This window comes from Rissa tridactyla, chromosome 11 (assembly GCF_028500815.1).
Source record: "Rissa tridactyla isolate bRisTri1 chromosome 11, bRisTri1.patW.cur.20221130, whole genome shotgun sequence".
Lineage (NCBI taxonomy): Eukaryota > Metazoa > Chordata > Aves > Charadriiformes > Laridae > Rissa > Rissa tridactyla.
The window spans coordinates 3,961,352-4,073,938 of NC_071476.1; the positions used below are offsets into that span (position 1 = coordinate 3,961,352).

The 112,587-nt window shown below is 52.1% G+C and overlaps 2 protein-coding genes across 2 annotated transcripts; both read left to right on the plus strand.

Moving 5' to 3' along the window:
* The first annotated feature begins 10,199 nt into the window (after positions 1-10,199).
* Positions 10,200-20,933, plus strand: SPARC (secreted protein acidic and cysteine rich). The gene is made up of 10 exons (XM_054217762.1): positions 10,200-10,288; positions 16,349-16,418; positions 16,622-16,672; positions 16,851-16,935; positions 17,383-17,504; positions 17,755-17,875; positions 18,061-18,194; positions 18,364-18,512; positions 19,215-19,363; positions 19,565-20,933. Exons 2-10 carry the CDS (start codon positions 16,362-16,364, stop codon positions 19,591-19,593), a joined length of 897 nt encoding a protein of 298 aa, XP_054073737.1. The 5' UTR covers positions 10,200-10,288; positions 16,349-16,361; the 3' UTR covers positions 19,594-20,933.
* Positions 20,934-52,891: 31,958 nt separating this feature from the next.
* On the plus strand, positions 52,892-111,699 carry FAT2 (FAT atypical cadherin 2). The gene is made up of 24 exons (XM_054217597.1): positions 52,892-53,028; positions 65,491-68,776; positions 69,230-69,544; positions 76,626-76,687; positions 77,525-77,836; positions 78,487-78,697; positions 81,173-81,330; positions 83,088-83,363; positions 83,812-84,022; positions 84,973-89,025; positions 91,344-91,540; positions 92,169-92,322; positions 93,089-93,322; positions 94,125-94,514; positions 95,807-96,021; positions 96,648-96,785; positions 97,441-97,584; positions 98,274-98,471; positions 99,562-100,369; positions 101,161-101,306; positions 104,631-105,072; positions 107,600-107,753; positions 109,636-110,228; positions 111,089-111,699. Exons 2-24 carry the CDS (start codon positions 65,512-65,514, stop codon positions 111,619-111,621), a joined length of 13,209 nt encoding a protein of 4,402 aa, XP_054073572.1. The 5' UTR covers positions 52,892-53,028; positions 65,491-65,511; the 3' UTR covers positions 111,622-111,699.
* The last annotated feature ends 888 nt before the right edge of the window (positions 111,700-112,587 follow it).

Here is a 112,587-nt window from a genome sequence, read left to right on the forward strand (position 1 = left end):
AAACACGGCTATTGTCAGGGTGATCCCACCAGTTGCATCAGAAGTCTGCATGGGACACGGGGCTGTCCCGAGGGCAGGCAGCACTCCGCGTGGGGGGGTGCCTGGGGTGCTGCCTGCTCAGGACGGCGTTGTAGGGTGTCCCTGGGGCTGGCTCTCTGGGGCTTGGCAGATGAGCCACAGCTCGGGCTTGTGCTGTGCCCCTGACCTACAAAGAGGGCCTGGCTTTTGCCCTGCCTTTGTGTCTCAGCTGAGCTGGTGGAGGGGTTCATTCTTCATGTCATCCCTGCAAAGGCAAAGAGCTTAGGGTCTCCCTTTTGGTGGGGAAAACCCCCATACCATCTCTATTTTTCCCTTCCCCACTTCCCCTGCCTCTGACCAGTGCTAAATGCTTGGGCCCTCCCAGGAGCAGCCAGCAAAGCAGGCGGCTCGGTGGGAACGATCCAATTTCCAGGGCAACGGGGACGGGATTGAGTCCAGAGCGTCCTTGACTCACAGTGCTGCTCTTATTTCTCCACAGTTTCCTCTCCATTTGCTTTCTTAATTCAGCCTGTCCTTTGCCAGGGGAGAAGCCAAAAAAGTAGAGATGTGGCACATCCAGAGTCCTCCCCGCTGGCTTTACAACTGCTGGGGGATTTTTAGCTTTCCAATTTCGGGAAAGCTTGCCCTGCCTGCCCTGAGGTCAAAATAGGTCAAAATACATTCAAAGCAAGAGCATAGGAAACCAGGAGGCCAGCTCTGACTCTTTAAAGGCTCTACACTGAACTCTTGGCTCCTCAGCAAGGGTCCATGTGCTGAAGACAGGGATGTGTATCCCCAGGTACGGATCACCATCCTTTGCCACTAGCACTGGCCACCTCCACCATGAACCTGGTGGGGACAGCTGGAACAACAATTCCTGGCGTGGCCAGAGGAAAACCAGAAAGGTGGGGCCCCTGCGGCCCACCAACTATCTCAGCTAAGTGTCTCCAAACCCCTCCTGCCACCCACTTGCTTCCCTTTTCCCTTTAGAGTCCACGGCTCCTCTGAACAGGGTCTCAGCGTGCCAGCGGAGCGGTGGGTGCTCAGCTGCATGCCAGGCAGCTCAGCAGAGAGGCTGTGATAGCAAGAAGCCAGCAAACCTTCTCCGTGAGCCTCCCAGAGCTCCAACAAGCAGCAGGAGCCGCACTTGGGATAGATGCTGGAAGGGCCACTTTGAGGCAAAGGGAGCTGGGCACGAAGCAGCACCGCTCTCTGCCATGGAAAACAATAGACCCAACCCAATGCAACGCGGGAGGGGTTTAAAATTCATCCCTAGGGCGAGATAACACAGAAAAGCTCCAGCTGTTTTTTCCAGATTTACAAACCCAACAGAGGAGCTGCCAATTCCTGCCAGAGAAGCAAACTTGCTTGTCCGCATAAAGCTGTGAGCCAGGCGTTGCTCCCCACGCCTGGCATTGTCTCTCTGTCCCCCAGGCTGAGCAGCAGCTCAGCCCTACAGCGTGTGGGGGAGTGGGGACAGAAAGCATCCCTGTCCCCGCACTGAAACGGGCCCTCCCAGGTTTGCAGAGCAGAGCTTGCTCCCGGGCTGGGGGCGAGTGGCTGGATCCCGCTCCCTGACACGTCCGCCCGGGACCACGCTCCAGGTGCGGCCATCGGTAGGTGCAAAAAGAGGGGCCGTGAGAGGAAATCTCACTCCCTGTTAGTCCCTCCCTTCCTCTCTTCCACACAGAGCTCCAGCCAAGTCAGGGGGAGGGATGCACTTTCTGATTCCACTGGAAAAGGTTGAACACAGAGGGATTTGGGGAGGAGACAGAGAAGGAGGTGTCCTTTCCCATCCAACCTTTCCACCCCACCTTTCCACCCAGAAGCAGCACAGATTCCCCCAGTACCCCTCACTATTTCTAATTCCTTGCAGGAAGAACGGCATGGGAGACAAAACCTTGAGCGAAATGACATCAGCGTCAGTCCAGGCACACCTCGGGCAGCGCGGACCTTCGCTCTTCAGGGTTTATCAGGGGAGAGGAGCAGAAAAGTAGCCCTTGGGCACAGCAGGAGCCAAGTCCCCTCGCCCGCTGCACATTCACCCTTGCTGCCCACAGCTGTGTCGGCTTCTGCGTGCATTAGAGAAGGAATTAGCTGAACACGTCCCCGGCAGGTGTGGTGTGAGCTGCCCGCATCCAGCCGGGTGACCAGCCATAATCCCACAGCACGGTGTGCTCTCCCTCCTGTTTTGCAGCTGCGTATCTCCAGCGATACCCAAATTCCCCGCACCATCCCACTCACCGAGAAAGCTAGTGTTTTCCTAATTTCTCCGTTCCCACCTTTTCCCCACAAAGTGAACAGCAGAATTTTTTTTTTTTTTTTTTTTTTGAACGTTCACGCCATTAAAAATCCACCCCGTTAATCCTGGTAACAGATCCTGGGCGAGCTCTCCCCGGGCCAGCGTGGGCAGGCAGGTTAGTGCAGGAGGGAGGATGCAGCAGGCAACTTTGGGCAAGTCTGAAATTAAGGGGCTGGGAGGAGGGGGGTGACATCGCCAATGCTCACGTCTCACCACTGTAATTTTCTAGTTACTCTTTGCAGACACCCGATACGATTAATGTTCATTAGCAGCCTCAGCATCACACAGGGGATGCCAGAGGCCTCTCCAGAGCTCCCATCTCAAGGAAGATTTTTTTCCATGAGTTTTTCCCATAAAAGAGAATATTAAAAGGGAGTTCTGCAAATCTAATTTTTTTTTTTTTTTTTTAAACTGTGGTTCTGGTCCCTCCATCTCCTTAAACAGCTGCTGATAACAGACGCAGGGCGGACGGCATGGGGAAACGCTGCTAATTTTAGTGGAAGGTCCCAAGGGAGGGACCCAGGTCCGGGCCAGGAGCAGGATGGAAAGTCACAGCGTTCGCTCGGGGCCCCGCACGACCTCGCTATTTTGGGGCTGGCCACATCCCACCTCGCCCCGAGCCCACAGACACGGTGCAGCATCAGCCCCGAGCCTTCCCACAGCCCAGCCATTCCTGCCCACAGCGCCGGCTCCTGCCAAACCCCGGCCAAACTAGACGGTGGTTTTTGAAGGGAAGTAAACAAGTTTCAGGGCTAAATCGAGATTCCCCAGAACTCATCACACCAAAGCAATGATGGACGAGGTATTTTCTGCATATGCCCTCATATGGCAGCTGTGTTTTCATCCAGCTAAGGGGTTTGTGCCCTCTTGGGTTTCTTTTACCCTCTGAAATCCCATCAAGCTCCAGGCAGACGAAGCCAGTGATTCCTCCACTGACTGGCCCTTGCAAGGAGCAGAATATGCGTGGCCATAAAGATCTGAATTGCTCAAGGTAGGAAGATTTTAAGGGACCTGAACTCCCCAGGGTAAAATCCAGCCTGGGCAGGGGAGTTTACAGGGGCTCAGAAGTGCACCGGGAGATGATCTGGAGGAAGCCAGCAAGCAGACATGGCAGGGAGGTCAGCGTTCTCGCTGTCAACGTTGGCCTGCAGCGGCTGTGTTTGTAAATCACAGAGTCATCAGATGCTAAAATCCTTGAGCGGTTGTCAGCACTGTCCCTGCCCACCCGACCTGCCCTGTCCCAACAGCCCTTCACGCGGCTCCTTCGCGGCGGGGATGGCTCAGTCTCCCAAGACATCCCACCCCAAAGCCTTGCCGCCAAAAAGCATTTCCTACTGTCTCCCCTGTATCTTCTTCGCTTGCTTCTGAGTCTATCTGTGACTGGCTTGTTCCTCTCTACAGGATCCTTCCAAAAGCACACTGCCAAAATCAATCCCATTTTGTCTTCTTTAAGGGACACCCTGTTTACGGAGCCTCCTGCAGCCGACAGCCCGGCTCGTTCGTCTGGTACATCTCAAGCCGGGGCTTGTTCTGAAGCGAGTTCAGCTCCAGCAGAAAGTGTCAGAGCAAGAGATTGAAAAATGCAGATTCTCAGAGTAGATACACGCAGGCTCAGCTGGGGGTGGCCCCGGGGACCCCCATGCTGTGCCCCTGCCTGCTGCGCTGGGAGGTAGCCACAGATCCAGCACGGTCTGATTCCCATCCAGGGATGCTGTGAGCTGTGCTAGAGGGGACGTGGCCTCTTGGGATCCCTGTGCACAGCGTGAAGCTGCGTTGCCTGGCTTGTGCAAGAGCAGGGCAGCCGGGCTGTACAGCTGGCAGGGGACCGGGACAGTGCTGGGAGCACCGAGCTACACACAGACTGAATTACTGTGGGGCAGGGCTGGCCTGGAGGGGGGAAATATTTTGATAGGGTTTTGCCAGCAACGAGGGTTAATAAGAGGACAATAAAGTCCTGTTCTTCAGCCTCCACAGGGAGCTGCTAAGCTTTCCAGGCTTTAATTTAACGAGCAGCCCAGCCTCCCTGTCACCAGCGTGCCTTGTCCTCCCCAAGACCATCTTTCCCTGCTCCTCTTTGCCGCCCGCAATGCACAAGCCTAGAGCAAAGGCAGCCATTCCTTCAAGCCCATGTTCTCAGCTACCATGCTCCCGCAGCCAGCGTGTTATGCTGGTGACAACACCAAGCCCTGCCACCTGCTTTGCCCCAGCCGTGATCCCCATCCAGGGCAGCTCTGCCCCTTCCCCGCTCAGCCCCACCGGAGACTCACCAGTCTGCCCACTGCATCGCGTGGCATCCCCGGCAGGGGAGACACCTAAATGGGCTCCCAGCAAAGACATGACCCAGGAAAGCCACTCCTTTCACTCCCAAGATATAAGGTTGTGGGGGCTAATTAATCTTAATTAAAGGGGTCTGATTACCAATGATTGTGAAGTATGTAGCCAACTCATCCGAGAGCCAAGATCTTCTAAGAGGACCTCACACTCATAGCCTAAAAAAGTGGATGCAGCTGGCCCCAGAGAGCCTTGTGAACCCTGGCATTTGCTTTTCTGTTTTTTTCCTCACCCGTGGTTATTACCGCTGCTTTCCAGGTGGTGTTTGGATGTCCCAGAGCTTGCAGAGCTTCATCTGGGTACTCCCATCAAGGCTGCCTTTTAGGAGAGATTTTCAGGCTGTGTTTATCCATGTAGAAGAGCTGCCACTGCAGCCCAGGAGCTTCCCTCTCCCCGCATGTCCCAGGGGCTTGAAGGTGAATTCCTGTTTATTTCCTTAAGCAGCTCTATTCATAGCCTTCAAAAGCTGCCAAGCCGCATCTGTCAGGCCCAAGAGGACTCGAAAGTGCATCTTAGGTAAACACCAGGAGCAAGGTGGGACTGCCTGGAGTTAGCAGCGTTTGCTGCGCTTCTCCCTTGGAAGCTTTATTGCCTCTTCTGTAAGTCACAGGCACGTCTCCAACGCGAGGTCTCGAGCAAAAGTGAAGTTGGGCTGAGACACCAGACTGTAATTCAGGCACACAACATCTCCACGTTCAGGATTAATAGAGAACAGTCTCCTGCAGCAAGGGAAAAGTCCTTTTAGGAAAGGCAACAAGGTCCTTTGGATGTCAGAGGTATTGGACTAGGACCAAGCTCAGCCAGGCTGGATGTGCCCAGACCACACATGGGAGCTTCAAAAGTGTCTGAAGACCTGTCCTGTGTGATGGTGCCTGGTGTGACGGCTCCAGGCAGTGCTGTGAGGACCCTGCCACAGGGATGCGGTGGGGGGCTATAGCCAGAGGGGTTATATTGACCACCTGCTCTGGGTGTAGCTGGGGGCAGGCACAGCTGTGATGTGCAGACCTGACACCCACCGGGGCATCCAGGGCAGTGTAGGGACAGCTGGGGCACACAGAGATCCCTGCTTGTGCCACAGCTGGGGAAGGTGGTGGCTTTTTTCCCCTCTGCTTCTTTGGGATCAGAGTGGTTTCGGGGGGACAGATAAGCTTCTCCCAAGCCTGCAGCCCCACGTGTTTCCAAGTGAATGAGATGAGTATTGCAGGTGTAGTTTGAAAGAGGTGGGGGAGAGATACCTCCCGTGGGGCGTGGGAAGTGCTTTCCACCAGAAGCCCCAGGACACAGCTGTGAGAGCCCGTGCACACCACGGAAAGAGCGAGCAATCCCACAGCAAGCCTGTCCTGCCTCCTGGCTCCGTAGCCTGCTCCCGGGTCGTGACTCACTGCAGAGCCACGCACAGCTGCCTTTCCACCCCCTGCCCCGCAACCCTCTGGCTTACAGCTGAAAACCTGCGATGACATCCACTGCTCCTTCTCCATCTGCTTCTGGCAGAGCCAGCACCCCGTTTGCCTGCATCGCCCCATTGAGCCGGCTCACCCCCAGTCCATCTGCAGAGCACTGGGGCTCAGGCTCCCCCAGTCCAGGCACTTGGCTGGGTGTCAATTGCTCCATCTGGAGCAGGCATCAGTCCTACTGCTGAGCCTGGGGGGAGAGTCCCGTCCTACTGTGGGGAAGTCCCTGCCCCATGCAGGACAAAGACAGCCACCCTCGGGCAAGTTCCCAGGACAGTTTGGGCTCATCCTGCCCCGTGCAGATGGTGCATCCCAGTGGCCATGAGTCTGCTTGGCATGAGTCTAGAGAGCCCAGGCTTTCTGCCTCTGAGCTGCTTCTGAAATGGAAAAAACCAGAAACCCTCCTACAGGACCTGCTGACACACTCGCAGAGAGCAGGAGAGCTGTGACATTCCTGGGATAAGCAGATTCCTGCCTGCTCTGTAGCTACTCGTCTCACTCGTCTTTTCCTGAGCTGGGTGCTGGGTTCCCACCCCGGCGGCCGTTGCCTTTCCCCGCGCTGCCCTGTGCCTGCGAGGAGCTCAGCCGCCAGCCACACGCCCGGCGATGAAGACTGAGTAAATGACATTTCCACAGGGGTTGCGGGGCATCCTGTTTATTTATATGCACTTTGGGCTCATTGTTTTGCAGCGGCCTCCACCAGCAATTAATGCAGAAACATCCTCTCTAGAAAAATTCATTAGAGAATCCCTCCCAGAGCAGAGAGAAGGAAGGGCTCCTTTGACAGGTTTGTGACGAGACAGCAGGGCTGTTAATCCCCGCTTGTATTGTGTCCACCAAGCTTCTCACTTGCGTTTCTCTCCTTCTCTTGCGGCAGAATTGTTCCCCTCTTGGAGAGCATCAGGGTTTTCTCAACTGCGCCAGCCCAGATCTGCCCAACCGGGCTTAAAATGGCACGAAGAAATTTGGATTTTGGACTGGGGTTAGCTGGAGTTCAAACCTCAGCCCTGCAAAACCTCTTGGCTTGGCTGTAAGCTGAGATCAGGCCTCGAGGGGTCTTGTCCTGTTTGCTGTTTCCATCGGAGTTTGTGTTGTCACTCGAGCCCGGAGCCCTGGCGTGCATCAGCTGTGCCCGGACCACCCTGCTGGCATGTGGTCGGAGACCCCAAGCTGGACCTGTGCTGCGAGGGCTCCTGGCGCTGATGAGGCCCCTTGGGCGATCTCCTACACAGCCAGTGCCCCAGACAGCATAAAATGACCTTCCAGCATGTGCGAGGTCCAGTTTTCCTCCTGGCAGCCTGACATCTCTTTGCCGGCCCCGCTAAGCCTTATAAGCGTGGAGAGGGCTTTTGAGGACTTCCCTTTGCAAGCGCTGGGTCATTTCTGGAGCTTCTCAAAGCTCCTGAGATTAAAGAGTCAGCCAGTCCTTTCAGGCTCTTGTTTCCCTCTCCGTGCGATCCCCCTCCGTCCCACTGCTGAGGAGGCACCCCCGGGCCTGGCAGCGTGTCCCTCACAAGACGCGGGACCCGGCCGTCCCCACCCTGTGCACGGAGGACCGTGAGGACCCCTCACTCCCACCCACCCGGGGGCTCACTGCCGCGAGCTTGGGGGCCGTTTCCAGATGTGACTGCATCACTGCAGCAGGCTGCTCTTTGCTTTCGCTCAAAACCAGGGTTTAAGCCGCCACGTATATAAAGAAATCCCTGTTATAATTATCTTCCTGGCACTGTCAGTTGTCTAAGCCCTTAGAAGAGGGCTTAGCTTCAGGCTACAGCGAAGAGCACTAAGCAATTGCCACGTTGTCAGTTAGAAAAGACGTGGTTTCTTTTCTCTTCTGTTTTTTTTTTTTCCCCTCCCTAAAATTTTTTCCAGATGTCTTTTTTTTTTTTTTTTTACTTAGGAGAAGTACCAGCAGCTGTACAATTTCAATGCGAGCCGTGACTAATCCAGCGCAGAGAGCATTCAACGAGAGCATTCAAATCCTTGGGGTGCGAATCAGGCAAATGGAACTTGGGCTGCGGGGGAGGACGTGTGACCTCTGGAGCCAAACTGGACCTATGGGTGGCACGGAGCTGCACGTGGGAGCTACGGATGCTTGTGGTGGGAGGAGAAGATGCTCCAGATGCCACAGGTTGTTGGCTGCGTTAGAAGAACCCATGGGGTCTTAGATAGGATCACAAAGCTGGCCTCCGCATGGACTCAAGGGGGTCATGTGGGGTATTTCTGGATGTCTCCGTGAGCGTTATCGCCATCCAAGTATCAGCACCCAGGGATGGCTTTTGAGCGGTGTGTAAAGACGAGTAAACAAATTTGTGTAAAAACAAGTAAAGAAATGGGTGAAGAAGACTTTCTTCTCTTGTTCTTTGCCACCAGCCTCCGGAGCTGCCTGATCTCAGGGATCGACCGTCTCACTGGGAAGTGGTGATGGTTTCTCACAGCCCCCTTCCTTATCTTTCCCCTCCCCTTTCCTTTTCTGTTTTGATTAGTTTTTGTTTCTTGTTGGCCATATGGACGTTTAGTCTTACATCTGTTTCTTTCACATGCAGCAGAAGTGTCGTGGGGCCGGAGGAGGAGCGAGCTGATAAAGGATCACAAATCACAGAGTAACAGGTGTCCTACAGAGCAAGGAGCCAGCACGGCCCAGCAGGTCAGGACAGGCCAGTTCCTACATTGACATCTAAATCCTCAGCGACATCGGTGGGAAGAGTTAAGCACCCACATCAGTGTCTCAGCCCCTCTCAAAGATAGCGTGTAATCATGAGGAACGAACCCAAACCCCTGGCAGCCAAGACAAAACATGAAGTTGCGTTTTGTTATGGTCTGGGGTGTCCTTCACCCAGCATCCGCAATCAGCCGGCTGGTGCCCAGATGACTGGTCCCCGGTCCTGCTGGCTACACGAGCCACCCTCTTTCCAGCAGCCCCTGGAGTGCAACCTTGCGTCGCCCGGGACGGGGGGAGTGTTGGTGCCACAGGTGGGTCACAGGCTGCAAAGAGCGGGACTATCTGCAGTGCTCAGGACAGCTCTGTATGTCACAGAGACACACCTCAAGGACGCCCAAATTCCAGCAATTTGACAGCCTCTCTTTTTTGGCTGCTGGTTTTACTTTGCAATGCAGTGGCGTGGCCATGCTGATGCAGAAAGGCCTTGGTGCAGATGAACCTTAAGTCCTCTCAGTCACGGTGAGATGTGAGGAGAGAGGAGCTGGGTTTTCACCCTGAGCATAGAGAGGAACATGGGAAAAGTCAACTCCGAACAGCTTCGCTCTGTGGCTGCCCCTGGCTGGGCAGCTGCTCCGGCTGAGTTACGATCTGTGAGGTCAAAATACTTAGTGATGTCTGAAGAGAAGATCGGATTCAATGGACCAGCAATTTTGACTGTGAGTTTTGCTCAATCAGTCCAGATCTGCTGGACAATAACCACAGCAGAGAAACCAATCTGCTGAGGGTCACGTCTCCCAGCACAGCTCTTCTCTGCCTACTTGGAGCATATTTCAGACATGTCATAACTCACCCCACTCTCTGGATCATTCTTTCCTCTCCCTCCCCACAAGGCAGTCCCAGGTGGCAGCAGTGGTAGGAGAGAGGGTGGAGGAGCGAGGACTCTCCTGCCTTCCTCTGTATCCCCCTGACCCTGGGAAACACCAGCTCAGGGACTGAACTTGTGAAATGTGAACTTGTGAACCGAAGTGACAGCATTTAACATTTTAATTGCAGTAGGCCAAGGCGCCAGGAGGTGCACAAAGCAAGCACAGAGGTGGTATTCCTCCCTGCTCCCCCTGTGCTGTTAGTCTGAGAGCGCCAGAGAACTGACAAACTCATTGCAGTAGTGCAGGCAGCTGCTGCGGCAACGACTCTGCTGGGAAGGTTGTGCTGGGGGCTGATGTGTCCCTGTGAGAGACCCCCGTGATTTCCAGCCCCCCGCTTGATTTCTCTGGTCTGTCCTTTGGCCCCAGGCTGCGCCTCAGCCCGTCTCTGGGGCGGGGTGGGGGGGGGACCGGGGACTGCCCACCGGGGAGAGAGGGAGAGGAAGAGACCGATTTGGAAAGATAGCGAGGAGGAGGAGGAGAGGCAACGGGAAACCCAGCCCACCCTTTGGTTTCCTCCTGCCTCCTTCTAAAACCTGCAGATTCCTCCAGCCCGTCCAAGCGCCTGAAGTGTCCTCAGCCCTGCTGCCGGGACTGCGAGGTATGGCCTGAGACCTTCGCGTTTGCCTTTGCCGTGCTGTTTCTCCCGGCGTGGGGGTCCCGATAGCCCCACTGGCGGGAGTCCCTGTGCCGGGAGCCACTCTCCTCATCCATGGGGTGCAACTGGTGCTTGGCAATGCATCGCTCGGGGTCCCACGGCATCCGTATCCCCACCCCGAGCGATGCATTTAGAGGCTTCTCCTGACTCTTCTCTTTCTCCTCTTTGCAGCATCTCCGCTCCTAAACTGAGCTGTTACTGTATTTCCCCGCCAGCTTGCCAGCTTGAACACTTTGGTGGCATCTGACTGTAAAGCTTTAACCTGCCCTGATTTTTCTCTCTCCCTCCCTTTATTCCCCTCCGGGTTTTCAGTCGTGGGGTATTTCCTTAGCGAGATGCGTGAGACCAAAGTCTGGGCACATCAAGCCAACCCGCAGAGCAAATCAGATCTAGTTATAAACCAGTAAACCCGTCCCGATTGCACCCAGCCTGAGGTGCGTTGGCAGGTGATGTTTTACTCACCGGAATATCTAGAGGAAGAACAAAAGAGTTGGCGACTTCATTTCAGCATTTTTATTTTTTCAGCACAGCCGCCCCTATTTCTCCTGAAAAAAAAAAAAAAAAGGAAAAAAAAAAAACCAGACACTTGGCTTTTTGTTCCAAGCTGTCTTTGAAAGCGTTTCAAGTCCTGCTGCCCTGGTTTGCTGAACTCCAGCTGATCAACTGTTAGAGAGACGGAGGTTGCAGGAGAGGCGGAACAAAGCTCTTTTGGGTTTGGTTTTTTTTTTTTTTAAAGTTTTAAGAACTTGGGCTCAGCCAGAGGGAATTTAAGTCCGTGCAGAAGAGCTGAAGGCTCGTTTCCTTTAAAGGCAGCCGCTGTCCTTCCCGTCCCGCTGACGTGCGTGGCAGCCTAACTCTGCTCTTTGTGTCCCTGCTCTAAGAAAGCTCCTCTCTGCTGCATCCAGCCAAGAAAAGGAAACTTAACGGGATGGGGGCCGAATTCCCACCCAAACCGAGAAGCAACAGTTTCAAGTTGGAGTGAAATCGGGGGCACCGGGAAGGTCGCCAGTACTCCCAGCCCTCAGTTACCACCAACTCGAAACAGCCCAAAAGCTCAGCAACCCGGCAAAAGGACAAACGTAAATCGCAGCCGTTTGTTAGGGTCGATCAGGCGAGTTTTAAGCAGAAATAAAAGGCTGTCGCGTTCTGCGCAGCAGTTAAAGCCAAGCTATTGTCTGCCACATAGGCAGGAGCAGGGATGCGGGCGGTGCTGGGAGGGGGAAGAGGAGAACTAAACTTTTCAAACTTTTTTTCAAGCCCCTCCTTCCCCAGCCCTCTGCTCTTCCATGACTCAGCCCCAGAGGAATGTCGGCTCCCATGGAAACCCTTTCTGGGTCCTCTGGTCGAAGGGATGTCGGGGCTGTTATCGCTGGAGCGGCTGTGGCAGGGCGAGCCCAGGGAATGCTTTGAAGACGGTTTGCATTTTTGCAGAATATTTAGCGGACAGTTTCCTCTCTCTCTGCTTTGTGGCGCTGTGCGAGATCAGCTTTCCATATCCCCCGGGAGCCAGGGGCACCGCTTGCACCTGGCACAGAAGTATCCCGGCTGCTTTTGGCACTGCCCCACGTCCGTTTCGAACAAAAGAAAAAGCTCAGGCAGGACAGCAAAATGCTGCATCGCCTGCCCTTCTGACTGAGGTCTGCCAAGCGCTCCTCCATGCACCGCATCGGTACTAACTTAACTGTTTCCCAGCGTGGACGCAATTTGCAACTTAGACAGACTATGACGGCTTCGAGCCAGCACGCCCCGATGGTGGCATTTGGGCTCTTGCCCTTATATCAATAAGCCCTGTGAGATCTGGAGCCTTTGTAAGTGCAATCAGAGCTGCTCAACCCCCTGCAAGGGGGATGGGTTAGTACAGCGTTGTGGTGTAGATGTGTCTTTAGTGACTCTGCATGGACAGATGTGGTATTTAGACTTTTTTTCCTGTGTTTTACTGAGCGAGCGTGCAAGCGTGTGCCTGAGCTAAAGGGAATTTCACTTCCATCTAAACCTAGCTTGGCTTTCGGAGCCTGCCCGCTGCATGGAGGGGACTGTGCAGGCGGCAGGAGCCAGGCTGGCTTCTGCCCAGCCCTCTCTCTGCTCCTGCCCCGTTCCTCTGTGACCCCGTGCAGCTGCAGCACATCTGGGCGAGCCGGCACTCCCAGCAGCACAGCCCAGACACGCAGGGACCTGTTCAGCAGGGACCTTCATGGGGACTCACGCAAACAACTCTGACTTCAATTTGAATTTTAGCCTGGGAGTGTTTACCTGGATAAGTCAAAGCTCAGAGGGTCTTGCTTGCATAGCCAGGTCAGGGCCCAGATGGTGGCGTGTCTCTGTGGTGGCCACGCTTGGTCACCCATCTGCAGCTTGAAAACTGTGGCCCATGGTGGGATTTGTAGGCAGAAGCTTTTTCTCAGCTGGTCCAGCCTTTACATTCAGTCTGAGGTGCTGGGGCACGTCGGAGCCTGCAGAGCCTTGGAAGAGCAATGAGCAATGGAGGGTGGGTGCAGGAGACCCTGCGGCTGGGGCTGGCTGAATCCTGCGTGGCCGGGCTGGGGTGCCGGTAGGGAGCCGAGACATGGGAGGGTTTTTGCCCAACAATTACCCGCTCCTGCCCTCGGCTGCTGGCGATGGGAGGTGGCAGCACTGCCCCTCGCCCCCCAGTTAGCGGTGGAGGCAGCTGGGGTTATCCCAGTGGCCTCGGGGAGGAGCTGTCAAAGTGGCCAGGCAGAGACTCCTCCCCACGCTAACGTGGCATCCCGAAGGGCTTATGCAACCCTGGCCAGGGCCAGCACCACATGGGCCACGCTCCACCACCCATGGAGCCTCCTCTGGAGGCTGCACCCGCCTGGTCCTTGTCCTGCCCCAGCCCCCAAAAGCCCCCAGGCTGGGCAGGAGGAGACATGAGGGACCAATAGACCCCAGCGGCACAGACTGTCCTCTTCCCCAGCAGGAGAAATTTATGTTGGTGCCACAAGGTCAGGGGAAGGGAGGTAAAGGGATTGCCAGAGTAGCCTGCCTTGAACTTACGGAGGTGCTGAGGCTCAGCCTCAAACCTCTTTACACCCCTTGCCTCTGTTGTTAGGGACATGGCTGCAAAATGCAACAAGCAGCCAGCTCTGAGGGACAGCCTGGGCCACACTAAGAAAGTGGACCATCCAGTGGGGTTTATGGAAGCCACAAGACTCTATTTACATAGCGACTGGGAGCTGAAGCCCCTGCTTAGGATACAAGTGGGGTCAAGCATCAGAAATTCCGTGCAGGCCGTGGGTCCTGCAGCCCATGGGTCCCAGACCCTCCTCTTCACCATCGGCAGTCAGGAGGGAAGGTCTGAGGAGGGATAGTGACCGTGGAGGCTTCTCTTATTTTATATTCAGCAGCCCCCTTTGTGCCCATGACGTGCTGGTTTCTGGCGTGTCTTGCAAAGCACTGGCTTCTGTTGATTCCTCTAGGATACAGAAGGTGTAAGTCCCTTCTTGCTAAAATCCCTTTCCTAGTCCTGTGTTCCTCTGTCCAAAATGACCCCCTGCTGTGCCCCATTGCTCTGCCCCTCACGCTGCCCGCTGCCCTCCACGGGGCTCTTGCAGAGCAGTGCCAGGCATTTCCAGAGCAGGGCCCCTCGCAGGGATCCCCCCGAGCCCCTCCAGTTGGGGGATGGATGCTGAGCTCATGGTATGGCCCAGCTGCCAGCTCCAAAGAGCATCTTCTTGGACTGCAGGACCATGCTAGATCCATAAGGAGGGAGACTTCCACCATGGGCCAGGCTCTTCTGCTGGAGCAGCTCTGTCCCCAGAGCTCCTGAGCTGTTATTTCAGGACTTTTGACCACCAGGAATTCAGGAAAGACTATGCCTTTGCAAAACAGTGAGGTGCTCACAGACATTGCAATGTCTTCTGTGCACAGGCTCTGCTTCCAGGAGAATGTTATTTTTCAAATAAACTTGTTTTCCCATCCCTGGCACAAGACAGCTCTGCAGAGCTTGTTTGCTCAGACCCTTTCGTGCTCCTTCTTCATCCAAACACAACACTGGCAGCTCAGACTGTCTGCTGGCTCCTAGCAAGCATGTAATTCCCTGACCCCGGTTTACTGCATGCCCAGACTTTGAAATTCAGGATTTTTTGGGACTTGGGGAAATGATCTGAGAGGGTCTTGGTCTGGGGTCGGGTTCCTCTTAATGCCATCTTCCACGTGTACACGCACTGTCCTCTTCTCCGGGCTGGGCACTGCCGTGTTTCTGCCCAACGAGCATCACTGAACCTCAGAGCGTCTTCCAAAGCAAACAAGGCCCTTGGGAGAAGCCCAGGAGGAGCTTTTACAAGCCAGGGGACGGCAGCAAGGGAGGGGATGGCCAGATTCAGCAGTACTTTTCCACCTGCCTCCCCCAAAACCACCTCTCCTGAAGTGAAGAACCAGTGATGTCCGCTGGCAAATGCCAGGAGAGCTCTCAGCAGCCCGCCGAGCAAATAAAGGCGAGGGGAAGGGACAGTTTGTACCGAGCAGGAGAGGGGGGAGCTGCTCAGCTGCAGCCTCCACAGAGCAAATGGACTCATCCACCCCCACCCGCAGCCCCTCTCCCCACAGGTCCTCTGTCCCCATCACCCCATGCTCCCAGCCCTCCGACGTCCCTGCGAAGCTCCCTCCGTGCCCTGACACCTATTTTGCCCAGGCATCCAGCCAGGGCTGGGTGAGGCGCTGAGGTTGGAAGGAGGATTTCGGCCTCTGCATGGTTGAACCTTGCTAAATTAGGAAGCACAGCCCAGCCTGGCTGGTGCCCTGGCAGCACAGCGTTGGCATGGTTTTATACCCGGAGAGATGCCATGCGTGGGGAGGAAGGGAAAGGATGCACCGGCAAATTAGATATCCATCCGTGCTCCTTGGGAGAGAAGAAGACACCTTGTCCAACACTTTCTGTCCCAGCAAAGCCATCCAGGGCGCCGGCGGGCTGCGATGCCCCGGCCACGCAGGTGGAGCGGAGGAGGGTGAGCGGAAGGGAGGCAGCGGAAGCCTTGGCAGGTGGACAAGTCCCCTCGCTGGCAGGAGACAAACCGGGGGGTGTTTTGCTCTCCTGGCGGGCGGAAGGGAGCGCGCAGCCCTCACTGTCAGGAGTGGGATGCCACCAGCATACTAAGCAGCCAGCTGAGCTCCTCGCTGCCCTCACACAGAGGGGCTCCATCCTGCCAAACAGGAACTGGGGGGGACAAGGACAGGGCGATCGCACCAGCTGCACTCTCCTTCTGGCTCGCATCGCGGCCGGTGTGAGCTGGGCTGCCTGGCTCCCGCATCCTACGGAGTCCCTGCCACAGCCCAGACCGAGGGTTGCAAAGGCCTCATCCTCCCGGAGCTCATCTCCCAGCAGGACACAACCCCAAAGCATCCTGGATCCCGCAAACCCACTCTGGGGACTCTCAGGTCTTAGGAGGAAAGGGAAAAACTACAGCAGAGACCCCAACATTTGGGGGTTCTGGGGATAGGGGACGGGTCGCTGATACCCCTAGAGATGTCTGTGTCCGTGTGGGAAGGGATTTTCTACAGGTTTTTATTCTCAAGTGCCCCATCTCACTCTCTCTCTGTTCTCTCTTTCCTTCTCCCACTTTCATTTTTCCTCTGATTGACGAATAAAATGGTAGACAGTTTCATTGCTTGTAGCTGGGGTTTGTATCAGGGGCTTTTAACAAGAGAAATTTTTTTTTTTCGTTCAAAAAAAACCTCCTGTGAAGTACAGGGGAGCTACCATTTTGACTGCAATTTTTCTAAAGGCATCCAGGGAAGCAACAGAAATCTAAACCTCGATGTCCCATTTTGCAAAATCAAAGGAATTTGTCTTGGAAACATGATTTGGCTTAAGGTCTCGGCTAGAAAAGCCAGCATGTGGGTCGGTGATATTGAACAGACAAGGAAGGAAGTAAAGAGAACGCCCTTTTCGGAGTGTCTGACTGCCAGCCGTGAGCTCAGCCCTGAGCCAAGCGGCACACGATGGCCTCCTTCCCCTCATCCCTCCTTTTCCTCTCCTTTATTCAGGGTCTGCTGAAAGATGAGGGCCTGGATTTTTTTCCTTCTCTGCCTGGCAGGCAAAGCCCTGGCAGCTCCGGTAAGTACAGGAGAAACGGAGCCTCTCTGCTCTCGGGGTTGTCTGTCCGCTCTATCTGGTGGGGATTTTCTTTTATAATGAATAAAACCCTGAGGGATGGGGGAGAGGAAACCCAAGGGTGGCCCTGACATCTGCCCTGGCAAGTCACCCCCTTGTCACCGTCCTCCCCGGGGACCCCAGCTCACGATCCTTTTTCCCTGCAGCAGGAGGCTCTGCCCGATGAGACAGAGGTCATCGAAGACCCCACCACAGAGGTAGGTGACTCTGCTCCTCCTCGTCACCCATCCCTTGCAGCACCCGCTGCCCTGGGAAGAGCACCTCCGAAGCCCAGGGGAGCGGGGGCAATGGGCGGGGGGGGGAGCTGCTCTGCCCCCCAGGAATGGGGCCGAGCTCTTTGTGCACCCCCACCCGAAACACTGACCTCTTTTGCAGGAGCCCGTGGGGGCTAACCCTGTCCAGGTGGAGGTGGGAGAGTTCGAGGAACCCACAGAAGATGTAGAGGAGATTGTCGCTGAGAGTAAGTCGCTTTTCTGCTGCCCTCCAGCTTCTGCCCTCCAGCAGGCAGAGACCCCGTCCCTTCCCCGGGTTGACAAGCTTTAGACGCTCCAAACAGTGAGGGGTTTCTTTGGGGAACAGCTGTAGCACAAGGACGATGTCAACCTAGAGGCACAGTTAAAAGCAAAAGAAAGAGGTACATGATGTCTATCCAGCACTGGATTCTCCGTAACCTCTTATTTTGCCACGGAAAAGCCATTGAGTTGTGTGGCTACAGAAAGGAGCCCAGGCTTAGCCCAAGTGCTAACATGGGCCTCTGGAAACACCCACATCTTCCTAATGCAGGGAGAGCTGCTTGGGGCTGTCCCTGGCGAAGTCTCTGTCTTCCCTCTGTGCCGAGAGGCCCCGGGGCAGCTCGTGGGAGGTGGGGATGGGGCAGGCTCTGACTTTGCTCCCTGCCCTCTCCCAGACCCCTGCCAGAACCACCACTGCAAGCACGGCAAGGTGTGCGAGGTGGATGACAACAACTCGCCCATGTGTGTGTGCCAGGACCCCTCCAGCTGCCCAGCCACCGCCGGCGTCTTCGAGAAGGTGAGGGCAGAAGCTGCTTGATGGACCGGGAACGGGGAGGGACCTCACACGGGACATTGCCAGAGACGGTGGGGGAGACTGTCAGAGTCAGCGTGGCAGGTCCCCATCTGGCCTCGGCCAGCAGTGACCAAGGAGCCATTATCCACCCCAGGAAACAAGTTAAACACCTCATTTGGAGGCTCTCTCTGCTGACCTCGCAGCAGGGCTGGGCTTTACTGTCCCTCACGCAGCATCTCCCCCTCCTGCGCAGGTCTGCGGCACCGACAACAAGACCTATGACTCCTCCTGCCATTTCTTTGCCACCAAGTGCACCTTGGAGGGAACCAAGAAAGGACACAAGCTGCACCTGGACTACATTGGGCCTTGCAAATGTAAGTGGAGCCATTCCCTTAGACAAGAGGACCCTAACCTCAGCACAGCCCCCTTGCCCATGGGCTGAGGGAGAGCAAAGGTCCAGGCAGATGCAGGGCTGAGGTGGGGAGGCGCTGGGGCTGCGTGTCCAGGGTCTGGGGCTGCATGTCCAGGGGCTCTGCTGACCACCGTGTATGGCTTCCAGTCATCCCTGCCTGCCTGGACACAGAGCTGACTGAGTTCCCCCTGCGCATGCGGGACTGGCTCAAGAACGTGCTGATCACCCTGTACGAGCGCGATGAGGACAACAACCTGCTGACCGAGAAGCAGAAGCTCAAGGTGAGGGGCTGGGGAGGGAACTGGGAGGTCACCCTGCCAACAGAGCCCAGCACACAAAGGAAGCCCATCCAGAATGATCTGTGGGCACCTCATGTAAAGCCCTTCTCGGGGCTCCCCGTTGCACACCATTCCCCTGCTGACAAGGTCTCCCCGGCCTCTCCTACGACAGGTAAAGAAGATCCATGAGAACGAGAAGCGCCTGGAGGCCGGTGACCACACTGTGGAGCTCCTGGCCCGCGACTTTGAGAAGAACTACAACATGTACATCTTCCCTGTGCACTGGCAGTTCGGGCAGCTGGACCAGCACCCCATCGATGGGTGAGTGATGGCAGAGCTGGATGGGGACCCCCACCAGGACCCTTTCCTACCTGAGGACCAGGGTGATTTGGTGGCAGAAGGTGTCAAGGCTGGAGACGTGACAGAAGTGGGTGGCTGGTGGCAGAGTCACAGGCAAAGCCCTGTAGAGGGGTAACCCCTGCACACATCTGGCAGGGGCTGGGGCAAACCAGGCTGGGGTAGAGGCAGTTTTCCTTTCTGCAAAAAGCTCTTCTGCAGAAAGAGGGGCCTCCCCCATCCCCAGCTGCTCCCGTCTCCCTTGGGTGTGGAGTTTCTGTCTTCTCAGATTTACTGTCGTATGATAGTTCCCTGAAATATCTTAGTCCACAAGCCCCGGGATAAGTTCAACAGCTGAGATCGCAGCTGCTGGCTTAGCTGTGAGCTGGAGATGGGCACGAGAGCGAGCACACACACAGACCCATGGTGGGGGGGCAGGCGGTGAGAACCCCCAGGTGCTGGCTATTTCGTGACTAGCACAGACGGTTGCAAAAGCAGACACCAGTCCTTGACCTTCACGGCACTCAGTGGCGGGTACTGGGAGGGCACTGGGACAGCAGGCAAACCAGACCAAGAGCTGGGGCCAGCATCTTGCCCCGCGCTGGCCCCCACGCCCAGCAGAACTTCTCCCCTCCTGTGGGAGGACGGCTGGCGGGCGGCACGTTGACCATGCGGTCGCCTCGGCAGGTACCTGTCCCACACCGAGCTGGCCCCACTCCGTGCCCCCCTCATCCCCATGGAGCACTGCACCACCCGCTTCTTCGAGGCTTGCGACCTGGACAACGACAAGTACATCGCCCTGGAGGAGTGGGCCAGCTGCTTCGGCATTAAGGAGCGTAAGTACCGAGTAGGGAGGGAATGGGGGTGGAGGGGACACCAAAAAGCACCCCCAAAGCCCCCAGTCGGGATGACGCAACGCATTGCAGCTGGTCCTGGGGAGGGAAAAGCAGGGGAGGGCGGGGAGGGGGGATGGCAGGAGCGGTGGGACCCTGGGAGCACCCTCCTCCTAACCGCGTCTCTCTCTTTTCCTTCCACAGAGGACATAGACAAGGATCTTGTGATCTAAAGCCCCAGCTTCCGTTTCTGCTGCCAACTTTGTCTTGTTTTAACCTTCCCACTTCCTTCGGTTCTTAAACCGCTTTTGTTTTGTTTTTGTTTTTTGTTTTTTTTTTTCCCTGGGAACAAGGTGCTAATATAGATCTAAATGTATGTAGTAACGGTGCTAAGAGAAATAACAGTCCTCGTTCATAGCCTAATCTATCACCACTAGATTACTCACCCGGCTGTTTCCGCACGCTCTTACCAGCCCTTTCTCTCTCCGACGTGTCTTTACCATTGACCGACCCTGTTCCTGTCCTAAATATCCGCTCCGTCTCTGTATCCGCTCTCGGAACGACTGCTCTTAACTTCTTACTAACTGCACGTTCTTGGACACGCCAGCGCAGACGCAAGGACCTCCCAGCTGATCCCTGATCCCCCCCCCCCAGTTACAGACCGCCAGCGAGGGACCGCAGAGCCAGAGGACGTAGGAGCATTGGGCTTTTTGAGCAGAGCAGCTGTGGGTGACGTTGTGGTCACCCAGCTCATGGTAGGGGGGATGGAGAGAGGTGAGAAGGATGTAGAGTGGCAGGATTTCGTTTTCCTTTTTTTATTTTTTTTTTTTTTTTTAATTCCCAGGGCTCGAATTTAACAATCATTGGGCACAAAAAATAAAAGAAAAAAAAAAAAAAAAGGGCTAATCAAACAAGCGAATAGGAAAGCGCACAAAATTGAAAACAAATAAAATGAAACGCATCCCATCCTGTAAAATCCCCTCGAAAAATAAAGGTTTGAAAGTGCTACGTGCTTTACCATTACTCAAGGATCGTACTGCTGTTGTGTTTTCTGTGCTGGAAAGAGAGACTGGGTGCGGCCGCCGGTTCCCCCCCGGGTGCGCGTGGCTGGACCTCGCCGTTGCGATTCTGCTGTAGCTGAGATAAAGCTCTTGGCTCTCCTCAAATCACGGTGCCCTCGAGCACTTCCCACCTCTGCCTTGGTCATGCTTAAATTCCAGCCCTGCTCTCCCAGGGAAGCTGTGTCAGGCTTGGAAGGGACATTTCTGCCCAGAAAGAGGTGTGCTTGCCACACGCTCGAGGGAAGGGCTGTGATGATATTTTTTTTTCCCTGTTGTGGATTTTGGGGTTTAAGTGATGAGGGGGAGGGAAGGGAGAAGGTATTTGGATTTTGCTTTATAGAGAGGGTCCTGAAAGCAGCGAAGGGATGGTTAAGTCTCACAAGCTGAGAACTCTTTTTTTTTACCTCTGAATGTTCTCTGTGCCTTATATTATTAAATTCCTGCCACAGTGTGAGCAACCTGATGAGTCTCTGTAATAAAAAATACTGATTTGAAACACTGACAATAAACAAGCTTGCAATGTTCCTCTCTTTCATCCCATCCCGAGGAGGGGGATTGCACACATGCCAACCCCATGCATGTGTTCAGGGTGTCCCACGGGCATCCCAGCCCCGGGGAAAGGTCTGGTTTGAGGTAAGTCAAGGTGCTTCTGCCAGTGACAGCCCATCACTGCACTGTAAACGGGCTCGTTGCACTGTAAACGGGCTCGTTGGGGGATATGGGATGGGTAAAGCATGGGCAGATGGGGCTGGAGCGATGGAGACAGGCAGGGTGACCGCAGCAGCCAGCGCAGACACTTGCGTGGCTCTGAGGTCCTTGCTTTCATGAGCAATAAAATCCCTGGGAAAGGCAAAAAGGCACAACAAGTAGGAAAACAAACACCGCCATTTGCACGGGCTAAAAATATCTGTGCTGCAAGGGCTCCGGTTCAGCTGTGAGGTCCCCCAGTTAACAGCCCCTTGCTGGATGTGCTGTGCCCCAGGCGGAGCTGCAGGGTCAGATCCTGCAGGGGGTCCCCCCTCCACACCTCCCACCCCCCCGGCAGGTCCCATCATGGGGGACGGTCACTTTGGAAGTGCTTTGCCAAGCTGTTTGCTCCCTGCGGGAGAGCTGGAGAGAGGGGCCGGGCAAAGCTTCTTCACCCCTGCCTTGAAGCCAAGGGCTCATTCCACCCGGCCACGCTGATTCCCGGGGCCGTTATCCAAAGGGGGGATGTTCTCGGTGGAGACACGGCGAGTGCCTTCCCACCTCGGAGGTTGCCATTTGGCAGGCCTGGCACAGCGAGGGGCACCGCTGCCCCTCCGATCTCCACCTGCGAGATCCAGCTGGCTGCAGCAGCCATCGGTGCCGAACCACCTCCGGGGCCAGGAGAGCTGGCAAGAGAAGGTTTGGGCAGCGGGGAGGACGGGAAGAGAGGCGGGGATCAGAGGAGATGGGCCGCCCCGTGCAAACCTGCTTTCCAGTTGCTCCCTCTCAGCCAGAAACTCCAGCTCATGCTCCTCCACCAAGAGGCAGCCGCATTCCTTCCAGCTCCAGCCCTCGCCGCCAGCGCCGCCGGACAGACTCGGGCGGCTTCGCTCCCGTGCAAGGGAAGGTTTTCCAGCCCTCCCTCTCCTCTGACTTTCCCTCTTGTGTAGGAATCGGCTCTAAATCACAGCAAACTCAGGGAAGTCAGCAGGCTGCGCCAGGAGAGCCGGTTATCACGGTGCGGGAAGGCGAAGGGATGCATCTCTAAGGCCATGTCCCATCCCAGGGGACAATACTCATGTCCCAGCAGTCTGGCAGAGCTCAGAGGACCCAACTCAGCGCTATTACAAGTGCAGCTGTCCTGGCTTTAACTGAGCATCAAAGCCAGCTCAGGAGGTTGCAGCTGGGCCTCCTTTAACCCTTCAAAGATCACAGCCTGAAGTATCAAGTTGCTGGAATTTCACTGCCTTGGGGCAAATGCCATACACGGGGTTACATCAGGACTTGAGGAATAAGCTGGTCTTTTTAAGCTTTCAGACCAAGACGGTCAGCAAGGGTGGAAGAGAACAGCCCTTTCCCTGTTACAGCCGAAATCGAGCCTTCCAGTGCCTGCACGGCAGTAAAGAAACTTTGCCTGTACTTTCCAAGTGGAAATTCTCCCTGTGGTTAGTGCTGACTGAGGACGCAGTTTTGTGAACTTGAAAAAAAGAAAATGGAAAAATAACGCAGAGCTCTGGATCCAAAACCAGCCCGACACAAGCACAGTCTGACCCAAGTGCTACAGTGCATCTGCAGGCGGAGGTGGTTAATTTTGCTGTAGTTATTCAGGGCAGCACCACAGAGCAGCTCACTCAGCATTGTCCTGCCTGCATTGAACAGAGGAGAGATGGGAAAGACAAGGATTCATGTAGAGATTAGTGCTTTCCTGTCTGTTTTCCTGACCCCCCTTTTTTTTTTCCCTGACCTTTACAAAAATAACAAGCTGCGGCATAAATAATCAAAATGCAAGTGATGCAAAAAGGTGACAAGCCAGGACCACTGTGACTGTGCCAGTCACGCACCTGTGACAGCCCGGACTCCAAGGCCCAACATCTGCAAGGTGTAGCTGCACCTGGAGATGCTTCTGCTTTAGCTAACGGTGTCACTGGAAAACCGCTGGGTTAAACTCACCCAGAAGCATGTGTGAAGGTTGGTATTTCACACATGCTCATGCCTCGTTAGCTAGAATCAGTTCTGCAAAGGAAGACTGAGACATATAACCAAGGGCTTTGACCTGTATTTAGGCGGCCCTTGGTGGTGGGGGTGATGGGGTTACTCTTCCCAGCAGTTAGGTGGCTCTCACAGCAGCTAAAGCACACCCAGACTTAGAATCATAGTCAGAGAATGTTTAGAGTTGGAAGGGACCTTAAAGATCATCTTGTTGCAACCCCCCTGCCCTGGGCAGGGACATCTCCCACTAGAGCAGGTTGCTCAAAGCCCCCATCCAACCCTTGAATGCCTCCAGTGATGGGGCATCCACAGCTTCCTGGGGCAACCTGTTGCAGTGTCTCACCACCCTCAGAGTAAAGAATTTCTTCCTGATATCTAATCCAAATCTACCCTCTTTCAGTTTAAAACCATTACCCCTTGTCCTATCACTACACTTACTGATAGAGTCCTTCTCCACCCTTTCTGTAGGTCCCCTTTAAGTACTGAAAGACTGATGTAACTTGCTGCTGATGGGGGAATCTCATCATGACCTGCTGGGTCTGTCACAGGGTGGGTCCCACTGTGCTTGACAGGGACAGTGCCAGGACCACCCCCACCCCTCTGCCTTGCTCCTGCTTGATGAGCAGCTCCTGAACTGCCCATATCCACTGCAGAGCCTTCTTTTGGCTTAAACCAGCCTGCATATTCCAAAAACGGGCAAACTCAGTAAAAACAAGCCCTACCTCCAGTGAGGAGACAACGCCAGGGGAAAACATGTCAGTGGATGCTTATCCCTGCAGCCGGCCTGGAGGGAGAGCGGGAGGGAGGCAGACACCCCGCTGCCCCCCACCAGGTTGTGAGAGGTGCCCGCTCCTCCATCCCGGGCCGATCTCCATCCGTCCCCGGGCCGATCTCATCCATCCCCGGCCGACCTCCATCCACCCGTCCCCGGCGCGGCGGCAGCGGCGCGGCGCGGCCGGCGGGGGGAGCGGCAGAGCCACGGACGGAGCCCGGCGCCGCGGGAGGCGGCGCCGGAGCGGGGCCGGCCGGGTGTCCCGGGCCAGGAGGGCGGGTTTGAAGCTGCCCTGCTGGGGCAGGGGCTGCCCGGGGACGGGGCGGGAGGAGGGACCCGCTCCCGCGGGCGCATCTCCCGGCCCAGGGCTTTGCCCTTCGCAGCGGAGCATCTCAGCAGCAGCGAGATGTGGTCCCGCAAAATGCAGCCCTGGTCCCTTCTGGGGCTACGTCCCCGCCATGCTTGGCCATCCCATCCCATCCCATCCCATCCCATCCCACTCAAAGGTGCCCAAGCCCCCCCCCCCCGCCTTTCTGGAGCACGGACACGCAGCTTATATGATCCCAGGCTTTGCGTTTTGCCAATCGAGCTGCCTGTCTCAGTACAATTCCCTCTAATTATTGAACCTACTGGCTAGTTTTAACTTGATTCGATGGGGCATAAAATCACAAAGGCATCACATTCCTCAAGGTAGCACTAAGACAGACAGAACAAGGACACACACATACGGACAAGTACTTCCCTGCACAGTGGGGTTGAATTCTAACAGGAGCTGGGCTAGGTTTGCCTCCCAGATGCTCTGCTGCCCAAGGTAATTGCCCGATGGGTAATTATTTATGTCAGGGACTATCCAGTTTCTGCATCTGCCACGGAGAATTTACATTACTTTCTATTTCATGGCCTACCACATAAACCATAGCCATTTCCCAACTAAGCCCACTTTTTGTCAGCCTCAGTATCATGCTCCTAAGAATCACAGAAACTCTGATTCTGTGATTCTTGGGAAACAACTCGCCCCAGGACACATTTTTATGTGCATTCCCTACATTTTTCTTAATTTCATATTCCTTTTGATCACTGCTTCAGTTGGACCTGAGAGACTACACAAGTCTCTTGTTATTTCTTGTCCAAACATCTCGCTGATCACCTTTACTGCCTGGGTTTTGGAGACTTTGCTGCCGTCAGCTACAGGGCTGAAATTTCCCTTTGCGCAAAGCCAAGCCTGACCGCAGCGTGATGGTGGCCATCTGCGGCCTGCCCAGGGCAGCCATGGCACCGCAGCCGTGCCTGGCGGGACAGTCCCTAGTCGCTGGGGCTGTACTGGCCACTCATAGGACATTTCACAACCAGGACAAGTGTAAAAACCACACAGGACTCCCAGAATGAGCATCCAGTGCTGACCAGCCACGTGGTGCATTTCCTTCCCATGAAATGAAGGGTCTCCTGGAAACCGAAAGTCCTTTCTCCCTAACACTGATGTCTCCAGAAGAGCTGCTTTGGCTCAGGAGTACCTGAGCTGGACACTGGCTGGAACCTGGGTGAGTATCTGGGGCAAGTATCACCACGTTTGCTATGCTCCCTCTTCCTGAAGCATCTGCTGTTTGGTGCAGAGATGAGTCAAGGCAGACCTTTGGTCTGACCCAGTCCTGCTGCTCTTCTGCACTAATTACTTCTGCAGTCATGCCCTGTCTGCTTAGGCTTGAGCAGCAGGACGCATCCTGCAGGATTCCTGTTGTTTCCTCTTGGTCATGGTGTTCCTAATGAAATCATTACCTTATCTACCATCAGATGATTCCCCCATCACTTGGGACCCAGCTCCACGTTTTCACTCTGGTGCAGATTTTCATGCCCTTCAAAGAGCCGTTCCCTATTCTGAGCACTGCCCACATGCAGTCTGTTTGGTGAGCCTTTATCCTGCTCCACAGGAATAATTTCCTTTTCCTTTACAGCTTGCTCATCCAGGTTGGGTGCCAGAGTATTTTACTTAACATGTCTTGTTTGCATCCTTTTCCTCAGCCTGGCAGCTGGCATCTGATGAACTACCTGTGGCAGGAAGGAACACGCTATAATAATCAGAGGAGAAATCTGGAGGGCTCTGGTTCGCTCCTCCTCAGAGGCAGATGCCCATATCCCTTGCACATTAATCATAACACAGGGCCGGCACATACAGATGTTCTCCAGCCATTGCTGGCAAACTTCAACCCCTGGCCATGGAAGCTCGCTTCCCCTGGAGATCCTGGCACGCCGGACGGACTGGAAGGAGCATGAAGATAATAATCCCCCTCCACACGCAAAGAGGAAAAGAGAAGGGGAGGAGAAGACCATACTCTTCTCCTTGTTTGCCTCTACCTGAAAACTGGCAAGGATGAAAGTGCTCCACATGCAGCTCACACCTGCCTGTGCTGCTGCCCACACGGGCAAGCCCTCTGGGGAGGAGCACGCCGGCGAGTGCCAAGCAGCCTCCGCAGCCCCCAGCGCTGCTGGCCTCGGCCCAGCACTTCTCCCACTCCCTCCACCCCTCCAGACCCCCGTCACCACCATGCAGCTGCGGTGCTGTGGCAATGAACCCTTGGCAGAGCAAGCCCTCCTCTTCTGGATGGTTCAACTCCCCAAGGATGCTCAGTTCTGGCTTGAAAATTTAGAAGAGGAGGAACTCTTGTGGAAAGGAGCTGTGATGGGAAGCCGGGGTACACATTTCTGCTCCAGCTGCACCAGCAACCAGCACCCCTTCCACAGTCATTGCCGGGTAGAAGGGCCAAGCTCCGGGCTCTGCTGATGGCTCCCCTTTTCCTCCGTGCTGGAGCCATGGCTGGCTTTCCCTGCGTTTTGCCTCCAGCCGTACCTTTAACATGTGTGGGCAAACCCAGGCTCTTGAATGCAATTCGGTTCAAGGCAAAGGTGTCGGGGCACGTTCCGCTTGGGAGAGGAGGAATGGTTGAACTGCTGGGGAAAGGCCAGCCTTGGGCTGCCAAAGCTGGGAGAGGCCTGGCTTCCCAATTTGGCCCCGTCTGGGGAGGCTTGTGAGCAGACCCAGGGAGGAGCCAGCGAGGGATTGTCTGTGCCTGGCACGCACAGGGACAGAGGGAGCAAGGTGGGGATGAGGCAAGACCTTTGCTGCAAAATGTTCTTTCTACAAGGGTGCCGAAAGATCTGCAAAAAGAGCGAGTGAGCCTGCCTTGCCATCCCTGCAGCTGCTTCTTTGTAAATGTCTCCTCTTTCCTTCCAGGTGGGAGAGCGAAGATCTTCTCCTTCTGCGCAGACAGAGCGGAGATTCCATGGCAGAGTTGTGCTTAACACACGCGTGTGCACATACACACACACACACACACAGAGGGTTTCTTGGGTTATCTGTCAAGTTTCCTCTTCTCCTTCCTTCTTCTGCTCCCTCTCTTGCTTTCCCCTGGCCTCAGCTCATCTTTTGCACAGCCCCTTCCATCCCAGTTGCTGTGACACCACAGTAAAGCTGAATCCAGGCGATTGTGACTCTTCCCGGCTCCACGCCAGCCCCACGACAACCCACGGGCACCTCCCCACCAGCCCCGCAGAGGAGAGGAGCTGGGCTTGTGAACCCGAGCCACAACCTTGCAGGTGCCTCTGTATGGGAATCATCTGTTCGGACCCTGCTGCCAACCAAAACCCATGCCCATTTCCACACACCCTCCTCGCCCTCTCTCCCCTCCGTCCCGCGGAGCCGGCTGCAAGGGCTCAGGGAGGCAGCTGCCTCCCCGTCTGCCGGAGAACTCCTCCGAGTGCCCCAGGCCCTGTGGGGTTGGACACACATCTCCCCTGCCCATTTCCCAGCCTGTCTCCTTCAGAGCCTACAAGGCTTCCCAGGAAATGCTGGAAGGCATTTTCTGCCTTTCTGCTGTGATTTCCGGGAGCCAGAGCAACCTCCCCTGTATCTCCAGATCTAAATCACCAGAGATGTGCCACAGCCAGGAGCCACCCCAGCTCTACCCCCATCTCTCTGGAGTGAAGTCAACCTTCCCCCAGAGCTAAACAGGAGGCTCTGCTTCCCACCTCTTTGGCAAGCCCGTTGCTCACCCACAGGCTAATGTCATCCTCCTTTCTCCCAGCCCCATCAGTCTCTCCTTCCCCGCTCAGTCACAGGTGCTGGGATGGAGCTGGCGCTGATCTCTTGGGACTTTCTCCTACCAGAAGCCTGCCTGTGACCTCTCCCTAGAGACCTGCAGAGAGGAAGGGTGAAAAACATGAGCACAAATTGAAGGGTCTCAGCTGGTCGCCTGAATCGATTCATATGCAGGGACCCCAGGAATGGGATTAGCTGTGGGGTCAGAGCCCTTATCCAAGTACTTTTAGTTTGATCCCGAGTTCCCTTAGAAGAGATGGGTGGATTTCTTGCAGATTATTTAGGGGACCAGAAGTAGCCTGGCAACAAAAATTTTTCTTCCTTGCAGGACCCAGAATTAAGTAGTGAAATGACGATCACACAGGCGATCATTAGCAGAAAAAAAAAATATAAAAAAAATTCAAGGCCTCCCAGTGTCTTTTACTCATTTCTAGTTTTGCTCATGTTGCCCATTTCCAGTGCCCACCCCCCCCTCCTGCCATTTCTCCTGACCCTGGTGAAGACAAGAGTCATTCCAGCACGTGGAAGCATTGACTGACCAAGTTCTTCATCCTTTTATTTACTTTCTTATCGACCAACAAGTGGCCAGGCTTCGATTCTCTGAAGAATCAGCCCTTTGGTGTTCTTGGAGACTCATCTACAGTGATAATCAAGCACAGATGCCCTCAGCAGGGTTGAGCCGTTTGCGGGAGGGAGTGCTGATTTCTTGGTGGGAATCCGATGAATGATCTCATCCTAGAAAGGAAGCCAGAAATCACCGTCTCCACTGGGCAAATCACGGTGTTTTCTGTCAACTGCACAGACAACCCCGTGCTCTCTGCAGATGGCCTGTGGTGCCTCTCCACCGCTCAGTCCTACCAACACCTCCACCTCCACATTCTTCAGCTTTGATTTCTTGGCAGGAGTAGTCGGGATTGCTGTCACCACTGTGACAGAGCCACTGTACCACCAAACATCAACTGGACATCAGACAAGCTGGCCAAAGAGTAGAAGAAAACCAGTTCAATGTTGGAGTAGTAATACACACCTCAAAGAGGGTGGCACAAGCAAGCGGTCTGACTGACAAGGACTGGATTGGCATGTGTGATGTGGTAGGAACTGCTGGGCTAGAGGCAGATCGTGTCATCTCAGCTTCAGCCCCATCCCTGTGCTGTCCCTTCCCCATTTCCCTGCCCTCATGGTGGTAGGACAGCCTAGCCATCACCCACATAGCCGGGTGCTGTTCTGCACCCCAGGTATTGTCCCAGTCATCCCTTCTTTCCTTAGCCATGGGACTATCAATAAGACTTTCCTGTTGCCTGCTAAGGTGGTAGCACATCAATGGGAGCATGCTGAGGTACCATGTCCCTCATGAAGCCAACTGTCCTCAACACATCCCTTCTCAGCCCTTTGGAATGAGGGCAGCAATGCAATGACTGATCTTCCCTGTGCACCAGGCACTGTTTTAGTTTCTCACCTGAGTCCCATCCTGCCCCCAAGAGCATGCCTGTCTGCCTCCCAGCTGTGTTTTCCGAAGAGGAGCTTTAAATCTTGTTGATGAAACTTAGGAGCCATCAGGTCTTACAATGGTCACCCAGCCTCCATCACACTGCAGCCACAGCTCTGCTTTACACCAAGCCCTCAACCTTTTGCTTGCTGACACAGCCTGTTGACCTCCTGGAAGCAGTGAGGGAGTGAGTGACTGACCTGCCATGGTCATGGAGAGGGTAGGGAAGAGATGCGATTTCTGCATGTCCACAGACATCCATTGCAACGCTGCCACTGCCAGCAGGTCAGAGGCCCAAACCGGTTGGGAAGAGATCGCTCCTCAAGGTTCCTCCCCAGTCATCCACCTGGGAACACCCTGCAGCAGGGGGGCTCTGTGGTGGAGTGGAGCCTTCCTGGCCCTGGCCCACCTGCCTCTCACACTTGTTCATCCTCCTAGAGAGATCTCTTCTTTGTTCTGTGAATCCTTGTGACCTCTTTTTCCACCTTCCTCTTTTTGTCTCAATCCAGTCCTCCAGAGCTCTAGCTCTTCCTTCCAGACTCTGTCCCACATTCTCTGTTTTTCTTCTCTGTTCCAGTGCCTTTTGCCACAGCCACCCATTTCACACATCTCATCTAATTATTTTTGCTCCATTTCTCTGCCACTCACAGGCATATCCCTCACCAGCTCCATTTCCCTTTCCAGTTCCACCCAAAAACCACCTCCACCCCCTTTCTGTCTGCTCCCAGCTGCACTCTCTGCCCACCTCCACCCACAGCTTCCGACAGCACTGCCTGCCTCACAGGTGGCTTTCCAGGCTCACATTCATCCCTCCCATCTTCAGGATCTCCAGGAAGGCGTGGAGCCACCAGAACAGGTCTACCCCTTCGGAGAGAGATCAGCCTGCCCAAGATCCCCTTCCATGACTGTAAGAGCCAGCCAAAGAGGTGAGGTACTTGAGATGGGTGCCTCCCTTCGGTGGGAGGAATTGGGGTCCACAGGCAATGGCTTTTTGTCTCCTGGGCTGAAAAGCCCTGCGGGACTTCCTTCTCTCCCTGCCTATCAGCCACTCTTTCCAGAGAGACCAAGGTACCCTCTGCCAAATGCAGTGCAGGTCCTTCTCTTTGTTTCTATTCCAAACCTTTGCAATGCCTTTGTTCACTGCAGATTTCAAATTGCTGAAAGATTTATAAGACCGCACCAAATCACAAGATGTAACGCCCAAACGGGGCTTTAATTATCATCACAAAGGTATTAAGCGTACATCCAAAAAGAGAGGGGGACTGCTCATCTCTCCGTGGGTATAATTCCCTGTTGATGTGTTTGGGTACATCTCTTCCCCCCACCCCACATATTTGTATACCAGTGCATGAAATCATCTTTGAAGGCTTTACAAGAATGTGTAATCTCCCTCTTTTATGTGCTTCCATATCTTTTCTGATCTCGATTTGCAGGAGTACTCCCCCTTAGTCATGTTCATACTATGCCATGAAAGGCATTTATGCTCATACATGGAGAAGAACGCAAACTGGTGTTTACTAACTCAGGATGTATTTCCACATAAATACATTCTGCATAAACTTCTGCTTTAGCACCTTGCAAAGACGTTTTGACATATGTGTGTGCTTGTGTATTTATTCTAGGTGCCTAAACACACTCATTCTGTACATGCACAACTTTGTCACTGCTTTCTCTACCGTCGGTGTCATATGCTTGGACCAGTAGTGTTCCCCTGCCCACCGATAGCAGATGCCTAAGCCCGTGCATGCTGGCTGCCTAACAGAAGAGAAAGCAGCAAAGTGAAGTCCTGGTGTATTTTCCGGGTCACTCGTTTTATTTACACCACCTACCCTAGGTTAACACAAGATGCCCAACCAGCTTTGAAGGCAATCCCTTGATCCTGAAACCACCCAAACGCCTATGTTCTTTCCCTTGGAATTAACTCTGCCTTCAGAATTGGCTCTCCTCAAAAGCCCTGGCAGAGAGCAGACTTTCCCCCAACGTCATTTGACTGTCTCCTGAGCCTCACACAGGTCCACGTCTCCCCAAGAATAAAACCTTCCTCGCACGCTCAGAAAGGTTGACTGTTCTGTGTAACCACCTGCTGTCACTTTGCCTTTACACTCTGTGCAGCCCATACATGCATAACTCCACAGCAGAAAAAGACTTTGGCCGGGTACATCCACGGCAAGAGTTTACAGGGTATTTGTCCATCTGGTGCTCACGTGCCTGCTGAAAACCCATGCTCTAATTGCCTTGCAAACGCCGCTCCATTCCTGTACAAGCAAGAGCAAGCTGTGTCCATGCTGTTTGTGTTTCTGTGTTCCCTACAGCCTTTCTGTCCTCTGTTAGGTTTGGGCAGAAATACTTTGGAAATTATAAACCACAAGGTAACATAGAGGGCCCTTTCAGTGCTGCTGGCAGTCAGATAAGAGGCTTTCTTTTCCCTGTCCTTAATGATCTCAGGCATTTGGAGAAAGGAGATAAATCAGAGATATCAGAGCTCATAAGGACCCACGTATTCTCCTGTTCTCCCAGCAAACAAAGAGCAGAAGAATTTCAAATCCTGTAGCCGAGAAGCAAAGGGTGCCCCCCTGTGCTGGGGGACGGACGTCCGTGCCCACACGCTATGCTGAATACGCCAGACTATGTTCAGCCAGGGCTTCAGAGCTGAGCCTGGCTGGCCGGCTACTGCAGAAAGCCTCCTGGCCTGCCTTGCTCTCTGCCAGCACCGCAAGCTTTGGCTCATTGCACGTGGTTTTGGGAACTAGGGCCTGTCCCTCAATTCACACCGGCCTTGGCCCAAAGCACCTGCCCTGATGGGCGTCCTGCTTCCCAGGATTGACGACCGGATCCGCAGTGCCTGCCCGGCACAGTCATCAAGGACCTGGTTTACCCCTGAAACCACATCTGCGCACCCAGAGGGGAGCGTACCCCAGCAGGTAACTTCTGTCCACATTAAGCCCCTTGGACTTAGTGGTTTAAAGCAATCAGGGCCCTCGGGGATGCAGGCAAAATAAGTGGTGAGCTGATGGCTCTTCCCCTCACCGAGGGTTTAGTCACAGTCAGCGATGCCTCACAGGTCCCAGCTTTCCTCGCTTCCAGGAGATGAAAAGGCTGATCTGCTCTGGGACAAATTCCCGAGGGCATAGAGAAAACTTCACAAAGCTGGGGTGCTCGGCTCTCCCTCTTCCAGCTCTGAGAACCCCTGGGCTTGCCCATACCCCAGCCCAGGGAGCTTGCTCAGGTGCCTGCAGACACAGAGCCCAGCTCCACTGCGCTTCCACGTGCCGCTCTGCTGCCCTTTCTGCCACAGAGGTGCGTTCACCCCTAATCCCTTTGTAATTTCTCCCGGTAATACAGAGTTCTGATTTTGAAAGGGAAATCCTTTCCGAGTGCCTAACAAAGCCATGCCCCATAATATTCTACTCATTTGGGAATCCCGCATGTTGCTGAAGCTGGTACTACGATGGGCTGTGCTAAGGACTGGCAGGGAGCGCACGGTACTGCCTAAAGTAGAATTTCTCCTATAAGCAGCTTAGGGAGTGTTAAGAGGACCATAATAGCAATCTGGGCCTGTTTAAGGATCAGCCAGCACTGATCTACATCTGAACACCTCCTGTTGCCTACACCTACCCAGCAGCAGCGAGCAGCAGAGCCAAAGCGCATTGACACGACGGGGTGTGTTCCCAGCTGCAGCCAGTCAGGGCTCCTTGCACCCTGGGGCTGTAAGCACGAGGTACTCCAGGCTTAAAACTGGATGAAAAACCTGGCCGCGAGCTTATCTGAGAGCAGTCCTACGTCTGCTGATGGGACAGCCGCAGATCCTGTGCCCTCGCACAGCTCCAAGCGATGCTAAATGACGGGACAAGGGGTGGCTGGTGGACTGAGGACGGGCACCTCCACCAGCAGCGTGTCACGTAGCCAGGCACAACCTTCCCTTCTGCACTGACAGCCGTGCAAAGGACACAGGGTACAGGATCCCCTGTGCCTAGAGCAAGACGTGGCACTAAGGAGCACCGTGTGTCCTGCGTTGTGCTCCCACAGCATTGCCCAAGCGGGACTCTCAGCCAAGCAGTGCCGCAGCCGAGGCACTGGGACACCCGAAGAATTACCCCTCCCTGGTTGTGCAACATCTGCGTGATTTGTATAACAGAAAACTATTGCCCAACAATCATATTTAGGCTACTCACAGTCATCCTATGTACACATATGCCAAACCGTGTCAGCATTGGCCAATATATATTAGAAGATCTCAACCATCCATCTGCCTGCCTGCATGGCTGCAAAGTTTGTGGTGAATTAACCAGAAAGCTGGGTTTCACCATGGTCAATGAAGGAACTGGTTGTTTCTCAATTCCTGCTCTCCTGGTGCTTGGAATTCCTCATTTCATGGACTTCAGCCCTCTGATTTGATACCCAGGACATCCAAGCTGTTTGCCTGCAGCACAGATCGATACGTGTTCAATAAAGATGTAATTTACATCTTTACCAAAGACAAGTTCAGACACTGGTGTTGAGGAATAACCTCATGCTCTGAGGATGCATGTGACCCTAGCAGGGTACCTGATTTATCATGAGAGCAAACCCCGGATCTTGTCCTCCTTTCCTTTCCATGTCAGCATGTCCCCAGAATTACCTATTCTCCATTAAAAGAAACAAACAGCAAGAAAACGCAGCTGAAAGGAGATGCTCTCCAGGTACCAGGCAAAGCTTGTCAGAAAGAAGGCGGAATGACCCCAGTGGTCATCTCAGCCACCTGAAGCACAGACACCCTCTCCAGAGCTCTGGAGGGGCTCTTAGTGTAAGATCTTAGGTTAGTTCCCAGTTAAAAGCCACCTGATACCTGATGACCTCTCCTAAATCTCAGCGGTAAACCTCCACCCTCAGCCCAGCTGGGGTAGCGATGGTGCACAGCGATGGTGCACAGCGTTCACTTTTTAGTACAGCATGGGGCCGCATGGAGCTAGACCCTCCCTATACAACCATGGACAGAAAAGGCCCACCAGAGCCTGGAGGAGGAGGAGATGCTGATTGAGAAGATAATTTAAGCCAACATACCAGCCGAGGCTCTAAACCTCAGCCCAGGGTGCTCCGGAACCCAGGGAGACAAAGCCTCGTACTAATGCACAGAGCGGGGCGATGCAGGCTCTACAGCAGATCTTTCTTCAGGCAAGTCGTTAGATGTCCGGGAAATAAAACCCAATGAGAGCTTCGCTCTGGGTGGCACCCACAGGAGATAATTGCTGCTGGATAATTGCCTGGGGCTAAGGAGAAGTTCCTGAGCTGCTCCCCAGGTACCCCCGGCTCCTTTACATCCACGTCTCCCCCTTCCAAACTTCACCAGGGGAAATTCAGACAGATTGTGCAATCATTACAAGAGTGTCCAGCAGCCTCAGAGCATGATCATGCAAGATGGGTTAAATTGCCAGCAACAGGAGCCCACCGCCTGAAGGAGCCGTCCCCCATACAACCCCGCTCCCCCTCGCCTGGTGGGTCCTGCCTTTTCCCGCTTCCCCCAGACGAGTCCCGGTTTGTCCTGAGGTTTGCTTGCTCGCCTTGTTTATACGAATGATAATTTTGGATGTGGTAATGGCAGAACTGTAGCAACACGCCTCCCTCCCGGCCCCCATCCTCCATCGGTAGCGCGGGGCACAAAGCTGCATGTTGCCGTAGCCCAGCCATTTCAGGGCCCAGGAAGGACCAAGCTCCTCACAACTCAGCTCCCAGCCTCCCGGTCACATCCTCTCTTAATCCCAAATCCCATCAGCAGACCGCAGACCCCATCCTGGCCAGCACTGTGGAGTACCCATGGAAAACCTACTCACAGGCTGCCGTGCCCCCATCGCCCTCACTGCCGCAGCAGGGGTTGAACCAGCTCAAGGGCATTTCAGTGTTTTAACCTGATTTATTACACGTGTCTTCTGTGGGCCTGTCCCACACAGGTCTAATAAATCACAAACAAGATCCTCTCAGAATAATATTAATGACCGTGTTTATAGTCAGCAGTTTGCAGGAAATTCCCTACCCACACCTAACAGCGTCAGATTTGTCATTTTAACTTTCAGGGGCTGTGATTTTATTGGGACACTTGATTCCTGTGCCAGAAATAGATGAGCTGAAGGTCTCTTGCCTTGCCCCAGAGACGTGTATCTGAGATTCCTCCCCGCAGTTATTGATCGTGTGAATTACCATAGCACCTCACAGCCCTCATCCTGGGACACCCCAGCCCCAGCCGCGTGAATGTGCACGTGTCTGCCAGCAGTAACAGCACGAAGAAGGTGCCTGAAGGATGGCGACACCAGCAGGGGGGAGGCTGGGAGCCCTCTTCCCAAGCCCAGGGGGCAACAGCCTACTGCTTGAGATCAGATAAGGGATCATGGAATCATAGAATCATGCTTGGCCATGCTTGGCCAGGTGGGATAAGCCATGATGCGTCTTGAAAACGAAGGCAATGAGCCGAGTCTGATGTGACACAGGGTGGGGGGGACACAGGCGACCGCATCAACACTGGCCTTTAGGGACCTGTTTCCAGATCAGACACAGCTTTGCTGTTGTCCAGGTCACTCCTTGGGCAGACTGAATGGAGCCAGCAGCGAGGCCCAGCGATACCGGCCGATATTCCTACTGGAAAACTCAAGTCAGACCCACAGCCAGGCACGGAGCCTGGCAGGCACCTCAGAGCACAACCCATGGGATAACCATGCATCTATCAACCCATTGGCGGGCTGACTGTGCTCCCTGACACCCGGGTCCGTGTTCTGGTCCTGCCCTTTCTCCGAGTGCTCCCAGGCTGCATCCACAGCTCCCCGGGGCAGGAGGCTGCTCAATGACTGGCCATAAGGCTGCTCCGACCTGATCGGGACACATTTTTGCAAATCCCATCTAAAGAGACGCTCACCAGACTCATCCATCACACCAGCTTTTTGGGGAGCCCAAAGCAGCTTTGCCCTCAGCTCCCAGCTCCAGGACTTGGGAGTGCAAAAATGATTTTGCTCCAAGTGAGTAATGCTCGCCGTGCTACAGAGTGCACCAAAACAGACAGGTCAAAGAGGAAAACTCATCAAGTGGCTTTCTTCTAAAACTGGTGTCATTGCCACAACTTATATTTATTCTCGTAGTTCTTAAATTAGATGCCCTTAACTGCTCCGGGCCAGTGTACAGCAAATGCAGATCACAGCAAATGAAATAATACAGCCAAAAGAACACAACGAAAACTCACTCCCTCCGCTCAAAATGCCACCCACTGCCTGTTGGAGATGACAGCTGAGCAGGCAGGATGGCCCCGTACCAGCTCCCCTGCTTGCAAAATCCCCAGCCTCCAGCTCCAGAGAGCGGCTGTGGGAATGGGCAGAGAGATCAGCCCGGCATCAGCTCCACGCATGACAAAGCGGACATCCTCTCTCTGCGGTGGCCATGTCCCAGCTTGCCTGAAGCATCAGCAGAGAACAAGCCACCGGGCTGGAGACGAGCTGCAGCCCATGCAGTCGGAGCAGGGCAAGCACCGGCTGCTCTCCGCTCCAGGAGGACAGATGCTGGGGTGGCCTGCAAGTCTATACAGGAGCAACCAAATGCTACATCTCCACTTGACTCTTCTTCCTCTGCCACCCAAAACCCGAGCGTTGCATTGCAAAGCGGCCCCGGTCCCAAGCGCAGGAGGAAGGTTTCCCTGCCAGTGAATTCCCAGCCGCGTTCCCCTTCTCCTCTCCTCCCGTTCCCCTTCCTGCGCGCAGCAGGCAGGGCTGGGTAAGCCACTCCTGGGTGATTCACTCCCCACCAGGCAGAAATGCTTTCCTGGATACACACAGCTGGGCAGAGGGAAGAGGCTCAAGTCCTCTGATCCGAGCTGAATCACTGCGCCCCGAATGGGCTCCTGCATGCAGGGACACGGCTCCCACAGAGGTCGCAGCAAGGTGAGTGTTGCAACAGTATGTGTGACTCACCGGCAGAGAAAAATGCAATTTGGGGTAGGAATCGGGAATGCGAGGAGGAGAGCAACCCGCTGGGGCACAAACCCAGGGTGCAAGTCATGGAAACACCCAGGTCTGTCTCAGGTGAGCCCCTGGCCCAGGTTGCCCAGAGAAGCTGTGGCTGCCCCATCCCTGGAGGGGTTCAAGGCCAGGTTGGATGGGGCTTGGAGCAACCTGGGCTGGTGGGAGGTGTCCCTGCCCAGGGCAGGGGGGTGAGACTAGATGGTGTTTAAGGTCCCTTCCAACCCAAACCATTCTATGATACTATGAAGTGGAGACCAAACTTGTGCAGAGCGGTGCAAAAGTGTGGGAAACGGCATCGAGTGAGTGAGCCCACCCTGGGAGCCACGGGCACCTCGTTACGCTGATGAGGCTGGCGCATCCCAGCTCCAGCTGAGCACAAGTGGGAAAAGATCCTCATCCAGCCACAGCGCTGGGAGCTTTTTTTTCTCTTTCAGGACAGGATCTACCCACAGGAGTCCCCACATGTACAGGACGGTTCACCTAAGGTTTGGGCTGGATGACGCCAGGGTGCATCTTGCTGAACTGTGCTGCGGAGCCGGGCTCTGGCAGAGATGCACCCACGCCAGACAGTGGCACTGGGCGGGCTCAGGGCAAACCAGCCACGCCACGTTTTTCTTCTCCTCCCCTTCACAGTCCCTGGGGCGGCAAGGGCAAGACCTGCACCCATGCCCCAGCTGCGAGCCAATGTCCCCAGCACCCAGATGCCTCCATGGGCACTGTTTTGGGTAATTCCAGTTGCATGCCCTACACCTGCCCTACAGGGTAACAGACTTTTTCCCACACCCGTGTTTTCTTGCTTGTCCCTGAAGGCAAGGCAGCCTTGATCAGCATTTCCATTTTGTGTTGCAACAAGACACAAGCTCCCTGAAGTCAGCTGCCCCAACAGCTTTGCCAGGGGCAGCAGGAAAAATGGGCAGAGGTTCTCAGTAAGGTAACCAGGCTTTCTTAATCCCTGCTAGGAAATGCATGTCCCTAGTCTGGGACACAGCCTGGTCCCTATTTCCAGCTGGCTGCAGCCGAGGGGAAGGTCAATTTGATGGGAGCATCAATGCCGAGATGACAAGAGTCATGATGGAGAGCTGGCAGGGCGTCCTCCCGCACCCCTGTGAGCCAGCTGGATTACTTCCCGGGGACTACAGAGGAAGGGAAAGAGGGTGCCCATGAGTCATTCACACCCAGGTGAGCAGCAGGGGCTGCCCCGTCTCCCTCTAGTTACTGCTGTCCTCAGAAGATTTCAGGTTAATTAGGCTGGATGGTTAACTCAGGCTGCAGCGCCTCTGGTCCACGGGGCCCTAGGACTTATTCTCCCCGAGGGCAGAGCCCACAGCAGTCATGGAGCGATTGAGCAGGAGTGTCCCCAGACGGGTGGGAGCGCCCACGTGTATGACAACAGCATGTCAGAGCAGGGGTATGGAGCCAGAGCCCTGTTGTGCAGGATGCTGTACAAAATGGAGAAGGACAAAAAAAAATTTAAAAAAAAATATATATCTATCTATATAAATAAACCAGGCGCATCTCCACTGGGAATTTCTGAAAAAAAAAAAAAATAATCATCACCCTTTGGGATGCAAAGCAGCTAGGCCTGGAGAGCAGCTAAGCATCGTTATTAAATAAATTAATTAGCTCAGCAGAGCCCGCCAGGTACTGAACACTTTCCACTTCCAAGCAGGTAAATGAGTCCGTGGGAACAGAGGCTGCTCCACGCTTGCTTGGCAGCGCCGGCTGCATTTTCATGGTAATGCAATTTCTGCAGCTCTGCCCCTGGAAGCAGCACACTGGGGTGCTGTGTGCCCCCCCAGGAGGGGCCAGAGAGCCCCCCGACACCAGGGGCCACGGCCACCTCTCTCCGTGGGCCCTGATGCAGGAGAAGGCGCTGGTGGCAGCGGGAAGCCTGTCCCCATCGTAGCCCAGCTTTCCCCGCCGCGGGGAGCGGGGCTGGCAGCAGCAGGTCTGGAGCCAGCGCTGCGGTCGGGGGGAACCGCGAGCAGGGCCGGGAGGACGAGGTGTGCAAGGGCTGAGCATCGCCTCGGAGAGAGCAGCCCCGCGCTTTGCATCGCCAACTGCTTCTGTAGGCAGGCAGGGTGCCTTTGATCCCCTCCCCAGCCCTATCGCGCTGCCTTTACAAACCAACTTTCATCACCCTGGGGTCTGGCAGGCGCAGGCTAAGTAAACTCTCCTCTCCCGTACCTAATTGCAGCCGTCAGACGACGCTGGCAGGCACAAGCCGGGCGGGCAGCGTGTGGGGCAGGCGACAGGGCAGCGCTGCCCTCCCTGCCAGCACGGGCACGAGCTTGTCTCCGGTCCCCGATCAGGAGGAGGCGACCCAGGGACCAGGCTGTGGGTCAGAGCTTACCACGAGGAGGCAAAAGAAGTGGAAAACAGGAGCTGGGGAGGGGAGGCGGAGGGTGGAGGAGAGAAGAGGGAACTCTCCTTCCCTCCATCCTCCCCGCAGGGCAGGTCCAGCCGCGATGGCCCTTCCCACATCTCCCCCTCCAGATGGTGCGCAGCAAAAGGCGTTCAAGTCCCTGTCCTCCTGCAGCAGCTTTGCTAAAACTCTGGGGATCTCAATGGGACTTTAGAAAACCCGCTGAAAAACGGCAGCACTGCTCCAGCCTCCACTCCCAAAGCGAGTGTTCACCAGGGAAGCGGGGAGGGAGATCTCTGTTGTAAGAGGAAGTTCACAATTACAGCACAAGTCGTTACTGGAAAATAAAATTCCCTGGCACGTTGCAAATAAAATCTGAATTCCCCAGGCTGGGGTACAAGACAGCCCACAGCGTTCGTTCCAGGACCCAATTGAAAGAGAAAATGAGACGATATTTACGATGGCGGAGAAAGATAAAAGTTGGTAGGGGAAAAACTCCAGGAGGGCATTTCAAACAATGAATATTACATCCAAAACAGCACAAGATTCACTTGCAAAAAGAAGTCCCCAGCGAAGACGCGCTGCTGACAACTGCGGAAATTAAATCTCTGCGCACACACCTGTAATCTGAGCAGCACTATTGCAAACAGCTCCAGAGATCCCGATCGTGCTGTCTCTTCCTCCGCTGGGAGGAAACAGGCTTATTCAGACCCTGAGAATCTTTGAACAGCCCTAAGTTTTTGCCCGCAGGTGAGGGGCAAAAGGTGAGGGTCTACAGCCATTCTGTAGACAACATCTACGTCCAGGGCACAGGGCTGCTTGCAACCAGCCACTGCAGCACATCAGGGCCGGGGTCTCTGCCATGATTCCGACTCCGGAGTACCAATGACCCGTGAACAAGTAGTCGGTCCTTTTCCACCCCAGCAAAGGATGATGATTGAGGTTGATTCCTTATTGCACCCCGATCCCCACTCCGGATCAACCCTCCGCATCCCCCACAGGGACTCCCCTCAGAGCAGAGCCCGACTGGCCCCTCCCGAGCGCTCCTGCCTGCCCATACAGATGTGCCTGCCCATACAGATGTGCCTGCCCGTGCCAAACACATCACCCGCCCTTTCCTCCCAGCCTCCTCCAGAGCCCAGACAAGCCACAGGAGCTCTCAGATGGGCTGCAGAAGCATCTCATGTCGCCCCATAGCCAAGCGACCCGCAGATTTGCCCTGACTTGGGCAGGATTAGGCAGAGCTGCTGCTGCCAGGCAGATCCACCCGGGGAGGAATGATTATTCCAGCCAGGAGCCAAGGCTGTGAAAAGGGACATTGTTTCAAGGATGTAGCTCCAATCTGGCTTTTTTGCGAGGTGCCTGCTACCACCTGCGGTCAGTGATAAGATCAGAGAGGGACAATCAAGGGAAGAAGGGAGCGAAAGCTGGACCAGTCGGTCAAACCCAGGCTGCTCTGCAGAGGGGCTGAGCCCAGCCAGCTGCTCCCAGGGTTGTGCATTGATTTGAGGGTACCCCAGAGCCGTGTGGGGTGCTCTGCTCCCCTTTCAGACCAAACCCTGGCTTCCGAATAGCCCCTGCTATTGCTCGGGAGCCACGTGTACGCAGTCATTGCTGGAGGGAACAGGTTGCAATACCTCACTCCCCTTCCCCAGCCCATCTTGGCTTGGGATATGCTGGCAGCTGGCAAGAAGCCGTGTTGAAATGGTGACCTCAGGCTCTGCAGGAGCTTGATTTGGGAAGGCGATGTGCTCCGGGCAGCATGGCAAGCCCACACTGAGGACTGCCATGCTGTCCTGGCCTCCTCATGCACAGGCTCACTTCCCACAACCAAACCCTTTGCCGAGCCGCAAGGAGGGGGACAGAAGGCAGCCTCCAGCTCTTTCCAGCAAATAAACTGCTCAGTCTGGCGTGAGCTGATTTCAGGGGCCCTACATCAGCATCCCACATGGCTCAGCCCAAACGCAGTCCCTCAGGGCTGTTTAGCCACCAGCCTTCCCCAGGACAAGGGAATAGCCTAAAGCCAGTTTCACACGCGTGCTCCCACTGCAGAGCCCCACTCCTATTTCTCTTTGCCCTACAAGATCCTCCTTCCTCAAGGCACTTTCCTCCACGCTACAGGACAGCAAATCCCACCAAGGTGGACTTACCCTTATCTTTCTTCTTCTGCAAAGCCACCGCTCCAGCCTGGGTCACACCAAAGCACTCTCGGAGAGGTGATGGACAACCTCCTCCCCTGCCATTAACCGTAACCTCCTGCAGCTGCTCCCCTCCACTTTATCAGGCAGCAAACTCCCCATCTGTACCAGTCACCAGCACCATTTCCCCTAACCCTTTCTCTGCCAGCACAGTCCCTGCCCAGAGGCAATGGCAGGCAGGCCCACGTCAGCACGGCGTACATCAACCTGACCTCTCAACTTTGGGAACTCAAATGAAAACGGGCCTGGGAGATAAACCAGCCTCCCAGGTTTGCTTTTTAAAGCTCAATGCAAATGAGGACGGAGGACATTTTGCAAAAATCAACATTGCCTCCCGCTGCGGCGTTTCAGCTCTGTTATGAAACAAAAAGAAACCTGTGGTTTATGGGATGGCTTGGTACTGACTATATCAATGGGTCAGGAGCGTCTGTCAAACGCGCAGCCAAGTAAAGAGGTCGGAGGGTGGCTTGAGGTCTCGCAAAGGACTCGGTGCTGTCAAAGCGCTGGGGAGGGTTTGTATCTGCTGAGCAAGGAAGAGTGCCTGGGGCTGCGCTCCTGATACCCATCGGTCCCCGTGGCCGAGGTTGCTCAAGCTCCTGGGCATCGTGGCTCGCCCCACGCTGCTGGGAACGGAGCAGGAGCGCCGGGCGGAGGAGTCATGTTCGCGCCCTCAGCTCCCTCCAAAACACTCACGGATGGTTTGGAGCAGGATGCCAGAACCACCCATCATACTTCACTTTTTTTGTTTTTTCCCTTTAGCCTTTGCTATAATCCTTTAATGAATTAAGTGGAGCAATTAAGCAGGATTTTTATTTTTTTTTTAAAGTGAACACGCATGAAAATGGAGATGAGTATTTTTGCTGTTCAAACACTTAATATGATAATGAATGCAAAGCCCCTCAGCTCTAGGGATTCTCCACACCTCTCACCCAGCCCTTTTTCTGTTTATCTTTCTGGCAGACTGCCTCTCATATTTATTCTAACGAAGGTCGACCCTTCCTCTTGCTCACGCTATACTCAAAGTGCAAGCGAGAGGGGGAGGAGGGAAGGGTGGAGACTCAAAGCTGCTTCAGAGCAAAAGCCCCAACCCAACATCAACAGTGGAGAGCCCTTTCACGGTAGAAAATGGGGAAACCTCCTTTCTGGGGCAATTCAGAGGGCACCACGACCTCAGGGCAGAGTCAGCATCATGAGCAAAGCCCTGGCACCGTGGGGCTGCTCTGCAGTCCTCTCAGGGCCATGTTGCCTGGTGCTACAGGCAAAGAAGAGGAACCTTCATCCTCTTCCCACGCATGGCCCCATTGCACCCATCTTTCACAGGTTCAAGGCAAATCAGGAAAGCCCTGTTTAGAGGGGATGCTGAAGAGACTCTGTGTTTGCTATCCAGTAACGTATCCAGCCTTCGTCTCAAGTGGCTGAGTTGATTCCTCATGCCCAGCTCACTGGGGAAGGATCTGCTGCACAGGGTGACAAGGTAAGGACCTTCGCCATCACTGACAAGAGGAGGCTGGGCAGGCTCGCCTTCCCAAGGCAGCCCTTTGGTAGCCTGTAACTTCTGACCCCATCAAACCTCCTAGTCCTCAGGCCCCTTCTCCATTCCTCTGTTCTCCCACCTAACCCGTCTTTGGCTTAAAAAATTTGTAAGCATAGTTGAACGTCTCTGTGCCTCAGTTTCCCCACCCATGAAAAGGAGGTTAACAGATCCCCCTGCCTCCCTTGGAGGAGGTAGGCACTGGGAGATGACAAACATCTGGGAGATGACAAACATCTGGGAGATGTCACAGGCCCAGGTCAACACCGAGAGGTGCCCTGCCCCTCCTGCTCCCTCACAAGTGTTTTACCCCTCACCAAGAAGACTGCCAGCCCTACAGCTGTCCTCATCCCCCTGCCCCAGAAACCATGGGAAGGAGCCCAGGAATGAGAAAAACCAACAGCACAAGGAAACCACAGGGACATTTCTCTGAATGCTTGGGCAAAGCGTTTCAAAGATGGGCAAAGTCTTACCTGTAACTCCCACGGGCAGTTAGCAAATGTGGCTCGCTGGAAAGCAGGCAGTGGGTCACCGGTGAGTCCCAAACAGACTGTCCCCGCTGGGCTGGATGGTCTCCTTTGGCACTAAGATTTGCTGATTGGGTCGGGGAAATGCCTCTGCAACCCACAGTTCTCTCATTTTTCACTCTTTTTTTTTTTTTCTTTATAAAAAAAACCCACCTTCTTCCTGTTTTGATCAAAATGCATTTCCTGACACAAAAAGGTCTTGGTAAACGTTCCCTGACTCATCGAATTGGCCAAACAGATCTTCTGCCTCCTCAGGAACTGGACCATCCTGTTTGCGGGTGCAACAGCCGCCCCCAGCTGTGTGCCGAGGGCTGAGGAAGGCCGTTCCCATTGCAAAACACTCCCTGCCAGATGTGGGCAAGCCTTCCCCCACATCTGGACAGCAGTCAGCCATTTTGATTTCCTCTCTCAGTTGTTTGTTGCCTTGTCCTGGAGCAGGACAAGCCTTGGAGATGACGCTCTTGGCCCATTTCTGCAGAGCAGTCTACCAGCTTTTTGTCTGTAGGACCATGGTTTTGTAAACCTGGAAGGAAGGTACTAACAGCCGCGGAAAAGTAGCTTCACTTCTGGGAAAGAAGTTTTTATCCCCTCCTTTGATACCCTAGGAGAAATCGGTGGGGGTTGGGACACTGGATTTGTTCAGTAGCACAAGTTCACAGATTTGGGTGACTGCTACTGCGTCCATTGGTGGCCACCAACCTTTACAACATGGCTGAGACCCTACTTTTCTCCGCATCAACGCACAAAGAGTGCTGCATAGGTTGGAAAGGCTGCAGTGATCATGGCCAAACATAACAGTCAATAAAGCTGATGACCCTTGCTTGATTGTCCAGTTCAGCCAAAGCAAACACTTTTCCCCTTGGGCAGCTGTGCAAGACGCTTCAGAAATGAGGGAAATTGCTCCCCCAACGTCCCTGGGAAATCTCAGGGACACACCATCCATCAATATTTTGCAGTGTGAGACAACAGCAACATCTCCTGCTACACTGGTACAAGCCCAGACACTGTGCTCTGGCTTCCTGTAAACAAGAACTGTTTAGCTCTAAATTCTTCTTTTGGCTCAGGCTCCCCTGGTTCAGGGAGGATGGTATCGAGATAATCATCACGGGGATTGTATTCCTGGTACAAGGCTCCATTGCACAATGGCACCTCTTTATAATGCCCTTGGAGCAAGGAAGTTCCAAGCTGGCTTCTCCGCCAGGCATGACTGGGCGTCAGGTCTCAGCACCAAGCCGAAGGAGAAGTGGTAGACAGTGAGGATCTGAAAGGGGAGAAGAAAAATCTGGGGTTGAGGCAACTGATTAACAGAGAAACATTTACAGACTGCCATGCAAAGGAGAAAAGGGGACAAAGGATCTGGGCTGGAGTAGGACAGAATTTTTTTCCCAAAGCAAGACATAGCAGGAGAGGAGCAGTCTTTCCTAGGGAAAAGAGTTGGTGGCCCCGGATTTTTCAGGCCAGACCAGAACAAACACAAATAATTTCCTTACTTGAAAATTAACCTCCACTTTGAAAGGGTTTCTGCTTGAGCTGGGCAAAATGGAGACCTCTGAGTGCAGCAAGAGAGCGGGCAGTCATAGAATCATAGAATCGTAGGGTTAGAAGGGACCTCTGGAGATCACCCAGTCCCACCCCCTGCCAGAGCAGGGTCACCCAGAGCAGGTGGCACAGGAACACGTCCAGGCGGGTTTGGAATGTCTCCAGAGATGGAGACTCCACCACCTCTCTGGGCAGCCTGTTCCAGGGCTCTGCCACCCTCAAAGGAAAGAAGTTCCCCCTCATGTTTAGGTGGAACTTCCTATGCTCAAGTTTGTGCCCATTACCTCTTGTCCTGTCCCCGGGCACCACTGAAAAGAGCCTGGCCCCATCCTCCTGACACCCACCCTTTAAGTATTTATAAGTGTTGATAAGATCCCCCCTCAGCCATCTTTTTTCCAGACTGAAGAGACCCAAATCCCTCAGCTGTTCTTCATAAGAGAGGTGTTCCAGTCCCCTCATCATCTTCATAGCCCTTTGCTGCACCCTCTCCAGCAGTTCCCTGTCCTTCTTGAACCGGGGAGCCCAGCACTGGACACAGTGCTCCGGGTGCGGCCTCACCAGGGCAGAGTAGAGGGGGAGGACGACCTCCCTCGACCTGCTGGCCACACTCTTCTTGATGCACCCCAAGTGCAATCCCTGCTCTGCCCGTGCAATCCCCAACACGCGATCCAGTGCACTGGGCTAACGTCGGACACCCAGTCTAAGCGAGTTGTGCTGGGCCAGTGAGGGGAGAGAGGCATCTTCTGGGAACAGCTCATTCCCCCTGGACAGACACCTGAATTTAAGGGGTTGTAATTTAACTTCTCGTCCCTGCTCTGCCCTTCAGATAAATTAACTCGCTGTCCTCTTCCCCCACCCAACCACTTCCCATGGTCTCCCCACCACCCATCTTCACTGCCACCTTCACCAGCCTCTGCACGAACACCAAGCTGAAGCCTGCTTTCTCAGACAGGATGATGGAAAAGCATGTCTGCTTTAATCCATCCACCACAGCCCTGCTCCTTCCTGAGAAACAGTTCCACGAGGAGGGACTTGCTGGGGTCCTGCCTTGGCTGGAAGCCACCATGCCTTGAGGTGCACGGTGGGGAGAAGGGGCTCCAGTGCCGTAACTTCAGAAAGAATTATGGTGGCCCGGGACACTCCTGGTGGACAAAAGCATGAGGCAGTGAAGTCCTGTGAAGAGCACCAGCTTCTTAACTAATTAAGCTAGGTGGGTTAAGGAGTTGGTGATACCAGAGGCACTGGCCATGTAGGCACTCTGGGAATGTAAGGCCAGCCACACTATCTCAGAAAATGAGAGAGGAGCCTCCTGCCAGACCTGGAGGCTGTTCCCTGTCCTTGTCCCCCCAGCACGCTCTGATGAAATCACCCCCTCAGGTCTGGTGGACAGTTTTGCTTGAGGTCACTTCCCCGTGCCTCTCAGGGACATGGTGGCTCCTCTCCCTGCACTGCCCCGACGGCCGCCCCGTGGAGATTGCAGTCACACGCCGCTCCGGATTCAGTCACCGCCACCCCAGCCAACGATGAGATCAGCCATCCGGCACGTGGTGGAGACCGATTGGCTTGAGATGAGCTAATGCCTGCTCTGCGCAGACGGATGGAGGGGGAGGAGGAGGAGACACGCTGACTTGCTAGCTCATCCCATGACGAGAGCCGTGGTCCAGCCCGTGCCCTCCCAGGAGGACAATCCGCAGTTCCCGCCTCCCAGTAGGGCTCAACTCAGACGATGGAAGCAGGGCCATGGCACATCCCGGTACTCTCTGCCGGCAGGTCTTCATTGCCTTCCCTGCAACACCAAACCTTCTCCTGTGGTCTTGCACAGCATCTCACCCCATCCCATCAGGGCCCATCTGTCTGTAAAGTGATGACATCCCCTCTGTGGGCTGGCATCCCAGCCTTCTGTTGCGCTGAGCTTCTGACTCTGTCCTGGTGCCAGATGGCTTTGGAGGCAGATGACTTCATCTCTTTTAAGGGGGAAAGGGATCTGTCAGCATTGCTCTGTAGGAATCAGTGTGCATCATCCTTGGTGGAGAAGCCAACAAGGGGAGCACGGTACAGCAGTGGTTATGACCCCACAAAGGGCCCGAAGAGTCATGGATTCCAGTTCAACATGGCCAACAGCTTTGTGTTGTTCACTCTTAGCGATCCATTGTGTTTGATCTGCACGACAGCCTTGCGCAACACCATAGAGAGTGGGGGGCCCGATTCCAGCACAAGCTCTGTGGTGATGCCCTTCTGTGCGTGTAAGGGCAGGGACTGCCCAGCATTCAGCTTCAAAAGCCAAAGATGGCTTAGTGGAGCCTGCACTGTGTGCTGGGGAGACCAGGAGGAGTCGTGTGCATTGCACCAGCCTCTATCCCCAAAACTAAGTAAGATGGGTGGCCTGAGTCAAACCCGCCCATCAATGGGCTCCTCTTGGACCTCAGGCCAGGATAACCCGGAGCTGCTCTAAGGAAATCTAAGTTCAAATTTGCATTGGGTAAAAAGGGTGAGTCTCAGAGTGAGAATCAGGTTTGCACACAGAGACGTGGTTCAGGGCCTTTGGTTACCACTCGGAGATTCCACTGCAAAGGCAGAGATGGATCCACCCTGTGCCCCTTGGGAGGCTTCAAGAAGATGAGAGAGATGCCACCCGCCTGTCCCTCTCTGCAGACAGCACCCGCCTCACTCCCCGGCGCGTTCTGCCCCGCTGGGAGCTGCACGGTGCTTTGCAGCTCCACAGGAACAATCCTGACTCATCGGAGCAGCTTCACGAAGGGTTATTATCAGCGCTGGTCAACGAGGTTGCAGTGCACACGCAAGCAGAGGGAGCCGATTCCTGCGCAGGGCTGGATCCTCCCCTCCCCCAGCCACACGCTCCCGCTTGTTGGGGAAAATGCTGCTGTTGTTCCAGGCAGATAATCGCCCCTTCCCTTGCAAGTCCCTGCACGCTCCCGTGCAAACATACCCACAGAGCGTTTCAGCACAGCAGATGCTGAGGCTCAAAGGCCAGATCCACAGACCAGCTCTTCTTTTTGCAAAGGGGAGACAAAAGTTGTTTGTCCCTGAGGGAGGTAATTCTCTGTCTGCCTTGGCTCTGCCTCGGGGTCCGTCAGACCCCGGCAGAGCGGTGAGCGGATATTTGCTGTAGATTTGGAGGTGGCCTGATAAATCAGGTCAGGCACTATGGGAGAGCAAAGGGAGCTGGGACCACTTAGGAAGTGCCCACCACAAGGTTGGCTGCCCACCCTCACACAACGGCTGGAGAACTTCAGTCCGGATCTGGGCCAGCTCGCTAACAGAGTGCCAGACCCTCAGCAGGGGTGAGAAAGGGGGTTGCACCATCACGTCTGTTTCTGAGGGCAGGAGGGTTTGGAGAAACACCCCGGTGCCACATCTCAAAAGCACTACCCTGACCTCCAGATCCATGGAGGCAACGTCCCAGCGGGGCCAGTTGCCAGTGTTGGCCAGAAAGGGCACATGTTTAGGAGGATGAGCTGGAAGATGGGCCTGCAGGCATGTGTTCAGGAGGCAGGCAGATCTGCTCCCCAGGGCAATGAGTAGGTCTAGCCATTGGCAGCGAGGCCCCCGTAAGTGTTTCTTGTCGGTCCAGAGAGGCCCATGGTGATTTCCCTACCCTAGCCTGAACATGCTGCTTCTCTCACAACTCTTTGCGTGCAGCTAACCCACAGCAGAACATCTTGGCTTTATCAAATGGAGATCTTGGGCGGAACCAGGAAATGAAATCCCTCCCTGTGATTAGGGAGAAAGGAGCGTGTTTGCCAGCCAAGCGATGGAGCCCTGACATTCCCCGCGCCCTGGAAAAGGGCCCATTGCATCTGACGGGGCGAGATCCCAGCAGCGGGACATGGTGGTGTGAAATGTTGACACCAGCTTATGGAGCTTTTGTTGGCTTGTCTGATTGACTGTCAGAGTGGTGTGAAGCAGCAAAGCCAGGCATCACGCATGGCTCCGTCTTCCTTCTTTCTTTCCTCCTGGCGCAGCTCTCCCAGCCAGGTCAATCCTCTCTGCTGGCAACCACAGGTAATTCTGCAACCCACCCCTTTCTGCAGGAGCAGGAGCCGCTCCTTGGGACAAACACAACACTTTTCTTCCCAACCCAGCATGACTTCAAGTTGAGTAGGAGAGCTGAGAAGGCAGAGACATCCAGTTTTCACCAGTCCCAGGCTTCCACCCACCACTGCTAGAGAATTAATAGCTGGACCTCAGGAGAAGTTCTCCTGTGCTCCTTTCCCTTCCTGGATTACTGGGATAACAACCAATCCAAACGGGCTCCAAGAGCCCTTGCTTGCCTTTGTACGGAAGGCAAGAGTCCATCTTAGTGTCCTAGCCAACTATAATCTGAGGATTTTGGGGTCCCTTCTCCACAGCTAGAATGCTGCTCACCCTGATGCTGTGATTTAATTAGGAAAGGCAATATTTCTTATTAAATCGCCTGGTACATTTGGAAAAATAGAAAGGGTTTTGGGCAATCAAGTCCTCCTTTGCTCACATCCCAAAAATGCCTGTCTATTTTTTTTTCCATCTACACCTGTTGGGCTAATATGTTTCTCTACTCCACAGCCAGGGAGCAAAGTCTTCTCTGAGAACTGAAGTCGCTCGCAGCCCCCTGCGGCAAACAAGACTGGTACCGTGCTCTGCTGTGGAAAGGAAGACCCGGCGTTGCCAGTCTGCTGGCAACAAGGTGGAGTTGTCGGGGGCTTTTGCGTTCGCTGGGCATTTCTGTTTTGTCAGGGCATTGGGTAATAACCACCCTGAGCTCATGCCCAACCTTTCCGCAGGGTCTGCCTGATACACGGCTTCATACCAGCTTCCCCAAACAGCATTTCATCAGCAAAGCGCAGCAAAGCAAAGGAGCTGAAAGAGGGTCTCTGTGGCCACCTGGAAGACCAATGAGGCAGTGCAAAACGGAGAGCTGTCTTGTGAATGGCACGATAGTCTCTTGCCTTGCTAAAGAACAGCATTTTCAGCCTGGCTGACCGAGAACTCACACCTTGCTACACGAGATGAGACCAGGTCCCCAAGTCCAATGTCTCCAGGGTGACCCGCTGCTCCAGATGCCGGCAAAAGAAGGAAGGCGCCTGGCCAGTTGTGAAAGGCTCCAAACACAGGGAAATGCTGGTTCTTGTAGCGATCAGCTGATGCCCCGAAGCCAGAGGTTTGCTCACTTGTACCTTGGTATGTCTAAGTATAATACGAGTATTGTTCGGAGCCCTGCCTCAGCCCCATTGAAATCCAGCCGCCAATACCTGATTTTCTCGCCTTCCACGGCTGCGAGAGACGCAGCTGCGTGAAGGAGCTTTTCCTTTCATTCCTCCCAAATGCACCTCCCATCGCCATTGCTGACTGATCACCTGGACTCCTCTCATGAGACATCTTAAAGAAGAGAAGCTGATTTGCAATTTCAAGGTACTATTACTTCTACTATCGCTTTTGTAATCCTCAGAACTTCCCTGCAAGTTCCCTTGCAAGTCATCTGACTAAACTAGCTGGGAAAATGGACAACTGCACATGTAGATCCAACCGGATTTATGCCCTCTTCTCATTCAGTTCAAACTATTTCTGGAAAGCCATGATGAGCTCCAGACCGAAGACGTTTTCCAAGCGAAATTACGACGCTGTGAGGAGAGCACCCAACAGGAACATTTGTAGCACAAAAGCTAGCAGATCAGTCCCCAACCCAGCACTGTCTCGGGGTGACCCCGGGGAGATCGCTCAGTCTCACCACGCTGTGCAAATTTCCTCTCTTTTTCTTGGTCCAAGCTGTTCACTAGATTTAGCCTAAAATGCTGAACCATTTTTGATTCCCTCAAAACTGTATTTTCTGACGAATTTACCAGGTTGCTCTCACTCACCTCCACCAACAACCCAATATCTCTTGGGTCAAGCTCTCCCCATCTTTTTGGATTTGCACCATGAAAGCACGTGGATTTCCCAAAGATTGGTGTCCTGTGATTTAATTCAACAGTGTCTAGTTTGAGACGAGTTCCAGGCGAAGCGGCTGGGGGATTCTTAACCTGCAGTCCCAGGGGATTTGCTGGCGACTGGTAAGGTGCGAGTTTGCACCAACCATTCCTCCTCCAACGGGATGCCAAGAGGGTCTGTCTCTGTCCTCTACCCACTCCTGTGATCACTTCCATCATTGTCCCCTGCACAGAGCCTCAAAAGGAGCAGTTAGGCACCTATTCAGATTGTTTGAAGTTAAAATTATCCACTTTTCACATTCTTTACTTGCAGGTTTTTTTTAATTTTTCCTAAAACTGTACAGGAAGCTTTCTGGTCACTTCATCTGCAAAAATGCATCACGGGGTGGGGGGGAAACTTCACCTAAACCTGGACATTGATTTCCCATATTGAGACCTACCCCTGCATCTGTTCAAACCCCGTTGCAATCTAAAGGGGGTACATTAGCATTTACCGAGGTTTGGGGGGAAGAGGAGGAGGGGAAGTGAAGGGGACTGGATCAGAGGGGACCGAAGCCATGCACTGGCCGCCCATGCTCTAGACATTGTGACAAGGAGCACCCGCAGCCGGGTCCATGTCCCTTCCCCCCGGGCCAGCCCTGAACAACACCCCCAGGGGCAGGATGCTCTTTTTTTTGCCAAGAAAAATCCCCCAAAGCTCCGGTACGACGTTTGGTCTCCCTGTGCTGCCGTCTCTCCTTGCTGCCTCCCTCTTTTTTCCTCTGCCTCCTGCCTTTTCAGGACAGGGACCACCTTTTCATCCTCTGCCTGTACAGCACCGAGCACCCCGGGGCTTGTTGGCAGCAGCTGGGGTTTCTGGGGGCTCCCCCAACACAAACAACAACAACCACCTTCAAAGTGCCTCTCCGCACGCAGCTGCTCCGAGGGCAGATTCAGGTTTCCCCCACCCCCTTCTCCCCATCCCCATCCCTCCTCGCAACACCCACCTGGCAGCTTCTTAAAAACAATCTAAAAACAACCTTTGGGTTTTTCAGGTGTGTTGGAGGGATTCACCTGACATATTCCTTCCCCCCCCCCCCCACCTTGCAGTTGAGGTCCTGGATTTCATGGCAATACTAGTTCATCTAATAGTAAAAAGCTCTGCAATTATTTGGCTCTAAGGCTTGGGTCCTTGCCCGGCTCTGACACACACACACACACACACACACAAAGTGCACTTCTCCAGCGAGGGAGCGGGTGATGCCTCTCCTCTTCCTCCTCCTCCAGTCCGTCACGGAAGGGCTGGCTCTTCGGCGAGGGAGTTCCACCTCCTGCAACTTTCTCTCCCTCGCCGCTCTCAACCTGTGCCGCCGGAGTTTCAGCCAGCAAAATCCCTTCCTGCAGGAATTTCTCCGAGCCCCCTCCTCCCGTTCGCAAGCACCATGGACCCCCGGCAGCCGGCGAGGGGCTGCTGCGGAGGAGGATTTTCAGCGGTGAGGGCAGAGAGGCAGTAAACTTCAGGAGAGGTCTCTCTCCTGTTGCAACAGGTAAGGCACGCTGCTCGCTGGTGTGGGGAGTTGGAATGACTCAGGGAGCAGTCTGTACAGCATGGATGGAGGCAGGCACGGAGGACGCAGAGATTTAGTCATGAAACTGCTTTCGCACGTGAGCAACTTTCGTTGGAAACAGCTTTTTCCTAAAGATAGGGATTTGGCATGCAAAGGGAGAGCCTTTCATCTTTTTCTCCCTTCTAGCAGCCCTAGCATGGGGGGTTATGGAAGAGCCAGGAACAGCTTGAGCCATGTTTGCATGGAGTTTGTATCTGGTCTCAGCTGGGAAAGTTTAGCACGCTGCAGCCAGTGATGCAGGTGGGCTCCGGGTGGCAAACGCGAAAGCCACGCTGCTGAGCGAGGCAGGCGAGGAGGGAGTGGGCAGAGAAGCACTCCAGGTGTCTGCGCGGGCAGGATTCCTGCAGGGAGCACGCTTGTGCTGGAGTCCATGGATGTGCCGCTGCGGGAGCGGCGATGGCGCCCGGCTCTAGGCTCTGTTGTTGGCCATGTACAACCTCACTAACCGATGTGGTATCGCTCCACGGTCTGTCTCTGTGTTCTCCATTAAGCCACCTCCACTATCAGCTCAAACTCGGCTATTCCTTGGGGATCCCTGTGTGTAGATGTGATGCTGGTGTTTCCCCAGCCCTGCCTCCCTGTACGGCCAGGCAAGAGCTTCTTGCCTGCCCTGGTCCCCCTCCACAGCGGGCAGAAGAGGTGGGGACCTGATGTGAGAGCCATCATCCCTGCTTCGCACGGGAGCACGTATGCCAAGGTGTGCACATTTGCACCAACGCAACTATCAGGAACCTGATAGTTCTCTATCAGGTGCCTGATGGCCAACTAGGGTGAAACCCCAGAGCAAATCCAGTCCCAGTTCAGGGTGTGCAGGAATTATTTCCCGTGTACACGTGTGGTGCTGAGAAAAAGAGGTGAAAATACAGGGAGGGAGAACGGGGCACTTGGAGGAAACGCGGCCTTTCCAAACAGCAGTTATCAGCTAATCAGCCTCCCCGGGGGAATTCAAGGCAGACTCGGCGGAGTGCAGCGCTCCAGAGGGACAAAGATCAGCTGTCACACGACAGGGGTTGTTTCAGACAAAAGTCTTGAAAAATGCTGGCGCTTGCTTGGGTTTGCTGCTGCGAAGGGCCGAGAGTTTCCAGGACGTGTGGAGAGTTGGGCTGTGTGGTGGCCGGAGCTGGGCAGGCTCCGCCGGGGCAGGCAGGGCTGTGGCCAACAGGCTCCCGCTTCACCCAGGGTGTCATGGATCCAGGCAGGAGAAGATGGATCCTGCTGCTTCCTCTGCCCCGGCACTCGGGGAGGGGTGCAAAGAGCAGGCATGGGACGCATAGGGAGCTGCCACGGTTCTCCGGGCTGTCAGCTAGAGAGACCTGGGAGGTTATCGGAGCCTCAGGACGGAAAGCAAACAGTCTGTATCAGGCTCCTGAGGAAGGCTGGGCTGTCTCGGAATTCGGGGAGGCAAAAAAAAAAAAAAAAAAAAAAAAAAAAAAAAAAAATCACTGGGCTTGGTATTGTGCACCCTTATCATCTCGTAATATGCAGCACACCTCCCCTTATCGGGAGCAGTTCAGGGACATCCGCCTGTCGGACACACGGTTGGGGTTCCCGAGGGACTGAGCAAGAGGTTTCTAACCCAGCCAGGGGCTTCAGTTTCTGCTTCTCCCCATCTCCTTGGTGCGCTCTAATGTGCTCTGCAGCAGCGCAGAAGTGAGCCCGGCTGCCCTGGCCACCGAGGGGGGCGTACAGCAGCGTCTGCTCCTCTCCTGAGCCTTTCCCTTAGCTACAGCTCGCACCATGATAATGTGTTTCAAATCCTAATGCTCTCAGACACCAGTGCGTCTCCCAGCCCTCCAAACAAACAAGCATCACTCATGCACGAAGGGAGAGTTCAAAGGAGGCGTAACACCTGGAATCAAACATCTGTGAGGAACTAATGCATTTTGCATCCTACGCTCCTGCCAACAGCTCCAAGGCAAGTCCTAGAGGATCGTTCCAGCTACCTCCATGCTACAGAAATGGCATTCCCTGCTCCGCGCACCTCGCTTTGTTTTTTTGCCACGTGCGGAGCATACGAGCGCAGCTGCATCTCAAGCAGTAGCGAGCTTTCTTCTGTACCCTGCACAAGCATGAGAGGATTAAATACCCTCAGCCTTTTTTTTCTTTTCTTTTTTTTTTTTTTAAACTGGGTTGGCAACGCCGATGCTCCATTGTCTATTAGCAAGCTGATTTGCTGAGCAAGCAATTTTTTTTTCCTCTCAACCACACTTTTTCCTTGGCAATGGGGCAGGTACTGGTTTATTAGCGAAGCAACTTTCTTTCCTAATTCTCGCAAGAAGGAGCTCCAGGGAGGGGCAGGCTGCAAGGGCTGTTAGGAGAGGGTTGTAGCTCCAAATTGAACAAGCAACAGGTTTGAAACAAACCAAAGGAAGTGTTTTTATTCCCCCCCCCCGCCACACAGACACAGAGGGCATAATTAAATTTTGGAACACATTGCCACAGGATATTGCAGAGGCCAAGAGTGTACTTGGTTTACAAACAAGGTTTCGATCCATTTGGGATGGATGGCTCCAGTGGAGGTTGTTAAACGCAACAGCCCGAGAACAACTGTTGCACTAATGCTGGAAAGCAGGAGAAGGAGCACGTTACAGGTACCTTGTTTCTTATGCTCCTGGCACTGGGGGATCAAAATTAGCCATTTTGGGAGTGAGATTATAGAAAGAAGGCCAAGCGTGGCTATCTTGATGTACTTACGTTGTGGGACTATTTTGGACTGACCAGGTTGCACCTCGGATGGATGCTGTGAGTCAGGCAGCCCAGGACAGGCTGGTTGTGCCATGAATAGATACTCCATATGGCTCAGGCTGGGAGGGACATTGTGTGCCCAGCCTGGTACCTGGTTGTCACGGGTGCTGCAGTGTCGGCACACCGCTGCCCGCTCCGCAGAAGTGTTACGGCGGCGAAAGCTTTCAGAAACGTGTTTCCAGCAGACAGTCCGGAGTGGGAGGTAGCGCCTTGTTCCAGGAGCATAACGAGAGCGGACAAGGACACGCTGCGGCAGTGAGACCAGCCTGGGCAAACATCCCCGTCTCGGGGGTTAATCTTTTCTCCGGTGGAAGCCTGAGCTCCCCAGGCCGGGGGCTGGCTTTGCATCAGCTCGTATGGCACTGCGGGTACCGCAGAGGAGGTGGGCTGCTGTAGGCAGGTTTCCCGAGGGCAGGCAGGTCTGGGAGCTGAAGGTTTTCGATCGGCTTGCAGGTACTGCTTTGCATTCAATAAATGTCTGCTGCAGGGAATTTCTGTGGCACGGCTACCGGCATCCTGGCCGGCCATCCTTTTACAAGGAAGGATCATGCCCTGGTTGTCTCATTCATTCTCGGTCCTCTGTGTCCTTACGCTGCCTCTGAACATGGAAGAGGGACGGGAAGGAGCAGCGCAAGGCAGACAGATGGCAACAGAGTGAAAGAGGCTGCAGGCAGGGCGGAAAGCTGCTCTCTGCGCTCACCTTCAGGCACCAGAAGGGAAAGACCAGCAGGGTGCTGGGCAAAGGAATGAGAAGATCTTCATATCAGCGCAGGGACAGGTCTGCGGGTGAATGAGAATTGCCTGGTAGGAGAGAAAAAGCCGAGGGAGGAGGCACGGTGGCCAGGGCTGTGCTGCAGGGCAGAGAGAAGTCGAGCAGTCCACGTCCTGCTGAGCGCCAGGGCTCCTCACCTGCATCCAGCGGGGCTCGAGGTCCCTCGCCCAGCTCTTCATGCCAAGATGCTCTTGGACTCCTTCCTGACAAATTTTACTGATCGCAGGATAACATGCATGTTCCCCACAGGGAATCACAGAAAAGGGCATCAGAGGACTACTGGCACTCAGGTGACGTAGCCTGTGTCCTTATTGCAAACATCCAGGTCGAGTTAAGGTGTGGATGAGGATGCAAAGGATCAAACAGCTCAGGGTTAGAGCCCCTTCAGAGACTGGGCAGAGCTCGTCCTCTCTCCGGGCTGGGGTGGGAGCTGAGCCCGGTCTGGGTTCACAGCTCCGGTGGGTCAGACGGGAGTTGTGCGCTGGGATCCCTGAGAGAATCTCACAGGCTTTGCAGCACCTAAATAAACAGCTGTTTTGCGAGCAGCAGAATTCATGAAGCTTGGTTGCCTCGGGCGCTCGCTCTTGTGTGGATTCTCTGATGTCTAATAATCGGGTTGGGCTCACATTAGAGCCTTTTCTTCCAGCTGGGAGTCCTAATTTGGATTTCTCTCCTCTCTCCTGTTGCTTTTCACAAGCTTGTGCAAACCTAACTCCTTTCAAGTCTTCACCTATCTGGTTAAATTTGGCCGAAACTGGCCAGTGGATCCAAAAAGTAGCACGGAGGACTGACAATGTGGATCCCGCACACCAGCTTCCCTCAGTGGTCTGCAGACGGGGGAATGATTATCAGTGCAAGGCAATTCGCATCCCAAGCACGAGGAAAATGTGAAAGGCTCGGTACGAGTTTTGTCGGGAGAAAGCAATCAAGAAGGAGCGTAGGATCCCTTGTGGGCTCTCGCAGCCTGTGCTGGTGGTCACAACGCGCCAGCTGGGCCGGCTAGTTTGCAGTGACCGAGGTACGTGGCTCTCGGCACTAACAGCCTCCATGGGAGCTGAATCCCAGAGAGGGGCGCACGGTGCCAGCAGCAGGAGAGTTGGGCACGCTCACAGAAGTACCTGCCACGCTGCAGCTGGCTCTTGTGCCAACACGCTTGGGCTGCTGCGCTGCGGTGCCCAGCCCCTCGCACCCTGCCTGGTGGGCAGCTCCGCCGAGCCCCCTTCCCACCGGCACTGCCCATCCCCCGGCTCCAAGACCGTTTCTCTTCACAGGCAAGAAGTACCCCATTCCCACCAGAGCCACCAGTGGGATCTGCTGCTTCCTCCCTGTCTCCTGGCTGTCCTAGCTGCCCTCCTTGGACAAGGAGATAGTCATCACCCCCGACACCTCCCTGCAATGGCAGCTTCTGCACCATGGGCAGGATTTATCTGCCTGCTGTCGGATAACTGGGGAGGGCAGGAAGCGATCAGTGAGAAGAGAAAAGCAGCTAATCTTTTCAGGGGAGAGCAGAGGAAGGGGGTTAGAAGTAATGCATAAGGATGCTTCCCCCTGCCCTTGGCACAAGCAAGTCAACCTCCCTGATTTCTCTGGGACAGGAGCCAGCAGCAGGGCAGTTGGCACTGCAAGGCTCCCTCAGACCCCCACTGAGGGCTCCACAGCTCTGGAGCTACACGGTTAACTCTTGCTCCAGAATGATGTTGCAATGCCAAGACAGATAAAGATCACTGACCCTTATAACTCTACAGGGAGTTCAAGCCTGTTCAAGTTCTCCTGTGCCTAACAGAGGAGCTTCTGGAGGCTTACAACAATGACAGAGAAACCTCAGCTATGCGACATATCTGAGCCAGGCTTAGGTGTTGGCGGCGGTACAAAAATCAGGCTCTCCCCGGGTTCCTCACAGAGCATTGGACACAAATGTGCATCGCAGGTGGAAAGATGACAAGAGAAAGCCTTCAGCTTCACATGCAAGATGGTGCCTTGCCCATGGACAGAGGATGGCTTGGAGGCAAAGACACGTAGCGCCTGCTTGCTCCGGTGGAGGGGCAAACCAGGGCAGCAGGTAGAGCAGCAGGGCACAGTCAAAGCCATGAGGATGGGACAGTGGGGGAGACATCCGAGGGGGAAGAGGGCGAGTAGCTGGCTGGAGAAGGCCACAGTAAGATAACATGGAGGAAGGTGCCTTTAGAGCCAGTCTGTATCTGAGCACTCAATTTGTGAGCAACTGGCACGGTGACAAAGATGGCACAAGCATTCGGTTGTGTGGGGGAAGGAGGACATCAGAGGGATATCAGAGTAACTAAACGCTTCCCAGCCACCTTTCCCATGTGGGAGGCCATCCCACTCTCTCCTCTCCTGCGCGACTAACCCAAGTCTTGCACATGTGCCTTCACCGCTCCAGGGACAGCATCCCACCATGCTCCCACTGTCAGCCCTGAACGGTGGTCCTAGCAGGACCCCTGGCAGGTCCACTGGCTGCAGCCGACTAGACCCAGGGAAGTCAGCTCTGTCTCAGAATGAAGGATTTTTTAAAAATTTTTTTTTTTTTTTTTTTTACCAACCCCTGCAGCAATGCAGCCTGACTAGAGAAAAAGGGTGTTCCAGCACCATCCCAGGTCTACCAACCTGGGGCCCAGCTTGCCCCACGCAAGTCAATGACTCACAGGCTCCCCCCAGAATCCTTCAAGAGAGTCTCTGTTCCTCCAACACCCCTTAGAGACTGCCGGTCCAAGCTCCCCAGGGTACCCAAACTCCCCAGGGCTAAAGCACCTGCCTGGTCCAGCTGGCAGATGATGGGAGGAACATCTCCTTGATGTTCATAGGGCTGTATTCATTCTGCTCAGGGACCTGTATGTGACCCCCTGGCATGCTGAGCAGCCCAAGCAAGAGTCACTGCTCCCTGGACCAGCACGACACTCATTAATCCAACAGCTTTCCATGGCTCTGCAGCTGAGAAGCTCCCAGTGCAGCCCACCCCAACTGCACACAATCTCTTTACCGCCAGGAACGGAGCTGAACCATGAAATCGTTACGGCGCAGGACCCAGGCACTGCCCATGGGCCACTCTCTGTGGGGCAGGAGCAGCATTTCACAGGTCACTCAGAGCAAGGGCAGACCTCGGTTGTGAAAGGCACACGCACCAGGTTTTAAACGATCAGCCGCCTTGCTCCAGGCTGTCTAGCAATCTGGAAACAATTTCCAAAGGTCTGTCCAAGCCTTTTGGAGATCGGAAAGTTGAGATGGGGAAGGAACAGCCCAACTGTGCCCTGGTGGAATCTGCAAGTCCACTAAAAAGCTGCACCCGCACTAACACCCCCCAAGCAGGCTGGTGCAAAACACAGTTCTGCAAACATCAGCCCTATGAAAACCATCCACAGGCACTGGAAAACCCCGAGATACATTAAGGAAGGAAACACCATAACTTCAGGGGCTCTTTTCATTAGTTTTCTGGCTTTGTGTAGTACCTCCAGGATGTATTTCTTCTGCTTTGCTGCAAAACCAGGCAGAGCCTGCACAACCGAATGCAGGAGCAGGATCTCCAAGGACAGCACCAGCCCGGATTCAGCATCCCATTCAGAGAAACGCTGACGAGATCATGGGAACGGCTCTGTGCCATGGCTTGGGAAGGGATGGGTTTGTTTGTTTTTCAGACTCCAAGAAAACAGTTCAAAAAATACCCATCTCCCAGCAGAATTCAAACCCCGCAGGCCCAGCTCTGTGAGCAATCAGCAGGGAACTCACCAGAACTGAGCAAGGCTCCAAATGGAAAAGGATCTAATTCCCATCAGCGTTGCTGCGGCAGAGGAGAGGGCAAACATGAACCAAGCAGCCCAGGCCCCCCCCGCAGGGTGTATATGGGTTGTTTCAGCGCCGGGAATCAAAACATCTCACAGACATGGCTCAACACCCGTACAAGAAGCGTACTTTTTAATCTGCGACTTCCCAACATTAAAAACCCAGGGACTGCTTTCTGGTTGATCCTACGTGGCGGGTGGCTGTAAGGACATTACCCCAACCATAGCTGAATCCCTTCTGCTCAGTGACCACCCAAGCCAAGAGGAGACAGGGTGCCAACACCAATTCACTTTCCTAAAGCCTTGTACCCGCCCTCTTGTATGATTTACTTCCTTTGCTCTCTGTCTCTATTCCCCAGCGACCTCTGAAATTCACCTTTAAACTGCCCCGTCATTGATTATTCGAACAACCAACGCATTTCCCTTCTCCCCCATCTCCTAGTGCTTGTAGCCTCCAACAAAGATGTTGAGGTCCTTGGGGATGGTTTTGGTCGGTACCTAGCCCGGGGGAAGGACTGTTTCTTGTAGTGAAGAAAAAAAAAAAAGAGAGAGAGAGGTGGGAGGATAGTGAGAGAGAAAGAAAGCTGAAGAAAGAGAGTTTTGGATGTGTGCTGGCAAAAGAACAATAAGGGAAGAGTTGTCCTTATTTTTCCAAGAAAATGAGGATTTTCCTCTAATCTTCTGATGTCAAAACTTTGGGCCAAGCCCCCACCACGGCTCGCGAGGGGAATGCTGCTCTTGGTTCACTCGGCACTCGCCTCGTTTTGTGCTTTTATTGCTTTTAAATGCTCCTCTTGAAGTGAATCAAAAGGTGGGGTTGGGGCCACACCTCCATCCTGGCAGGCTGCAGCATTTTTCTGCAACATGGCCGACAAACACAGCAGCCTGCATATCACAGGAGACCCCGGGGAGGACCCCCCAGAGGACCCCCTGGGCCATGACCCAGCCAGACGGAGTAGCCGTGCCCTGCACCGATCCCCCCCAAACCACCCATCTCCACAGCCTCCCCACGCGCACACTTTGAACCTCGGCGCTGTGTTTGTTCCTTCGTTTCAAACCAACAGATTTGGGCATGCCTTTGACAGAGGATCACAATTTGGATGTTAAATTTAGACGCGCGCTTAGGCTCTGATTAGAGATACACCAAGTGTTTACTCGCTCTGCGGGGAGTTTGCATCTACAGGGCTGAGGGCGAAGCCCCTCGAGGCTCTCTGATCCTCGCCCGGTGATTAGGAGAGGAGGCTGAATCACCACATAATGATGCCCTGGTATTTCCCTCAGTCTGGAGCGTGCCTTACCTTCCTCAACTGCGCCCCACCGATGGGCTTTCTCCAACACATCTGCCTCTCCATGTGCCACCAGCTCCAGGAGGGCATCCGTGCCCCAGGAAGCCACAAAAAGGAGAAGCAGAGAGCTTTCAGGAGTAGAAATAACTGATCCCATGAGACGAGGGACCAGAGACAGGTGAGGATGTTTAAGTGTTTAATGCTTGCAGCTGATGAGACAGCCCTGAAGTGGGTATCACCCTTGCCATAGGTGCCATGGATCACACACTAATTACTGTCAGCAGGAGAACATGTGGTAGCACAGCTCAGAAAAACAGGAAAAATGTTTCTGCTAATCTACAGGAAAAATCTGTCACAGCCACAGTTGATTTCACCCAGCCTCAACATGGAGATCCTTCGACCCCATTGCAAGGACCCTTGAGCTTGGCAGCGCTGCCCCCTCAACAGCCACCTGCATAAGGGATTTTAAGGGCTAGTAAATTGATTTTATGCCGTTTCCGCGTTATGCATGGCTTTGCCACCCACGGTACAAAAGCCATAGAAACCCACTTCGTTTCTGCTCGTTCATTACTGACACCTTCCAGGGGCGGTTCCAGCGGGGCTTTCCCTGGAGCTTAGCCAAGGCCGTAGTTAACCAGATTCGCCCTCTGTTCAGAACACTGTGCCCCGTTTTTCTGTTGAGCTTCACCACGGCCTTTGGAAATGTTCCAGTCCCACTTCTGTATGGTTTTGCATTGTGAATGTGGTGTAAATGGTCCCAGAAGCAGGAGACGGAGGAGGGACTGCACAGTTATCTCCTGGGAGATTTATTACTCTTCCCATTACATTAAAACCACGCTGGAGAAAAAGAAACAAGACATCCAGTACATCGTTGTTTCCCTACCAAAGAAGAAAGACTACAAGTAGTAGGTGATGGTTTCCAGTCCTGAGGCGGGATGTTGCGAGCTTTCCTGGTAGCCCCAGGACGTTCAACTGGAATAGGCCAACTCTTGTAGGACACTATGGTCACCAACCCTCTCCATCTCATTCTTTTCCCAAAGGATAAAATAAGAGAGGATAAACATGAGCTTGTGTGGTGGAACTGCTCAAACAGTGACAGGATATCCCAGCAATACTGGTATAGAAATTGTCCAAGCAGATGCACATGCAGTAATAAAGATGATGAAATAGCAAGTCTTGGAGCACAAGCAGTTGCTGTCAGGGGACACGACGGGGTCTCTGTGCTAATGTTGGGGCTTTGGGCATGAGCCCTGCCACAAAGAGAAACTATTAGACTTCAAAAGCCGATAGTGATGCCTCCTAGAAAATTCTCCCTAAGTTTTGTCTGTACCTTTCAAAGTTTCAGATCATTTCCAGAGGAAATGAGGCTTCTGCCTCATGCCCCATGCGTGTAGTTACTCTCCATCCCTCATAATAACTGCTGAAGTCATTGATTGCTTTCAGCCCAGCTTGTAATTGAGAGCAAAGCTCTCAGAAATATGAGGTCATGACAGGTTTTGTAAAATTATTAGCTAGACAGAAGAGTATAACCCTGCTAATGCCCCCACGGAGGAAAAAACAGCGATGTGAGTGAAGCCCTCCTTAGATGTCAGGAAATCTACAGGCAGGACATTCCAGGAGAGATTCAGAAGAAAGTTTGCATCTTGTTAAATGCCAGAAAACCCACTCCTTGCTCCAGGTTATCCTCCCATATTGAATTGCTGGTGCCCAAGAAGGCATGTGCTTTAGCTCCAGCTTTTCTTGTGGTTGTGGAGTTCATAACGTCTCTGCCTTGTGGGTTCTCTGATGTCTTATAAGAGATGAGTTCACATTGCCATTTCAGTACAATTCAATTAAAAAGTCAATTAGCCCAGATACAAAGCGATCGGCTTCATTAATTCTGCTGTTCATGGAACAGCACTATGTTTTGTTGCTGTTTTATTCTGCTGTCTTATTCTACTCTGAATTGTATGTGACTTTTCCTGCTCCGCAGTCCTAGTAGACACACGCGCACGCAGCATGCATACATCTTCTTTCCAGGTTCAGCAGTTGAAAATGTTGGAAGGGAGCAGCTCTAGGCAAGTCCCTACACGCTGCAAAACTTTTAAACGTTGTTAAGTAACAAGCAGAGCTTTTAAGAACATGGTTTTCAACTTCTCAGAAGGAACCACATGCCTTTCTGGATCACCTAGCCCTGTCCTCCAAGATTTTCTTTCATTTGCTGTGCGTTTGAGACTATGTGGTATTTCCTAGAAGTGAAATGATGTCATAAAAAAAAAAAAAAAAAAAAAGAAGAGTATGAATTTTGTCAAATCCAAATTGCGTTGACTTCTCTGCACATTCTGGTAGTTTCACTCCTGCTTCAGACCATTTGTTTCAAAAAGGAATGACCGGAGCAGGGAGATTGCTGCATGGTTGACATCTATTTACCACGGAAAAAGGCATTTGAAGGAAGTATGAAATTTACAGCTTTGTATTTATCTGTAATTAGATATCTCAGAGAGAGAATGAGACACATACTGTTAATCAGACTCTGATAATTTGTTCCTAACATTCAACTTGACTTATAAATTGAACTAGTTCTGGCTTTTAAAGAGATGAGTCTTGAAAAAGTGTCTGGAAAAACAAGTCTTCCCTGTTTAAATCAGGAATGTGCCAAATGACTGGCAGGTACTTGATATATAATTTAAATTTAAAAGAGGAAGAAACAGTCCTAGATAAAGATCTCCTGGGATATTTAGGGGAAATATATGCACCTATATTTAGCTTATCCTGGGTTTCAACCCCTGCATGCACACACAGCAGCACGCACTTAGCTTTTGAAAAGAACAGGCCTTGATCCCTTAACAAGCTCCGCAAAGCTCACTAATAAAGTTACATCCTTGTTAATCACGTATGTGCTCCCCGGTTCCTTCTTTGATACACCTTGTTAACAGAGACACGTCATGGAGCTGCAGATGTTCGTTAGAGAAGGAAGCTGATGGCGGGTGGTCATGGATGGCAGATCCTCCGCAGGAATCCTGACCCTGGGGCTTTGCCGTGAGAAAGGAGGAACCAGAAAGATTACTCAACGGCTGAGGGTGACATGGTCTAAGTGTCTTGCTAGAAATCTGCTCTTTCGAGTAACACAGAGGAGGCTGCCAGGGTCAGACCTGCGAATTAGAAGAACTTTGAGGTAACTGAGATACAACTTGACTAAGACCTGAGCTAAAGCTGTTGAAAAGGCCACATTGTAAAGCTGGCCATTCAGAAGGAATTTGCACAACGTAGCAGGACATGTCTGCTGAGGAAGGAGAACAGATTGCTGTAGCAGGGGGAGAGGAAAGGGAAGACAAGCCACGGGGAGAGACATCAAATCACAGTTTGTATATTGTCTCTTGAAAATACTCTGCAAGAACTTGTGTGGAGAGAGAAGTTAAGATGGAGAAGGGAGGATGGAGAAACAGAACAGAAGTGAGGTTCGGATTGGGGTGGAGACTTCAAACGTGCTGTCTGACTAGGGAGAAGGCAGAATGAAGGGAGCGAGAGATCATTCACAGAATAGGAAGCCACATTGCATGGCTTTTTACATTTTGCCCTCTACAAGGGCAAAAACTAAAGGAGAGAAAGTGAATGGATATGAGCCAGCATGGGGATGTGGGAGGACAGGTCTCTCACTGGGATAGAGGGAAGAAGAGCAGAGCTAACAACTGCATCAGCAAAGATCACGGTAGGGAGAGCAGGGAGGTGAGGCTGAGCCCGTGGAGACTTTTTGTCTAACACACGAGCCTTAATAAATTTACCAATGTTCTTCCTTTGACACCTGCAGGACCCAAGGAGACACCACACCATGGAAGTCACTGTCAGGAGGCACTTCCTGAGTTTTGCTGTTTTCCTGATGCACTGTGTGGTCCACAAGGCGAGCTGTGAGAAAGGCAACACTTCCCCTCTGCACTTCACCCACTTCTTCTACAATGCCACCATCTATGAGAATTCAGCCCCTAAGACCTACGTGGAGAGCTACGTCAAAATGGGTATTTACAAGACAGACCCCGAGTGGGACATCAGGTACAGAATAGCATCTGGAGACAACACCGGTCTCTTTAAAACAGAGGAGCACGTGATCGGGGATTTCTGCTTCTTGAGAATAAGAACCAGGAGCAGCAACACAGCACTTTTAAACCGTGAGGTCAAAGACAGTTATATGTTAATAATCAAGGCCACAGAGAGCACCTTTGCCTACGAAGCCTGGGCCAAAGTCTTGATCCACATTCTGGACAGAAATGACTTGAAACCTCTCTTTTCACCCCCCTCCTACAAAGTGTTCATCAGAGAAGACACTCCTCTGAAAACGGTGGTCAGCACGCTCAGTGCCACTGACGCTGACGCTGGCCAGAACGCTGAGTTCTACTATGCCCTCAACACCAAGTCCAACCTATTCACCGTCCACCCCACCACAGGAGCAGTTATGACCACAGGCAGGCTGAACAGCACCCATCGAGGCAGGCACCACCTGCAGGTTTTGGCTGTGGACAGAATGAGAAAGATCACGGAGGGGAATGGCTTTGGGAACTTGGCTAGTCTCATGATCCAAGTGGAGCCGTCTACCAGAAAACCCCCCTCTATCTCCTCAGTGAAGGTGACGCCACCTGACTCAGCTGAAGACTTTCTCTATGCAACTCTGTCTGTAGAAAGTGGTGACTCAGAAGCAGGGATAGATTCGGTTGACTTCGTGGATGGAGATCCGGGAAGACATTTCAAAGCCATCAAATCCTACTTTGGGAGCACTGAGTTCATGATTGTGTCCACCAAAGAGATCAACTGGCTACTTTATCCATTTGGTTTCAACCTCACTCTGCAAGCCAAGGACAAGAGCAAGCCACCATTGTTCTCTCCTATTAAAGTTATCCATATACCTCCCTCCAAGTATGTCTCTGCCAGGTTTGAGAAAGAAGTGTACCGGGTCCAGCTCAGTGAATTTTCCCCAGCCGGAAGCCAAGTTGTTATGGTGAAGATCACACCAGCCTTCCCAAATCTTAAATATATTTTGAGACCTACTCCTGACAGCACTAGCTTTAAAATCAACCCTCACACTGGACTGATAACTACAGTCACAGCAATGGACTTCCATGAGCAGTCTCATTTTGAACTTGAAGTTACAACTGTTAACAGTCACACATCCACGACTGTTATCATCGACATCACGGACTGCAACAACCACGCTCCAAGTTTTAGTCAGTCTTCATACCGTGGGGCCTTTGATGAAAATGTTCCTCCTGGTACCAGTGTCTTAACAGTAAGGGCTACAGATGAAGATGAAGGAGACAATGGCTTTGTCACCTACACGATAGCCAACCAGAAATCGGTTCCCTTTGTCATTGACCCCTATTCTGGCATCATTTCTACCTCCAAGTCAATGGACTACGAGTTGATGCAGAGATGGTATCATCTACGAGTGTGGGCATCTGACTGGGGCTCCCCCTTCCGCCATGAAACGGAGGTGTACGTCTCCCTCACGCTGAGCAATGTCAATGACAATGCTCCTGTGTTTGAGAAGGCAAGCTGCAGTGGCACCATCCCACGGGACTTTCCTGTTGGGAACCCTGTGGCCACGGTCTCTGCAATTGACAGTGATGAGCTGCAGCATATCAAATACGAAATCAAGTCTGGCAATGAGTTACGGCATTTTGAACTGAATCCCATCTCTGGAGTAATATCCCTTAGAATATCTCTGCGTGATCTTCCTTCTGAACCGCCACTTTTCTACTCTTTGAAAATAACTGCAACAGATGGAGAGAACTACGCTGTGCCAACATCTGTAAATATCACTGTGGTCAACCAAGGTCTCCCTGTCAAAATGCAGTGTGAGGAAACAGGAGTCTTGAAACAACTGACAGAAACTATCATACACTCCATTGAGTCTCAGTCTCAAGGCCACGGGCAGGATGATGAAACCTCTCTGAACTTGCATCTTATAAACCATAACGCTCCAAAGTTCGATGACAGCTTTCCACGATCTATTGATATCGTGGAGACTGTTCCCATCAACTCAACTATTGCTGACCTTTCAGCTATTGATCCTGATACTGGTTTTAATGGAAAATTGGTCTATGTGATCTCAGATGGAAATGATGACAGTTGCTTCACCATTGACCTGGAACTGGGTCTCCTTCAAGTCCTTTCTCCTCTAGATCATGAACGAACCAGCTTCTACATTCTTAACATTACTGTGTACGACCTTGGCACACCACAAAAATCATCCTGGAAACTCTTGGCTGTGAATGTGTTGGATACCAATGATAACACTCCTAAATTCCCACAAGGTGCCTACTGGGTGGCAATACCAGAACATGTAGCAATGGGGACAACGATAGCTCAACTGAAAGCAGAAGATGCTGATACAGATGACAACGGGAGAGTAAAATATTCTCTCCTAACCCCCACTGATAAGTTTGCCATTAACAGTGTCACTGGAGAAGTGACAGTTACAGGTGGCCTGGATAGAGAATTGTGGCCTGGCTACGTGCTGAAAATAGAGGCTAGAGACCAGCCCAAAACAGGCTACCAGCTGTTCTCCGTTACGGATCTCATTGTGACTCTGGAGGATGTCAATGACAACACCCCTCAATGCCTCCCAGCCCTCAACAGCGTGAAGGTCCCAGAGGACCTGCCCGTGGGAACCATTCTCCTGTTTCTGGAGGCTTTTGACCCAGACGCTGGCTCTGGGGGCGAGGTGAGGTACAGCCTCATTAATGATGAGGAGATGATGTTTCATGTGGATAAGCTGACCGGGGCACTCCGGTTGGAGAAGGAGCTGGACTATGAAAAGAAGGACTCTTACAATCTAACCGTGCAGGTCAGTGACGGCGGGAAGCCCTTCTCTCGCTCTTCCCTTTGCCACCTGGAAGTGAACATCCTTGATGTCAACGAGAACTTGCACCCACCACGCTTTGCCTCCTTTGTCTTCAAAGGCTGGGTGCAGGAAAACAGCCCTGAGGGCACATCAGTGATGATGGTCACGGCAAAAGATATCGATAAGGGGAAAGATGGAGAGGTTCAATATTTCCTCCGAGAGGGGACTGGCTTGGCTGTCTTCCACATTGAAAAGGACACAGGTAATGACAGCTTAGTTTAATGGTGTACCTTAAAGACTTAAATGGCATGCTGTGTTTGGCCTGACTTTTTGACCCAACAGGGCGTTTCTGTATTCTCTCTCTTTACAAAGTTCCATGCATTCAAATCTTCCTTGCTTGTGCAGGGATGTACAACGTGCGTCCCTGTATCTGGGGAGGAGCAAGCAGGGTTTGTCTCCTTAAAATAATGGAAAATCAATGCCTGTCCTCCCCAAAATACTGAGGTCTTCCCTTTCACTTGTGTATTAGGTCACCGTCAGCACAAGCAAACCCTCACCTTCCACACAATCTCCCAGCCATACAAGGTTGGTGCCACAGTTTATACCTGCAGCAAAGACCGGGAAGTAGACTAGAGACACAGACTGGTCTGGCATTAAGGACAAAGTGGTCTGAATTGCTTAAATCCCTCACGAGCACTTTCTGTCATTCTTCTAGGCACCATCCGGACCATAGGACCACTCGACCGAGAAGGAACGTCTCACTACTGGCTGACAGTGCTAGCTCTTGACCTGGGGACAATTCCGTTGTCTTCGGTGACAGAAATTTACATTGAAGTCACTGATACCAATGACAACCCACCTCAGATGTCCAGACCTGTCTTCTACGCCTCTGTGATGGAGAATTCCCCACCAAACACTTCCGTCCTTCAGCTCGATGCCTTAGATCCAGACTCTAGCTCAGAGGGAAAACTGACTTTTCACATCCTAACTGGAAATCCTCAAGGACTCTTCACCATTAACCTCGTTACAGGTAAGACTGACCCAACTCAGCATCTGTTTTTGAGGTTTCGAAGTGCCCAGAGGATGTTACATATTCAATATAAACAGCCCACACAGCTGCCTTTGTCACAACTTCCTTCTGCAGCAAAAGTCCCAGTCTCCAAATACACTGTGTGGGGAGGCTAAGGATTGAAACCCTCAACCTGAGGGCTGCGATTTGCATCTAGATGGCTCTCAGAATGACACAAATGTGCCACTTTCAAAGCCCTAACCAGAACCAAGCAGTTGCTTTTAATCTTCCCCCTTATAAACAACTGCCCTATTGCACAGCCTGAGCCAGGAAACACCCTTCTGGAGGTGACTGTCTGCTCCTGAGACAGACCAAGGCAGGATTAATAAAAATGAATCCCACTGCATTTAAAGGCTCCACCCGTTCTCCGGTGCTATTAACGTAGTAAGTGTAGTAAGCCTCTTCTGCCATCTTCCTAGACTGTATCTTTCATCTGAGGATTAATTACCAGATCTTTCAGAGCCATCAAAAACCCGCTGATGTTTTGTGTAAACAGCTTCCTCAAACTATCCCAGCGGAGCTGACATCAGGCCAGTCTGGCAAGGAAAGCTGTGCCGAGCCCTTCGCTCCATCAGCTCCTGGGAGAAGAGGGAAGGGAGGGCACAGAGCCTGAGTGTGGGAGAGGATTAATTGCATGACTTTGATCTCCTGTGGGTGATAAAAGCAGTTCACCTACTGCAGCGGGATAGGAGCCTGCTCTCAGATGAGAAAGGGGCTGGATGTATTGAAAAAGGCTGGCGCAGCTCTCAATTGCTTGTTACCTGTGCTGTACTGGCTCTCTGGCAGTCCTCTACAGCTGGCCAGGAGGGGGGCGTTTAGAAATAAATTGTTAAGCTGCAACACTGAAATCCTTCTACTTGCGAGAGATTCATAGGGTGTCTCTATGTGCCACCATATAGATACACAAGGAGAGGTCAGGTGTGACCACTGTTACCCCCAGTTGTAGCCACCGCCGCCGCCAGAAGCTTTTTAGACAGGCCAGGGCATTGCTCCATATCCGACTTCCCCATATAGTCCAAACAACCATGCACAACTCCCCCCCACGGACAGCCTGCAGAAACACTGGGTTCCGTGAGGAGGTGCCTTCAGAGGCCCAATTTTAGAAGACCACTGGTGGGATTTTGGATGGGATGTGGACCAGAAATGGCCATCAGGAGAGCAGGCTGGCACCCTTCCTCCGCTGAGCACCAGCTTGCACCCGTGCACCTTGCAGGAAATTTGGTTTTCTCTATGCTGCAAGCAGCCGGCGAAACTTTCACCCCGGTGTGAGCGCAGCCCTACAAAGCCCTGCTCCAAGGATCTCATGTTTTATGGTAAAACAAGCGACACTGGCAAAATCTGAGCTTTTCCTAATGAGACGCCTCACCTCTAAGCCAACCCTTTAACTCCCATCTTAGACAAAAAAAGCTCTCTCGGGTATGAGTCATCTCCTATCCATCACTATCTACAGTCAGGTAATTTGCATGTGAAGAGTGATAAGTTTGTCAGTCCTGTAAAAAAACCCATGAGCTGATCTTATCTCTTGGACAGTTGCTGGAGGTCTCTTCTTGAAACCCTGAGCTTGGAGGTTGTTTAAGGACCTGCTTCCAAGCCTGATGAGGATTCAGTTATCCGTTGTTTTACTTGCATGTCACCCAAAAGAACAAATAATTACCTGCAAACATTGGCACAAACTGAGCGGTTTGTATCCTCACGCTTACAGTATCTAAAGAGAAGTCATCTGCTACTAATGCCAGAAAGAATATCACAGCTTGTCTAAATTTCAGGGCTGTAGGCAGCTAATTGGAAACCCCGTGATATTTTCATTCTCCAGACAAGGGCGTGCTAGTTGCTCTGTTAAGCACAATAAAAATATCATCTTTGGTCTCGGCGTGGTAGTGAAGCGTTGGAAGCTGAACTGCTGGTCTTTTGAGCTCCTGGTCATCCACATCAGTGCAGGGCTGTATTCAAAAAAAGGGTTATCCCAGTGCAGCGTAAATCAAATGACTTACATTTGAACAGGAGATGAGAGAAAACACTGCAAGTATCTGAGCATTATGGTGCTACTAGACCACTGATGTTTATTCTGCATTTTTAGTTAGGACATGCCCTTTGTTTTTTAAATGCAATAAATGCATCTCTTCTTTCACTGCCTAGAGGAAATGATCACAAACAGACCCAGAAACATTTCAGTTCTTGAAATGCCAGAGATCTGTATGATCCAGATTGCCAATACTCCTTCTGTGGTCAATCCCAAATCCTATGAGAGCAGAAGAGTTTGAGTAAGCACAGAGCTGCTTATCTGTGATGAAGCTGAGTCTCTGTCACATTATTCAATGATAAACATTGAAGTTTCAAGAAGAAACCACAGAGGCTGCTGCTCTTAGTCACTCGATTTGTGCAAAGGACAGGATAATCTGCACGTGTCAGGAGTTCCTCCAGCACCCGGATCAGAAGGGAGACTCCTACATGCAGAGAAGACTGTGATGGAGACCTCTCCTCTTCTCCTATCCCACGCTGGCGTCAAAGGGCAAATGAGTCACATCGGCACTGAAATGGGCAGAGCACGAGAGGGCCAGCGGTCAGTCTGGGTCTCTCCTAGGCAGGGCACTCCTGGTGGGAGCCCCTTGGCAGAGGGAGAGGAGGAGGAGGAAGCTTCTCCTAATCCATGCGCTAATAGGAGTTACAGTCCTGATTTACGGTTACAGCAGGCACGTCTACACCCAGAATAACCCTGCAGAAAAGCCCTGGATAATTATTCACGGCACAGTGCCACACTATTGCAAGTAACCTGTTTCTGATCCTGGAGCGGGCTTGTTGTGCGTTTGATCCAGTATCTCAACACGAGGGTGAGTCGGCCAGTGGAGACACAGCCAACAAGACCCCCTGACTTCTCCTCTCGAGGCCTTGCAAGGGGACAGGAACGTCTGTGACAACCGTCCCTCAGCAGGGCTTGGCTGCTCCAGCATCCCTGAACTACCACAGAAGGGCTCTAAGCTCTTCCAGCTCTCAGTTCCCTAAAGAGGGTGGAGGAAAAAAAAAAAGAGGGAAAATAAATGAAAGGCTAATGAGAAGAAGGAATAAAACTGCGCAGTGAGATGAAAGCTTTCTGCCATCGGCGATGGAATCTCTCCAGCCCAGCCTGGCAGCTGGTGCAGAGCTGTGTTTGTGGGAGACAGAGAGATAGATAGATACATGGAGAGATGGAGAGATAGTAGGGTTTGGGGTATTCTTTTGCTGGAAAGGTTTTCAGCTTGTTTTGTGCAGGGTTTCCAGTCCCTGATGTGGAGTGGGTTCCAGTTCAGACAGGACTGGGAGGAATTGGGAGGCTGTCGCAGGAAGAGTCAGGACGAAGCCATTCATCCCGCTGAAAGGCTGTTTGGAGAATCCTTTTACCTTGGACTGTTCACCCCCAGATCTTACCTAGCGCTTGCTCTTCTGGTGCTTCTCCTGCTGTGTCAGTGTCCACGGGATTCCCCAGGATGCCTGTGGTTCCCTGCATTTCTCTGTGTGTGGAAGGACATCCCGACACAGCCTGCTCTTTAAATCTGAGGGATGGTTGCACTGCGGCTCCCCGAGCCAACGTACCACGGGCTAAGCACGCAGCAGTGCAAAGCAGGGTCGGAACAAGAGGGGAGGTGGTAGGAGGAGGAGAAAAGAGAAGGTGAAATGGAAGCAACAGTGGGACAACAGAAAGAGGACTTCAGGAGAACAACCTATTCCCTTCTCAGGCTCTTTTGAAAGCCCCAGCGCCTGCAAACCTGATTCTGGCTATTTTCACTATCTTAGATTTTCCTCCCTGCAGCAAGGGCAGGGGGCCAGCAACCTCCACCCCAGCCCTGCTCTTGCCAGCAGAGGTTATTATTATTTTTTGCTCCCTGACAACAATGCACTGTTAATTTTGCTGCTCCTGTTCCAACACGACCAGCTTTCCTCTCTCCCCTTTCCAGGCAGCAAGCAGGAGAACTACAGGCAATCCTTTCCCATTGCTGCGTGTAGATAGGCTGCAAGAGCAGGGCTTGTGCCTCTCTGTGTGCAAGCAACAGGAGGGATCATTTCTGGACCTGCAGGTCAATGCAGAGCTTGGCTAATTGGCCAGCTGCAGTTATGGCCTTTGACAGTTTGGTTCAGTCTCTGTAGGACTCAGCAGAGAACTTCAGGGCCACATAAAAGGACCCAAATAAAAGACAACCCACTCGATCGCAAGTCCTGTGGGATGGGCTGGCTGGTGTTTTCCAGAGGGGCAAGACTGCACTGATAACTCACACACATGCACACACAAAACACTATCATTAAAAACTAAACGTGCTCTTGCCAGGTCCTTGTAGGGGGCAGCAGGAAGAACCAAGGAACTGTTTCCCCGGGCCACGAAAGCTGACAGCAGTTCCCCTCTAATAACAGTTTCCACTTCCATTTTAGCCCTCTGGCTTCACAGGGTGTATAACCAAGTAGCAACAAATAAAAATATGCATTAATTCCAGCTGGCTTCTCTCGAGCACCACGTCCCATCCCCGTCTCCCTGTCTCTGGATGCTCGGCTGCTGTGTGAACACTGCTGGCAGATTGTGCATCTTGGCAGCTGCACGGCACCCCGGCTCCGTACGGGAATTAGAGTGATTAACCGTCAACCACAAGAGTTTTCTGATCCCAAGGCAGAGTGGTAACCGGCTCTGGAGAGGGGAACGGGGAGCCGCGACTGAGCACTGTGTAAGGGACAGAGGGAGTTTGCCTGGGGTCAGGAGGAGAAGCCAACCCTTTGACTTGTGGCTCAACCGATACGAAGCTAAACCCAAAAATGTCATCCATTAAGACTCCCAGCTGGGATACGGTACGGGTCTATGCTACGGTACAGGTCAGTGATAGAGCGTGGAGTCAGCTCTTAACCCCCAGGAGATCTGAGCATCTCCAGTGGCACAGACATACAAGACAGTCATTAAGTTCCAGTTCATCTGCCTTTGCTACAGTCCTCCTCTGGCTCTAGAAAGCTCAGCTATGATCCTGTTTTCTTTCATTTTTATCATTAGGTCATGAAAGAATTTCAGGGTGTGTCCAGGCAAATTCAAATAATCACTTTGGAGTGGTTTAAGTTACCTTCCATCAGCTGGCATGCAGTAACCAAAAGCAAACAAGGCCTTAGTCTGTTGCAACTGAATTTTGCAATCCGATAGACTAGAAATATCCCAGGTACTGGGTGGCTCCGTTGTCAATATCTAGCTATGTGTCCTGTGGGATTGTTAGGCCAAAATTATGAACCGTCCCCTGAGGTTGCTGGAGTTATAGGCTTTGCTCCCCTGTCCCATCCAGCCTATTGGCAACATGAACGGGAGCATCGGAGATCTCAGTGAACCACTGCTGCGATTCCTTCTTTAGGCGCCCGTTAAGAGAGCATTTCCATGCACATCGCGAGTTTTGTGGCTATCGGAGCCTTGCAGCCTCCCACGAGCCTGGGAGGGATTCAAAAGCTCCTCAGCCGCTGGCTCCCAGGGCACTGCCGAGTCCTCTTCAGCTGCCAAGGTCTCAAAAGGAAGAACAGGGAGAAAGAAGAAAAAAAATTCCACGACATACAGGCAGAGTCTTTCAAATCGTCTTGTCGTAACACATTAAGGAGTGTTGATTTATGATTGCAAAGGCATCAAATAAATGTTTAGTACAGCGGCTCGTGCCAAATACGAATGATCCCAGAGAACAAGTGGAAACGGTTTGCTATAGTCTTGTTCCAAGCAGCTGCCCCGCGCGCCCTCCGTCAGCGGCCCAGCGTTTCCTGCAGCCATCTCAAATTTTCTCCTGCCTGTCATGCTCAGACAGCGATACACCACAGAAGTAGGATACAACTGAAAACAATACTATTAATTAAAGCTTTTTGGCTTTGGACCGGGCATGCGAGGTGAGACGGGTGCACGCAACGCCGGTTTACAAGCCTTTCAGGATGCAGGAGCAAACACGCGCTGCCCCCCCCATGCAAAGCACTTCCCGCGATCCCGCGTCGCTGCTTGTGGGGGGCAGGAAAACTCCCCCACACACACCCCTTTCGTTTGTGCGAGGAAGCAGGACGGCCCTTCGCGAGGAACGAACGCCAGCCACCACAACAGCAACCGCTGGGAGCAGGAGATGCGGGGAAGGGTCAAAACCACTCCCAGGCGTCAGACCTGGTGACCGTCAGAAAATCGTGCGCTGTGCGCGCAATTCCCATCATCTGTGACGCGGCCGTGAAAGCGGTCTAGAGCTGCTTTTCCCCAAAGGCGAAGAGCCAAGGCACTCGATAAGGACTGTTATCAAACCAGACATGGAAACACAAGCCTCAGCTCCACCATTTCCACACTTGCATCTGCTCAGTTTATTCACTGACGGGTCGAAGAGAGACAATTATGACGATTTCGTTTAAACTCTAGTTTACTATAGACACAATTCCTCCCTCCTGCATCCAACCTGTCCCCTGCGGTTAAACTAGCGGGTATTTTTCAGAAATCCCTCAAATCTTGCAACTGTTAGAGGATTCGCCCTGTCTCTCAGCAAGGCTTAAATAAGATACCAACATTATTAACGGCTGTGTATCTTATTGTTAGCCTAAATGCATTTCTTCTAGCAGTAGTGTAGAGGGTATTTCCCGAGACAGAAGGCAAAACTTTTGTCAAAACACTGTAAATTACAAAGAGCAAGGTTCAGCACAGGGGAAATAGGAGTCGAGACTTGTTAAGAGGCCAAACTTGTGCCAGCGCATGCAGAATGTTTCTTACTTAGAGGCATAAGATAAGTCTTGTTTTCACAGTCCTGCAGCCTTTCTCACCAAATGCCTTGAGAACCCTCGGCTGAGGCAGGCATCTGGGTGGTGTCCCCCCTCCTCCGCGGTCTCTGTAATCGGAGGAGCGAGAGCAGCACCTCCACGCAGGGATTCCTACTGGAAGTGGACAGCTTGCCCTCCGGGGGTATCCGTCTTTCTCCTCCGGTCGCAAAGGGAAGCTGAAACAGGACGGACGGGCAGGCTGATGTGGGGCACATGGGGATTCGGTCCACCCTGGCTTTCCTCGGACGGTGTCTTGGAGCTCAAAGGCTTTCTTTCTTGGCAGGTCTGATTTCTACCACTTCACGGCAGCTGGATCGAGAATACAAGGCTGAACATATCCTAGAGGTGGGTAATGATTATTGTAATTAGCTTTATTTACCTACAAGTGTATTAAGTCCTCAAAGAGCTTTGCTTGCAAGTTGGAGCACAGAGAAAGAATCTCATCCCATCAGCTCCCAACTGCTGGGAAACTTAATTAAATGGTGTGCGTTGCCCTAAGAGACAGCTGCAGCAGTACTGCGGGGTTTATTATTTCCTTACTGAAGACTGGAGCTAAAGGCCTGCTCTGGAAGCTGTGGGAATGCAGGAAGAGGACTGGAATTGTCCTCTAGCAGGATGGATAATAAGTTATGGGGGAAAGAGCGAGCCGGAGAAATCCACCCTGATTTATCTCATTGTATCAGAGGTTGCTGTGTAGCTTTGTGTTACCTGCCCCATCCTTAGCTGCTCTGAGCTACACTTATTTACATTAGAGGGATCTTGAGGTGTTGCAGTCTATCGGGGTGATTGAGGATAATACATTTCTCTCTGCAATGCAACACGCTGGGAGCGTGCACAGGCACAGCGAAGGGAAGATGGGGGACAGCTTGCTGAGCCGTTGACATACAAAGGTTTTGAGTTGTGTGACCCCTCGTGAGCAACAGTCTGACCTAGATCTGACCCACTGCCCTGAACGGCTGCGGGCGCATCCCCCTGGGCGTGCACAAGCCTTGCACAGGGCCAGCTACAGCCGCCAGACTTCACCCTACAGAGAGGAGCAATGTCTCTGAAGGTGTCGAGCTACAAATGCAGATCCACACCAAACCCCTCGTGTAGTCATTGCCCACCAGGACGAAGGCTGGCTGCTCGTGTCCTGGGTCACGACAAACAGCTCTGTCACCTACTCCCTTTCCTTGCTGGCAGGTGGCTGTTTCTGACAACGGAGAGCCAGCCCTGAAGTCCACCAGCAGAGTCGTGATACAAGTCCTGGACGCCAACGACAGTCCTCCCAGTTTCCCCCACAAGCTCTTCATGGTGCAGCTCCCCGAGAGAGATGCCTCGGAGATGCCGCTGCCGGTCTACAGGCTGATCGCTTCAGACCGTGACCAGGGCCAGAACAGCCAGATCACCTACACCATCGAGGAGGAGGAGGAAGGGATATTCACCATCAACCCCACAACCGGCATGGTGTTCTCCAGAAAAGCTTTTCCTGCCTCCGAATACAACATACTCACGGTGAGAGGGAAACAGAGAGAGCCAGTGGGAAGAGATGGGTGGAGAGGGAAAGAGAGGAAAGGCTGCAGAAAAAGAAAAGATAAAAGAAGGAAAGAGATGGAGAGAATGCAGCAGTGGGAGGAGAGCTTGAATGAGACAGACCTGCGTTACAGGGAGAGAAACTGGGAGGGAATGATGGGAAATGCAGAAGGTAAGAAGCTATTAAAAATGGAGTATAAATTTAAAATTAACTGTCCAACCCGCTCTCAGAGATTAGTACAGTGATCCACGATCCCATATTGATGTGGACCCGAACCTGAACAGTCTTGGGATTTCAGTGGTACCTCCGTTCAGCAGTTTGATCAGGACATGGGGCTTGGATGCAGATTTAAAGCTCTCACACGCTACGAGGGTCCCTGCCACAAGGCTGGTGATCCAGGTCTCTGCTGTGGACCGAGCTTGGCAGATTTGCTTGATAGCCAAGAGGAATTTGGGTTGCGTGGCTCTGCCTCGAAAGCAGGCAGGGCATGGACCACAGGGTCAGGTTTGTTTTGTGGGACGTTGAGTGCGCTCGGACCTGAAACTCCTGGTGGGTGGGAGAAGCAGCTTCCCATGGGGCTCCTATGGGCTAAATCAGCCTTCTCCTTGACTGCACATGCATTTCCCGGCAGGTCAAGGCAACAGACGGCGGCAGCCCACCACTTTCCTCCCACGTGCGGCTTCACATCAGCTGGGTCGCCCGGCCCGGCCCTTCCTCAGAACCACTAGCTTTCGATGAACCCCATTTTAACTTTGCTGTGATGGAAACAGATCCCGTAAACCATATGGTGGGAGTGATCAGCATTGAAATGGGCCCCAGCCAAGTGTGGTTTAATATCACAGGTGAGACACAGAAATTAAAGCCGGGCAGCGGTGTGTCTGGGAGCGCTTGCCCCAGCTCCGTTGGCTGTCAGCACTCGCATGCCTGAGCTAATGAAGTTGTTTGCTTTAGGTGTAGGTGAGCTACAGGGAAAGCTTTCTCACAGACACCAAAAGGCTTAAACAGCAATAGACAAAGCTGCCCGTCCAAGGGCTCCGCTGCCAAGTGCAATTATCTAACACGCTTTTTTTTAATGACATTCTGGGACTTGCCAGTGTTTGAGGTGTTCTCCGATGTCGTGTGAAAGGCAGGGCGTGCTGGCCCCGGCTCCTCCTGGGAATGGAGTGACACTGTTGGTTGTGGTCAAGCAGCCTGCGAGGACCCGGGTGTCTGGCTGGGTCTTGCAGACACCCCCCGTCGCTCCCTCCCTGCTGAGCCCGTGGTCCCGACAGGGAGCCGAGAGGGAAGGATTCCTCAAAGAGCTGTCCTGACCTGACTGGTGGGACTCTCCCTTCCACCTCACGGCATCCCAGGGATGACTTAGACATGAAATGTGAGGAGGCTGTAGGGCCTCCTCTAAGACACACAATGCCAGGGCAGAGGGGACGTGGGCTGTCACCCCGGGGGACTCGTGGGGCAGCACGTGTGCGGAACTGGTCCTACGAACGAGGGCAAATTGTGCTCGTGTAATTTGGGGTTTTGAAGCGGTGCCCCAATCTGCCTTGCACAGCCTTTCCCTGACACTGCCTGCAGGGCTTGCCCTCGTCAGACAAAGCCTTAATTGGGTGAGTGAATAGTTTTCCCCGTTACAGTGTTAGGGCAGGGATAATGGTGTATAAATACAATTAAGCAACAAGAGATACAGCGCTACAAGGAGCAGACAACATCAGTGCAAGGCTTATGTGGCATTAGTAGTGTCTGCTTGGGTTTGCAGCATTAACGGTGTATTCCTCTGAACGTTATCCTGTCGTTTCCCTGCTGAGTGCTTGCCTGTATGCTTGACCTCATCTTTACCAGTTTCTGGTGCCCCAAGTGCTACTCAGGGCTCTCTTGGTTTCTATACTGGTGGAAGAGGGCAGGATTTCATTTCCCCTGTTAGGGAAGCAAAGCATCACGGTAGCTGGTAACCAAGCGGGTGATGCAGAGATCCAGGAGCCTTCAGCACCTCATTCAAAAATTCGCCTTTCCCATTCCGCAAAAGCTCTGTCACTGGTGTCTGCAAAAACTCTGACAAAGCAGCATCTTTTTCCACTTCTTTCCTTTCCTGGGCTTCCTCTTTCCCTTTGGCAGCGTGCAAAGGGAGCCCTTCTCTCTTCTCAGGGAAACACACTCATGGGTCTCTCTTTTCCTCCGTCTCTGGTTCTTTCTTGTCTCCTTCCCAGCAGAAAAGTGGTGGTCCAGATGGCTGGCAACCACTGCATTTCTCCGGCAACGAAAGATGTGTCATTTAACTACTAGACAAGATTTTCCCAGTTGGCAAGAGAATAAAGCAGAACCCAGAACACCCAGTAGCTGGGAAGGGAGAAGCTGAGACCGGGGACAAATCGCAGAAAACTGCTTCTACCTGTCCATATCTCAGAACAGCGTAGCAGTGTTTCACGTGTGAACGAACAGGCCGCCAGCGAGTGAGGCATGAGAAATGGAGGTGCCACGCCAGGGCTGAACAGCAGTGGCGTGAGGGACAGCCTTCTGCTGCTGAGCTGCTCAGGCCTGCGGTTCCCTGCACTACGCAGCCATCTGGGTTGGAGGCAGCAGGCTCTGCTCACCCTGGAAGCACCGTCTGCCTCCCCAACTGTTCAGCTATTGGGCTTCTTCGGGTAGCCCACAGGCTCCAAACCGCGGCAATGAAGACCGTTGCTGACATGCCCACAGTGTGACCTTGAGTTGGAAGCCAGAAAGAGCGTCAATCAGCCCTGCAGGTCACCAATCCCTGCTAAGCCTGTGACACTGCATAGCTGGAGACCTTGTGCAGATGAATCAATGCTCAAATCTGCCTCTTGCAAATCTAGCTAGGCCATCGTATGCATATGTGCATCCTTTCCCCTTCTCTCCTCCTCCTCACTTGCTCTAATTCCCCTCACCTTCCCTTTCATCCTCCTTTGTCACCATCTGTGACTACCTTTTTGTCCAGCTTCTCCATGTCCTCCCTGTCTCCTGCGTCCATCTAGCACATTTTGTATTTAGTTTCCAGATTTGGGGGAAACCTCACCTATGGCACTGTCCCCAGTCTAGCTGTGGCCAAAGAGGCACAGCTAGAATGAGTGCCTACACGTCCCCATTCAAGGTATATTGCCTGGCACACCACGTATCTGTGGCTGGGCATGACCTCATGTGGTTTGCGTACGGTGTCTGGAGGGGAGATCCTCATCCTTCAAACCTCCAGGCGACTCCTGGAATTCCTTCCCCTGCAGAGGCTGCCAGCACCCGCAGCTTGCTCCAGACGAAAGTCTAAGTGTAACTGCCCCCCGTTTCATTTTCTCATCTCTCCCTTATCCCAGGTGGCGACGACGACATGGATTTTGACATTGAAAAGAGCACAGGCAGCATGGTCATTGCAAGACCCCTCGATGCAAGGAAGAAGTCAAGCTATAACCTGACAGTAGAAGTCACTGATGGGTCCACTACCATAAAAACCCAGGTAATGCTTTTTTCTTTAGTAGAGACCCCATCTAGAGTGAGTATATGCCAAAGGGGATCTTCTGACCCCACTGAACTCAGGTGCCAGGCACAAGAATCTCCTTATACTGTGATCTTACTTTACACAATGGCCCAAGTCTTTCCTAAGTACCAAGATAAGTTGGTTTTTGTTTATGTTGTTGGAAACACAAATGTTCTAGGAAAGCCTGAGCCTTTCCTTGTTGATCACAGACAGCACACAAGGACACATCTACACCTGCAGCCAAGCTGGGGTGACCATTCACACTCACAGACCTCAACCTGCTCTCAACTGCTCAGGCTGAACTACAACATTACTGGGACAACACGCTAAGACGTAAGGGAAACACATACGCCGTTAGATCAGGCTTGGGACCATGGTACCATGTCAAGGGGTATTCCTGGGACTTACTAGTCTATGTATAGCCAGCACAGACGCATCTGCAAGAGGTGGGATGAGGCCCTGCCCTGTGCTGCTCCAAGTGTGTGGACCACTGATAACACATCAGCACTGAGGTCCATGGGACTGAGTGGGGCAATGGCAGAGATGCTGCGTCCTCTGAGTTGCCACGTGAAAAGCAAGCGCTGCCGAAAGGAGGCGCGCTGCTCTCGGGCATGCCCCCGAGCGCCAGTTAAAATGGCTACTGAGATTTGCCCATGTTTACCTACCCTCAGGAGGGGTGTTCAAGGCTTGATCTTTCACCAACCGTTTTCTGCACGCATAAGCAGCAGCCAAAAATCCACCCCTCACTGCGCAGGAAGGCCTAGAACGTGAGTCACCCGTCAGTGATGCTTATTGTGGGAAATTCACTGCGGAGGTTTGCGGGGGATGATGAGTGAAGAACACTGCCGTTCCTGCGAAACGCAATGCTAACGGATGGCTATCTCTCTCAACTATCTTCGAGTATTGTTCCAAATAAACAAACAAAGCCCCACCTTGCCTGGTGTGCATTCCCTGCCACCTTGCATCTCATCCCTATGTTTATTTTGGCACTCAAGGCCGCTAGCAGATGTCAAAAAACCTGCTTGCGCAAAACACCCGTGGCATGTTCAGGATTGCTAAAGGAAGCAAATTATTACACTTGGTTGGGACTTCCTAAGATGCAGTCAGCACATCAGTAGGGGGGTCAGGACAGTAGAAGGCAGGAGGAGGAAAAAGAGAAAACTAGGTGACTTTGCAGGCAGGATTCAGGCAGGCCATTCTCAGGGGTTTGCTGTTAAATGCAGAGGGGAAGATGGAGCTACAAAGTGTAGACCACAAACTTTGGTTCTGCATACCTTCTCCACGCATCTGCTGCTCTTGAGATAGGCCAGCCCCCCCCCCCCCCCGCCCTTTACCAAACGTCCCCTGTCAGCTTTCTGGTGTGTAAATAACGAGGGCTGGTTGTGGAGGCACCAGCCAGCAAAGTTGGCACCATGGCTGAGCCACTGCTGCTTTTCACAGCAGGCTGTGACAGTTTCCCCATGTGCCAAGTGCAGGCACGTTCAGTCTGAATGGCTTGCCAGATCGGAGAGATTAAAAAAAACAAGAGGAAGCAAACTGAAAATCACTAAGGGAAGGCATCACCGGAGTGCCTCGGGGAGAAGGACAAAAGGGCTCCGTGGATGGCAAAGCCCCAAGGGTTGGAGATCTGTGATGGTTCCAGGGCTCAGAGCGTTGCTACACCCCAGAGGGGTCGGTAGCTGAGATTTTATATGGTTGCATAAGTCAGGTTCTCCCACACCTCTGCTGCCCTCACTGTGCTGTCTCCCCCACAGGCCTTTATCCACGTGATTGATATCAACCAGCACCGTCCACAGTTCCTGGAGAGCCATTACGAGGTGAGGATTCCTGAAGACACCCCCTCGGGGAGGGAAATCCTTCAAGTCAGTGCAACAGACAAGGACAAAGGCAAGGGACTCATCTACACCATCCATGGCAGTGTGGACCCCAAAAGCACAAGACTTTTCCAGTTGGATCCAAACAGCGGGGTCCTCACAACAGCAGAAGGCTTCAGTTCCCAGCCCATGCCACAACACACCCTAACAGTGATGGTGAGTCCTAGCCAAACCCTGCTGAATCCATCACCTTCTCTGGGATATATAAGTCACTGGAGAAATTCAGACTGGTTCTAGTCTTTGAGGGAGGTCTTGTCTAGAACCACAGGGTAGAGGAAAGCAGGATGTGAACCTTTAGTATATAACCATCCTAGAGAAGTCCTGCTTTCCTCTAACCATGTGCCGAGACCATCACCTGCTGATTTCATTGGAGGGCCACTGGATTCTTATCCAAGAAAGCCCAGTGGATAATTGTTAATGTTTGGTTTCAAGTCCAAGGCTGAGCTTTGGTGCTGAAACTCACAGGCTCATTCCCACCCAAGGGGTTGGTGCCACAGAAACAGACCACCCTCTCTAAGAGTCCTGGTGAGCTACTGGAAACCTGGTGCAGGAAAGGCTGTCTGCTCCCTGATGTGACCATACCTGCTCTTCCTCTGTCATTCAGGTACGGGACCAGGAGGTCCCCATCAAGAGGAACTTTGTTCGGGTCATCATTCACGTGGAGAACTGCAACCTTCACCCTCCACAGTTCAGCAGCATCCATTACGAAGCAGAAGTGCTGGACTCAGCAGTGGTGAGCACAGAGGTTATACAAGTCAGAGCCCTTGATCAGGACCAAGGAGCCAACGCTGAAATCCACTATTCCCTTCAGGCAGGTGAGAGCCATGCAACAAGGTGGTTTTGGCTATGAACGTGCCCGCATTTCCGTGCTCTAGCTGGTGGCCAGACAGTTGACCAGCTTCCTGTAGCTTTTGCAAAGATCAGTAAAGGCTGCACATTGCTAAAATATGATTTTTTTCCTACCCAGAGGAAAAAGCATCTTTCCTTAGGAAGACAGTTCAACCTTGAGTCACTGGTCTAAGAAAAAAATGTGACTGGACAAGTTAGATCCACTTAAATCTGCTCTTCCCATCTATGGGAACTGTGGAAGGGATCCCTGTCCAGTTGTTAGGCAAAAGTACTCCCATTCCCACAGCAGTCACCATCACTTCCACCAGTTCTACCAAGAAATACATCCTTGAGGAAGCAAGCACCCTCTCCGCATTGGTTGATGGTCTTTTTAGGTTACACAAGCTCAGTGGGCTAGTATTTTATCATTCACTTTAAAGGTTAAAACTTAAATATTTATAGCTGTGCCACATTGCCTGTTTACCAGGTAAATCCTTTGCAGGAGACAAGCCATCCTTTGCCCCATCTTTCTCGCTGCAATTTAGATCAAGGACTGAGGAATTTAATTGCTCCCGAAGTATTGGTAATTATAAGCATGACAGGGCTTGAAGCAACTAGTACAGTCTGCGCTACCATGTTCTGCACACGAGGCAAAAGCTTCAAGCACATGCTCTGCCACCACTAAATATGCTCAAATTAGAAGGGTATTATCTCTAATTTACATTTTGATTGATTTAAAAGTTAGCTTGTAGATCTCAATGGGTTCATTGTTCTTAGAACGAAAATTATTTAGAAACTGATGAAGATTGTTGTCTCCCAATGAAAGAAACAGATGTTAATTAGGTCTGAAATCAGGAGCATCTATGGAAAAGAGGATCAGAAAACCAAAACCAGTAGCGTGTCTGTGTTCTTCATGTTGCATTTTCTCTTCTTGCAGGTAATGGGGAAGGTTTCTTCAGCATCGACCCATATTCTGGAATTATTACAGTTGCCCAGAAACTGGACCCATCCAGGCAGGAACGATTTACTCTTATTGTAAAGGCAGAAGATCAGGGGTTTCCCCAGCTTAAAGATTCTGCTACAGTACACGTCCGCATTAGACCCTCTGATCGAACCCCTCCAAAATTTCCAGAGGCTGAATACATCACAGAGATCAGTGAATCCACTGCTGTTGGCTCTCCTCTGATCCAGGTTTCAGCCACAAGCTTGTCACCAGTCAGCTACGAAATAAAAGATGGAAATGGAGATGGAGTGTTCTCCATGAACTATCAGTCGGGCCTTATTTCCACTCAGAAAAGCTTAGATTTTGAGCAGGTATCTTTTTACCAGTTGAAAGTCCGTGGCACCAACATGGCTGGAGCATTTATGGACACAATGGTACTTATCTATGTCATAGATGAGAATGACAACGCGCCTGTTTTCGTTAAGCCTTCCTTCGTGGGCTGGATCATGGAGAATGCTCCGTCACAGAGCATGGTTCTGGATGAAAGCAATGCTCCCCTCGTGACCCATGCAACAGATGCTGATCAAGACTCCAATGGTCTGCTGGTCTATGAGATTTTGGAACCGGAGGCACTGAAATATTTTACGGTAGATCCCAGCACAGGGACTCTTACCAGTCGTGCTGATATAGACTATGAGCTCACCCCAGTTTTCCACTTCAGTGTACATGCACGTGACAGTGGAAGTCCCAGCTTATTTGCATCCAAGACAGCCAAGGTCACAATCCATGTGAAAGATGTGAACGACTCACCTCCGGTCTTTTTCAAAGACACTTATGAGCTCTCTGTCTTGCTGCCTGCCCACCCAGGGATGGAGCTTTTGTCAGTGCAGGCAAAAGATGCAGATTCAGAGGTGACTTACAACATCGTGGAAGGGAACCTTGACAATGCTTTCTATATTCATCCACTCACAGGTCTCATCTCCATTCTTAATGCTACTGGCCTGGGAAGCTATCGCGAACTTATGGTGAGAGCTGGTGATGGCTTATATAAGAGTACTGCTCTGGTTAAGCTAAATTTAACTCAAGCACATGGTACTGGCTTAAAATTTGATCACGATGTGTATACAGCAACTGTGGTGGAGAACTCTACAGATGAGAAGACTCTCACTGTTCTTGGGGTCAAGGGATATCAGCTAAACGAACCACTTTTCTATTCACTTTTGAATGGAAAGGAAAGATTCAAAATGATCCAGGCATCGGGAGTACTCCAAACCAAGGGTGTGAAATTTGACCGTGAAACACAAGACATGCACGAGGTAGCTGTGGAAGTGAAGGACAACAGGAAACCACCAAGGGTGTCCCAAGCCACAGTTAAGGTTTACGTAGAGGATGTCAATGACAATCCACCGCAGTTTGAGAACGTGCCATATTACACCTCGGTGCAGGACGGCACAGAACCAGGTGACGTACTTTTCCAGGTGTCAGCAACAGACAAAGACATAGGGGATAATGGAGCCATTACCTACTCATTTGCAGAGGACTACAAGTATTTTTGGATTGACCCCTACCTAGGAGACATCTCACTTAAAAAGCCTCTTGATTATCAAGCTTTAAATAAATACAACCTCCGAGTCATTGCTAAGGACAAAGGCGAGCCTCCCCTCCATGCTGAAGAGGAGGTTGTGATCAGCGTGAGGAACAAATCCAACCCTCTGTTCCAAAGTTTGTACTACCGAGTGAAGGTGCCAGAAAACATCCCCCTGTACACATCTATCCTCCACATACAGGCTCGCAGCCCTGAAGGCTTGCGCCTCATCTACAACATTGTGGAAGAAGATTCCCTGAAACTGTTCAGCACCGACTTCAAAACCGGCGTCCTTACTGTCACAGGTCAGCTGGACTACGAGCTAGAGACAAAACACACATTCACCGTTAGAGCCACGGACACAGCACTAGGATCCTTTTCAGAAGCTAGAGTGGAGGTGGAGGTAGAGGACATTAATGACAACCCTCCTGTATTTTCTCAGATGATCTACACGGCATCCGTCTCGGAGAGTTTGCCAGCACAGACCCCAGTCGTCCAACTGTCTGCTTCTGATAGGGATTCAGGCAGAAACAAAGTGGTCTCCTATCAGATCTTGGATGATGGCTCAGATGCTACCAAGTTCTTCAATATTGATGCCAGCACAGGGCAAATTACAACGGCTCAAGCACTTGATTATGAAAAAAATCAACAGTTTCGCATGAAAGTAAGAGCTGCAGATCACGGGATGCCTCCCCTTAGCAGCGACGCCCTGGTAATTGTAGATGTGACAGACATCAATGACAATCCCCCTGAGTTCAGCCAGCTTCAGTATGAAGCCAAGGTGAGCGAAATGGCTACATGTGGGCACATCGTCATAAAAGTCCAAGCCCTGGACCCCGATAGCGGAGACACCACGCGACTGGAATATGTGATACTCTCAGGCAATGACAACAGGCATTTCACTATCAATAGCACTTCTGGAATAATATCCATGTTCAACCGCTGCAAAAAGGACTTGGAGTCATCTTACAACCTCAGAGTTTCTGCTTCAGATGGAGTTTTCAAGAGCACTGTGCCTGTGTATATCAATACTACAAATGCCAACAAATACAGCCCCTCCTTTCGGCAGAATGTATATGAGGCAGAGCTGGCAGAAAATGCTGAGATAGGTACCAAAGTGATTGAACTGCTGGCTATTGACCCTGATGGTGGCCCATATGGCACCATAGACTACACCATCATAAACAAACTCGCCCATGAGAAGTTCTCCATAGACAATAAAGGCCGTATTGCCACACTGCAAAAACTGGACAGGGAAAATTCAACAGAAAGAGTCATTGCCATTAAAGTCATGGCCAAGGACGGGGGTGGAAAGGTGGCGTTCTGCACTGTCAAAATAATCCTTACAGACGAGAATGACAACCCACCTCAGTTCAAAGCCTCTGAATACACACTGTCCATCCAGTCCAACGTAAGCAAAGGCTCCCCTGTCATCCAGGTACTGGCTTATGATGCTGATGAAGGTGCAAATGCGGATGTCATTTATTCCGTTGACTCTGTGGAAGACATGGCAGAAGACCTTGTCGAGATCAATGCTGCCACTGGGGTTGTTAAGATCAAGGAGAGCCTTGTTGGTTTAGAAAACAGAGCCTTTAACTTCAAGGTGAAAGCAGAAGATGGCAGACCCCCTCACTGGAACTCCCTTGTCCCAGTGAATCTTCAGATTGTCCCCAGGGAGGTGACATTGCCGAGGTTTTCTGAGCCCCTTTATACATTCTCTGCATCTGAGGATCTTCCAGAGGGATCAGAAATAGGGTCAGTCAAAGCTTTTGCAGAGGATCCTATCATATACAGCCTGGTGAAGGGAACCACTACAGAAAGTAACAAGGATGAGGTGTTCACGCTGGACGAACAAACGGGGGCTTTGAAAATCAAAAAGGCCGTGGATCATGAGACCACCAAGTGGTACCAGATTGATGTTATGGCTCACTGCTCACATCAGGAGACTGAGCTGGTCTCCCTGGTCTCTGTGAACATCCAAGTGCAGGATGTCAATGACAACAGACCTGTTTTTGAGGCAGATCCCTACAAAGCTTTTGTCATGGAGAACATGCCATCAGGAACCACAGTTATTCAAGTGACAGCAAACGACCAGGACACGGGAAGTGATGGACAGGTGACCTACAGTCTGGAAGCAGAATCTGGCAACCTCCGAGGGCTCTTCACCATTGATGGTGAGAGTGGGTGGATCACCACGCTAAAAGAGCTGGACTGCGAAGCTCAGGAGACCTACCGGTTTTATGTGGTGGCCACTGACCATGGCAGGAAAGTCCAGCTCTCTTCACAAACTCTGGTGGAGGTCACTGTCTCTGATGAAAATGACAATGCTCCACAGTTCACCTCAGATTTCTATAAAGGATCGGTAATTGAGAACGCGGAGCCAGGGCAGGTTGTTGTCACGCTGAGTACCATTGATGCAGACATCTCTGAGCAGAACCGGCGGGTCACGTGCTACATAACTGGTGAGTTTTTCCTGACTTTAAACCTTCAGTGAGCAAGAATAGAGTATCATCTCAAAGTGAGGATTCGATACCTTGTTTTATAGAATACCAATCCAGAAGAGCATTATTCTGACAGTCCTATCAGAAGCAGGAGATGAAGCCTGAGCTCTGCCATGAGCGAGACTCTTGAGTTAGATGAGTCTGGGGCATCCAAAACTCTTTAGTAACAAACGCAGTGGGTGGAATTATCATTATAACTATTATCCTACCACTGAATTCTTCTGGTTTTTTGGAAATAAATAAATAAATATAATATATAAGAGTAGTTACACAATACTGTAGATACATATTTACACATGCTTAACAGAGAAATAATTAAGACAGCGTAATTGCCATGTCTATTGGAAGGACAGAAGCATAGGTGCAGCAGGAAGGAAGGTTTTTCTCACATAGGTACTGTGATCTGTATTTAAGTTCTTTGACCCTGCTTTTTCGCCTGCAAACGGTGCAGTCAGTTTACGCAACACACATATGTGTAGTCTGCCTGTATTTTTTAATAACTATGTATACGCACATAGGATGCGTATCACTTTCTGGTGTCAAATGTGTTTCCTGTGAGGCTTAACAAACAAGTAGACATCACCAGGCTGCAGTTAACCACTCTGCAGCCTAGTGGGTATTTGAGATCATCATGTCAGTCTCAGTGAGGGTTTTGGCTAAAAGAAATACTAAAGATACTAATTCTTAAAACTAACTCTTGCATCCCTGAAACATCCGTTGTGCCAACTAAAAATAACCACTGCTGTAAAACAATAAAAAAGTTGTGCTGGCATGTTTGTTGTGCATCTGCACAAGTAGAAGCTTGATTTTACGGTACTTTTTGACCCCAAAGGGTCTTTCTCAGACCTGGAACAGATACTTCCAATTAAAATGTTTGTTCAAACTCAAATGAGGACCCTTCAGGGTCAAAACATTTAGTCAGATCGTGCTGCAGCCTGTTATCTATTATTGTAACCATCCAAAACAGGGGGCGAATGCTGGTACTTGCAATTGCTTTATGGCAAGTCTAGGTATTTGCAAGCCTCTGGGAGGAAAGATTAAATCCGTTTATGTATTCACATTTCTGCCACCTTAAAAGGTGGTAGTAACTTCTAACTACTAAAAACTTTTCAAAAAACTAAAAACTACTAAAAACCTCCAACTACTAAACTTCTAGGTTTAAAAAAACCTAAGAGAACGCACGTTGTTAGTGGTGAATACCACATGTTCTCTTTGATTTGTACCGACAAGCACGGGTCAAGCTCTGCCCGTAAGCGTATAAACACAACTGGAGTATAGCGCTGCAGCAAAAGAAAGCAGGAGGTGAAAACAGACCCTAGCGTCCCGTTGTTCACCTGCACATTTAAACACACGGAAACTAAATCCGAGCATGGGCTGGAGTCTCCCAGCCTCAGAAGAAGGGCTAGGAGAGGTCTCACGGTGCCTCCAGATTCACAACCTCGTCACCGCAAAGCACATGAAAAGGGGGAGAGAGTGAATTTAATTTACCCGGCTGTGCGAGGCCCTTCAGAGTCTAACACAAACAAGCCCTGCAGCCAGCTCTCTTCATCGCCTGCCGTTACCTAACGTGCTCCCTCCTCCTGCCCGGTGGCACGGGTTCAGCAGAGGACACCAGCTCCTTGCCAGAAGAGAGGGATTCTCCAGAAGGATTCTCCTCCCCATTTAAAACCTACTCTGTGTAGCATCAGCAGGAGCAGCATGAATCTGGTGGACCTTAGAGCCTGCCTAGTCTGGATTTACCTGTCTCTCATCATTTGACTCTTCTAGAATCAAAAAGTAACCCCAGGAAGCGCAGCTATATGTTAAACACATCTGTAGATTAAAAGGAAATACAACTATACACGGCACTGTAGCTGTAAAATCCGACCAGTGTCTGCAGGGTATTTGCAGCTCTCAGATCCCTTTAGGAACACGCACCAAGAAAGACTGACACGCTTTAGGAGGGTGAGACAATGTTGTTCTGAGGCAATGAATATGCATGTCCAGAGAACATTACGGAGGCATTTCTACAATCAGGAGTTGTTTCCTCCCTCCAGTGCAACACGCCGCCTGCACAAGGCAGTGAATAAGAGAAAGCGGCAGGGTATTTCTCAGCTGCGCAGTGAGGCAAACCAAAAGCTCCTCACCTGCCACGCCAGTCCCTCTCTGTGTCACCGCTGCAAGTCCTTCAGCTCTCCTAAGGGACCGGCAGTGGACACACCTAAACCCCCTTCCCTTATCGCTTCTGATTTTCAGCACTCGGTAAATGCCTTTTTTCCTTGCCTCTTGCCCTCTTCTAGAAGGAGACGTACTGGGACAGTTCACGGTTAACCAAATCGAGGGAGAATGGACTATTTCATCCAAGAAGCCTCTGGACAGAGAAGATACAGAGAAATATCTCCTCAAGGTTATGGCCTCTGATGGGAAATTTCAGGCTACCACTGAAGTAGAAATTTTTGTTCTGGATATCAACGACAACAGCCCTGAGTGTGGCCAGGTAAGACATCTGTCCTGGGACATCGGGGTCATGAGGGGAGCATTTGGGAAGCAGAGAACACAATAGCATGGAAGAAAGAACAGAAAGAGCACATTAAGAGGATTTAGCTTGTCATAATTCTTCTCACACGATCCTGTTCCTTTGATTATGCTTAGTAATTTTAATTAAGCTGCATGTCAAGCAAGAACATTAAATCTAGCCTCCAAGCACGTTTGCCAGCAGTGAGTGAGTGCCTAAGCATTATGAAGGATAATTTTTGGAGATAAACAATGCCAGGAAGCCTCCTGGGTAGGGGCATGTAAATTACCGAGTTTTATATCCTGCTAAGCTGAGAGATTCCCATCAGGAGGTTTGTTATTGTAGAGAGCTGATTGCTGGTATGGATGTTACCCATGGTGAGAAAGAACAGAAGCCCTTGCTTCCCAAAGGAGATTCAAAGGCTTGCGTGAAATGAGCTCACTGGTCCCAGTCCACACCCCAGCAACCGGCAACGCGAGGCACGTTGTGTTCCCCTATAAACCACACCGTTTGTCCTTTGCAAAGATTCTGCTGGTCCGTTCCTCCCCACACGAGCTGAAGGTATTTCGGAGATGTCTCAAATGCCAATGACACCTTCTGCCCTTGCCAGATATTCTACACTGGGAGAGTCTCTGAAGACGCTCAGCCGGGTCTTTTCATTTTGAAAATATCAGCAACCGACCCCGACGTCGGCAGCAACGCCCAGATAACGTACAGCCTCCATGGCCCCGGCGCAGAGGAGTTCCGGCTGGGCCCACATACAGGTGAGAGCTGGGCAATGGGATGCTTTTATCCTCTTCCTCGCACACTCCCAAGAAATGCCAGCTCCAGGCATGGCTCAGGACCACTTATCTCCTCTTGCGCGAACAAAAGGACTGTTCATTACAGTTCTCCCAAGCCAGGAGGGAATGGCAAACAGGCAGGTTTATTGCAATACGGGATAGAGGAGAGCGAGCTCTGCGTCTTCCTGCTAGCTTTCTTTACAGATGTTGGCATTGGCACGGTTAAAGCGAAGGGCAGACACTATTGCTAACAGACAGGTCTCAAGGAGGAAGGATCAGCAGGTTTTTGGCTCGAGCCAAAGACCCAAGTTCTAAATCCTAAAGAATGTCTTATCGGGCCTTGGTCAGTATATTTGCCCAAAGAGATGATCATCCTAGAGATCACTTGGGGTTCTTTACGCTGCAGAAAGCTTAACGTAGCTGGGTTCATAAAAGTGTTTAGCAGTACAATTTATTTATGAGCACTTTTATCCCATGACGGCATCCCTTCCATGGAGCTCAGCCTGACTTGCAGGACTCCCCGTGCCAAGCCCTGCCGGGCCACTGGCTGGCAGTGATCCGAGAATAGCCCCGAGCAATGTGGTGTGGACACATCACCACTATTACCTGGATTACAAATGGTGTTCAGAGCCGCTCTGCTGTCTCCCACGGTTCATCCAGGACGGCAGCATGCTTGAACCTCTCTGAGCTCTCCTCGGCTGCGGCTGCAGTTGCAGGAGACAAGACCATCTCCTGTTCTTTCCAACAGGGGAACTGACCACGTCTGCACCTCTCGACCGCGAACAGAAACCCACGTACCATCTTGTTGCCAAAGCAACTGATGGCGGAGGCCGTTCCTGCCAGGCAGATATAACGCTGATCATAGAGGACACAAACGACAACGCACCAAGATTCTTCCCCAGTCACTGCGCTGTGGCCGTTTTTGACAACACCACAACAAAGACACCCATCGCCGTGGTTGCTGCCAGGGACCTTGATGAAGGTGAGTTAGAATGGGATTTACTTTTTAGTAGAGCTCATCTTTCATCCTGAATAGAAACCTTTGAAATCTAGGGAAGGGCCACAGAGACCAATGGGCATAGATGATTGAATCTTGTTGAAGATGTGCCTAGATCTCATCGCTGACATGATCTTGACTAGCAGGCTTTTTGTGACCCTGTAGGACTTGCAATGTCTGTAGAAACACACAAAGTCAGAGTTTGAGGACGTGCTCATTAACTGTAACCGTGATGCACAGTGCAAGCTGACACACGGTTTTTCTGGGAACGAAACCGGACAGAAACTTCCATCCAAAGATGGAAATCGAGAATGAGCACAATAAGGAAAAAAGGAGCTTTGGATCTGGATGGGGTAAATGATATGGATGGAGAGGTCCTTCTGAAGACACAAAGATTCTCAGAAACATAGGTAAGGCTCCTAAAAAAGGAGCTTTCAATAAACCCCTCCAGCAGAGACTGAATTTACAGTGACAGTGAAGCAAGATCACATTTATCTGCTTTGGAAGCAGCTATGAAGGGAAATTACATTTAAAAACAAGGGAATTAAAAATGGGAAGCACCAGTAAATACAGACAGGTGATGCTGATGGATGATGGTGAGGGTGGCTAGATGCCTGAACCTACAGATGGACAGGGGCACACTTGATGTTCTTACAGCCTCCATATTTCCCTAGGAATTTAAGGTCATTAAGTACACGTAGTCCTAATGGATTAAAAAAAAATAGGTTAATAAATCTAGAAGCATTCCTACCCATGAATTAATGCATCCTCTCTCTCATTCTTCCAGGTCTCAATGCTGAGGTGGTCTATTCTCTGTCTGACTCTGCCAACGGACACTTTTCAATTGAGGAAACCACGGGAGTGATCCGTCTGGAAAAGCCTCTGAAGGACTCGCAGCATTCAGCATTTGAGTTGACAGTCTGTGCTACCGACCGAGGCACCCCAGAGCCCCTCTCTGCTCTTGGCACTGTCACTGTCTCCGTTGTGGATCTAAATGAATATCTGCCTGTTTTCCTGGCCCCTGAATATGTGGCCATGGTAAAAGAAGACGTGGCGGTGGGTACAGAGGTCCTCAACTTGTCAGCCTTGACAAGGGACAATGCAGAAAACACAGAGATCAAGTACGAGATTGTGAATGGCAACGACCATGGGAAATTTCAGCTCAACTCAAACACAGGTAAGACGATCTCATGCCCAAGCAGGTCCAGATTGACCCAACATCAAGGGCTGTCCTTATATGCGTCTTCTCTGGTTCTTTGCCATTTGGCTTGCACTTCTGCCTGCACAAGGGCAGGGAATAGAGTCTTCTCTTCTACCCTAAATTTTTCCAGCCCAGTCACTTAAGGAGTGATCTAAATCTTACTTGAAATGAATGGAAAGACTCCTGTTATATATCTGGGACCTGAGATAGGTCCAAGGGAATGACAAATACATGGAGAACAGGAAGGGGAAATTCTTCCACTTCAAAATGCAGGAGAAGGTGGTTTCATTTAAAAAGTCTCTCCGTCCTGATCCCACAAGGAACCTGCAGCCCAGGGTAACAGGCAGCTTTATTAGGTAGCACTCAAAGAATGTGGATAATACCGATCTGTTAACCATGAGCAGGTGTTGAGCCAGGTTTACTAGCCAAATAAAGCACTGCTGTGTTTCCACAGCGATCTGATAAGAGCTGTTATCAGAAGACCAATGTTAACTCCCTGAAACAAGCCCTTGGCTGCATCATCAATGGCCTTCTGCCCTTGGCTGTAACATCCTCATTCACGGCGCCTTCATCAGCTTCTCTGTCCCCAAGGCTCTTGCTAATTTTTCCAAACTGATCTTCTTATTAGTTTGTACATCTTTTAAGACACAGAACAATGTCATTTCCAGTGAAAAATTTTGTGACAGTTTCAGTGCTGAACCCAGGACAGCATTGAACTACACATTCTGCTCCCCACAGGATATTATTTTTCCTTCACTTTATGTCTTCAGTCCATGTTCCTCGTTTGTTTTTTGAGATTAACAGCCACCTCCTCCTTTCTATGTTGCATCCCAAGCCTCACTTACAAATCACACCTTTTTCTCCTGTACAACTCTGCATCTACATCTCCCACCTTTTCATCCTGCCTATGACACAGTTCAGTGATGCCCTACTACTGCCTCGGTCACGGCTTTCAATAGCACTCTTGGACTCTCACCCTATTTTGTCCCAGATCTCCTCCAATCAAGATTCCTGGAGACCTTCCAGAATGAAAGTTTGTTTCACCTCGTCAAACACTTGAGATGAGAATGAGTCAGGTTATAGCAGAATCAGTTCAGTTACATTTTGGTTTATGTGATGCCATGACCTTCAGTATCCTGATTTAACCAGAGAAGGTCAAAGTTAGGTCAACAGCACCTTTTCAGTGGGCAGTTTGGCAATCGTCTCTGTCTTCACATGCCGTTCATTCCAAATGTCTTCTGTCCTTTTCTATCCATCTGCCAATGCAGGTGCCTTATACATAAATGGGAGCTTGGACTTTGAAGCGAGTCATGAGTATTACTTATCCATCGAGGGCACGAGGAAGGGCTCGGCTTCTCTCAGCGATGTGACCATGGTGGTGATCAACATAACCGACATCAATGACCATGCACCGGAGTTCATTCAAGACCCTTACTTCGCTGATATCCGGGAAGACGCCGCAGTTGGGGAAATCATTCTCACGGTATGATAGTGAACCAGGCCAGCTGTCTTTGCCTATTCTTTTACTTGTGCTACGTATTATTTACTCTGCACTTTACTTTTCCTTGGACACAGCCACCTCAGTGGCTTTGTGACATTCAACATCTAAGATTAAATATGACTTTAAAAAAGGATGAGTACCAGAATTCCTGACACTCCATAGACAGGGAAAACACTTTGCCTTGTAAGACATCTTTAAGCGAAAGCTTGAAATACCTAAGGGGACCTCAGGAGCTTTGAGGACCTCCCAAGAGAGCTAAAATACCCGCAGAAGGCCAATACTCTTGTGACCTGGGGAAGGCAGAGGCTTCCCTTGGCAGAACAGCAGATCCCAAGGTATTCCTGTCTGGAGTTCCCTGCCCAGCCTGTTACCGTCACAGGGGTAGTAAAGTCAAGAAAGGGAAAAGGAGAAAGCTATCGTTGGAGCTGTGTTGAGTTTTGTCTTGAAAAAAAACTAATGAATGACACTTAGGTAAACCGCCTTCCTTCCTGCTCCTCCTTTGAGGCAAACTCAAACCAATACTCTTAAATGTTGAGGAGGTCTTGCCCCATTCCTCCATAGCAAGGCCTTTTTGGGCCGGGGTTTCTAGCTTTTTCTTCTCCTAACAGGTGTCAGCTGATGACTTGGATGGAACAATGAACAATCAGATCACATATTCAATTGTGGAAGGGAACCCACTGGGACACTTCACCATTCAACCCAAAAGTGGGCAAATCAGCATTGCCAAGCACCTGGACAGGGAGGAGGTGAGTTCAAGGAAATGGGAACAGGAAAACTAGAACAGATGTGCTCAAAAATATGGAGGAAGCACAGTATACTCAGATACCTCCTGTTTCTGCTCATAATACTGTAAGCAGAAGGCAAGTCTTTAATTCATTCATTTTCTAGACTCATAGACACTGCTGTAGGAAGGTTGGGCTTTAGGGAAGAAATATGGCCTTCAGTGGTCACAACTCTGGGCTTCAATCTGCTCCACTAGTGCTTCAGGCTGGCTGGGTGAGAGTCGGCCCCAAACTGGAAACCAGTGTGGTTGGTTTCTGCTTCTCTGCATCAGAGCATTATAGAAAACGGGTATGGGGAGGAGATAGAAAGGTCATCTGGACAATCTCTCATTCATAAAACAGTAGCAGCTCAAGCCACTATTGACACATATTTGCCCAGCTTAGTCTCATCCATCTTTGGCAAGTTGGTTCCCTTCTCTGCAACTATGGTGAGGCTGATTTTCTTTATCAACATGCTTTGAGATTTATGGATGGATTGCATCAATCCATTGCATAACAAAAACAAAGCTATTGTTATGACGCTATGCGTGGCCTCAAGCATTTCAACAGTAAAACATCAATGTGAGAAAGCCACCATTCTTCCATTTCTCCAAGTAATCATGCACTACAAATCCTCCAGATCCCCAGTTATTCCCTGACAATTCGAGCCACGGACAATGGCCACCCTGCTCAGTTCAGTGACGTTGCTGTGCACGTCCACGTGTCTGATGTCAATGACAACCCTCCTCGGTTCTTCCAGCTCAACTACAGCGTGGTGGTGCAGGTAAGCATGGAGATGGTTTGTTCTCACAGTCCATCTCAGGGTACTAAGGTAATCACATGTGGGCTGCTGTTGGAGCAGGGGGGTGAGACAGTGATGAAGCACGCTGTTGCTTTGTGGTCATCACCACAAAGAACGGGTAGCATCTGCAGGGGCAGATATTCTGCCAAGAGATGCCATTTTCCCTTTCCAATAGCTTCAGGCACCTCCTGTCCTTTCAATACAGAGAGTACAGAGCTTTTCACACTTTCCAAGCCTGCCCTTGAAAACATCCATGTCTACACCATGACATAAAGAGCAGACCCAAGCATCATCGTGTCTGCTGGAGGCAGCCCAGTTGTCGCTTGGACCCAAAACACCTATATGTACTCAGAAAGAAACACAGACAAAACATGCTTTCATCTGCTCTTGTGCTGGCATGACTCAAGGGGCAAGCAATGACATTGGCTCAACTGCCCATGCTTAGCTGCCACATATGTAATACCACAAAAGGGAGTCCCTTGCCACCACTGGGTTTCTGCCATTGCTGGCAAGAGTCTCAATCTGTGTGTAGTAGAGAGATGTACATGGGGTGGGGGATTTCTTTCCCTGTTCCCGATCCAGCAGCTCCAGGGGCACTGTGCGTTTCCCTGGGCGTCTTTTTTTTTTTTTTTTGGCTTGCCTTTCTCCACTAGCATCTTTCCCCATTTCAGGAGAATGCTCCCGTGGGTACAAGCGTCCTGGAGCTGATCATGAGCGACAGAGATTCCACAGAAAATGGACCACCGTATTCATTCCAGATCACCCAGGGCAACGACGGGAAGGCTTTTGATGTCACCCAAAATGGTCTGCTGGTGACATCATCTGTCCTGAACAGAAGAACGAAAGAACAGTACCTATTACAAGTCCAGGTAGAGCCTGCCTTACCGTCCTGGTGTCTGAATTCCCCAACCAGATTAGCAATAAAATGAGATTAGGATGGCACAATGGGTGGAAACATCTCTGACTTTGGAGAAATCCAATCCAGGCACAAATTGTGCGTCTTAGAGCCAGCCCCAGAGATCATTTCTCCACAGACTGGCCACAAGAAGCTGGAGGCCAGCTTCTGCATTGATTAAATCAGATAACAAGATCATGAGAAATACCCTGTCAGCAGTTTGCTTAGACAGATGCTTTTCCCAGCATCATTCTAGTGCCTTCCAGTTTAAAGTGAGACCTGGATCTGGTCCTACAAGCTTTCTCCAATTATCTTTGTCATTTAAGAAGTGGTTTAAATTCCTCTTAAAAGAGGATTTCTATTGTTACAGAGTGAGTTAATTATTTTTCAATGTTATCAGTAAGGGTAGTCTGTTACAAACAAAAGGATAACAACATGTAAAGTACACACTTCTTCAGTAATGGTAGTTGTTCTAAAAGCTAGGTGCTATTATATTATAAACCTCAACCACTAACTGCCTAAGATTAGGGAGAAATTTATCCTATAATCTGATTATTCACTTTTTTGAGGTTCCTTGACTCATGCTAGACAGACACCGTCAGAGGTGGGCCATGGGCTTAAATAGTCTGGAAGATGAGCAAACGTGTTGATGTGCGTAACTGCTTTATATATCTTTGTACGCTCAGTTATGCATGGAGCCCCAAAGACTGGCAATATCTCTAAAGATGATTAATCCTTAGGAAATCAGAGCCACTCAGGTGTGCCTCAGCTGCTGATGAGCACACACAGAAATGAGAGAGACCCCAGCGCTAACAGAAGGTCTCAGTGAGTCTCCATGCTGCAAGGCATGCTGCCGTTTCCCTGGGGCTGTCTCCAGGCAGAGGTCCAACGCTGCTCTCAATTTTCCCCATTCTTTCTTCCTTCCCAACCCGCTGCCTGACACCTTCCACCCACTGTTTCCTGCAAGTCACTCTCCTTCGCAGACCTTATCAGCCCATCCAGACAGGTGAGGTGACAGTAAGCCAGCATGTGGCTATAACAGATCCTTCTCTTTTCCTTGAAAGGTCTCCGACAGCGGTATCCCTCCCCTGTCCTCATCTGCATTTATAAATATCCAAGTGACTGAGCAGAGCCAATATGCCCCCTCAGCCCTTCCTCTGGAAATATTCATCACCACCAACGAGGAAGCCTTCCGAGGTGGTGTTCTGGGCAAGATCCATGCCACGGACCGAGACCCCCATGACACGCTGGTGTACACTTTGGTGGCAGAAGTGCCCCAGGAGGGGCTCTTCTCCGTAGGGACTGCAGATGGGAAGATCATTGCTGGGGACAAGCTTCCCCACGGCCACTATCTTCTGAACGTGACAGTCAGCGATGGTACGTTTACAGCCACCACCAGCGTCAATGTCCACGTGTGGTGCTTCACACAGGAGGCCTTGGACAAGGCGGTGGTGCTACACTTCCGCCACCTCTCCCCTGAGGAGTTTGTGGGGGACCATTGGCGCAACTTGCAGAGGTTTCTGGGAAACATCCTTGTCACCCGGCGCCAAAACATCCACATGGCCAGCTTACAGCCTGCAGCTACCTCTGATGGAGTGGACCTGCTCTTGGCTGTTGGAGAGCCACACGGCTCCTTGTATGAGCCTCGGGTCCTGGCAAACAAGATCACTGTGTCAGCTGGGGAGATGGACCAACTCGTTGGTCTCCGGATGAAGAAAGCAATTCATGTACCATGTCATGGGCCAGATTGTGCCCACCGAGTCTGCAAGGAAACCATTCAGCTGGATCCTGGCATGATGTCTACGTACAGCACTGCCCGGCTCAGCGTCCTCACCCCACGGCACAGCTTGGAGCAAATCTGTTCTTGCAATGGTGAGCAATCCTTCCTGGTAGTGTCCCCACCCTATAAACATGGGCATATTGTGTTTTCCTTTGGTACACTGTAAAGCACCTGGGCTTTCCATGGAATTAGGTTGCTCAATGACCAACAACTCTGCCTGCAGTTTCAAAGCCAAATCTAGACTCTTAGAGCTTGAAATATTTACATAGGGTTTTGTTTTGTTTTTAATTAATCTCCTGTAGCATTTAGTAGCAGCAACATCTACCTATCTCATTATGAAGAGTCACCCATACCTAGCAGGTAATGAAGCTCAGTCATCAGAATTTCGATCTCTGAGCTCCTGTGTTGATTCTAGCCTCAGCAAAGCACAGGCTAACTGATAAATTTGAGGAAAGCCAAATAAAGTAGATTTGTTATACTCACTCTAGAATACCGCAAGAAATAAATGGAGGAATCAGGGGTAGAGATTAACATCACTTGGACAGGAATGGTAGGGGGATACCATAGAATGATATAAAGACGTGTTAAGGATGAGGAAATCCAAGGGTGTTGTAGACCACACCGAGAGCACCATTAAGGTGTTATGGGACAGAAATAGCCAGGCTGCTATTGCAGGACTGTTTTACAGTTCAGTACATAGAAGAAATACTTGGCACTCCAAATGGGAGCTGTGGGAGATGCAGATCAGCGGTACATGGGTTGCCATGGATGGGACTGTTCCTGGACAGTTACCGTGTCAGGCTGGGAAAAGAGGAAAGGCTTGATATAGTCCACAGTCTCAAAGTGTGACAAAGATGAGACCTTGCGCTCATTCTCCTTCCAGGAACGGCTGTGAGGTTCGGGGGCCACAGCTACATTTGGTACCAGCACTCACAGATGGGCTCCTGGCACATGCACTTTCGCCTGAAGACCCACCAGCTGCACGCTGTCGTGTTCTATGCTAACGGGACTGACCACGCCACATTGGAGGTATGTATTGCAATGCACGGGGGTTTCTTCCCAGCGTAAAAAAAAATATAAAAAAATCGTACTCTTTCGAGTAAAGGGAATCACAGAAAGAAGATACAATAATATGTATCCTTAGTAATTCATCTAGCTAAAATATAAGACTTGGGAAGACCACGTGAAAGCCAAGCACAGTTTGGCAATTGCTGCAACCACAACTAGTGAATCTTTTTTCACATCTATGAATGCACGCGCTGGTCTCTGGCGTGAAGGCATATCATAGATACACATCATCTTCTTTCCTTACAGCTTGCTTCTCCATCTCTCCCTTATATTACATCTCTCAGGGAAAAGACTTTACCACGTGGAATTTTGCCCAGACCAGTTTGCTTCCACGGTAGCAAAGGGCAAACTTCCCCCCAGACCTCAGGAGTGGAGTCAGACTCCCACTGAATGCACAAAGCATTTGCCAGGCCGCATTATGGCTCAGTCCAACACAGAGGAGGCAGCCACGTTGGGCTAGAGGGCTGGGGTAACAGAGTAGAGCTGAGGAGGGCACAGGTGAGCTCTGAGATGGGGAATATCACCAACCTTTACCTGCATCAGATCGTGTGCCAGTCACGTCATGCATCTAATCAAACAGACCTCAAATTAAAGGTCCCTTACAGTAATGGACAGAACAGACAAAACAGGAGACTTAAATGCTATTTCTCTACACCCTACTCTCTTCAACCACTTTCTTCAGGTGGTTTCACTGTTTAAGACACTTGCAGAGCCAAGAACATTTCACTCTGATCGCTCTCCTCCCTCTGGCTGAGCACTGGATCTACCCGGCATTCAAGGATCATCTCCCTCTTCCACTTTGGCAACAGGAAAGCAACAGATGACTAAAGAATAGGGTGTTTATACATTCCTCAGCAATTAAATTCAGACTAATTGGAGACCAAGATCACAGGACATATTTACCAGCTTACAGACATTTGTCCCTGAGACTAATCAAGTTGAGACACACTGTAACCTACCTAGAAGTGTTCATCCTGTCCCTGAATACCCTCATCCCTTCTTATGGTTTCACAACCCCATCTTCCTATTTTGAAATACTTTTCTTTCCACTGTTATAAAAGACTCGCACAGGCAGGGAGCAGCCAACACCAGGGACCTGCCCAAAGTTCATATCGCAACCTCCTGCTGCCACAGCCATCGCTCCTGAAGAGCAAGAGCAGAGAATCATCCGTATGTCCTGTATCCATCTCCGAAAGTGACATTAAGCTACACTGTAAAGGGCTGACGAGAAAAACTTCACTTCTCAAGAAGGGTCTCTAGCTTTCAGCCCCGTCTCTGGGAAGGAGAGTCACCAAGCAGCTCAGCAGGAGTCCAGCACTCAGGCTGGTGCTCAGAAAGGATGAGATGGCAGGAAGCTCTACTGAGCCAGGCCTAACACACAGAGCCAAGGGAGAAGAGAGTCATTGATGGAGTTCGTTGTGCCCATGATCTCCTGTACCCAAATACGTCCACAAGCTTTTCAATAGGAAACATTCATAAACCCTCCACCATAAAGCTGCCTGTAAATCATTTCTTCCCTGATTCACTTTATTAACAATATCTCAGGAACCAAACATTTTCCAGACCACCTGGCCTGAAAAAAATGAAGGAATCTCTCAAGATCTTATGCTCTGTGGACTGCAGTGCTCTAGGTGTGAGCCAAAGCCTTGAAATAATCATAACCAATTGTTTAAAGATTTGGTGAAGAGGATAAGTTCTCCCAAGGGCATGCATATCATCGCCCATCCAGTTACTAAGCTCTCCCGAGTGCAGCAAGAAGATGGCAAACCAGGCAAGCTGGGAGAGACTTGGCAGTCTGTCAGTTCTTGCTGCAGGGAATCGAGTTCTCAGCTGTCTCCCAGCCCCAGAAATTGATAAGCCAATCTACAGACCCATCTGAAGTGAAACCATGTTCCTCCAGATAAAGCGAAGTGACAAAGTTCTCTGGTGTGCTTGCCAATTGTGCAAAGCGATTTACACACATGTTGCCTCAAGGCCCTTCCGTGGCATGTGCCAGCTGCATCTAGTTCTTCCTTCCTTCAGCAGCTGCCCTCTCCTCCCACTGGGATTTATTTATACCATGGACTTCTCCAAGAGTTAACTGTTGTCCTGCTCTGCTTTTGGCCCCTCCAGAGTAGCCCCATCATATCGTATGTAGGTTCCTCTAGAGTTCAGTGTATCACTCATAGTCACCCCTCTTCTAGTCTCTTCCAAGCATCGCCACTCCGCTGTCCCTAACGTCCCCCACGGAGATCTCTTTTGCCTGGGATGAATTGCCTGATGTTATGTAGCAAGCTCTGCAGGTTTTCCATGAATGTTCTGTTCCATCCATCTCTTTTCTCCGTCTCCACAGGCTCTTGGCTTCTATGAGATAGAAGTTTTATCAACAAACCACTGGGGAGAAAAAGGGAAAGAGGGGTTTACCCCTGACTTCACCCTGAAACAGCACAGCTAACCTTTCATTTCTCCTTCCTCCACGTGAGGTTTTAAAGATGAATCTTGGGCCACAAATAGGATTTTCTGAGGTCCCAGTATAATGCAGTAGACAGTGGCGCGGCTCACTTTTAGAAGTTCAGTAACTTGTCTCCTTCCCATCGGCTGGAGATCAAGGATTGGATTGCAACACCTATTAGCAGCTTTGGCCTGGCTTTCCAGCATGCTGGTGAAGAGCTGGGTACACCAGTAATTCCTTCCTCTGCCTCCCAACTCCTCCTTGCCTCCTCCAGAGAAAGCTGCCAGTGGTCCTGCTCACCGAGGTCCTTTCACCACCCTCACCCACGCCAAAGGGGGAACTGCTCCAGCACCTTCCCCACCACTAACGAGACAGTGAGAACGGAATAAAGGCCACAGAACAAGAGTGCACCTGTGACTGGTGACAGTTATGGATAGTCTGAATACCAGGGCTCTAATTAGGCTCAGGAAGGGGGAGAAGGGGTGAGCAGCTGCAGGAATACAATCACACGGCTCTGCACTCTGTTACGTGGATAGATGAGCTTCCCTCCCTGCACACTTGTCAAAGGCTGCAGGGAAGGACCACGGGTGAAGTTGTGCAAGAGATGACGGTGTTTTGCAAAATAAGGGAGGTTGGGGTTGTTTAAACAGGCTTTGATTGGCCCATGCAAAGCTTAATATGGCTGAGAGAGCCTAGCTGATAATTCTTGGAGTCTGAAAGTTGGGATTCATCTTGAGTCTCGATGTTTAGGCAGGGAGAGGGGGGAACAAGCCGTTAGAGAACAGTTGAAAGCCTCCGTGAACAGCAGCCACCTGTATCACAGCTAACCGTGTTTTCTGGGACGTGTTTTGCAGATGGTTAATGGAATCCCTCAACTTGGGTACAGCTGCCGGGGGAACTACGCCAGGAACCTCTCCTCCTCACGTTTTGTGAGCGACGGTGAGTGGCACTCAGTCTTCCTGGAGGTGAAGAACACGTCTGTCCGCCTGCTCATCGATGGACTGGGAAACGCTTCTCTCCAGCTGCCAGCGACATGTAGCATCTCCCAGGGCAGGCGAGACCTGCTTTTTGGGGGCCTGAGGCAGCCGCTGCAGTCCCAGAGAGTCACACGGGGGTTCAGAGGCTGCCTGGACGTGGTTGCAATCAATGGCAGAGAGGTGGTTCTCCTGCCCGGGAAAGGACAATCTAAGGAAGTCATGGAGGAGGTGGGGATCAAGCAGTGTTGCTCCCCCACCGGCGCCTGCAGCAGCAACCCATGCCTCAACAACGGGATGTGCTCCGAAACTCACGGAGGAGGTACGTGAATATCCCACGCAGAGCAATAAGCAGCGAGGGGAGGGAAAGATGCAACCTCTTCATTCATCCCTATGCAGGGGGGCGACTCCAGAGGAGAATCAGAGGTCCCCTGTCCCGGGGGACCTCAAGTGATAGCTGAGTCAGTGCAGCAGCAGCTGGGGGGTATGAGATCATCATCCTGGCTCTCCCCGGCGGACCATGGCCCGGAGGGCGTTTCTAAGGAGTGTGCATGACCTAGGAGAGCGCGGCTTTGCCAAAAACTCAAATGCAAATAGAAATTCCACCCACCCCTCTGCATCCTCTTTGCTTAACGAGCCATTAGCAAGGCTAGAATCAGGCAAGATGGGATCATGCAGTGATAGTATCTGGGCAGAAACAAGCCAAGATCTTAGTCTATTCCCACTGCAGTCAGTGACTCCCCGGGGCTATGGGAAGGGATATGGGAAAACCGTAAACTCAAATACAAGAGTCTCAGGCTAACATGGGGTGCACGTGCTCAAGAGGTTTGGTACCAGGCTTTGCCCAAGACAGTCTCACCGCTGCCCCGTTCCTCCCATCACAGGGTCTCCCCGCAGCGAGTTTGTATCACGGGGACAGGGTGAGTTTGCAGTGGCCTCTGGGGGAGGAACCGCTCCCAGCAATGTCCACCCTTGTGTCACTGCCCTACACCCGCGTCCCAACTTCCAGAACAGGGGGCTGCTCCCCATAACACCCCGTCTATCGAGCTGGATACCATCTATGCTTTGGCCCTTCCTTGGGGCAGAGGGGTGCTTTCTGGGCTGCTGCATGGGGTAGGAGATCCTCCCGCAGCTCCGTGCTCTTTGGGGCTGTTGCCAAACCCCACACCCTGCCCGGCGAGCAAGCAAGGACGGAGGAGGGAGCACACCTCCTCCTGCCCTGCCCGCAGCCTCTGGGAACGAGATTCCCAGCCCTGTCGACTCAGCAGCTGCCTGGTTCAGCTGAACTTGTTTGACGCGAGGTGCCTCCGTACCGAACGGTTAGCCTGGCTGGCACTCACGCCTCAGCCTTAGCCTAGGGACCCTCCGCACAGAAAACCCCTCCGGCTGGGCTGGAAGGGGCTCAAAACCCAAGAGGTGAAAACTCCTTTCTAGTCTAAGCAAAAGCATCACCTGCTTGCTTTGCAAAGAGGCACAAGGAGGGGGAAAAAGAACAATTGAAAAATAAAAGAAAAAAAATCACTCCCTCATTGATAATCATCCAGCGCCCTTCCCAGAGTTTCCTTCCAAGGTGATCAATTTCCCTACGAATGGGACTGCCCTGGAAAGAGCCTGTGGGACACGGCCCCATAGAGAAACACTCAGGACACTGCTGCAGTGAAGGGGTTGCTCAAGGAACGGGTAGTTTGTGAGGTTATCCCGGGTGTTTGGCTTCCTTGAGCATTGCGGGCTCAGTCCTGGAGACCGCGGGCATGCAGCACGAGTTTATGCAAAGTTCTGCCCAGGGATCTCAGGCGTGGGATTACATGCACAGGCAAAGACACGTCTGTGCAAGCGAGCCCGGGAAAGCCACGTGGCCACGTGAGAACGCATCTGTGCGGAAAGGGTCAAAGCCAGACCAGCCACCACATCAACTGCAGCGCCCAGGACCACAGGTGCCAACCCATGTGAACCCCCACACCCAGGAACACGTGTGTTGGGGCACACACAGCCCTACGAGCGATGTCCGGCACCTGCCGTGCGAGTGGCAGCATGTCCTGGCTGTACAACCCCTAACACACATGTGGAAACAGGTCTGCCTTTGTTCACTCTGTGCTCCAAAGCAGGGATGTTTAGCATGCAGACGACTAGCAAAGGCTTTTCAAGCGTGCTGCAAGGTGGAAAATCTGAACTTCCCGCATGGCGCTACCAGCCGAGGGACTAGCAGGAGCTCAGTGCAGCCAGGGACATTCCCATGCTTAGGGCTAGACTAAACAGTAGCCAAAAACGCAAATGGCAGCAGCCCTCTCCAAGTCCCCAGGTACGCTGGGTTTCTCTCTGGCTGAGACCAGACACCTCCTGTAGGCAAGAGAAACCTGGCGTGTTGAGACAGGTCCTTCCTACCGCAAGAACTCGCAGGACCAAAGGCTTCAGCGAACAATGAGTTAGAGAGGATTGTGTTTAGCAGAGTCAGAAACTGTGAATCAGCCAGCCGGGCTCCCCTTCCTTTAACCTGCATTTGTCCCCCAGCTTGCTTCTCCATGCAATAAAGCCGTGCCCTGACTGCATCCCTGGCGGGAGAGGATCTGTGTCAGCCCAGCACGGGCTTGATATGTTAAGTAAATAGCTGCCCAGTGTCATTGTGTTGCCCCAAAGTGGCCATCCAGCCTCCAGCAACTGCTCCAGGTCCTGTAATGTGCCCACCAGCCCCCCACGGATGGCTTGGGAGCCCCACAGCACCAAGTACCTACGCTTAGGTAGCCACATTGAGCCCCCTGTGGATGCCATCAGCTCTGGGCACTGCTCCTCCTTGTTCTTGCTAGTTCTTCCATGCGAATACAGTCTCTGTATGTCACTCTCACCCTCTCCAGGTTACACCTGCATCTGCCCTGGGCTGTTTTCTGGTGAGCGCTGTGAGCTAGGGGACAGTCCCTGCGAGTCCAAGCCCTGCCTGCACGGGGGAACCTGCACCCTCTCGGCCACTGGCTACTCCTGCCTCTGCCCCGACTGGTACCTGGGCGAAAGGTAAGGGCTGGGGAGGCTTCGGGCTGGGTGATCTCCTGTGGTGGGCTGAAAACATGATCTCTACCAACAGGCACTGCACACTTCTGGACCCCACCAGATCCAGACGCTCTGGGATTAATTGCACCTGAGCACGGCAGCAGGGAAGTGTCCAAAGGCAGAGCTGAGCAGACCAGGACATAAAAAGCTCTGCCGTCATGTGGTTGTCACCCCCCTGTGCCCATCTCCTCTGAGCAGGAAGAGATTTTTTAAAAAAATCTCTCTGTACAGATGCTTTGAATGCCTGCAGGTATTATGCCTGCTGCAGGTCCAAGGCTTCTCCTTGCGGGGCGGGGGGTCTCTCCCCACACGCTGCTCCTCCCCGCGGTGCGATGGTGGCACCCTCCCCGCGGCCAGGGCTGCCGGGGAGCAGGGTGCGGGCAGGCACTGGACCGGGTGGCAGGAGGAGGCCCCGGGGCTGGGGGGAGGCTGGCTAGCACACTTGTGAGCTGCCCCCTCCCTCAGTAGCTGGGACACCCACCCTGAGCGCTTCGGGGGCTGCTTCTGCGCGAGACCAGCTCTGCAGGGCTCATCCAAGGGGATTTTCTGTCCCGGGTCGCAGCCATGATTCATCTCAGGGTAGTGGGCTGCACTGAAAAGCACATGCAGGATGCGGTTCCCCCGCTCCTCTCAGATCCCCCTATGGATCCCTGCTACCACAAGGTGTTGGAGCGTTTGGCTTTGGCCCTGAACCCTACGGTTCGTGCCCCTTTGAAGTTGTCACCATCAGTGTTGCAGCTTGGATGCATTTCCCATATATGAAATATCAACGCACGCTTGCCAAATATCTGCAGCTGGAGAATTAAGCCAGGCCCTGAGGCTGCTCAGCGTTACCCACCGCAGCTGCGCACCCCCTCCAAGCCCCCTGCCCTGCCTCCAGCCCAGCCCCATGAGAGGTGCCCATGAGAGGTGCCCAGCACAGGCTCAAACAGCAGCACGTCCAGTTCGTCCTTCGGCCTTAGCCATTTAACCGGGATGAACACTGGTCCTTCGAATTGAAGGCAAAAATTATTCGTGCAACTCTTGGAATAAAAGTATGTAGCTGAGCATTAGGTGGCAGTGTAATATCTGGAAGCAACGGGAGACTGTCACACACGCCAGCTCACACATCCTGAAACACTGACTAAGAAGCAGGAGGAGCCCAAACCTCACAGACTTTGCTCAGTAACAAGAAAAATAAAGGAAGGAAAGCCAACAAAGCATTGTGTATTCCCCCTAGCATAGAGAGATCATTACTGTTGGAGGGAAACTACTACTGGGGAACATTTATGTTGCATAGGATGGATCAGGACAGACAACCAGAAATTCAGTCTCAGCTCTGCAGATGCTCCATAAAATGCCAAAAAAGCCTTGCCAACGGGTATACCTGTTCACCCCTTCTCAGGCTAGATGTTCCCCAAATGTCTGCTGCAAACTGCAGACATCTACAGATCACCTGGAGACCCCACAGAGCCTGGAGGACATACAAGACTTCACGAGAGGTTAACACATCTCAGAGTGACCCTGGGGTCCCTAATTTAACAGGATGGGAGCATCTTTCTATGTGGTGTTAGCCCTAGAAACTCCAAATACTCCTCTGAGGCAAGAAGCCCCCCCATTTCAATTTGTTGCATGACTGAAAAATAGGACCATCCTGTAAAACAAGGTCACCTGAAAACCATCATTTTATACTCAAGGATCACAGTCTCTGGCAGGAGGGCAGGTAGCATGAGTCTAGCAAGGGAGGAAGAGCAGACCAGGATGAAGCATCCTTGGCTGGTGCAAGTCAGAGCCCTGAATAGGATGACGCCGTTTTAGCTGCATCCCTAGGCTGACGGTGGTTGTCTCCATCCTTTCCTCCCCACAGGTGCGAGAAACTGGCCGAGGAGTGCCAAGACAACCCGTGCCGAAATGCCGGGCGCTGTGTGAGCAACCAGGGCTCCGTCCACTGCATCTGCCCATCGGATTACCAGGGGGACTACTGCACGCAGCCCATCATCACCCCCGCCATCGTGCCCACCCAGTGGGCGGTGGGCCCCGAGGAGATCGCGGAGATCGTAGCCGGAGTGTTGGGGGTGGCCATCCTGGCCGCCGCCTTCGTGCTCATCCGCAAGCGCTACCGCCACCGGGCCAAGGCACACAAGCCCGTGGCCCGGGAGGACCCCGACCTGCTCTCCAAGAGCGAGTTCTCCAAGAGCGTGGGTGTGGGCACCCAAGCCGTGCCGCCCATCGAGCTCAACATCCTCAGCGATGCAGCACACAACAACCTGGACCGGGCCACGCCAGAGCAGCGCAAACCCACCAGCACCCCCGAGTTCGTCACCTTCAACTCAGCCAATGCCCCAAAGCACCGGGGCACCATCGTGTGCAGCGTGGCACCCAACCTGCCCCCCGCCGCACCCCCTTCCAACTCCGACAACGAGTCCTTCATCAAGTGCACCTGGGCCAGGGAGGAGATGGGTCAGTAGCCACAGCTTTTTCTTGCTCTTACACATCCCTCTTCCCTCTGCAAAGTGGCTAGAAGGTGTGCAAACTTGAGGGACCGACAGCATTGATTAAAGCCAAGCAAAACACGGGCAAATGCTGCCCAAGCCCTGCTATGGGTCCCTTATTGGCCCTTCCCTCCCTGCTCACCTGTACATCCCAGTTTTCAGCTTTATCCTGCTCAGTCTCGTACATGATCAGGAGGCAAACCATTAATGCATAGCTTGGGTCAAAAGACCTTATAAAAGAGAATAATGAAGGTAAAGGGAAAAAAATTAAGAACCTAAAAGTCAGTGTGAGTTTTAGCGGAGGCATTTTCATGAATGCTCCTGGGCAGAGGGAAACACTTTGCACGGCTCTGGACAGCAAGGTTACTGCTTCCTCTCCATCCAGGGCTTCATCACCAAAGGATGCTCTTAGAAGAGAGTTCACAAGACTAATTACAGGGAAAGAGAGAGATCCAGTGGACCGCTTTCTCTGCCCCCATCCCTTCATCATAGAATCATAGGGTTGGAAGGGACCTCTGGAGATCATCTAGTCCAACCCCCCTGCAAGCTTCTTGCATCCGAATGGTGTGATGAAGTGCGTCTGTTGGGCGCTAGAGTAGTGGATGTCTGAAGGCTGGTGGGAACACCGCCTCGGCAGAGCCACGGGTGCCCTCAGGGCCCCTCAGTTCCCAAAGCAGCAACTACAGCTCCCCTGTCCCCACGTCTCCTCTCTTCCCTGCTCTGCCACATCGCCTGCAGGCTCAGAATCTACAGAAGGAATTAGCAGGAGGGCAAGAGAGGGAAAACAAAAGCTTGAACTGCAACTAACTCGACTCTGTTTTATTCCAGTCTACCCAGCAGAAACAACCTACTGGCCCCCCCGCTACCTGTCATCAGACGTCCAGGAATATTCCCACTACGAGATCATTCAAGGCCCCCCTGCGTCCTCCTCCCACCCTCCTCTACCCCCGCCGCCCCCTCCGCCAGCGGACACGGAACCGGTCGCTCTTTACGGTGGCTTTCCCTTCCCGCTGGACCAGAGCAACAAGCGGGCCCCCATCCCGCCCCGCTACAGCAACCAGAACCTGGAGGACTTCTTGCCGCTCGGCCCCGTGGACATGGGAGCCTCCCAGTGCCAGAACGAATACACGGCCATCAGCTACTACCCGGCCCAGCTGGTGCAGGGTGAGGGCATCCCCTACCAGCCCGACCCCGGCTACAAGCGGGTGAGCATGCGCCTGAGCGTGGCCCAGCCCTCCTACGCGGACTGCGAGGTGGGCCACCAGCCCAGCATCCGAGCCCAGCCCCTTCCACCCCCCAACTACGAGGGCTCCGACATGGTGGAGAGCGACTACGGGAGCTGCGAGGAGGTGATGTTTTAATGGGGGGCTCATCCTTGAGAGAGATGAGAAGAGAAGGGCATCTCCACGCAGAACAGTGTGCAGGGAGCTGGCGTGTGCCGCTGAAGGGAGGCTTATGTGTGTCCCCCCAGCTTGCAGCACCTCCCCCTGCACAGCTGGGATGCAATTTGGCTGGATCTTTCTCCCCACTGCCCTCCATGGTGCTCCTGCTGCAAACGGGGAAAACGCTCCAGCCACTGCCAGGACACGGAGGATGCTCCTGGGATGCCAATGACTAACCCGCCACCTTGTCGAGAGGACTTCCTCCGACACCACGCAGGACCGCAGCGTGCCACCTCCTCCCACCCCGGGCTCCCTGGCCACAGGGAAGGTGAGGAGGAGGAGGAGGGCAAGCACTGTAGGCATGGCAGCGGCCGTGGTGGAGAAGGTGAGAAAAGGACTAGCGATGCACAGCCTGGGAGTGCCCCAGGTGGGATAGCAGAGGCTCCCTGCCCCCAGCTCTGGCTCCGTGGGCTTGCATCAAGCCAACAGTTTGCCCGGTGGAATGGATCAGCTGGTGCAAACCGTCTTCCATGTCTGCTCCCTGACACAGAGAGAGAGAGAAGAGGGAATGCAGCTGGTCCCATCAGTTCGTCTCTCACTTGGCCAACAGAAGTCCAAGGAAAAAAAAAAAAAAAGAAAAAAAAAAGTTCATTTCTGTAGAAAAACCAAGCAACAAACTTTGTCGCACCAGGAACCACCCACAGACTCAAACCAGCAACAAAACAAGACCCCTGCCCAGTCGGGCTGCGCTCGCGGGAGAGTAAGGGAGACCCTGCCCCGAGGATGCGAGCACAGACGCGTCCCCGTGGCTGCTGTGGGCCCACGCTGGACGCAGCGGGACACGGTCCTGCCACACAGCTGGGACTCCACCGTGTACCCCAGAAAGACTGGCCAGGACTGCGTGGCATCTCCTACCCGACAAGGGGCACTGAGGCTCTTGAGCGT

Coding starts and splice junctions, on each gene's coding strand:
- FAT2 (XM_054217597.1), top strand. CDS start 65,512: ATGGAAGTCACTGTCAGGAGGCACTTCCTGAGTTTTGCTGTTTTCCTG. Junction 78,698..81,172: donor AGTGTGGTTTAATATCACAG/GTGAGACACAGA, acceptor CCCTTATCCCAG/GTGGCGACGACGACATGGAT. Junction 81,331..83,087: donor AGGTAATGCTTTTTTCTTTA/GTAGAGACCCCA, acceptor TCTCCCCCACAG/GCCTTTATCCACGTGATTGA.
- SPARC (XM_054217762.1), top strand. CDS start 16,362: ATGAGGGCCTGGATTTTTTTCCTTCTCTGCCTGGCAGGCAAAGCCCTG. Junction 16,936..17,382: donor AGAGGAGATTGTCGCTGAGA/GTAAGTCGCTTT, acceptor GCCCTCTCCCAG/ACCCCTGCCAGAACCACCAC. Junction 17,876..18,060: donor CTACATTGGGCCTTGCAAAT/GTAAGTGGAGCC, acceptor TATGGCTTCCAG/TCATCCCTGCCTGCCTGGAC.